Raw genomic sequence first — 144,179 nt, forward strand, 5'->3', positions numbered from 1 at the left:
AACATTTCACCTATTAGTTCCATGGGATACCAATCTCATGGAAATAATCTCATCCTTTTCCCTAGGATATAATAATCCCTCATATGTGAGACTAATAGTTCAGAGGGACTATTAATTCGGAGAAAAAAAATTGAACCAAACAATAGACTCTATTAGCCTAGTCCAACCCCATAAAATAAGAGCAAGGATCCTCTAGAGTGATTTTTTCCTAAAGTTTCCTAGAGTACTACACTGTGTGGTTGAGATTTACTGGCAAGTCACATCAATTTTTCTGACACAATGTAACACTCTAAGAAACTTTAGAAAAATTTCACTCTAGAAGATCCTTGGTGATAAAATAATGCCTCAAAACAAACGCACTATTATGGGAGAAATAAATTTTCCATCCAAAAATTCTAACAAACTTTCCATGATCAGTCGTTTCCCATTCCCACCATATCATCAACCAACAGCTTTAACGAGCTAAACGAAGACCTACCTTCCATAAAAAGCCTCTCTGCTCCTCTCTCATCTCTCTCACTCTCTCCCTCACCAGATTCCCGCCATCCATCACACCCCTCATTGCTCTGTGTATCTCCTCCGCCGCTACCACATCAGCTCCGCCGCAGCCGTAGTTCCCACCACCACATTCATCCCTACAATCCAATCTCAGCTCCACTGCCAGATCCAAATCCACCACCATCTCAAACGCATTCTTCTGTTGCTCTGCGTAGATCGGCCATGTCACGATCAGAACACCAAACCACAAGCTCTCCAAAATCGAGTTCCATCCGCAATGCGACACAGACCCTCCCACCGCCGCGTGCCCCAGCACTGCCGTCTGCGGTGCCCACCCGCACGCCATTCCTCTATTTTCCGTCTGTTTCAGAAACCCTTCCGGCAACAAGCCCTCGTGATCGCCACCGCAATCGGTCGGCCTCGCTAACCCGCCTTTTGGTGGCTGCCGCCATAAGGACCACAAGAACCGGTGGCCGCTCTTCTCTAGTGCTGCCGCAATCTCCGCCAGCTGCGGCGGATCGAAGCACCCTAGGCTTCCGAAGCAGAGGAACACCACCGACGACATAGGCTGTTCGTCGAGCCATTTCAAGATCTTGTCTCGATCGCTCCCCGATCGGGCCTCGCTGGCGAGGTCAAGCAGCGGTCTGACGGCGTAAACCGGTGGCGATTCCGGCGAGACTAACAAAGACTTCACCGCATGGGATTCGAGCTCTTCAAATGTATTTACGATTATGCCCTTGGCCTCTCTGAACCTCCTGGCGTGGTTCAGTAAGCTGGCGTAGCCGCCGTCCTTGTTGAACAGCGGGGTGGGTAGAAGCGAAGTAGAGACCGGATTAGCGTAACTCGGGAAGTGAGTCATCGAGTTCGGATCGAAGACTGTGAACTCAGTTCCGATCAGGACATGGCGGATTGGGAGGTGGAGCATGAGGCCGAGAAAGGCGGCGCTGGAAGGAAAGAAGAGGTAAGTAGTGGCGGCGAATTCGTTGGCGACGTCAATCATGGCAGTGCATAAAAAGTCCACCACCATCCCCACCAGCCTCGCCGTCGGCGCAGAAGATGACAACACATGGTTGACGATTGCTTCTCTGACCTGTGATTTATGGCTTTCCAGGTAATCAGAGAAAAATTTCTCCGGAGACTTAGGGACTACTGGTTCAGAAGGCGGTGGAGAAGGAAGTGGATGTAGCGCAGTCGGTTTTCGGAGGTGGCAAGTTATTCTATATAGAGATCGTAGGAAGGAAAGAAGAATGGTTTGATAAGGAAGACTGTTATGGAGAAATGTTCGTGTCGGTCAAGCAAGTGTTTGGCTAACTCTACTATAGATACAAGGTGACCCGTTGTAGGGGTTGGCACCAACACAAGCTCTGCTCTGTTCTTCATTTTTTTTTTTTTTTTAAAGGTTTGTTATTTTGTTTTCTTTTTTTCTTGATGAACCAATCTTTTATTAAGGGAGTCCATAGCTTTCATCTCCTAAAAGATGACACAATCGTCATATTTGTTTGGATGGATTTGATTGAACAGATTAACATTCTTTTGAGACTTTAGTCTTAGAATTATCAATTTTTTTGGATTATCTATATTTAGTTTAACTCACAATTGTAAAGGTGGGTTGATAGTCCGAATCTTTCTTTAATCTTTCATTTTGTATCTTACCCTCTTTTTAGGATTCAATAGTTGAGGATGTTATGTCCGATGAACTATTATCCCAAATCTCAATTTTTTTAGCCAAATATTAAATTATACATTTTGTTGGATTATTAATTCAATCTCATGACTTTAGGGGTCCAAACAAACATATCAAATGTGTTTGATGTTGATAGAGATTGGATTGTTAATTATTGTGGTTCACAAAAATTATGTTTATTTTTGAAAAATACATTGAAATTGAGGTAATGCTTGGTTTATTGGAAAAAATAGAATATTAAGTGTAACAGTGATACTATCCTATATGGTGTCACGGCTAATAAAACAACGTAAATGGATTAGGTGGAAAGTTTTGTCTAATACTCACCTAATAATGTCTTGGTTCCTACCATAAATTAAGAATATTACTCATTGGATGTGATACCATTGTAGTATTGTCATTATATCAAATATTTACGCTACTAGAATGAAATGAAATAGGGTATTATTCTATCAAAATTTTCATTCAAATTAGTAAGTTTTTTTTATTTTTTTATTTTTAAATTAATGCGATAAAATTGTACCAAATTTCTCTTTCTCCACTAGAGAGAAAGTGAACCATTTATTTTTTTATTTTTTTTAATTACTCCTATGAGTTGTTCTGACGTTTCTTTTCATCAATTGATGGACTGTTGTGGTTTGCCATCAAGTCATTGTGAGTATGAAAGACGGCAAGTCTATTTTTGTGCATGTCCAAACAAGCATATTTATATTTGTGTATGTGTATTGTTGATTGAAAGATAGTAAAGGTCATAGTGAGTTTATTTGATGATTTTATTCATCACATAACATTGTTATAGTGTCTCTTTAAAATTAATACAAAATTATGAACACTAATTATTTCAATCAATAAAAATTATATTAGAATACTCTCAAAATCATTATATATTTTTCCATCTAATTGTGTTGGACTTACACAGTGTTTGAATTTGGTATTGTTATTTAGGTTAGAATAATGACATATCTAAAAACCGACTTATTATATTTTGAAATCCACATCTATCAACATATAAATTTGAGTTGTGTTCTTAAGTAATTAATAGCCATTACCTTTTATTTCAAATGTATTAATCTAAACATTAATGTCATTTTATGAATTGAGCGGTGTCTATGATTTCACTACAAGAAAAAGCATTTTTGCCGACCACTTTTAGCTACCAAAACTAATTTAGTCGGCAAAAGCCACGGAATTGGCTACCAAAAATAATATTAGTCGGCAAAAGTCAACTTTTTAGCTACTAATTTTTTTTAGTAGGGGAATGTTGATTATTGGCTACTAAAAAAAATTTAGTAGCTAAAGATATTACAATTGGCGACTAAAACAATTTTTAGTAGCTAAACATATGACAATTGGCGACTAAATAAAAATTTAGTAGCCGTAGAGGTACCTTTAGCTACTAAATTGTTTGGTAGCCAAATGAAAATAAAAAAATAAATTTTTAATCTTTCCCGACCAAACTTTTTGTCGCCAAATGTCAAGTTTCGGCGACAAAATTTCTTTCAGTCGCTGTATACCTACTTTCGGCTACTAAATTATTTGGTAGCCGAATGAAAATAAAAAAATTAATTTTTAATCTTTTGCCGACCAAAATTTTGGTCGCCAAACGTTAACTTTCGGCGACAACATTCCTTTTAGTCGCCAAAGACCTACCTTTAGCTACTAAATTATTTGGTAGCCGAATGAAAATAAAAAAATTAATTTTTAATCTTTTGCCGACCAAAATTTTGGTCGCCAAATGTTAACTTTCGGCGACAAAATTCCTTTTAGTCGCTAAAGACCTACCTTTCGCTACTAAATTATTTGGTAGCCGAATGAAAATAAAAAAATTAATTTTTAATCTTTTGCCGACCAAAATTTTGGTCGCCAAATGTTAACTTTTGGCGACAACATTCCTTTTAGTCGCTAAAGACCTACCTTTCGCTACTAAATTATTTGGTAGCCGAATGAAAATAAAAAAATTAACAAAATAGTTATTTTATTTTATTAATAACAATACCATTAGTCTCCACTTGAAAATTTGACTAAACAAAATAGTTATTTTTATTTTTATTTTTATTTTTAGGTTGTACACCCACCATCCAAAATTATTAATATCTTATTTTATTTTTTATTATCTCAAAATATTAATTTAAAAAAAATTAATTATTAAAATAATATGAATTTCTTATTTTGTCCTTTTTTTAAATCCATTAATAATACAAAAAGTACAATTATGACAATTGATATTTCTACAAAAATATACTATCAAAAGGTAATTTTGAAAAATTAATATTTTTAAAATGTAATAATTGTATTATAAAAAGAAATTAAATTCTGAAAATAGACTATTATTTTTAGATGGAAGAAGTTGTCGGCTTTCATTTGATGGGTTGAACACATCTTTTAATAATTGGGCCCTCACGCGAAAGGTATGCTAAAATGGGCAACTTGTTATTGGCTGTTTGTCGATAGTTTTACATTGCAAAAATTTAAAGGCATAGTTACAGGTCAGTCTGATGAATTTAATTTTTAATAATAAATTTATTATTTTTAAAAAGTACAATTAAACGATTTATACTTTTTACATCATCATATTTCAATAACACTAATAAATTAAGAATAAATCAAAATTCACAAATAAAAGACAAAATATCCCAATTATTTATCATTTTAATAAATTTTTCAATATTATTACCAGTACTAATGAAATAATCATTTTACAGACACAAAACATATATTTAAAAAGTTTTAAAAAAATTTCATTATCAAAACGAGGGCTAAGTGTGTAAAAAAAATTCACTCATGACTTATGAGTAAATAAATCTGATTTGTAAGACTTATTGATATTATTTCAAATTTTAAAATTTTTCTTAATTTTTTAATAATTAATTTTTTCAACTTTTTAAAATTATTTTTACGTTATACACGGTTAACAATAATCAAACACTATTGTTAATTTAAATTTGGAGGGAGACATTTCTAATTTAAATTTTAGGGATTTATAAAAGTAATTGGCGACTAAAAAAACACGGGTTGAGCTGGCTCAAAAAAAATTTAAAAAAAAAATTTCCTTCTTTTTTTTTAATTTTCTTTCTTTCTTTTCTTTCTTATTTTATATATATATATATATATAATATAAGAATATAAGAATTGTTTGATTTTAAAATATATTATAATATTTTTCAGTAAAAAAAATATTAGGACAAATATTTAAGATAATTTAATATTTTTAATTTATAATTTTAGGACAAATATTAGGACCGATTTCAGATTTCGTTTTTCTGTCTCTCACTCTCTGACTCTCTCTCTCTCTCTCTTTCTGTCTCTCACCATCCATCTCCAGTACCACCTTCACCACTACTACAAAAGTTTTGGCTACTAATAATTTAGTAGCAAAAACATAACCCAAAATGTTTTTGCCACCAAATAATTAGTAGCTAAAAGATTTGAGAATGAGAGAAAGAAACTATTGGCCACCAAATGTTTTGGTAGCCAAATAGGTAATCAAAAGTTTTGGCTACTAATAATTTAGTAGCAAAAACATAACCCAAAACGTTTTTGCCACCAAATAATTAGTAGCTAAAAGATTTGAGAATGAGAGAAAAAAACAATTGGCGACTAATACTTTAGTGGCGGAAACATAACTTTTGCCGACTAAACTAAGATTAGTAGCCAAATGTGTACTTTCGGCGACCAATTATTTAGTAGCTAAAAGTGATACCTTCCCCGACCACAACAAGTTAGTAGCCAAAAAGCCTCATTCGGCGACTAATACTTTAGTGGCGGAAACATACCTTTTGGCGACTAAACTAAGATTAGTAGCCAAATGTGTACACTTTCGGCGACCAAACAAATTTTAGTCGCCAATACTATCGCCGACAGGGTAAAGGCGACGAACTTAGCGACAAAAGATTTTGGTCGCTAAACACCTTCGGCGACTAAATAAGTGACTTTTGGCGACCAATATTTTGGTAGCCAAAAGTGACATTTCTTGTAGTGTTTCCACTGCCTCATCATGTGCCCAATGAGATGCATATGAGTGTTTAAATAGTTCAACTGATAAATGAGTTAAACTGATTTTGGAGCATTTATAATTTTAATTTTGATCTTGATCAATCTTGTTGCGTGGTATTGTTGGAGGAAAGAAAAAAGTTATCTAGATCAGGAAAAATATAAATAAAATTGAAATAACATAAATAGGATTCCAAAATATAAAATTCAAAACATAAATAAAATTCAAAATATAAAATTCAAAACGACTTTCGACATCAAGAGTCGAAACTACATTCGTAGGATAACAATTTTTCTGGATATATGTCGAACTATTAGTAGCAAATAAAAAAGGAACACATGATGGGATCAAGAAACTAACTGGTCGTTGAATAGATATAAATAGGTGTAAATTCTGACATTGTCTCGTTTTTACTTTATATAAAAAATAATAAAAAATATATATATATTATTCCTTTTGTTTCACATGAATCTGATTTTTTTCAAGCCTATGATGTTAAAAAAAAAAGAATAATGCTTGGAATCCTTTTTGGGGTCACCTCCTCACCCCCTTTGTCACGTGGCGGGTGGTGATTGGAGGAGCAGGAAAAAAAAGAAAAAAAAAAAAAAAAAAAAGTAACCAATGAGAGAGAGAGGGGGTCAAAGGGGTGGGGGAAGGGGGATGAATCATTTTGCATGGTATATAATACATTTCATTAAAAATGATAATTATTCAAATTGGTGATACAAATATAAAGTAAAATTGAGTAAGAAATAAAATTTTCCCTGGCAAAATTCTAACAAAGTTTCCATGATCAGTGGTTTCCCAACATATCATCAACCAACCGCTTCAACGAACCAAACGAAGACCCACCTTCCACAACAGCCTCTCTGCTCTTTTCTCTCATCTCTCTCACTCTCTTCCTCACCAAATTCTCACCATCCATCACACACCTCACTGCTCTCTCTATCTCCTCTGTCGCCACCAATTCAACTCTGCCGCCGCTCCCACCAAGTTCATTCCTGTAGTCCAATCTCAGCTCCACCGCCAGATTCAAATCCACCACCATCTCAAACGCATTCATCTGTTGCTCTGCATACATTGGCCATGTCACGATCGGAACACCGACCCACAAGCTCTCCAAGATCGAGTTCCACCCGCAGTGCGACACAAACCCTCCCACCGCCGCGTGCCCCAGTACCGTCGTCTGCGGCGCCCACCCGCACACCATTCCCCTATTTTCCGTCCGTTTCAGAAACCCTTCCGGCAACAAGCCCTCGTAATCGCCGCCGCAATCTGTCGGCATCTCGAACCCGCCTTGTGGTGGCGGCCGTCGTATGGACCACAAGAACCGGTGGCCGCTCCTCTCCAGTGCCGCCGCGATCTCCGCCAACTGCGGCGGACGGAAGTACCCTAGGCTTCCGAAGCAGAGGAACACCACCGACGACGGAGGCTGTTCATCGAGCCATTTCACGATCACGTCCCGATCGCTCCCCGATCGGACCTTGCCGGCGAGGTCTAGCAACGGTCCGACGGCGTAAACTGGCGGCGATTCCGGCGAGTCTAACAGAGACTTCACCGCACAGGATTCTAGCTCTTCGAATGTGTTTACGATTATGCCCTTGGTCTCTCTTAACCTCCTAGCGTGGTTGAGAACGCAGGTGTAGCCGCCGTGCTTGTTGAATAGAAAGCCGGGTAGGACCGACGTAAGGACCGGGTTAGCGTAACTCGGGAAGTGAGTGACCGAGTTTGGATCGGAGACAGTGAACTCAGTTCCGATTAGGGAATGGCGGAATGGGAGTTGGAGCTTGAGGCCGAGGAAGGCGGCGCCAGAAGTGAAGAAGAGGTAAGTAGGGGCGGTGAATTCGTTGGCGATGTCGATCATGGGGGTGCAGAAGAAGTCCACCACCAACCCCGCTAGCCTAGTGGTCGCCGGAGAAGAAGACAACACGTGGTTGACGATTGCGTCTCTCGCATGCGATTTATAACTTCCCAGAAAATCGGAGAGATATTTCTCCGGAGACGTGAGGACTAGTTGTTCGAGAGGCGGTGGCGGTGGCGGTGGCGGTGGCGGTGGTGGTGGTGGAGGGAGGTGGACGTAGCGGAATTGGGTGTCGGAGGCCGCGAGTGATTTAACGTAGAGATTGTAGGAGGGAGAGTGGGATAGCCTGATGAGGAGGAATGTGATAGAGAAGCGTTGGTCTTGATCGTGTAGGCGTTTGGCAAACTCTACCATGGATGCAATCTGGCCCATTCCTGGGGCTGGCATGAACACAAGCTCTGCTTTGTTCTCCATTTTTTTATGAAAAATGTTAGGGATCATGAAATTTTTTTCATGAAAATGATCATGAATGATTTGTGACTTTTAGATTACCTTGATTAGTGTGTGATGCTTTATTCTAAGTGTAATCCAAAGGTCACAAATCTTTCATGATCATTTTCATGAAAGACTTTTCATGATACCTAGTATTGCTGTTTTTTTATATGGTTTGTTATTTTGGTACCCTTTTATTTTTTTTCCTTCTTGATGAACCAATCTTTTATAGAGAGTCCACAGCTTGTATCTCCTAAAAGCTCACATATCGCTTTAAATTTTAAAATTTTATCATGGCCTATCACATTTATTATTAGTGAACAACTTCCTTTCATCAGTCGAGAATGTGGAAGCTATTCGAGTTTGAGTATGTGGAAGCTATTCAAGTTTGAGCAAGGATCTTCTAGAGTGATTTTTCCTTAAAGTTTCTTAGAGTGCAACATTGTGTGGTTGAGATTTACTGGCAAGTCACATCAATTTTTCTGATGTGACTTGCCAGTAAATTTCAATCACACAATATAGCACTCTAGGAAACTTTAGAGAAATTTCACTCTAGAGGATCCTTGGTGTTCAAGTTTAGGTCATTTTCTCTTGTGGTTTGTCATTATTAGATCCGTAGCAGTATGTGGAAGCTATTCAAGTTTAGGTCATCTTCATGGATGGACTCTTGTGGTTTGTCATTATTAGTTCCTTAGCAATAAGTGGCATGTTTGTTTGGATAGATTAAATTAAATCAGATAAATTAAAATTATTATTCTATTTGAAGTGTATATCTTATTTCATGTTTGGATTGATTAAAAATTATATGGTAGAATTGATAGTTTAAATCTATCCTGAATTCACTCTTTTGTATCATATTCTTCTCTCTTGAGATTTAATATTCTCCCATACAAAAGATACTATGTCCAAATCTTAATTATCTTAATTAAATATCAAATTATATATTTTGTTAAATTATTAATCTAATCCTATTATTTGTTCAAGCAAATATGTAGGCTAGTATATTTTTGTGCAAGTCCAGATAAACATATTTGGGTGCATTGATTGATAAAGGATTGGGTCATGTATCTAATTGCCGACACAATCTGCCAGCTCTTATTGGCTATGAAAAATGATTCGTACCCTCACAGGGACCACCCCACGACCCTCTTGATTGGTAATTTTTTTTTTTTTATTTATTGTTTTTTCAATTAGCAACGTGTGTGTGGGGTGATGGGAGAGGGATCTCCCTCACTTCCGATTGGCTATACGTCCGGTCGTGCGTAGCATGTTTGCAATTCCTACAAATAGAACGTATCTCATATTATAACCTTCCTTTTTTTAGATTTGGTCGTTCTATCAAATCTTTGAGAAGAGGCCCAATCTCGAATTTGATGGTTGGCGTAGCAATAGGCTTGCTTCTACCTGTTGCAAATTTAGGTTATATTAATGTTATATTTGCTTGGGAAATTTTAGAAGAAATTTGAAAAGAAAAAAGAAAAAAAAATAAGTAAAATGTAAACAAAATATACTTATATTTTACTTAATTTTACACATCTTTTTCCTTTCTCTTTTCAAATCTCTTCCCAAAACCTCTAACCAAACATAGCATAATAATATTATATTTTGAGTTTTTTATAAAAAAGAAAAAAAAAAGTCTATTTTCCTGGAAAAATCGAGTCCGATTTCTTTACTGAAAAAGTCTATTTCGAGTTTTAACAATAATTTGGGAAATTACGAACTGACCTTAAATTTTATTTTTTTTAAAATCTATTTTCAATTTAAATAATTTGTCTATTTTTGTTAATTAAAATAGACGAAAAATATATATATGATATTTTAATCATTAAACTCAACGAAATAGACATTTTATGTATATTTCCGTTGAGTTTAATGACTAAAATATATATTTTTTTTTTCTTCAATTTTACTTAACTGAAATAAATGAACGATTTTAGATTAAAACCAAATCAAAAGATTAGGGTTTAAATTGATAAAATTAAAAATTAAAAATTGATTTTGTTATAATGATCAAACTCTTTATTTTTTTTAATAATTTTTTCAAAAATAATATTTTGCTTTTTATCAAAACAAACCAAGTTAGCAAAGTTCATAATTTTAAAACAGCATAAGTTTACCTTAATTTTAAGGTCATGTTATGATACACACCCTCAAAGTCAGAAAGTTATAACATTTGTGGGATTAATTACCACGAACATCATAACTTAATCTTTTTCAAATCATAACTAAAAAATTAAGTCCTAATCAAACACAACATAAGATAACTAAAGAATATTTAAATCATAACCAAAATAATATCATAATCAACATCACAATGAATCATAACTAATGCATAGTATATAATCAGATCATTGGATTTAGCCAGGCCCAAATCTACACCGGAACGGACTTGGGTTGGGCTAGGACATGAGTGGTAGAGTGCAATGCAGTCATCTTAGTCAAGAATCTTAGAAAGTTGGCCCTCCTGCTAGTCTAAAAAAAAAGACACTAACCAATAGGTCTCATATGTAAAATTCAAAATTTATTTAATTTCAAAATAAAATACTTGCATCAATTAGCTTTACATATTTTTAATTGTTATCAAAAAATCATCAATTAACTTTACATATTTTTAATTGTTACAAAAAAATTATCAATTAGCCTTACATATTTTTAATGATTACCAAAAAATCATATTTTGAGGAAAAAAATTTAAAGACACTGCTATATCCTCTCACAGTTGCGCTTCTGTTAGACAACCACCGGAAGCTCATCAGAATGTTCAACATGATCGGGAAGTCGCCGGAGTATCACCAAAGTATTTTGAACGTTACTGGAAGTTGCCGGAATATCCAGAAGGTCACTAAATGTCAAGAATATTGCCATAGACTCACCGAAATGTTCAGAATATTGCTAATAAAAAAAAAGAATAAATAAAAAAATTAGAGCAAAAAAATATCAAAATGTGCTAAATATTGATAAACTGAAAGGAAAAAAAACCATAAAAAAACATAACAACAAGAAACATTAACAATAGGAAAAAATATAAGTTATTTTTCAATTTTTGTAGAGTTTAAGCAAATAATCTCCTATATTGATTAAACTGAAAAACATGCTTTGAAACTGCAAAATTGTTACAATTTCAAAGTATGATTTTATTAAGCATTTCTCTTTATTAATCAAATTGAAAAACATGTTACGAAACTACACAAATTTTATAGTTTCAAAGTATGATTCATTTCAGCACAAAAACACAGAAACTGTAAAATTTTATAATTTTTACCACTTTTAACTAAAATTCGACAAAAAATTGTTTAAAATTTGAAATTTATCCATTAAAACATGAAAAGATAAATGTGTAGCAGAGAAAAAGTAAAAAAAAAATTAAAAGATCAAAGGAGAGAGACTGACATAAAGAGAGGATTGTACTCTGGCAACTATTTTTTGTTTAGATTTGACAAGATCTGATCTAGATCTGACAAGATCTGATGTAGATCTACTCATTTCCTTCGCTAAAAACTCATCTCCGAAAACTCAATTACTTATCTCCTTTACTGGAAACTCAGATCTGAGTATATCTAAGTAAATTAAAGCAAAAAGTCGGTGGTCGCCGCTAAAACCCCAATTCATGATGGTTGCTGATCGTCGGTGACTGTATATTATAAAGAAAAAGAAAAGAAGGAAAGCGTGGTTGCCGAATAGCAAAAAGAGAAAGATAAAAAGAAAAATAAAAAAGAAAGACACGTAGGACCTTTGGGTCTACCCAAAAGGTTTTGGGATTAAATAGAGTATACCTCTTTCAAAGATGACTTGCAGGTAATTTGCCCCCTCCAAAAAAAAATGTAAATCACACTAATCTCCCTTAAAAATTAGAGAAAATATAATAAGTCTCATAATTTTGATATAATTGTACTGACTTTCCTTTTGGTAAGACTAAAAAAACCAAAACAAATGCAATTAATGTAAAAGTGTTAACGCCACATTTAAACCCTTCAATCAGAATATGACACATGGCAAGCGAGGGGCATTGAATAATTACAAGAAGTCATTGAAGAGCCCCTATCTTCGAAGCTGCCCACGTGTAAGATTTCAACTGTTGGAACTCTTAATTCACATGTAAGATGCACACAAGAGGGAAATTATCAAATGAGTAGTTATTAGCAATTACACATGCACAACCAAATGAGTGCCTCTAAGAAGTAACAAGAATGAATGAGATCATGGTGAGAGACAACAGTTCAACTGCTTCGAAGGACAAAGAGAATACTATAAATAAATGGAAGCAAAGATGAAGGAAGCCTCGACCAAAGATGAAAAAAGCCTCGACCAAATCCATACTCATTTTATTTAACTTTAAATTTCAACATTTACTTTTCAGCACTTACTTTCCATAGGAGTCGATCAATTCTTGTAATTCCATAACTCAGTTAAAGTTTCAAAATTGTCCTTACTAGAGGTAACATTTGTAATTGTTTATTCATTTAATCAATTACATTTTCTGCCCAGTCTTCCCTCCCATCATGTTTCGAATTCAAGTTAAAAATATTGGTTTTTCTTTCAACACACTACAGTAAAGTCCTCTTTATTGAGGCTAAGAGAACTTCATCACAATCGTCTAATAAATTTGGTTTATTAAATATCTGTAAGGATTTTTTAGATCCTTACTGACACGCTCTAATTACATTTCTAACATTCAAAGTGTCAAAATAGCTAACAGAAAGCACAAAGACAAACAAGGAAAAATATACATTTTATTATAAAAGAAATGACAATATCGTTTTTCTATCAATTTGACTAACGAATTATTGATGAAAATGGGATAAATGTTATATAAATTAAAATCTTAAAGGAGTTCGATATAATTAAATAAAAATTGTGGTCCTTATTGTATTTTCTTTAAACTTTATCGAAGGCCATTATAATTTAATCGGGACAAAAAAAAAAAACTAGTGCCAGCTGATTCATCACACTTCGTTGCTTTCATTTGCATATCATTATATTTTAACACCTTTAAAGTAATGGTGTTAAATGAACCAAATTATTCGAGTTTGATTCGTATTCAGCTCATTAAAAGATCAGTCGAGATTGAATCATTATATAAACAAATCAAACTTAAACATAATTTTAAACCAGTTAAGTTTTTAAACCAAATTCAAATAACCTACTACTCAGCTTAATAAGCTTATATGTATTATGTACGGGAAAGAAATAAACTTTCTCGTATAATCCTGTTGATCAAGTCTGCGCTCCTCTGTACGTCGTCGCCTTATCACCTGAAAACGCAAACGTGAGCTAGCCGGCGGGTGTGTGCCGGAAACCTCTCCGATGCCTAAGTCAGTAAGCTTGACAAATAGACAAAAGCTCCGTGTATTCAGAAAGCAAAGTTGTGTCTTACCTCTCCAAAGATGTTGTTTGTGAGCTTTTATAGGTTTCGTGTGGCACAATCCTAGTAGGACTTCTACTCCTCCATGCAGAGTCCTCCTAGGATTCATACTCCTGAAAAATAATGCTTATCCTTCAACACCCCCCGCACTGCTTAAACCAAGTGAGATGGTTTTTACCATGGTCGAACTCTAACATGACCGAAATAATCATGGCTATGCTGAGCCGCAGAGTAGACCGAACTATCCTTAGTTCGGTTCTTCCTTTTGCTACACCTTATCTCGGTTTTCTCATGTGTGAACCATGGTGCGTTTAGACCGAGCTACCAAGTAGCAAGGTTCTGACCGTTCTAACCATAATACGCCATGACCGGACTAACTCTGAGTCCGACCTAACTCCAAGTCGCTTCCGGACCGGAGTAACATTACATTCCTCTTGGGCCGGAGTAATTTTGTACCTCTTTTGGGCCGGAGTAACTTTACGGCCTTTTTACTCCGCCCTTCGTATTGTGGGCCATAATGACCATCTCCCAGCTCGGCCCAATTTTCACAAAAATTACCCTCTCAATTGCCCCTTAATTCCATCTACGCAGCATGATAGGGATTACCTGTCTATCAGCCGAGCTGAAGTTTTTAAGCCTTTCCAGCCGAGCTAAAAAACCCTTTAGCCTTTCTCGCCGAGCTAAAACTCTTAAGCATTCCAGCCGAGCTAATTTTACACCGGGCTCTGCTTGTCCGGTCAAAACGTCTCTTCAATCACAGCGACTGTAACGCTTCCCATTCTAATGGCACATGGCATGCTCTGATTGACTGAGGACGGCTGTCACGCCGTCTTCGTACTTCGTGTTTTTTGCACAGTCCCGTCCAAATTTTGGGCTTTCTAACAAAAGCAAACCCTAAGGCAAAAACCTCTCCACTTCTATTATTCATCCTCTTCTGAGTTCTTCACTATTCTCCGTCTTCTGAAAGAGTTCGTGATTTGCTGCCTTGTGCTTCCATCTTCAGTTCTTACTTCTTCATCTGGTTAGTATTGTACATCTTACTTTGTCTTTGTATTTTGCTTTCTGTGTTCTGTTTTCTGTGTTTTTGCAAAACATTTTTTGTTTCCATTTTGCTTTGCTCTGTACTTTTATGGAAAAAACTTAACCATAGAACACATGAGTATATGAAATATCCTGTAGAAAGCTAGTTTTTGATCCAAAATCATGATGCAACCGAAGTAGGACACTGTTTAAGCTAGGTAAAAGTCTAGTTCAGCTTACAACCGGACTAACTCTTTATGTTTACACCAGTAGCTTTGAATAAGTCAAACCACTTTTTGAAAAACCATAACCGAGGTAACAAACCGAACTAAGTTTGCACTTAGCATACTGAGATACCTGATTTCCAACCGATCTTAGGCCTTTGGGGCTTATACCAGCTTTCTTAGTCTTTTAGACCGAACTCAGAAAGTTGCCCCTAGACGATCAACCGTTCTAACAAAATTGTTTCCATAACCGATATATCGAGAAGCTTGCCAAAGCCGAGCTAATAAAGCCCTGCTCAAACCGAGCTACCTATCACCTTACAGAAGCCGAGATAGAACCCGTAGTATCCACAAAGCCGAAGTAGGAATTTTTTACCTTGCTTTTAATTTGTAGCACAACCCAATGATCTATGCTTAACACCTTTGTTCTTCACTTTGCAGACTTAGGTCGCCCAGGCACTCCTCTGCGTGCGTAACCGAGCTACTGAGCACAATTTTTGTACCGATCTAATTTATACATAATTTATACAATAAATGGGGAAGTATAGATATTTAGTAAATACTCCGGGCGGTCTTGCCGAATTCCGAAAAGATTACAATATACCCGATGACGTCCACTTGATTTTAGCCGAAAAAGATGTCATACCCTGGGGAAATGAAGGCTTTGTCCCCTTCACCCTTTTGTCCATAATTGAAACCGGACTACGATTTCCAGTCCAACCCTTAATTTGTGAGTTTCTTAGGCAAACCAGACTATGCCCAACCCAACTATCCACCAACTCATACCGTATCATAATGGGAATAGCCGAACTAAACCGCCAAGCTGGTCTCAACCTCGGTCTGGCCGAAATCTTCCACCAATACTCCATTGGTTCAAAAGAAGATGGGTGGGTCTACTATTTAAGAATACGCCGTCACCGAGAGAAGATAATAAAATATACACCGGATAAAGACTTAAATGATGACGATTTTTTCTGGGTGTCTGGGAACTTTGAGGATCATCAAGCCCAGATGCCTGGCCGACGTATAAACTGGAAAAAAAGGAGAACTCGGTATATTTTACTTCGGTTTTCTTCCGTGCTTTACTATATTTCGGTTTTTCAATCTTTCAGTCGAACTAACAGTTGTCTTCTTTCGCAGATTCTGCCCACCTCCATTCTCTATACAGCTACCCAGATCTAGAGACCTTGCGCGCCGCACTACGGTATCCAGAACGTAGTTGGGCCAAGCTGCTAAAGTTCGAGCCGACCTATAGATACAACGGCCGTCGAAAAGTGAGGGTGACCGGCTTTCTGCTAGAGGAGGCCCCAGAACCGGACCCAATCTTGCTAGAAATCAGATTAATCCCACTGACCGCTGAAGAAGAAATGGCTAAAAGGAACAAAGTAAGGGCGCTTCTAACCGAAACTAATAGACCCGAGGTACCACAAACCGGTCAGACGACTGAGACCGTGGTAGCCCTTCCATCCCAGCAGCCATTCTCATCTCGGGCGAACAAGCGTGCCCGGACAAGCCAAACCGAGCAACGCCTAGTCGACGAAGACGAGTCCATCCTTCCACCAAGCCCTCAACCCAGCCTTCAACCGGAGCAATCTGACCGAGCTAACTCCTCCAAATGGGCTCCAATTCTCACCTTTCAAAACCGAAATATCCAGGAAACTGACTCGGTTGTTGCTGAGAAGGATCACTTGATGGCTTTCAATCTAGCCAAGAGTGTTTGCCTTCCAAAAGATATGGAGCACCACAACAAGCAACTAAACACCGAGCTGAAGGCCATCCGGTCATCAACAAAATCAATGATCCTGGTAGGTGGCTCTCTGTTTTCTTTGTCTAACTTTTTCCCAACTGTTAGTCCGGCTAAAGAGAGTTATTATTTTGCAGGCCATTCAGAAGAACAACTTTGCACATAGGAAAGTGCTGGAGCTCCGGAAAACAACAAGACAGGCAATGGCGGAAGCTGAAGCCAAGACTGCCGAACTAACACGCTCTCAACAAAGGATGGCTGAGCTGGAGGCTGACGTAACATGTCTAACCGGACTAGTTGCCTCGGTTGACAGTGATAAACGACGAGCTGTTACCGAAGTGAAAGACAAATATTTGTGGGAGATGGCACAGCTTGAGGGCGCTAAAGACGCCGAAATAACAGTTCTGAAGAAGAAGGCTGAGGATGCCGTGGTGAAAGGTTTCAAGGATGGCGAGGCTGCGTACATCCAACAGTGTGAAGCTGCGAAGGACTTGTTCTTCAAATGCGGCTGGAGGGGTGCTGTGGAGCAGCTCGGTTGTGGGCCTGACACCGATGTCTACAATGCTCCGCAGTATTTTATTCCAACCTCACTGGCGGAGTATGCTGCCGACCTCCAGAAACAATTTCTTGATGCGTCTGACGATGAAGAAGAAGATGAAACTAAGACTCCGGTTGTCAACGCGACTGTCAACGATCAATTAGCTCGGTTGGAGCCAGTAGTCGAAGACTTGACGACCGAAAATGTGCTTCCAACAGAGACCACGCTTCCAACTGAGACTGTTCGACCCTCTGAAACCGGAGTCGATGTTGAAATTGAAGCCGATCTCGATGATCTTTTTGACTAATTTTGTATTTTTTCTTTTTCTTGAACTTGTAACCGGGCTAAGGACCCCCCTTTGTATTTGCTCTTTGATGAATGAAAAATTCCTTTTTCTTATTTCGGTTGATCTGTATGTTTGTACTTGTAATGACTTTTCCATGATCTTTTCACTTCCAACTGTTATCCCGGTTTAAATTTTTGCTTAATAGTAGAATGGCCGAGATACTTTATTCCGGTCTCATCTGAGCAATCTGATTGAGCTTACTAGCCAACCACTCTTTAGCCGATGTCCTTACTTCGGCTAAAGAGTACTAAAAGTTGGTTTAATTCAACCAAGCACTCTTTGCCGATGTCCTTACTTCGGCTAAAGAGTACTAAGAGTTGGTTTAATCCAGCCGACCACTCTTTAGCCGATGTCCTTACTTCGGCTAAAGAGTACTAAAAGTTGGTTTAATCCAGCCAACCACTCTTTAGCCGATGTCCTTACTTCGGCTAAAGAGTACTAAGGGTTGGTTTAATCCAGCCAACCATTCTTTAGCCGATGTCCTTGCTTCGGCTAAAGAGTACTAAGGGTTGGTTTAATCTAGCCAAACACTCTTTAGCCGATGTCCTTACTTCGGCTAAAGAGTACTAAGCGTTGGTTTAATCCAGCCAAGCACTCTTTAGCCGATGTCCTTGCTTCGGCTAAAGAGTACTAAGCGTTGGTTTAATCCAGCCAACCTCTAAGTTAGTTTTTCCAGCCAACTTAGAATAAAATGTTTGGTTATTCCGACCAAACGTTCTGCAGCCTGGATCCTTATCATGGGCTTAGGAGGGGTGTTGGTTTAGTCCAGCCAACCTCTAAGTTAGTTTTTTCCAGCCAACTTAGAATAAAATGTTTGGTTGTTCCGACCAAACGTCCTGCAGCCTGGATCCTTATCCTGGGCTTAGGAGGGATGTTGGTTTATTCCAGCCAACCTCTAAGTTAGTTTTTCCAGCTAACTTAGAATAAAATATTTGGTTATTTCGACCAAACGTCCTGCAGCCTGGATCCTTATCCTGGGCTTAGGAGGGGTGTTGGTTTATTCCAGCCAACCTCTAAGTTAGTTTTTCCAGCTAACTTAGAATAAAATGTTTGGTTATTTCAACCAAACGTCCTGCAGTCTGGATCTTTATCATAGGCTTAGGAGGGTTGTTGGTTTATTCCAGCCAACCTCTAAGTTAGTTTTTCCAGCTAACTTAGAATAAAATATTTGGTTATTCCGACCAAACGTCCTGCAGCCTGGATCCTTATCCTTGGCTTAGGAGGGGTGTTGGTTTAGTCCAGCCAACCTCTAAATTAGTTTTTTCCAGCCAACTTAGAATAAAATGTTTGGTTGTTCCGACCAAACGTCCTGCAGCCTGGATCCTTATCTTGGGCTTAGGAGGGATGTTGGTTTATTCCAGCCAACCTCTAAGTTAGTTTTTTCAGCCAACTTAGAATAAAATATTTGGTTATTCTGACCAAACGTCCTGCAGCCTGGATCCTTATCCTGGGCTTAGGAGGGGTGTTGGTTTATTCCAGCCAACCTCTAAGTTAGTTTTTCCAGCTAACTTAGAATAAAATGTTTGCAATGTACCTAAACTTCACTAAAGCTAACTTTTACAGAGAACAACTCATGCTGAAAAGAATCGATTGTTTTATTGAGGAAAAAGAAATTACACATGTTTGAAAAGAAGAAAGCTAAAAATAAAATAACTTGAGATTGGCCGTGTTCCATGGCCTAGGGATTGCTTTGCCGTCCTTATCTTCTAGGTGGTATGCCCCTTTGCCTGCTAACCCAGCCACTTTGTAAGGACCTTCCCAATTTGGCCCTAACTTGCCATCTCCTGGTATCAAGGTGTTTCCCATCACTTTACGCAGTACCCAATCTCCGATCTTGAATTGTCTTGGATGAACAGTTTTATTGTATTTCCTGGATAACTCTTGTTGATACGAGGCGATGTGAACCAGTGCTCTTTCTCTTCTTTCTTCCGCAAGGTCGAGTTCCAAAGTTATGGCTTCGCCATTTAAGTCAGGATCAAAATTTTCGCTTCGAATTGTGGGGAGACCAACTTCCAGTGGGATCACTGCTTCCATGCCATAAGCTAAGGAGAATGGTGTTTCTCCAGTTGATCGTCGTGGCGTAGTACGGTAAGCCTATAAAACATGAGGGAGTTTGTAACAACCCTCATACTGTTTACTGATTAATGACTGATTGATTACCGATAATCACCGATTACTGCTAAACGGAACTAATAATGACTGATAACTGACTGATAATTGAACTGATTAAAGTACTGAACTGACTGACTGAAATTGGAAACCGAATTGATTGAGTATATGTTAGTTAAATTGCATCCTATCTGTTTGACTGTATGATTATCTGTTCATGTTCATATGTTTAAACTGCTAATTGAAGGCCTTATCGGCGGCCGAATCCGAAACCGATTAGTGTTCTATGACCCTCATAATTTATGTGATTTTATAGTACAATTATCTGAAAATTTATTAGGTATGATTAAATTAGATTAAATAAGCTAATTAAAGAGTTGGACTTAATTACCGAATTGCCACCCTTAGTGGTCCACTCAAATACACACACTTGAGCCTTGTATACACTACAATCAGAGCATTTCATCAGCTCATTTCTTGAGCTTAACCGACCAAGAGAGGGAAAGGGAGAGGAATTGAGTTCTACCTTGTGAATTGCTTGGAAATTGAAGGAATTGGAACATAGGTTGCAAATTTAGCTTCCTCATCTTGTAACTAAAGCTCTAGGTAAGGAATTCAACCCCTCTTTGTTGTGTTTAAGCTCATTCATGTAAGATTCTTGAGCCTCTAGTGATTCAAGTCTAGAATTGGTTAATTTGGAACTCATTTCATGCATGCATGTTTGTAATGTAGATGTTTGAGTTGTTTTCATGGCAAAAGGTTACATGCATGTCCATCTTTTGGTCATACCCCATGAATTCATCATGTTCTTGAAGAAATGAGCTCATTTGAGCAAGCTTTGGAGCTTTAATTTGGTTTAAAACTCATCCATGCATGTTTGAATGTTGTTCTTGAAAATGGGTTTGAATATGGTTTTAATTGACTCACCTTTGGGGCTTGAATTCATAAATTGAGCTTTGAAACTTGTTATACATTGAATTTAGTTATGTTTTCCAGAATTTGGGCCCAAGAGGTCGAGTTTGGAGTGGTTGAATGCTTGGTTTGAGCTTGGGAGGCAAATCTGGAAATTCTAGATTTGGCTTCCTCGCTCGAGCGAAGGGTTCCCCGCTCGAGCGAGCACCTTTGTCCAGGGCTCCGCTCGAGCGACCATCGAGCGACCATCGCGCGTAAAATCTCAGCATCCAGTATTTTTACTGTTTTGCAGACCGCTCGAGCGAAGGATTTCTCGCTCGAGCGAAGCCTTTGATTTTGGACTTCCGCTCGAGCGAATAAAGTCTCGCTCGAGCGAGGCTCCTATTTTCAGCAACTTTGCAAAATATTTTCTAAGTATATTTTTGCATCCTCATCCCATCCTAGGCATTCTTAGGCCTAGTTTAAGACATTTAGATGAGGATATCGTTGTAGAACACACCGAGGCAAATTAGGGATTATGTTATGATATTTCCCAACTGTGTAGCTTAGTGTGTGTTCAACCTGTGAACTGTGTAGGGTTGGCAACTGGGGAGACACGCTCTAGCATACTGTAGCCCAGAACTCTGGGAGTAACAATTGTGTAAAGATATGTTCAACTAATATCTTTTGAATACTGAACTGAACTGTTTACTGAACTGGTATTACTGAATGAATGTATGTCCTTTATTTCTGAACTGTACTGTGGCATCCTTAGTACCTACTGTTTACTGTTACTGTTACTGTTACAGAGATCTCTGTCGGTTCCCTCGTGGAGCCACTACTGTTTACTGACTGATGGCCATCATTACTGTTCGGTCTTTTAAGACCTACTGTTACTGTTATGCTAGTGGATGTACCACATATGACTGTTTACTGTACTGAACAACTGAAATACTGATTGAATTGAACTGTTTTCATTACTGTAAGGACATTCATTCTAAACCCCTTTACGCTTTATGTTATTCACTGGGCTTTAGCTCACTGCTCATATATATATGTAGGTGTACAGACACCAGACCGGAGCTAGGAGCGCGGGTTAGACTCCAGTTTTGTCAAGCCAGCCTATGTGCCTCACTGCGAGGTTCCGAGCCTACCTGTTAAGGCTTAGGGGTCTTTTACAATTCCCCCTTCTGTACTGTTTCACTGTTTTGTATAGACCGTACTGTTTTGTACAGACGGAATGTTTTCTGTACGGTTATGTAGGGTTGAGTCCCTAGTTTGAATGGATGTCAATATTGTACATACTGTTCCGTACTGTTTGTATATGTATGAATGCATGAAAAATCTTTTTGGCATACAGACTGTCACAGCTCATTGGGCATTGTTTAATTACTGTATTGGCTTCCGGCAGGCCCTGTACTCTGTTTTACTGTATTACTGTTAAGCAGGCCTTCGGTAATCTCGGATTACTGGCCGGTTACGGTGCTAAACCCATAGGGCCGGGTTTGGGTCGTGACAGAGTGGTATCAGAGCGATACCTACCACGAGTTATACCGCACACACGTGTCCAAATGAGCTATAGGGTGTCCTAGAAAAGTTATTAGGGCATCTCATGAGCATGATAAGTGTGTGGTTATGTTATGACTGAATACATGCTAATGTGGTAAACTGTTAAACAAATGACTGCTTATGTTTAAAACTGTTATAACTGCTTATAGTGAAATGGACAATGCAAATGAACCTGAATCCTCGTCTACCGAGGCAAGAATGGAAAGAATGGAAAGAATGATAGAACTGATAACTGCTAGACTGGAACAACAACAGAACCAACAGCCCCCACCTCCTCCTCCTCCGGTACAGCCGGAACCTAATGCGAATGTGGATGATGGGGATATTATTGCTCTCACCCATAAATTCAGCAAGATGAAACCGCCATCCTTTCAGGGAGGCCTTGAACCGTTAAAAGCTGAGGCTTGGGTTCTGGAAACAGAAAAATTATTCGAAGTGTTTCCGTGCTCAGAAGCGAACAAAGTATTGTTAGCTACCTTCACCCTACAAGAAGAGGCTAGAAGGTGGTGGATGTTAATCCGTGATACAAATACTGTTATGACTTGGGCTCAGTTCAAGGAGTCCTTCTTTGAAAAGTACTTCCCTCAGTGTGTCAGGGATAGAAAAGTGACTGAATTTGAACAGCTGAAGCAGGGCACAATGTCCGTTGCAGAGTATGAAACCAAATTTACTGAACTTGCCCGTTATGCACCGCACATGGTGGATACTGAATATAAGAAGGCCAGAAAATTTAAAGGTGGCCTTAATGTGGCAATACTTGACCGGATAAATGTTTTGAAATTACCGACTTTTGTGGGTGTTCTCGACCGGGCATTGATGGCCGAGTCGAACATTGCAGCAGTGAAACAATCTGAAACACCAATAACTGAATGGCATGGTAAAAGGCAGGGTTTCAAATTCAAGAAAGGCAAGTACAACCCGGCCAACAAGAAACAGAATACGGGGACGACAACTAGCCCTAGTCAAGGGAGTGGATTCATACCACCCTGTCCTGAGTGTGGCAAGAAGCACAAGGGGGTCTGCTACAGAATATCTGGAGCCTGTTACAGGTGTGGCAAGGTGGGCCACATGGTTAAAGACTGCCCCTCTGCTCCACAAGCCAGTAGTAAAGCTGCACCAAGCGCAGCAGCATCAACTGTAGCACCAAAGCCTAACCCCAGAGCTACCGGGAAAGAGCCCATGAGGCAGGGCCGAGTGTTCGCCCTAGTACCGGGAGACGTGCAAAATACTGAGACCGTTGTGTCAGGTATACTCTCTATCTGTACACAAAATGCATATGTATTGATTGATTCGGGGTCTACACATTCTTATGTATCGCATGCTTTTTCACGGAAATTGAATAGACCCTTAGAACCTATGAACTATCTGCTAGCCGTATCATCACCCGTAGGGGGATCCATGACATGTGCTTATATGTACCCCGCATGTGAAATCATTGTTGGGGATATGCATTTGTTTATTGATTTACTGCCATTGAACAATGATCATTTTGACGTAATATTGGGGATGGATTGGTTACAAAAATATCATGCCACTATTGACTGTGTGACCAAGCAAGTTGTTTTCCGTCCACCTGGTTTGCCTGAATTTGTGTTTAATGGGAGTGGAGTAGTACCTCCTCCGTATTTGATTTCGTCAGTGAAAGCTGTTAAATTAATTAGAAAAGGATGTAAAGGATATCTGTGTTCTGTACTGACTGTGTTTACTGATGATAGTGTTAAAACTGATGTGAATTGCATTCCTATAGTCAGAGAATTTCCAGATGTTTTTCCAGATAATCTTCCAGGAGATTTGACTGACAGGGAGATTGAATTTACCGTTGATGTGATTCCCGGAACACAACCAGTTTCTAAAGCTCCATACCGAATGGCTCCAACTGAATTGAAAGAACTGAAAGTGCAACTGCAAGAACTGTTAGACAAAAAGTTCATCAGACCCAGTACCTCACCATGGGGTGCACCAGTTTTGTTTGTAAAGAAGAAAGATGGCTCACTGAGACTGTGCATTGACTACCGTGAACTGAATAAGGTAACTGTAAAGAACAAATACCCATTGCCACGCATTGATGATTTATTTGATCAGTTACATGGTGCACAAGTGTTTTCTAAGATTGATCTCAGATCGGGGTATCATCAACTGAAGGTTAAACCGGAAGACATTGATAAAACTGCTTTTAGAACAAGGTATGGACACTACGAATTTTTGGTTATGCCTTTTGGAGTCACGAATGCCCCTGCTGCCTTTATGGACCTCATGAACAGAATTTTTAAACCGTACCTTGATGACTTTATTGTTGTATTTATCGATGACATATTGATTTACTCCAAAAGCATAGAACAGCATGAACATCATCTGAGACTTGCCCTACAAACCTTAAGAGAACAGAAACTGTATGCTAAACTGTCTAAATGTGAATTTTGGCTTGACCATGTTATGTTTTTGGGGCATGTTGTTAGCAAAAATGGAATTTCTGTTGATCCGCAGAAAATTGAAGCTGTAGTGAACTGGCCTAGACCAACAAATGTGACTGAAGTCCGAAGCTTTTTGGGACTGGCTGGATATTACAGAAGATTTGTCAAAGATTTCTCCAAAATTGCCCTACCACTGACACAGTTAACACAAAAGGGGACATCATTTGACTGGACTGACCAAAGGGAATCTGCCTTCCAGGAGTTGAAAACTCGATTAGTGACTGCACCAGTTCTTACCTTACCTTCAGGTACGGATGGTTATACTGTATTTAGTGATGCTTCTCATAAGGGTCTGGGGTGTGTTTTAATGCAGAATGGGAGAGTTATTGCTTATGCTTCCCGACAACTGAGACCGCATGAAAAGAACTACCCGACCCATGATCTGGAACTTGCTGCAGTAGTATTTGCACTGAAAATCTGGCGTCACTATCTGTACGGGGTGACATGTGAAGTATACACCGACCACAAGAGTTTAAAGTATTTCTTCACACAGAAAGAACTGAATATGAGACAGCAGAGATGGCTGGAACTGATTAAAGACTATGACCTACAGATATTGTACCATCCGGGAAAAGCCAATACCGTTGCCGATGCATTGATCCGGAAATCGATTGGAAACTTAGCCTGTTTGCTTACAGGACATAAAGAGTTGCTTTGTGACCTTGAAAAATCTGAAATCGAAATTGTTTTACGAGAACAAGGTGGAATCTTAGCTGCTATTTCTGCTCAACCGGCACTGATTGAAGAGATTAAAGAGAAACAGCAACTGGATGACTTCTTGAAGAAGATCATCGAAGAAAGAGAATCTAAACCGAGACCGGGATTCAAATTTGAGAATAATGTACTGAAATTTCAAGAAAGACTGTGTGTACCAAATGATACTGAACTGAAAAGAAGAGTTCTGCAAGAAGGCCACAATTCGAAATTGTCTATCCATCCGGGGAATACGAAAATGTACAAAGATCTGAAACAGAATTTCTGGTGGCCGGGAATGAAGAAAGAAATTGCTGATTTTGTATCCAAATGTCTTCATTGCCAACAGGTCAAAGCTGAACATCAGCGACCTGCCGGATTATTGCAACCCCTACCCATACCAGAGTGGAAATGGGAGCATATCACGATGGATTTCATTGTGGGATTACCTCGCTCCAGAAAAGGTATGGATTCAATTTGGGTTATTGTTGATAGACTAACCAAATCTGCTCACTTCTTACCTGTCAAGACGATTTATAATGCGGACAAATTGGTTGTTATTTATATTGATGAAATTGTAAGACTGCATGGAGTGCCTGTGTCTATTGTTTCTGACAGGGATTCAAAGTTTACATCGAGGTTTTGGCAAAGCCTACAAACTGCACTGGGTACTGAACTGAGACTGAGTAGTGCCTATCATCCTCAGACAGATGGCCAATCAGAAAGGACCATCCAAACTCTGGAGGATTTATTGAGAATGTGTGTCCTTGATTTTCAGGGAAACTGGGAAAGTCACTTGCCCTTAGCTGAATTCGCCTACAACAACAGCTACCATTCGAGTATTGGTATGGCGCCTTTTGAGGCATTGTATGGCAGAAAATGTAGATCTCCAATTTGCTGGGCAGAAGTTGGAGATGGGCCTTTGCTTGGGCCCGAGATGGTGTATGAAACAACTGAAAAAGTGAAACTGATACAGCAAAGACTGAAAACTGCACAGAGTAGACAGAAAAGTTATGCAGATGTCAGAAGACGGGACAGAGAGTATGAAGTGGGTGATCACGTTTTTGTGAAAGTGACACCAATGAAAGGCCAGACTCGTTTCGGAGTCAAAGGCAAGTTAGCACCGAGATACGTCGGACCATATGAGATCATTGAGAAAATCAATCCGGTGGCGTATCAAGTTGCGCTTCCTCCTGAAATGGAGCATATGCATAACGTCTTCCACATTTCCATGTTGAGAGACTACCTCCGGGATCCCTTCCATGTGATTGAGCCTACTCGGATAGTGTTGAGTGATGACTACACTTACGAGGAACGGCCTATACAGATTGTAAACCGACGGATCAAGAAACTGAGGAACAAAGAGATCCCGCTAGTAAAAGTTGACTGGCAAAACCACGGTGGCATGTATGCCACTTGGGAAAGGGAAGATGACATGGCTAAAAGACATCCTGAACTGTTTCCACTGAATCCTGTTTTCTTCCAGAATGAAGGTAACTCGAGTTTAGAGGACTAAACTCTTTATAAGGAGGGGAGACTGTAACAACCCTCATACTGTTTACTGATTAATGACTGATTGATTACCGATAATCACCGATTACTGCTAAACGGAACTAATAATGACTGATAACTGACTGATAATTGAACTGATTAAAGTACTGAACTGACTGACTGAAATTGGAAACCGAATTGATTGAGTATATGTTAGTTAAATTGCATCCTATCTGTTTGACTGTATGATTATCTGTTCATGTTCATATGTTTAAACTGCTAATTGAAGGCCTTATCGGCGGCCGAATCCGAAACCAATTAGTGTTCTATGACCCTCATAATTTATGTGATTTTATAGTACAATTATCTGAAAATTTATTAGGTATGATTAAATTAGATTAAATAAGCTAATTAAAGAGTTGGACTTAATTACCGAATTGCCACCCTTAGTGGTCCACTCAAATACACACACTTGAGCCTTGTATACACTACAATCAGAGCATTTCATCAGCTCATTTCTTGAGCTTAACCGACCAAGAGAGGGAAAGGGAGAGGAATTGAGTTCTACCTTGTGAATTGCTTGGAAATTGAAGGAATTGGAACATAGGTTGCAAATTTAGCTTCCTCATCTTGTAACTAAAGCTCTAGGTAAGGAATTCAACCCCTCTTTGTTGTGTTTAAGCTCATTCATGTAAGATTCTTGAGCCTCTAGTGATTCAAGTCTAGAATTGGTTAATTTGGAACTCATTTCATGCATGCATGTTTGTAATGTAGATGTTTGAGTTGTTTTCATGGCAAAAGGTTACATGCATGTCCATCTTTTGGTCATACCCCATGAATTCATCATGTTCTTGAAGAAATGAGCTCATTTGAGCAAGCTTTGGAGCTTTAATTTGGTTTAAAACTCATTCATGCATGTTTGAATGTTGTTCTTGAAAATGGGTTTGAATATGGTTTTAATTGACTCACCTTTGGGGCTTGAATTCATAAATTGAGCTTTGAAACTTGTTATACATTGAATTTAGTTATGTTTTCCAGAATTTGGGCCCAAGAGGTCGAGTTTGGAGTGGTTGAATGCTTGGTTTGAGCTTGGGAGGCAAATCTGGAAATTCCAGATTTGGCTTCCTCGCTCGAGCGAAGGGTTCCCCGCTCGAGCGAGCACCTTTGTCCAGGGCTCCGCTCGAGCGACCATCGAGCGACCATCGCGCGTAAAATCTCAGCATCCAGTATTTTTACTGTTTTGCAGACCGCTCGAGCGAAGCCTTTGATTTTGGACTTCCGCTCGAGCGAATAAAGTCTCGCTCGAGCGAGGCTCCTATTTTCAGCAACTTTGCAAAATATTTTCTAAGTATATTTTTGCATCCTCATCCCATCCTAGGCATTCTTAGGCCTAGTTTAAGACATTTAGATGAGGATATCGTTGTAGAACACACCGAGGCAAATTAGGGATTATGTTATGATATTTCCCAACTGTGTAGCTTAGTGTGTGTTCAACCTGTGAACTGTGTAGGGTGGGAGTAACAATTGTGTAAAGATATGTTCAACTAATATCTTTTGAATACTGAACTGAACTGTTTACTGAACTGGTATTACTGAATGAATGTATGTCCTTTATTTCTGAACTGTACTGTGGCATCCTTAGTACCTACTGTTTACTGTTACTGTTACTGTTACAGAGATCTCTGTCGGTTCCCTCATGGAGCCACCACTGTTTACTGACTGATGGCCATCATTACTGTTCGGTCTTTTAAGACCTACTATTACTGTTATGCTAATGGATGTACCACATATGACTGTTTACTGTACTGAACAACTGAAATACTGATTGAATTGAACTATTTTCATTACTGTAAGGACATTCATTCTAAACCCCTTTACGCTTTATGTTATTCACTGGGCTTTAGCTCACTGCTCATATATATATGTAGGTGTACAGGCACCAGACCGGAGCTAGGAGCGCGGGTTAGACTCCAGTTTTGTCAAGCCAGCCTATGTGCCTCACTGCGAGGTTCCGAGCCTACCTGTTAAGGCTTAGGGGTCTTTTACAATTCCCCCTTCTGTACTGTTTCACTGTTTTGTATAGACCGTACTGTTTTGTACAGACGGAATGTTTTCTGTACGGTTATGTAGGGTTGAGTCCCTAGTTTGAATGGATGTCAATATTGTACATACTGTTCCGTACTGTTTGTATATGTATGAATGCATGAAAAATCTTTTTGGCATACAGACTGTCACAGCTCATTGGGCATTGTTTAATTACTGTATTGGCTTCCGCCAGACCCTGTACTCTGTTTTACTGTATTACTGTTAAGCAGGCCTTCGGTAATCTCGGATTACTGGCCGGTTATGGTGCTAAACCCATAGGGCCGGGTTTGGGTCGTGACAGAGTTCCTCCGCCCACTTGCCTTTGGCTTTTTCTAACCGTTTCTTCAGTCCATCGAATACTACCTTGTTTGATGCTTCTGCCTGACCATTTGCTTGGGGATATGCCGGCATAGAATTGTAGAACTCTATCTTGTACTCTTCACAAAAGCCTCTGAAGATTCTGCCGTCGAACTGAGTGCCGTTGTCTGAGATTAGGGCTTTTGGTATGCCAAACCGAGTGATGATATTCTGCCAAACGAACTTCTTCACATCTTTTTCTTTGATTGATGCCAATGCTTCTGCTTCCACCCATTTTGTGAAGTAGTTTGTTACTGCGAGAAAGAACTTCCTGTTTCCGGGTGCTGTTGGAAGTGGTTCTACTATGTCCAAGCCCCACATTGCGAAAGGCCATGGGCTAGTCAATGGTAGGAGTTCTCTAGCTGGTTGATGTATTTGGTGTGCGAATTTCTGACATTTCTCGCACTTCTTCACATATTTATCCGAGTCTGCCTACATGTATGGCCACCAGTATCCCTGTGAAATGGCCCTGTAAGCTAGTGATCTTCCACCTTGATCGCTTCCGCACACTCCTTTGTGTACTTCGAACAAGAATGATTCCACTTTGTTGGGATGAACACACTTTAGGTAAGGTCCTGAGAATGACTTTTTGTATAATGCCAAAGATGGGGAGAGCCAGAATCGCTGCGACTTCGCTCTTATTCTGTTGGCTTCTTTTTTCTCTTCTGGTAAGATGCCGTCTTTTAAGAACAGGATGATGGGATCCATCCAAGAGGGGCCTAGTTCTGCGCAACATACCTCTTCTGCTTCGGGGTCTTCAATGCTTGGTCTAGGTAGATAGTCGATCAGTAGTGGATGAGGGATGGAGGTATCTGCCATTGAGGCGAAGCCTGCTAGTTCATCTGCTCTGCTGTTTTCCTCTCTGCCAATTTGTTCTATCCTTACTACTTCGAATTTCTTGATCTCTATTCTGACCAATTCTTGGTACTTGGCCATCCTGTTATCCTTTGCTTCATAGTCACCAGAAATTTGGTTTACCACCAGCTGTGAGTCGCTGTAGACCATTAGTTCGGTGGCCTTCATATAGAATGCTGACTTGAGGCCTGCAAGAAGCGCTTCATACTCTGCTTCGTTGTTTGATGCTGGGAAGCCAAGGTTGATGGCCTGCTCCACTACTAGGCCGTCTGGAGAGATGAGTACTATGCCGAGCCCTGCTCCATGCCGGTTGGATGCTCTATCCACGAAGAGCTTCCACATCTCTCCAACGAACAACTTCCAGCAAGTGGAGGGATCAGATGATGTCGTGGGGTCAAGAATGTTGCTGGTATTTTCTTCAAGGTCCATGCTTGCTGTCTGCCCCTCGCTATCTGATTGTACCAAGTCTTTATTTGTTGGTGAGTCTTGGTTTGGTGTAGCTTGGTTTGCTTCTTCCTTGCTGTTTTTAGTCTGGTCTGCCATGGAGTCTAACTGAGTACCTTCTACTAGGGGTTGCGTTATTCCGGCGTCAACTTCCATCCCTAGTTCGGTCGTTTCAGTAAGATCGACTGGGCAGATGTGATGACTTCCTGGTGTGAATTCTGCGACAAAATCCGCCAATGCTTGAGCTTTTATGGCGGTCCTGGGTTGGAACTTGATGTCGTATTGCCCCAACTCTACTGCCCACTTCAGAATTCGTCCAAAAAAGTTCGCCCTCTCAAACAAAGCTTTTAGTGGAAAGGCTGTGAGGACGACTATGGTGTGGGCGTGAAAGTAGTGTGACAGCTTCCTTGAGGCCATCATCAAGGCCAATGCCAGTTTTTCTAGTGGCAAGTACCTGGTTTCGGCGCCCAGTAATGTCTTGCTGACATAATAGATGGGCAGATATTGGATTCCTTCTGCGCAGACCAACACTGCGCTAATTACGTGCTGGGAGACGGCCAGGTACAAGAAGAGTTCTTCTCCAGGTACTGGGGTGACAAGAAGTGGTGGGGAAGACATGTATTCTTTTAAGATTTCCAGGGCGTGGTCGCATTCTTCGTCCCACTCAAACTTGGCCTTCAAGGCATGAAAAAATGGTCGTAGTCTATCTGACGACCGGCTTATGAACCGATTGAGCGCAGCTGCCATGCCGGTGAGATGCTGCACTTCCTTTACCGAGTTTGGTCTCTCCAAATCCTAGATCGCTTTGATCTGAGAGGGGTCTGCTTCTATACCCCGGTTGGTCACAAGGAAGCCCAGGAATTTGCCAGATCCTATTCCGAATGCACATTTGGATGCATTGAGGCGTAACTTGTGCTTCTTCAGTATACCAAACATCTCGCCTAGGTCTTTGAGATGGTCATTCTCATCCTTGCTCTTGACCACCATGTCGTCGATGTAAGCCTCCATTGTTCTACCTAACAATGGTTCAAACATCTTGGTGACCATTTGTTGGAATGTCGCCCCTGCGTTCTTTAGGCCAAAGGGCATGATCTTGTAACAGTATAGTCCTCTTGGAGTTGTAAACGATGTGACCTCCTGGTCTGGTTCATGCATGGCGATCTGGTGGTAGCCTCTGTATGCATCCAGAAAGCTAAGTCGGTTGTGCCCTGTCGTTAGGTCTACCAGTTGATCTATCCGTGGTAGAGGAAAACTGTCTTTTGGGCACGCCTTGTTGACTGTTTTATAGTCGACGCAGACACGCCATTTGCCATTCTTTTTTGGCACTACGACTGTGTTAGAAATCCATCTTGGGTAGTGCACTTCTCTAATTGCTCCTGCCTCCAGCAGGTTTCTTACTTCTTCTGCCACTATCTTGGCGTGGTGGAGTGCCGATCTGCGTGTTCGTTGGATGATTGGTCTGGCGGATGGGTGGACATTAAGTTGGTGACAGATGAAGTTTGGGTCAATGCCTGGCATGTCGTAGGGTGTCCAGGCGAACACTTCGATGTTGGAGGTTAAGAATTCCAAGACCTCTAATCTCTCAGTGCTGGACAACGACGAACCGAGCAAAAAGAACTTATCCTGGTTCTCTTCATCTATTCTTACTTCTACCAAGTCTTCCACCGCTTTCTGATAAGCTGCTTTGCCTACATCTGCGAACAGTTCATTACTCTCTGGTTCTTCCACCGAATGAACGTATCCTTTGGCAGCGCGGCTGCCATTTACCGTGACAAAGCATTGCTTGGACATAATCTGATCTCCGTAGACCTCTTCAATTACACCAATGTCGTTTGGGAACCGCATTACTTGGTGGTAGGATGACGCCACCGATCGCATGGCATGCAGCCATGTTCTGCCAAAGATGATGTTGTAAGTGGAGGGGACTTTTAATACCCAGAACTCCACTTGTTTAGTCACGCTTCCTGCTCTGACTGGAAGAATTATTTTGCCGACGGGCCATTCTGGCATGGAGTTGAATCCAATTAGGGGAGATACAGTAGGCGCCAAGTCTTTGTCTTGTAGCTTCAGTTGTTTAAATGTTTCGCAGTACATGATTTCACATGAGCTACCCTGGTCAATCAGAATCCGCTTGACGTCAAAATCCTTGACTCGGAGAGTGACGACCAGGGCATCATTGTGAGAGCAGTATATTCGTTCCAAGTCTTTATCCGAAAAAGCATGACGTTTGTTGCCTCTGTCTTCCCCTTTTTGATGACAGGTTGGGCACTTAACACCTCTCTAAAGTGCTCGGCCTTTTTGATTGATCCCCTGAGCTCGCATACACGCTCAGGTTCAAAGACTCCATGTATTACATTGATGATTCCTTGAGGCGGGGCGTCGATTGGCATCCTATTGGGGTTATTATGGTCCTGGGGGGCTGGTTGCGTTCCTCCTTTAATGTATTTATCCAAGTGACCTGCCGCCACCAACTCCTCCAGGTGCAGTCTCAATGGTGTGCAATTCTCAGTGCGGTGTCCCTTTTCTTTATGGAAGGTGCACCGTGATCTTTCGTCGTAGTCTTTCTGTGCTTCTCCCAGCTTGGCTGGCCACTTGACGAAAGGCTCATCTCTTATTTCGTTCAGAATCTGATATATCGGTTTCTTGAACACCGTGGTTATGGCAGTGCGGATTCTCAACCATCTTTTATCCGGGTCTTCTTCGTTATCTCGTCTGCCACGTCCGTTTCTGTTCGGTCGATCTACCGTATTAACCTTTGCCGAGGTCTTTTTTTCTGGTACTGTGGTTGCCCTAGATTTTACTTTGGCACGTGCGCCATCCTCTTCTACCCTGATGCGCTGATGCACCATTTCCATCAAGGCTTCCATGGTGAGGGGTGGCGTCATGGTGATCGAGTCCCTCAGTCTGTTCCCGACTGGAAGGCCTCTTTTATACTGTGCAATGGCGAGATTGGTGGGGCAGTCCCCAATCTGATTGAATGTCTCCCAGTAGCGACTATTGTAGGATCTTAGGGTCTCTTTATCGCCCATGTCGATGGAGAGTAGCTGGTCGATCTCCACCGGGGTTTTAGTGTTTGTTCGGAACCTTGTTACGAACGCTTCTGCCAATTGCGCCCAAGAGGCTATGCTGCCCTCTGGAAGTTTCTCGAACCAAGTTAAGCCTAGGTCGCCAAGGCTAGATGGGAAGAGTATGCACATTAAGGCCTCGTTTCGCCTGTATACAGCCATGACCTGGCGAAAGTGGCTCAAGTGTGAATAGGGGTCCGTCTTCCCTTCATATGTAGTGAATTTGGGCTGAAGGAAGCCTGATGGTAGGGGCGCGTTTTCAATCGCCGGAACAAACAGCGAAGTCTGCAGCCTTACTAATGCTTTGTCCGTTGGTTCGTAGGCAAGGCCCGGTATTGGCATTCCAACCTCGACGCTTCCATGCGTCCGATGAGCCAACCGCTGTAAGGCAGAAACTCTGTGTGGATCCCGTGCCCTGGCATCCTCCTTGCATCGTGCCTTTTCTTCGAGCACGGTTCGTAAGTCGGATGATCTGGGTAACTCCGTCTGTCTAGATCTAGTTTGGTGCGTATGTGAGGGCCAATACGTGCTTCCTTCAGTGTATGATCTTTCAGATCTCGTTCTCTCAGACCTGGAGTGACGAGTTCTGGAAGACCTGGATTGAGTATCGTCTGTCCTGAGGCTTTTGTTCTCTCCTTGCGGGGGTGTGGTATTCCTACTACGATTTTCTGAGTGGCGAGGGGGCGTCTTGTTTTTGCGCCCCTCTCCTGTCGCCACTTCTTTTCTCTTCATCTGGCGCTTCAAGGCCTCCATGTCCGCCGCCATCTTCCTTATTAATTCATCTTGTTCCTTCACGCGGTCTTCCAGAGCTTGAGGATCAATTCTCTGCCTTTGCCTGTCAGGACTTTGCGAACGAGAGTGACGGGGGCTGTTAGTCCGCCTCCCCCTAGTATCCCTTCTGGTGTTATGTCGTTGGGGCTCCAAATCTGCCATGGGAGGGATAGAAGGTAGTCCTTCACGCCTTGCGCCCCCATCTGGAGTTTGCCCGGCAATGGCGGACTGTGGCAATTCTTTAATGTGTGCCATTGTTCCAAGAGGTGAAGCTTGATCAAGAGGTTTTGTCCTGTCTGATTTTCCCACAGACGGCGCCAATTGTACGGGAAAGAAATAAACTTTCTTGTATAATCCTGTTGATCAAGTCTGCGCTCCTCTGTACGTCGTCGCTTTATCACCTGAAAACGCAAACGTGAGCTAGCCGGCGGGTGTGTGCCGGAAACCTCTCCGATGCCTAAGTCAGTAAGCTTGACAAATAGACAAAAGCTCCGTGTATTCAGAAAGCAAAGTTGTGTCTTACCTCTCCAAAGGTGTTGTTTGTGAGCTTTTATAGGTTTCGTGTGGCACAATCCTAGTAGGACTTCTACTCCTCCATGCAGAGTCCTCCTAGGATTCATACTCCTGAAAGATAATGCTTATCCTTCAACACCCCCCTCACTGCTTAAACCAAGTGAGATGGTTTTTACCATGGCCGAACTCCAACATGACCGAAATAATCATGGCTATGCTGAGCCGCAGAGTAAGCCGAACTATCCTTAGTTCGGTTCTTCCTTTCGCTACACCTTATCTCGGTTTTCTCATGTGCGAACCATGGTGCGTTTAGACCGAGCTACCAAGTAGCAAGGTTCTGACCGTTCTAACCATAATACACCATGACCGGACTAACTCTGAGTCCGGCCTAACTCCAAGTCGCTTCCGGAACGGAGTAACATTACATTCCTCTTGGGCCGGAGTAATTTTGTACCTCTTTTGGGCCGGAGTAACTTTACGGCTTTTTTACTCCGCCCTTCGTATTGTGGGCCATAATGACCATCTCCCAGCTCGGCCCAATTTTCACAAAAATTATCCTCTCATATTATAAAAAATCAAGTTATTTGACCTTGACTCGTGTTTGTTTCGTTAAAAACTTGTTCAAAATGAACTCGTTATGTAAATAAAATAAGTTTAAATAAAATTTTAAACTCGTTAAATTATCAAAAACAAACTTGAACAATTGATTATTCGACTTGTTTTCGGCCCTGCTCGAAAGATTGACAACTAGCATATTCAATCAAAACCCAAAGAAAAAGCCCATTCCAGGAAAAAGCCTATCAGGCTGGGCCCACCGTCAAGCTTGGGCATGTTCTCATGGACTGTCTTTATGGAATTGGGCTTTACATTCAATAGTGTCTGATATTAGATAAGGAAAAATGGTGAGCTTGGACTCACAATTTGTTCATACGGCTGGTTTGGGAATTTAGTTATTTTAATTGATTTTTTAACTATTTTAAAGATCATTTGGTAATAGGCTATTTTAATAAATTTTTGAATTTTTATAAAAAGATATATAAAAAAATAGAGAGAGTGATGTGATAACTTATAGTAATTTTTTGACTTTTTAATTAAAATATAGTTGATAAATGAGACCTTGGTATAGTTAAAAAAAAGTTTTGTTTTGGATAATAGTTAAATTTTTTTTACAATTGATTTAATGATTATGAAAAATAAAACAAAATAATTATAATTTAAATGTTAGGTTTTGTTTTATTAATTATTTTAACTTATTTTTATTTTTATCGATTATTTTAGTGTAAACTCAACTTCTCAAACACCTTCATTATAAGCTTCTAAGCCCAGTCCAATGTACCTAAATGGGCCTGACATAGCAGTCTTGCAGCCCATTCTCTTTCTCGCTCTGTCGTCGTCGGCACGTGCAAAGCACTAGCAGAACCAAACCAGATCTGTCTCTCTCTCTCTCTCTCTCTCTTCACTGTCTCGAAGCAGAAGATCTAAACACACAGAAGAGAAACGTTCGACATTTTTGATCTGCAGAGAAATGTCCCTCTCTCCCTCTCCTTAACAATTCATTCAAACAATCTAGCTCTTTTTCTCGATCTCACTATAATCCACAATTATATACATATACATATATATAGAGACAGAGGGAGATGGCTTTCATGGCAGTTTTGGAGTCAGATCTGCGGGCTCTCTCCGCCGAAGCTCGCCGGAGGTACCCCGCTGTCAAAGACGGCGCCGAACACGCTATCTTGAAGGTCATAGCTTCATTTTTTTGTGTGCATTTGAATGTCTTTTGAGTTTGTTGAGAATGATCCTTCTGTGGGGTTTTGTTAGTTGCATTTAGTTGCGTATATTGTTTTTGTTAGATGTAAGTTGAATTAAGACCAAGTTTCGTGAAATTCGAATCTTTGGTTGATCAGGAGGGTTTCAATTTTAGTTGAATTTGGTGGTTTAATGTGGAAAAGAGTTGTTGATGCTCTGTTTGCTTGCTAAGAAATGAAAATTACCTATAGTGGAATAGAAGAGAAAATGGGTTGTAGTTTGATTAAAGTCAGGTAGTTGAATTGAGCTGAGCTAATGAGACATGTAGAGTCCAATTTTTTATTTCCTCTATTTTCCTTCGTTTTCCTTGCAACCCGGTGGAGCTGAAGTCGTTGGTTGATGATACAAAAAGTGATGGTTTAATTTGAGTTGTGGCAATTAAAGAATGTTGTATTGGCATTGTTGTGGTTGCACGGATGGATCTCGAGACTGAAATTTATTCTTGGTTTGATGTTGAATTGCAGCTTCGGTCATTGTCAAGCCCCAGTGAAATTGCACATAATGAGGATATACTACAGATCTTTCTGATGGCTTGTGAGGTCAGAACTGTGAAGCTGAGTGTTATTGGACTTTCTTGCTTGCAGAAGCTCATATCTCATGATGCCGTTGCTCCTTCGGCTTTGAAAGAGATACTAGCTACCCTGAAAGATGTAAGTGCAAATGTATATTAGTTATACAAAATATGTTTATTTCCACTTTAATAGGGACTTTTTAAAAAAAATATTTTTTATTTATGTACCATTATAATAGCGTGAATGGTTGGAACAACACTTTCAGTTTAATGTATTTAATACTGTCGGGTTTGAGAGAACTTGTAATGCATGACAATGTTATATTATTGTATTTTAGGGTTGTACTACATGAGAATTACTGGATAACACTATAGCAGAAAAATGTTCAGCGTACAAAGCCTGACAACCAACATTTAAAAATACTTGTAAGGTCACTTATGAACATGAATCCTAATATGAATATGCATGTAAATACTAGGGCATTTTCTGTAAGTGATGCATTACACCTGCCTTTGGGCATTTCGAAACATAGGCGAGGGCTTTTGCATTGGCACCCTGGTGCAATGAAAAATAGGCAAGGATTGTCCCCGTGCTTTTTTGGATGAGCACGGGTAAAGAAGTTTGCCCAAGATTATAGGTTTAGGTTTAGGTTAGTAACTTCAAATATAGGAACACTAAAAGGTAAAACGGTGAAACTAGTAGATACTACGATTAGAAGGGAAGTTAGGATGATATGTTTACATGAAACTAAGTTTGCAACAACTATAGATGTATCAAGGAGGGGTATCTTGGTTAAAAAATTCTAAGATTCTAATGACTAGGAAAATGTTTGATAAGTGGTGAAAAAGTATTTTAGTACTTATATATAAAAAATAAAGGAGATATCCAACGTTGCAATAATTGTAGACGTATTAAGTTAATGAGAGTGATTGAACACCGCTTAAGGGTTATAACAACAATTTCAGAGAATTAGTTTGGATTTATGCCTAGTAGATCAACTATGGAAGCGATAAATTTACTAAGAACTTTAATAGAAAAGTACAGAGAAATAAGGAATGATCTATATATGGGTTTTATAGATTTAGAAAAACTTATGATATGGTGCTTAGAGATATAACGTGATAGGTGTTGGGAAAAAAAGAAGTGTGACCAAAGGGTATATTTATACAAAAAAAAGACATGTATGATGAAGTTTTGACTGTGATTAGATCTCCTGTAGGAGAAACTAGTGAATCTCCAATCACTATAGGGTTGTATCAAAGGTCAGCTTTGAGTCTTTTCTTATTTACCTTAGTTCTGAATGAGTTAACTAAATTCATTCAGGATGATATTCCATGGTGTATGTTGTTCGTAGATGAGGGGCAGCCGGGGGTGGCAGGGTTGGAGTTTAGCGTGCTGTTTGAGGAGGACACTCTAGTTTTGAAACATCCTTTTTCTGAGGAGGTGGTTGGGGCATTGAAAGGGATATGCGGTGATAAGGCCCCTGGCCTTGATGGTTTTTCGTTGGCTTTCTTCCAGCATTATTGGGAGGTGGTTAAGGAGGATGTTATGGCAATGATGGGGCATTTCTATTAGTTGGGTTAGTTTGAAAAGAGCTTGAATGCTACGTTCATTGCTTTGATTCGAAAGCTATGCTATTAGAAAATGCTAATACTCTAGCGAATTACGTATTGGTACGCATATTTCGAAACATGGTACATTTTCATTCTAAAATGGTAAATTTAGTGATCCAAAGTGATCCCAAAGTATTTTTTTTTTCAATATATGTCCTTAAATGTTACCTTAGGAGTAAAAAATTCAAATATGATAGAACTAAAATTTGAGGTAAATTAAGTTTTGACAAGACAAAAAATCAAAAAATTGGTCATACTGCTCATAGAAAGTATTACATTTTATTGAATATCTAATAGTTAAAAAAGAAATTACTCTAGAAGTACTTTAAATTCTTAAGTATAATATATACAAGTCTACCCCTATCGTACCACATTTTAGAACACGTGGCGTACCTTGTTCCCATTCCTGTTCCCCTTTTATATATTAGAACGATCCACGTTCTAGGTAACATAGTTCCGAAGGGTAAGGGGTGCAGAGGATATTCGCCAATTCAGACCTATTAGTTTATTGGGGAGTGTGTATAAACCTTTGGCCAAGGTTTAGGCCAACAAACTTAGGTTGGTTTTGGGTGTTGTGGTTTTGGGTCTCAAAATGCTTTTGTGAGAGGTGGTCAGATTTAGTATGTAGTTTTGGTGGCAAATGAGTGTGCTGATTCTCAAATACGTGAGGGTCAGCCAGCGGTTATTTGCAAGTTAGATATTGAGAAGGCGTATGATAATGTCAACTAGGAGTTCTTATTATTAGTAATGGATTGAATGGGCTTTGGTGAGATGTGATGGTGGATGCATTTTTGCATTTTGACTGTGAAGATGCTGGTTTTGGTAAATGGAATGCTGGCGGGGATTTTTTCCAGACTTTTCGAGGGTTGCGACAAAGGGATCCATTGTCTCCTCTTCTTTTCATTCTAGTTATGGAGGTGTTTAGTAGGTTGTTGTTTCGGGAGGTGCAAGAAGGCTTATTGGAAGGTTTTCAGGTAGGGGCAGTGCAACGGCTTGGTAGTGATCTCTCACCTTTTGTATTTTGATGATACTCTGATCTTTTGTGGGGCTTCACCAGACTAGTTGGGCTATTTGTGGTGTATTTTGTTGTGTTTTGAGGCAGTTTCGAAGTTGTAGGTGAATTTGGCAAAATCCGAATTGATTCCATTTAGGGACGTGGGTCAAATTTCCACTTTGGTTGTTATCTTGGGCTGCAAGGTGTCTTCTCTTCCGGTGTCTTATTTGGGTTTACCTTTGGGGGCTTCTTTCAAGGCTAAGCAGGTGTGGGATGGAATTATTGAAAGGGTTCAGCAGCGTTTGGCGGATTGGAAGATGTAGTATTTGTCAAAGGGTGAAAAGTTAACTTTGGTTAAAAGTGTTTTGGGGAGTATTCCGACCTATTTTATGTCGGTTCACGTTATTCCAGTCTCAATGGCTCGTTATTTGGAAAAATTGTAGTGAGATTTCTTGTGGGGTGGTGGTGGGCAGGAGTTTAAGTATTATTTAGTTAGTTGGGAGCGGATTTGTAGTCCGAAGGAAGTGGGGGGTTTGGGTTTACGACGGTTGGGCAAGTTTAATTCTGCCTTGTTGGGGAAAAGGTTGTGCAGGTTTGCTTGGGAGAGGGATAAGTTGTGGCATCGGGTGGCGGCAGCGGCGGCAAAGTATGGGTTGGGTTATGGTGATTGGAGTACAAGGGATGTGAGGGGGTCTCATGTATGTAGGTTGTGGAAAGGTATTTGGTTGGGGAGGGGAGAGTTTTGGGAACAAGTTTGTTTTCGGGTTGGTTCTGGTGTAAGCAGTGTTATTAAAGGCGATAGGCGCACCAAGGCGCCAAGATCTCTTGGGGCCTAGGCTCAAGGCGCAAGGCGAGGCGCAAGCTTCACCGAAGTGAGGCAATATAATTTAATATAAGTAAATAATTTAGGATTCAACATAAACAAAATGAAATGTTAAACATTTGTTTTTTGGAGATTAGGAATTAGGGCTAATTTTTCTTCTATCGTTGATTTGGGGTTGAATGCCCAATGTATTGGCATCTGTAATAAGATTAGGGATCTTCTATAGTTGCACCATCTTAAATCAATGGTCAGATTTTAAACAAAACCAATTAAAGTAGCAATAAAAAATAAAAAAAACCCTCAAGATGCAAGCCTTGGGCCAGTCAAGTGCCTTTTCATAGTCGCCTGACTTGAAACACTATAAGGCGCAAACCTTGGGCTTGGATGGGCCTAGGCACACACCTAGGCGCGCTTTATGGAAGTCGCCTGGCCTGGAACACTACAAGGCGCAAACCTTGGGCTTGGATGGGACTTGGACCTAGGCACACACCTAGGCGCGCCTTTAATAACACTGGGTGTGAGGGTTCGGTTTTGGAAGGATCTGTGATATGGGGCGGAGGTGTTGTAGGATTGGTTTCTGCTGATTTTTCGTCTCGCAATAGATCCAGATGCGACAGTGGCTTCTTATTTGGGGTGGCGGGGGCTGGGGTTGGAGATAGGGTGGTTTGGGATCTTACTCTTCGTCATCAGGTTCAAGATTGGGAGTTTGGGTAGATGGTGGATTTGCTGGCTTTTCTTTATGGGGTGCTAGTTGGAGGTATGGGGGAGGATGTCTTGTTTTGGGTAGGGCTGGGTTCCAAAGATGTTTTCTCAGTTTTTTCTTTTTTCCGGAGTTTATGTGGCTATAGCGGGGGCTATGAAGCACGGATACTCCAAAATAACCCCCGTACGCGTGACGGATACGTATCGGATACGGATACGGATACGCGTCAGATACGGCGGGATACGTATCAGATACGGCAAAGAAGTATCCCATATTTTTTTTTAATTTTTTGAATTTCGGATACGTTTGGGATACGCGAGGATACTTCAAATACGTTCGGGATACTTTTGGGATACGGCGGGGTGAAAAAATAATTTCAAAAACTTCTAATGGGGTTAAACTGTAAAATAACAAAATAATGTAAAATAAAACAAAAAAAAATCAACCAACCTCCAAGCCCTAGGTTCACGAACAGCAGTAGCAAGAGAAGGAGTCGTCGTCTCTATCGCAAGGAAGGTTCGCGAACAGCAGGCAGCAGCAAGGAGGACGAGGAGTCATCGTTGATCAATTTCGTCCTCTCTCCCTCTCCCTTTCGTTTCCTCTCTCTCTCCTCCTCGCTCGATCTCTCAGTCCCTCTTGTTTGATCTCACTGTTTCTCTCTCTCCCAATTCCTGTTTTGATTTTTATTTTATTTTATTTTTTATTTTTCTTATGTTTTGAGATATTAGGATAATAGTTCTGACTTTTTTTCCTTTTTTCTTTTTTAACTCTTTTTTATTTAAAATTTAAATTTTTAGAATTTGTGTTATTAGGTGAATTTTGACTTCTTTTTATAAAAAAAATTAAATTTTCAGAATTTGTGTTATTAGTTGAATTTTGACTATTCTTTTTTTATTTTTTATTTTTATACATGCTATATTATTAAAAATTATAAAAATAATATTTTTTTACGAACGTATCTCCGCCATACCCGTATCCTAGTTTTTTAAATTTTGTCGTATCGCCGTATCCGTATCGTATCATACCCGTATCCCATATCGGTATCCGTGCTTCCTAGAGCGGGGGAATTTCCTTGGCGACAGATCTAGGTTACAGGTGTTCCTTCAAAGGTGACATTCTTCGTGTGGACAATGGCTTTTGACGGTATTTTGACTATTAATAATCTGGTTTGTCGAGGGTATGTCTTGGTTAATTGGTGTTATATTTGTTGTGCTGCTTCGAAGTTGGTGGACTATCTGCTTGTTCAATGTCTAGTGGCTTCTCGTTTGTGGGCTCTTATTTACTCTACTTTTGGGTGTAGTGGGTGCAACCCAAGGGAGTGTTGGGAGTCTTGTGGAGTTGGGTAAGGGATCGGATGGGGAAGCGTCGTCAGAAGGCTTGGGCATTGGCTCCTCTATGCTTGATGTGGCTCATTTGGCTAGAGAGGAATCGTCTTATTTTCCAAGAAGTTGTCCGTTAGGTGTTGTGGTTGGAAATAGAGTTTCTTCATGTTTTGTGTGGTTGAATGTCTAGGCAGGTGGATCCAGATTTGTTTACCTTTTTAGACTTTTTATATGATGTGATTGGTTGATTTGTTTGGTTTCGTTTGTTTTCGTATGGTGCTCCTTCTCTTGGGGGGTGTCGCTTTGTATTCTTTTGCATCTTGATGCTTTAGTTTTTCAATAAATTCTTATTTATCAAAAAATATATATATATATATATTTGTTCGAGTGGATGAAATTAAGGAAGGGATTAACACTAAACTAGAAGTCAAAAGGGTTTAAAATTAGTAGAAATAAAACCAAATATATGGAATGTAATTTTAATAATAGTAGAGGTAGAAATAATTAAGAAGTGAAGATTGAAAATCAGGAGGTAAATTTTACTTGGGTTCGATTATTAATGAGGATGGTGAGGTTGATCACAGAGTCAAAAGAGGTTGGCTCACTTGGAGGAATGCATCTGTCATATTATATGATCGATGAATGCCAACAAAACTGAAAGTAAAATTTCATAGAACAACTATCAGGCCAACGATGCTTTATGGGACATAATGTGGGCAACTAAGAAACAACACGTTCGACAAAGGTACTTTCTCTAGAATCCCATCATTTTCGGTTTTCAAGAGTAGGATAGTTTCTCAACTGTTATAGATGCAGTTTGAGCTTTTTAGCCTTCACACAATATTCATCATTCTTACTTCTGGCATATATTGTACACCCTTAAGCCCCGTTTGTTTTCAGAGGTAAAATGGAGGGGATTAATAGTGAGGGAATTAAGTAAAATTGTGTTTGTTTTGATGATAGTTGTTAGTGTAGGAATTGTTAAATTATTTTTATAAAAAATTATAAAACAAATAAAAAAATATAAAAAATTGAACATTAATATTTTAAAAAAAATTCCCAATATATAAAAAACAAAAAAATTCTAATTCCCTCACTATTTTTCTAATACCATCTCCACCCCCTCCATCTCAATCCCCCTCCCAACCTCCATCTATATCACATCCTCCATCCTAATCCCCTCCCCAACTCTACAAACAAACACAACACTAAATAACCCCAGCTCCATCCTAATCCCCTCCCATCTATTTAACCCCAAAACAAACGGGGCCTTAGATCCATTATATGAATTTGTTTTATGCTTTTCATTGGATTTCATGGTCAGAAAGTTTTTTCCTCTGCTCTTTTGCTTTTTTTTAATATTATATTATCTTATGATTGCTTCCTTTTGTTTACAGTCAATGGATCAAGATAGAGTTTTTTTATTTTTTATTTGTTAATGGGAATCACTTACCAAATATGTATAAAACCTGCTTTGTGGGAGTAGAACTTGTTTTCCCCGGTTAAATTTAATCCACAGCAGTTGTGATCTGATATTTATTTTTATCTTGCTGGTTAAAAATGCTGCTTGTGTAATAATGCTGAGAGAAGAGAGTAATTTGGCGAAAATACACATAAAACTAACAATACGGGAGACTATAAATTTTCTTCTTGCTACCAAAAAAAAAAAAAAGAATAGAAAAGATGGAAAAAAAGAACTTTGAAACTGACTAAACCAAACCAAACTAAGGTCTCGTTTGGCAAGAGGCTATTTTAGCCAATTAGCCAAAAAGTTACTAAATTAGCCAAAAAGCCAACAACACATACCAAAAAGTCAAAGATTCTCTTTTCTCTCTACTTTTTGCACATCTTTTCGTAATTAGCCAAAAAATCATCCCAAACATACAAGTTTTTTTTACCTACCTTTTTAGCCAAATAGCCAAAAAGTTACTAAATTAGTCTGTTCCCAAACGAGGCCTAAGTCTTGTGTCCCAATGATGTAGGGTCAGCTATATAAATCCTACTCGGTGTTATTAAAGGCGATAGGTGCACCAAGGCGCCAAGGTCTCCTAGGCCCAAGGGTCAAGGCACAAGGTGATGTGTAGGCTTCACCAAAGTAAAACGCACCTTGTACGAAAAAAATATATAATTTAATATAAGTAAATAATTTAGGGTTCAACATAAATAAAATGAAATATTAAACATTTAGTGTTCTTCGGAGATTAGGAATTAGGGCTAATTTTTCTTCTATCATTGATTTAAGGTTGAATGCCTAATGTATTGGTATCTATAATAAGAGTAGGGATCTTCTATAGCTACACTATATTAAATCAATGGTCAAATTTTAAATAAAACTAATTAAGGCAACAATAAAAAAAACTCTCAAGATGCAAGCCTTGGGCCTTATTATGCCTTGGACCAGTTAGGTGCCTTATCGAAGTCACCTGGCCTGCAACACTACAAGGTGCAAACCTTGAGCCTAGATGGGACTTGGGCCTAGGTGCACACCTAGGTGCGCCGTATTGAAGTTGCCTGGCTTGGAACATTACAAGCCGCAAACCTTGGGCTTGGATGGTATTTGGGCCTAGACACGCTTGTAATAACACTGATCCCATTTATGATGATCCTATCACTCTTCCTTAAAGTTGCATCTATAGGTTTTCGTTGAAATGAGTGAACCATCTTTTTTTTTTGATTGGCACTAGATCAAAGCCCAACTAATCCCTAGGGGTGCATAGGCCCTCGGTAAAGAGTTTCTCCCAAGTACACCGTGGTTAATTCAAGGATTTCTCCCTAGTCTAATGGCCCAAAGGAATTGTTAGCACCCAAGAGGTTTCAATCCTTGAACCTTGGAGGGTCCCCAAGACCCAAAACCCTGACCCTTGCCACCAGGCCAACCCCTTGGGGTTACATGACCGAACCATCTTAACCTGTTCTCCCTTAATTTAACTTCAAAGTGGATATTCTATTGGCATGTAACAAGTGATAATTACTTGTATATGACGCTGATACTTTCTCTTAATAACAGCAACATTTATGTTCTATTCAGGATGAGTAACTCAGTTTCATATTTGAAATCTTACTTATTATTCTTCTTCAACTTTTTGTCAGCATGCTGAAATGTCAGATGAAAGTGTTCAACTCAAGACCTTGCAGACAATATTGATAATATTTCAGTCACGTTTACAACCTGAAAATGAGGTGAGCATTGTTCATATATGTTTCCTTCCTAGTTAGAACTAGATATCTTCATATAGCAGCCTTGAAAGTTTTGCACGGTAATTTCAGTTTGGAAGTTGGTCCACGAGTCATTAGACTCTCGTCAAACATTGGTATATCTGAATATGCTTCATTTGAATATTTAACAACAATATATCAATTGAGAAGTTAATTCGATATGTTTTGAACTCTTTTATTTATGGGTAAATTACATTGACCTCCCCTGAGGTTTTTAAAAAATATAGGGACCTCTCATGTAGTTTCAATGATTACAGTAATCTCCCTTATTTTTGCTGACAATATAAACAAGCCACCCTTTTGTTAACTAGCCATTAGACAGGTGATGAAAATTTTTGAAATCAGCATATTATGGTGACTGAATACTAAAATTACCCTTTGTTCCTTGTAACCAAACAGCCCACAACATCACAAACAAACATTGCTCTTCTTCCTTTCCCTCCTCTCATCCTCACCCACTCCTCCACTGGTAGCATCACTGCCATCACCTCATATTCTCTCTCTCTCTCTCTCTCTCATCCTTACCAGTTCCATCTCCTTATTATCCATTCCAAACACATTAAGGCCAAGTTTGGCAACTCTAATATAATCCATCTTTTTATCTTTTTTCCATCACATCACCTCTCTACTTTTCTACACATCTTTTCGTAAAAAGACAAAAGCTGCACTTATTTAGGTCATCCCAAACAACCCCTTATACAAAAATTGCAGGCACACAACCTTTTCTCCTCTAATGTTACACCCACTTTTCTATTCCAATATATACATGCAAATATACAACCAGGAGGACTCCATATTACATTATAAGTTGTAAGAACTAGCAAACTTCATAGTAGCATGATTTGTCTTTGCTCAGAAGTAACAATTCATAAAATTTGGAAACTATAATATGCAACAAACAGAAGCAACTAGAATGGCCTTAGCATATACATACAAATATATAGATAAATATATATATATATACAAATATATAAACATGGGAACAATTTGTTTAACATATAGGGCAAACTTCACTTTACCACCCTGTGGTTTGGACCGGGTGCGGATTATCCCTTGACATTCGGAAATCACCAGATAACCCCCATATGGTTTGTGGACTAAACGCACTGTTAGCTTTTCTGTCTAAGATAGCAGAATGTGAAAGTCACACGTCTCTATAGAGAGTGAGTCCGTTTTTATGACGAAAGTACCCTTTCTACCTCGTCAAATTTACAAAGGATGCCATTCTTTTCCTATTTCTATTTTTCAACCATTAGCAGCTGGTTATACAAACATATATGCATTCATATATATATATACATCATTAGATATTTATTTTTCTGGAATCATAGACATTCATATACATATATATCATTATATATATGTTTTTCTGGAATCAACATCTTCTTTCTCTCTCTCTCTCGTCTTTTTTTTTTTAATAATGTTTCCCAATCAAATATATGTATATATGTAAGTATATATATACATAGTGAAAAAATTGAAATCAAATAACACGATTTTGAATTTTCAATTCATCAAACACATCATCAAATCATCTGGTTCATTAAACATCCCCAAAATTATATTTTACACACACATATTGAAGCCCATGGAGGCTGGATGATAATAGAAGTTGTTTTGGGTAAGTTTCACCTATTGAAGAAGATATGGTGCAGAATCGTAGATCGAGGTTAAATTTAGATGTGTTTGATCATCTTCTTGAAGAATATATATCTATAGTGAATCAAAGAATATAATTTTGAATTTTTGATTCATCAAACATCACCAAATCATCTAGTTCATCAAATATCTCCAAAATTATATTTTACACACATATATATATATAGATGCACAGTGAAGATTGAAAAAAAACTTTGTATGCTCATGTTTTATCCATATATATATATATTTGTGTTATGTTTAAAAAAAAATGATTTTGTTTTTGCATCTGCTATATTTATATATATATATGATTGCTAATCATTGAACACCAGATGAGATTGTATATGTGTATATTTGTACACATATAAAGTATATATGTATATGTATATATATGTAAAGTTTGGGTAGTGAACTGTGAAGAAGATGAAATGGAGAGGGAGAGAGAGAGAGAGAGAGAGAGAGAGAGAAGAAGAAGAAGAAGAAGAAGAAGAAGAAGAAGATGAGGGTATAATTGTCAATTTACAACTTCTGTTAACAGAAGTTAGTGTGCATTTCAATCTAGTAATCACATAGGGGTTATGTGGTGATTTCCGAATGTCATGGGGGTAATCCGCACCCCGGTCCAAACCAAAGGGGGGTAAAGTGAAGTTTGCCCTACCATATATATGTATATATATACAAATATATATATATACACACACCTTAAAATTCAAATAGGAACTTGCTTGGATTTCTAGCAAAGAATAGAAACCCAATTTAAGTAAATCAATAGATGAGAAAAAGGGAACTGAACAAGAAGAATGACCAACGCAGAACAACGAGAAGTCATCCAAGACTCACCAACCCATCATAGCAGCAGTGACGATAACGAGATAACAAAATAAAAATAAAAATAAAATTGAGAAAAATGGTTATTGAAGTGATCAATCCACAAATTCAAACACCCAAGCCCTTGATTCTTGCAAAATCGAGCTTCAATATTATTATTTCATCGCACCCAGAAGTAGATCAAGCTTTGATCTTGCTTGAATGTGCACCCCCAACCAAAAATCATGAAAAAATTGCGCAAATCAAACTTCAATCTTCAACAACATAAGTAGATGTAAGTTTGTAATTCATGAAAAGAGGTGCATCTCCTTTCCAATGAAGATTATGAGGCTACACAGTAAACCTATGAACTCAGGTTTTGCTTTTTTGTAGTCGACAGTGCATAGCATTTGTCGAAGAAGTATAACCCTCATCCCTTTCATCTTCTCGCCCTATATTTTTGTAGATCTGGCCATGGCGATGGACGAGCAAGGGCGACGGGTAGGAGAGAGGAGAGAGCGTGGCGAAGGAGAGAGGTCGCCATTGGAGGAAGGGGGTTGAGGAGAATAATTGCCGGTGGGCTTTGGGATCGCTGGAGGTAGTTGTATTGGTGGTGGCTGGTGAGATTATAGGTAGGAGAGAGGAGGCAAGAGGCAAGAGGAAAGAGCGAGAGAGAGAGAGAGAGAGAGAGAGAGAGAGAGAGAGAGAGAGAGAGAGAGAGAGAGAGAGAGAGAGAGAGGCAGAGCATGGTGTTGGTGAGGTAGATATGAGAGATATAGGAATTAAAGGGTATTTTCGTCTTTGCGTGTTCAAATGAAAGGGCAATATGGTCATTTTGTATAATCAAGTAACGCCGTTTGTGTAAAATTGTTGGATTGGGGGAATCTTGATATTGTTAGCAAAAATAGGGGAGGTTTCTGTAATTATTGAAACCACAGGAGAGGTTCCTATATTTGTCAGAAACCTCAGGGGAGGTCAGTGTAATTTACCCTTTATTTAGTTTTATAAGGAAAGAAGCCAAAAAACATCTTTATAGAAAAATCGAAGAACTTTATAGAAAAATCAAAGAAAAAGTCCTTTTGTTGAAAGTTAGCTTACAATGAAAAAAGAAAGAGGACTGGAATACATTCATTTATTATTATCACCTTTCTCTGTTTCCTTTTAAGTTCAATTTGTGATGGATTTATGCTAATTTCGAGTAGTTATCAGGCCTTGTGTAAAGATCTTTGCGGCTAGTTATTGGAACTTTGAACATTCTTATTCTTATTATATGGTTTAAAATGCCGGCATAATCTTTATTAAATCTTTTCAAAGAACTGGTTTCTCAGATTGGAATCTTTCATCCCATCTTTCCCAGTTGTTTTGTTCAATTTTTTGGGACATGTTTTTTCTTTCTTTGACTGGCACACATTTAAGACATGGAAGAAGATATGGCTTTATTTATTTATTTTTAAAGTTGACCTGGACTAGAAAATTTTTACTTGTCCTTCGGCCTCTTCTTTTATTATTTTTCTCTTTCCTTACTCTGGTGTGGAGTAGCTATGGGACATTCTTCCTTAACTGTTCTATAATTCTCAGGAAAATATGGCTCAGGCTCTTGGTATTTGTCTCCGGCTTCTTGAAAACAACAGATCCTCTGACAGCGTGAGAAAGTAAGTTTATCTATTAGCAAAAAAATATTAGATGTCCAGAAGCCTCTTGCTGTTTATTTTTCTCAACTGTCTCAACTAATTCTTCATTTTGCACAAAACTGCGTTAACATTGTCCCTATAGAAATTTGGCCATCTCATTTCATGTGAATCTATTTCAGTACTGCTGCAGCAACCTTCAGGCAAGCAGTAGCATTAATTTTTGATCACGTGGTTTGTGCCGAGTCACTGCCTGCTGGCAAGTTTGGTTCTGGAGGATACAGTTCTCGAAGTAGTTCAGTTACTAGTGATATTAATCGTAGCATTAATCGTGCAGAGTATGTGATCTCTCACTAACATTGAATTTATTTTCCATGTCATTTTTGTCTGTATCAGTTAATGTTTAGTGCATGTATATTGAAGAATTGTTCCCTACAATATCGAAGCCAAAATTGAATTGTGTGGGTAGGCATGTATAAACTTGTTCTGTATTTCTGTGTTTATTTAATTACTATTTGTTATGAATCACCTGCTCTTGGTTGGGTAGTCTGCATACACTTTAATGCTCACTCTCTTGGCATGAATTTCATAACTGACCCCTAGCTTCAACAGGTCACTGGAGCATGAATTTATATCTGGAGGGCAATCATTGATGAGGGAGACCCTTACTACAGCTGGAAAGCATGGGCTTCGATTGCTCGAAGACCTGACAGCTCTAGCTGCAGGTGGATCTGTATGTGCTGATTCAAAATTAGTAAACTGTTCCCCATTGATGCATTCCAGCATGATATCCTTATCTGCATTATTCCTAGGAATTGTACTTGCTTTGTTAATATTTCATATTTTTTGTGCAGACATCAATAAAAATGTCATTATAGTGCTGGCAATTGACCTTTTGTTCTTCATATTTTCATACTCATGAATGTTATGCCTGCTTCTACGTCTCAGGCAATTTGGTTACGTGTCAGTTATATTCAACGGACATTTGCACTTGATATACTCGAGTGAGGAATCTTTCTTCCTAGTAATTTTATATTTCCTAACTTTTCATTCTTCTGAATGTTATTATCATGTATCACACTCACATCTAAGCTGATTTGTGCCTTCTATATACTGAATGCTCTATCTCCTGGAAGTGCTTTAGCAGCACACTTTTTTTAGAAAATCATACACACCGCATAATTGGTGACACTTCTTTTTGGTAATATTTGACTTGTTAGTCATGCAGTAATATATATACACTCCAAAAAGTTTCATCCAAGGTTTCTACAAGTTGCTATTATTTTTGTGTGTGATTAGTATAGATTGCTATGTACCTATCATTTAAACCAATAAATAAATAAAATTGTGATGAAGATATACACTTGCAAAATATCCGTATTTTCGTGATTGCGGTGGGTCCTATTTGTTAGTGTTTTATTCTTTGCATATATCACACGAAAACAGGAAATTAATAAGACATAGATGTCTATGCATTTATGTTTCTATTTTATGGCTGTGTCCTCTGTCTCTTTACTTTTGTGAGTTGGCATGTCTTTGTGTCAAGACATGTGTCTTTGTCCCCAGATCATAGATCTGGAGGTTATCTGAACTACAGAGGTTATACACATGCATATGACAATTTATTTAATTAGATGGTTCAGTACATGTAGTAAACTAGCAAAGTAATTGAAGAAAACCCAAGAAAAATTGATCCGCGGATGAAGGTAGAGAAAAACTCTGCTACAAGCTATGATAAGAAAATTATTGTTGGGCAGCAGAAAGAGGTTTCTTTAAAGGCTGATGTAGTTAATATTTGTGCGAGATTCATGATAGAGTTTAGGGTTTTTATGGAGTATAGGTTTTGATTAATAAAGGAAGGATCAACTGGTGAGCTTGCTGGGGGAGAGGGTGGGTGGGTTTGGACTGTAAAAGCGCCTGGATCATTCTCTGGATTTTACTCTCTTTTTTTTTTTTTTCTTTTTTTTATCGACATTCTCTGGATATTACTTGGAGGGCTGCCCTGTGTTTCCTTTTCTTTTTGGGGTTGGTTGTTCAAGGAAGGAAAGATGTCAGATTTGTGGGATGGTTGAAAGGGATTTGTTTGTGTGGTTTAAGGGCTTCATAGGATCAGGAAAGCAAAGAGAACAAGAAAAAGAAGAGACTGAGCGGCACATCTAGGTTACCTTAGGAATCATGGTAAGTGTTAGGGCTGGAGATGATTTGGGCCAAGATTTTGCTGGACTTGCACTAAATTAAAATCAAAGTTGTATTGGCCTGATCCGGGTCATGACATCAGGCTTGAATTTTCAACCCCAAGCCTGCCTAGTACTCAAATTGACCCAAAGGGCCCTAACTTTGGAGAGCTGTTTGTTACTTGTAATTTGTTGTCTTTTTCTCTTTTCCTTTTCTTGAGGACTACTTGTCCTTCAAATATTTCTGGCCTCTATATATTTCTGCATTACCTTTCTTTCTTTTTTTTTTCTTTTTTTTTTTCCCTCTCTCTAATAAAATTTCTTCGTTGCTAATAAAAAAGAAAATTATAACAGCTCCAAGTTGGTGCCACTCTGCAATTTACCAAAATCTTATTTTTGTTACTAGTTGAGAATTTTTTTTTCTTAAAGCTTCTCTTGACTTATGCCAAAAGTGAAAATAAAAGCATGGCACTTAGATCTTTTCCTTATTTTGATGTCTTAGTTTGGGTTTGGGAGGGTCAATTGTTGTTAGTGAATGTCTCTGTTATGGTCCTAGGTTTTTTAAGTTGTCTTCAAACTACCTCTGACACCAATCTTGTGGTAAAAAAATTCCATTAATAAGAAGTCTATTAGTCAAAAAGCTTTTTGAAGTAGGATCCAAAGCATATTCTTCATCTCTTTGATCTTCATATCTTCTATATTTAACTGGTTTATAATCCATTTTTCCTTTTGGAAACATGTTTCCATATTTCAGATTTTCAATATGTCCACTGTCATACTCATATAGGTACACACATCCATGCCTACGCAAAAGGATATATATACATTGTGAGAGGCCTGTTTGAATGTTCTCTTGAATATGAATGCTTCATTTACTTTACTTAAGAATTAGCATTTGAATGTAGAGCTCATCATCATGAAGTGAGCCGTTCGAGTAAATAGTAGCCGTCTCAAAATGATGGTTAAGATTCTGAATTTTGTCATTTCAACTAAACCCAAAAGTTACAGCAGGCAAGTATGATGAAGCCTCAGGCTTCCTAACTCCATGTAAGATGATGGGTTCTATATGAAAATTGTTATGCAAATTGAAATAATGGCATTCAAATTGACGGGACACCCAAAGAGGCCCTAAGGGTTTGTTTAATAGCCTTGATATAGTTATACCTTGGCACCTATAATAGGCATATAATGAATCTGTCCCTAGCATTTGGTTTGTGTCTAGAATGCTTAATTTGTTGCTTAATAAGGGGAACAAGTTGTTAGAAAATGTCTTTGTAATATTTGAATGCAAGTATTTTCGTACTTAGCCTAAATATTACACTTCTTCTTTATATTTTAGAAAATATTATATAATTTTATTTGGTGCACTGTTATGCAGGTTCATTCTGTCTAATTATGTGGTTGTGTTCAGAACATTGGTTCCATATGAACAGGTGATTATAACTATATCATGAGTTGAGAACATTTGTATGTATCCATGCATGTTAAGCTTGTTAGTTAACTAGTAAGAGCTTAAGTTGTGAGAGAGGGTATAGATTAGGTATTTGTGTCTACAACTTATTTCATTGTTTACAAGATAGCATGATAATGCAACAGGTTTTGCGCCACCAGATATGTTCACTTCTCATGACTTCACTTCGCACCAATGCCGAGGTGATTTCTTTGTTGAAAAGTCCGAGTCCTTTTTATCTGACTATGCTTTAATGTATTATCTTTTGAGATATCTTTATCATATTCTGTTTTAAATCAGCTTGAAGGAGAGGCAGGAGAGCCTTATTTTCGTCGCTTGGTCTTGCGATCGGTTTCCCACTTAATAAGGTTTTACAGTTCAACTCTTATCACTGAATGTGAGGTATGATCAATTTACGATTGTTGTTGCTCTAGTTAGCTGTAAAATTACATAATTGTATGTTGAAAAGGATACCAAATTGCAAAAGTCATAGTCATCTTTTATTGTGCCATAGTTTAGTTGGACTGTTTGATTTTGCAGTTTGGAAATTAATCGATTTCCAAAGTCTAAAAGTGTTCATAATTGTTATCCTAGTAATTACAACCCAAGTAAGCAAAGATAGAGAAACTAAGATGCACGGAGACATGGTTATGGATGCAGACACGAACACGAACACGAACACGGACATAGACATGGACACGGACACGGGATATGGTGATTTCAAAAAAATGGGCACACAGACATGGCGGGGGACACGGCAATAAAATATTTTTTCATATATTTTTATTTACTATGTTGATTAATATTACATTCACGAACAATCAAAATTAACAAAAACTAATATTAATTCAACATAAAAAAAATCACTTTTAAATTATTACTTATCATTTATATCTTTTTTATGGATAATCTATTAAGTATTTAAATCTAAGCAAAAATGAACAAACATTTAATATCCAACATCTATCAAAAGTACTAAAGAAAAGGGGAGGAAAAAGAAACTAGTTGGCATGTACCAAGCATGTCCCCAAATTGTTCCCTGAAAAAAAAATTAATTAAATAAAGGGACACACCATGTGTGTCCTCACTGTGTTCACGTGTCCGACACGGCTATGGCACCTATTTTGAACTGTCGGTGCTTCATATTAGAGAAATGATAAGAGGTATCAACATTGCAATTTATGGTGGTTCGACTTAACCCAAGTGTACATCCACTCTCCCTAAGTATCCTTCTTTGGAATTCCTCCACTATCTTCAAGTAGCGCTACAACCCTTTAGAAGGATAGCTAAACCTTGTTGCTTGGACCATGAAATACCTATTATTTTCCTGTTGCTGTGGTTGCATCTATGTAGCTGCATCTTTGGATTCTAAATCATATAAGAATATTTTATTTTTTTGAATGCAGGTTTTCCTCAGCATGTTAGTGAAGGTTATATCTCTTGATTTGCCATTATGGCATCGCATTCTTGTGCTTGAACTTTTGCGGGTAAATCCAAAAACCTGGGAAGCAGCAAGTCCTTTTTCTTGTCACACACACACAAACACAGAGACTTATCAATAATTTATCTTCTAGGTTGCAATTTGTAAGATCTGCATCTAATATTTAGGAGCTTGCAAGTTGACAGGGTTTTTGTGTGGAGGCACGGACTTTGCGAATTCTTTTCCAAACCTTCGACATGTAAGCTTCATAGCTCTTGCTTATATTCTTGTTTTGTGCTAGTACTCAACAAGTTGATGATGTGTCAGTTCAAAATTCTTACAAAACATGATTTGGTTTCCATGTGCCTAATGGTTTCTAATTGTAGAATTGACTAATCTACATATTAAGGTTTTATTTTCTCTGGATGAACATTCAATATCCGGGCCATTACAAATAATTATGGAATGTCTCAAGACTTATTATCTATTCTAGGGATTGATCTTGTATTTTTATTTGACATTGCTGGTCATAATGGTGTGGAGTTTGTTTTATCCACTGTCCCCGTTAGGCAATCCTTCTCCATTTTCCGTTAAGGAGTTTATTATGTAGGTGCGTTCATTTTGTGAGGAGTTGTTATTGATGTCTACTTCTTCTTGTTATTTTTAGAGAATACTAGATTAGGGAATGATTAGGATATCATCCCCTATTTATATTAATGAATTTAATAATTACAAGGGAGCCCTAAGGCACAAAATAATTACAAAATAAGAACCCAAATAACAATATATTATTCTAACACTCCCCCTCAAACTGGTGCGAAGATATCTCTCATGCCCAGCTTGCCTAAGATGTCATGAAATGGCTTACTCCGAACTCCCTTGGTGAAGATGTCAGCAAATTGTTCACCATACTGCACAAAAGGAGTAATGAGTTTCTCCTTAATAAAGTGGCAATCAATCTCAACATGCTTTGTCCTGTCATGTTGAACCGGATTGTGAGCAATGTTGATAGCGGCCTTATTATCACAGTATAACCGCATAGAGTCCATCTGATCAATACCTAGATCACTCAACAATAACTTGATCCATAAGAGCTCACACACCCCTTGTGTCATAGCTCTAAACTCAGTTTCTGCACTTGATCTGGCAACCACATTTTGTTTCTTACTCTTCCAAGTAACGAAGTTACCTCCAAAAAAGGTGCAATACCCTGAAGTCGATCTCCTATCAATCACTGATCCAGCCCAGTCAGTATCTGTATAGGCTTCCACACGAAGATGATCATACTTTGAAAAATATAGACCCTTATCAGGAGTAGACTTCAAGTACCTCAAAATCCTCATAACAGCCCCGAAGTGAATCTAATGAGGAGCATGCATAAACTGACTAACCACACTGACAGCAACAGCAATATCAGGACGGGAGTGAGATAGGTAAATGAGCTTACCTACTAATCACTGATAGCTCCCCCTATCAACAGCTACTCCTCCTTCATCCTCCCCCAGTTTCTGATTGGGTTCCAGTGGAGTGTCACAGGCCTTGCAGCCAACCATCCCAATTTCCTTCAACAGATCAAGCACATATTTTCTCTGTGAGATAAATATCCCATCCTTGGAGCGAGCAACTTCAATTCCCAGAAAATGCTTCAAGCTCCCCAAGTCTTTGATTTCAAACTCACTGGCTAAATGTTTCTTCAACAGAGGAATTTCATCACTATCATCACCCGTAAGAACTATGTCATCTACATAAACAATGAGTGTTGTAGTCTTACCAAGTGAGGAATGTTTCACAAACAAGGTGTGATCTGCCTGACTCTCTTTGAAGCCATATTTAAGCATAGCCTGAGTGAATCTCTCAAATCAAGCCCTTGGAGACTGTTTGAGACCATATAATGACTTTCGAAGCCTACATACTTTGCCTTTTGTCTGATGATCCTCAAAACCAGGAGGAATGTCCATATATACCTCTTCTTCGAGGTCACCATGGAGAAAGGCATTCTTTACATCAAACTGATGAAGTGGCCAATCTAGATTAGCTACTAGAGATAGAAGTACTCTGACTGAATTCATCTTAGCCACAGGTGCAAAGGTCTCCTGATAGTCAACGCCATATGTCTGAGTGAACCCTTTGGCCACATGTCTCGCCTTGTAACACTCAATAGAACCATTCGCTTTGTGTTTCACAGTATACACCCATTTGCATCCAACAAGTTGTTTGCCCTTAAGTAACTCAGTCAATTCCCAAGTGCCATTCTTCCTAAGTGCTTTCATTTCATCAATCATGGCAAGTTTCCACTCAGAGGTAGCAAGAGCATTCTGAAAATGGTTAGGAATGCTAACAGAGGAAATATTTGACACAAACGCTCTATATGAGGACGACAAATGAGAGTAAGACACAAAATTTGAGATAGGATGTTGAGTACAAGATCTCACACCCTTTCTCTTGGCAATAGGAACATCAAGATCAATGGACTCGAGATTCAAAGTTACCTGAACTCTCATCAAAAGCAGGAGATGGCAGTGAAGGAGCAGAAGTGGTCTCTTGTATCCAAGTACCTTTCTGTCTGTTTTTGTCGCGGACATAAACTTGCCCTTCTTTATCCTTGGTGACATTGGGTTCTGTAGTCCCAATAAGAGGTGGTGGTGCAAGAACAACTGGCTCCAACATAGGAATCACAGGAATCACTTCACACCAAGGCTCCACCGGAAGGGAGGACTGGGACACCGGAAAGGACAAGAAATAGGACTGGGACTCAAAGAAGGTAACATCCATGGACATACACCACTTACGAAAATGAGGGTGGTAACACTTATATCCTTTTTGAGTAGGAGAGTACCCAAGGAAAACACATTTGAAGGAACGAGGGTCCAACTTACCACGAGTAGGAGAGTGATTATGGACAAAACAGACAGAGCCAAAAATTTGGGAGGAATAGAAAATAAGGACAAGGAACCAAGGAGGACTTGAAGAGGAGCTCGTTTTTGCAAGACCTGAGTAGGAAGACGATTAATAAGATGGGCAGCAGTGAGAACAGCGTCGCCCCAGCAAGATCGAGGCACACTCATAGAAAAACATATGCACCGAGCCATGTCAAGAAGATGGCGATTCTTGCGTTCCATCACCCCATTTTGTTGAGGGGTATTGGTGCAGGAGGTCTGATGGATAGAATACTAGATTAGGGAATGATTAGGATATCATCTCCTATTTATATTAATGAATTTAATAATTACAATGGAGCCCCAAGGCACATAATAATTACAAAATAAGAACCCAAATAACAATATATTATTCTAACACTTATGTATTACCATATTGTTTTTATGCCATGCCAGATAAGTGTGGACATACTGGCAGACCAGGTTTTAGTTGATAAAAAGAGAGTATTTTTCAAAAAGCAAAAAGGGTAAGAGGGTGGGGACTGAGTGATATGTTTCATATTCAGGAAATGAATCTGCTGCTTATGTAAGCCGTTGTAACTTGTGAACTGTAGTTTGGTGTGAGCTAAGTGTTAGCTTGTATATGTTTGAATTATCAATATCTTACTAAGAAGAAACCACCTAGTTTTTACTTAATGCTATTTGGTATGACTGACTATCAACCTGAGCCTCCCTTGTCGTTGCAGAATGTTAATTATAATTCTTTGCAATCATTTGACAGCAAAAAGTGGACAGGTCTCAAATTGATCTGGAAGACAAAGATATTCTCTATTTACAGAGTTACAATCTGCTATTCTTTCCATGCTGGACTCACGTTATTGAGTAAAAAATTAAAAAACTAGTGCAGGGTCAAGAGTCACCCCACTGACTAGAAGCTCTGGAGATTAAAATAAAAAAAAATAATAAAAAAGGGTTAAAAATATCTCATTGTATTGCTGATTGTGCTAGAGTATCTAGGCGGCTCACAAGGAGGATTAGAGATCGAGTATAATGGATTCAGCACTCACTGATTTGAAGCTGGAAATGGTAGTTTATGCTTTGTAGCAGCTTTTTTGAATGTTCTAGTGTAGGAATGAAATATAATTGGTTGTAGTGGAGACTTTTCATTGAACTCTAGATATACCGATTTATTGGCTAATCACCTATCTCTGCCATTGTTCCTTATCATGTTCAACCTACGTATAGGTATCTAGAAACCCTTCATTGTCTGATGGAATCAAACTGCTTAAAGTTGTCTAAAAAATATATTAAAAATACTTACCAAAGAGAGAAAAGTATTTGAGAATTTAAACCTTGTAATTATTGTCAATAAGATTATTGCCTGACACTTATTTTCTTCCGGAACCCCATGCGAAGCTCAGGATTTCAAAATGTTGAAAGATTGTTGCAGCAAACTAAAGCTAGCCCAAACGTACTTAAAATTCCAACAAAGGCCTTTCGGAAGCTGGAGATTCGCACCTTGTTAAATTATTGATATTTATGTTAGTAAAGATTATGCTTTCTCCCAATCGACAGGAATTAAACACAATTTTAACTAAACAATCAAACAAGAATAACCAAAACAATTGTAGAATTGGTTCAAATGCCTCAAAAGAATGAGGACTTCTTTGGAACAACTGAAAGTAACAACGTAAAAAAAGCAAACACAATGTAATTTCAGAATGAAACTACTGAAGTTCACCCAGTTACAAAATGTAAATTACAGAAGAAACTGCTTCTAAGTTACAATAAACTACTCCTAAGCCTAAAAGCTATGTGTTGTTAAGTTGTTGATGCCCCTTCAAATCTCTAGCTTTTATAGTTGTCCTTACTTCTCTAGCCCATGACCCCATGATCCTCCAAGTCTACAACTGCTAATGTATAACTGGTGTAACTGCTTCTGCATAACTGCTGTAACTGCCCCTCTCATTTCCAAAGACTTAAGCTCCATTAAATCTTCAATTTTGCTTGTCGAATGGCTCCCCCTACATGATGCCACGTATCCATCATCACTTTTAGCCCTCCTTCGATAGAGAGAAACACCCACTTTGTGCGCGACTCCTCTTGCAAGTTGCCCATTAAACCCATGACCTTCTGCCAATGTCTGCTCCACTATCTGGGCCGCTCCACACATAGGATTCAACTTTCATTGGTGACACTTGTCCTTTGATTGATGCAAGATCCCCATTTTGACCCTGCCACATGCCATTACCTGAGTAGTCCACCTGTCGACAGAATCCAACAAAAAAGGGTGCAAACAATTTCATTTGCTGATATTTGATGACATGATTGATCTTCTATATCTAGCCAAAAGTATGCTTCTTTACATGAATACTTCACAAGTAGTGTGTTGTGTGCTTTATATCTCCCCAATGTGCTGTATGCTTGTGCTAGTCTCTCTCTCTCTCTCCCTCTGCTACCATGCCATTGTATGATGTTGTAAGGGGATGCTACTTTTGACAAATGTAATCATGTGTGCAGAGAAATTGATTTGGAAATTTTTGTTTCAGACTGACGATGAAAAAGAACTATAATCTGTGAAGAAAATTATCTTTTCAGAGAGTAGTATTGGTTATAATGACTTGACCAGTTTCTCTTGAAGTTTTTGTTAGAAAGAAGATAAAAAAAGGCTTCCCCTTTTCAATTTTTCTTTTGGAAAAATGAGGGGAAAGAAATCTTCAGTTTATTTCCTTTTACTTTCTTTGCCTATTGTTTTAAGTCATTGCTTCTTCCTTGTAGGAATCCCAAGAACACAAATGTCGTGGATGGTATGGTAAAAGCTCTTGCTCGGGTTGTTTCAAGTGTACAGGTTAAAGATATGGCTGTTAATCATCTATTGATCCTTCATTCATTTGTTTGTTACCCTAGTCATGTGGTTAGATCATCATGGTGATATTAACGTGAACAACTTGACTTTCATAAAAAATGTTGAGTTGATTGTTCATAATGCTCTTAAGTGTTTGTCATGTATGGAAGCTTTGAATACTAAAATTATGGCAGCCTTTTGAATGGTTTTGTGATGGGAAAATGTTATATAGAGTTTGCGGGCGTTGGGAGAATTGGGAGAAGGAGACTAAGTCATTGGTTGTGCCCCAACTTAATCATTTAGCGACAAATAGAAAATTTTCGAACAATATCTTTTCCACCATTCAATCACTTCATCCTATGGTCTCTCTCTCTCTCTCCCTCTCTCTCACTCTCTCTCTCTCTCTCTCTCTCTCACACACACACACACACACACACATAGATACAAACACAAAGACACATTCTTATAGATAGACAAGTATTTTTTGCAGCATATTGCTTATATGTTGAATAAATATGATATTGGTGGTCTATCTCATGGAAATTGTATTAATCTTATCGATTTTTCTTTTTTGTGTATACTCCCTCATATTTAATGTATTGCTTCCTGTGCAAATATAAAGGAAAAAAGTAAGTCTCTGATTATTGAATGGTTAACATTTCAGGTTCAGGACACGAGTGAGGAGAGCCTGGCAGCTGTTGCTGGAATGTTTAGTAGTAAAGCTAAAGGTAATCATATATTTCAGTTCTCATTTTGTACACCAAAGTATACTCTCTTAAATTTTTTTACTGAGCTGCCTGATTTTTTTGGTATCTTATAAATGATGGAAACCTGAGTTGTGTTATCATGTAGGCAATGTGGTTCTGGCAATGACTCATCATATGTCTTTTTGTGCCTTTTTCGCTCTTTTTTCTGCTGAATTACCTTATCGGTGTTTGTCGCATTGTGCTGAAACAACTTTTGTAACTCATTTGAAGTGTGGAATCCTTAAATGCAATCATTGCAAAAGAATGGTATAAGTTGGAAATTGAAACAGGAGTAAGACTTTACACATGCAGATGAGTGTTTTCTGTCTCAAAAGATAAATCTATTCGGTGTTGATGGATAAATCTATTTGACCTATGATACTAAAAGAAAATTGTCTTATACCAAGGGTGAAGAGAATGATGTTAGATATGCTAGAAGAATTATAAGTATAAAAGTGTTTAGGTATGCGAGGGAGACAGGCAGGAGGAGGCGATAAGAATAGGTTTTGTGCTTACAAAAATGTATGTATTTTCCCTGGTTGTTAGGAGAACAATTTCACTGAAAACACTCACCCCTAAGCTAAAGAGGTGGATTGTGCTATTTTAGATTACCCAATGTGTCTGAAAAAAGGGGTGATCCAGTGCATGAGGCTCCAATTAATGCAGGGCTTGGGAGAGCTAGATTTCCCAATATTGTAAACCCCAAGGGGTTGGCTTGGTGGTCGGTCACTTAGCCTTTGGTGCTTCACGATGCATCAAGTTTGAGGTTTGACTCCCATTGAATGCTATCAACCCATTAGGGGCCACACCCGTGGGCATAGCTTGAGATTTGCCCGACCCATGTGAATGGGCTGCTTTGTGTGGGTCTTGGGATTAGTTGGATTTACCTAGATACCCCCTTATCAGAAAAAGGAAGGAAAAAAATATCTAAATTGTACACTATCCCAAGGCCTTGGCGAAAAACCTCAGTCTTTCAGAGATGCTTACCTATGTCTTTTCTTGCTATCTTGTGCAATTGGGGTTTTGAGATTATCATAAGGGCCTGCTCAGGCACTGGACAGTAGGATCCATTGACAGGAAGGCCTCCATGTATTCTAGGATTGTATAGATGAGAGTTTAGTTTCTGGATCAAGTTCAATTATGTATTTTATGTAGCAAAATCTGAATGCTCTATTCAGATGATGATCGCATAATATTTCTCTAGCAATCATGATTTATTGGGCAAAGAAAGAGCATGTCAGTTTCTATGGTCTCCAAAGATATTAATGACTTTTTTTCCCTCCATGTTGATGTGGACTCTGATATATCTTTTCTAGTATTTGAGGATGTAGAAGAGTAAGTGAAAAATATGTCTAATTTCAGAAGTACATGAATGCAAATGTTTTCGTCTAGCATTGTTAAGATTCGTAGGTGGATCAGTAGTCTGTTCGCAACCTTTGGTGGTGACACAATATGACTATTTTCTACTTTTGGCAGGGATTGAATGGAGCTTAGAGAATGATGCTTCCAATGCTGCTGTTTTGGTTGCAAGTGAAGCCCACACAATAACATTGGCTATTGAGGGTTTGCTGGGAGTTGTCTTTACTGTGGCCACTTTGACAGATGAGGCAGTGGATGCGGGAGAGGTAATTCTGTGTATGTGTAGTTTTTGTATGTTCACACATGAGCAGACAAAGATGTGTATATATACACAAATGGAAATAATGCATACAGTATTCACAGATCTGAGAATATAATTCTTCAAACATATATTTGTTCTTTTTATTTCTTCTGATCATAAAGTTGCGTGTATATGTTTAGCTTGATTCTTATTCTCAAAATGGTTGTTGGCACTATCAGCTTGAATCCCCTAGATGTGACTCTGACCCACTGGCAAAGTGTACTGGGAAAACTGCAGTTCTCTGCATGTCTATGGTTGATTCAATGTGGCTGACCATACTTGATGCATTGTCCCTGATTCTAACAAAGTACGGTGATTTTCATTCTGATGTTTATAATGGTTCTTAGGAAATTCCTATTTTGCTGTCTTACCTGCTAATTTTGAAGGTCACAAGGAGAGGCTATTGTGTTGGAAATATTAAAGGGATATCAGGCATTTACTCAGGTAACCATAATTTTGAGTCATTGACTCAAATATATATGGCTACCAATTTAAGTATCTTTTGATAATTTTAATTTCCTTTTTGAATTCTTTCAAAACTAAAAGTCCACTTTAAAGCTATTTCTCTTTCTGTGCATCTATGTTTATTGATATGCCTTATAGCTTTTTGTTCCTTTTGAATGAGCTGTATTGATATTTAACTTCAACAGTGGATGACAGTTTGTGTCATTTGTGATTATTACACAGGCATGTGGGGTTCTTCGTGCTGTAGAACCTTTAAACTCATTTTTAGCTTCCCTGTGCAAATTTACAATCAATATTCCTTCTGAACCTGTAAAGTGGAGGTACGTATATTGAGAAGCTCATTACAGCTCCTGTTTTTCCTTGGATGATTGCAATGTAGACAGATTTTGGCAAATACTATCATGACTACATTTTTTGTATGACACGCTTGTAATACAGGCTCTTGGATTTTGTTGTTTTTGTCATGAAAGAGTTGTGGCTTTCTTTCTTTTCAAGCTCCTATGGTGTGTTCCCTTTTTTGGATTGGGATGGTTTGAATTGGGACCCATTTAAACAGACCTGAATGGATGGTTTGAATTGGGACCCGTTTAAAAATTTAGGGTTTAAATTAGTGAAATTAAAAATGTGGAACATAATTAGTTTCAACTTTTCACCCTATAGCTACTTGAGAAAAGATTGAGATATTGCCTTATATTTGTGGTTTCTGCAGTGGTTTACAATCTCCTAGTGCAAAACGTTCTGAACTGTTGGTTGATCAAAGGGATAGCATTGTCCTTACTCCCAAGAATGTGCAGGTATGTTTGGCTTTACATTATAGTCTATATATATTATATGACTATTAGCATGCTTCTCTGATTCACCTATTTGTTTGATGTTACTTTACATGATTGGTTTAGTTAACAACATAAGGTTATCTTACTTTCCGAATTCTCATTTAACTGCTCTTGTGAAGTCAGGCCTTAAGGACTCTCTTCAATGTTGCTCATCGATTGCACAATGTTTTGGGCCCTTCTTGGGTTTTGGTAGGTCAGACTGTTTTCATTTCCATATCAAATCAATGAAGCTTGTTTATAACTCAGCTTCCAAAAATATGTAGGTTTTGGAAACTCTAGCAGCTTTGGACCGAGCAATCCATTCTCCACATGCCACTACTCAGGTGTTTTGTAATATCCTTCTTTAAATGTTTATTCAACAAATTAAAACTAGTTTCATAGTATATCATAGTTTAGAGTTTTTCATACTTCCTTTATACATAATTTGTTCATTGATTTCGTGTTTCCTGACGAAGATTTGACAGTAATGATTTTTTTCACTCTAATTTTTGATGATAAAGTGTTAATTATATGTTCCTTAATATAAACCTTTAGACATATTACTGGTAATTTGAAGTAGATGACCTATGCGTTTATCCACTTTGACTAGTCAATATTAGTGCATTAGTATGCCATTCAAGTAACTAAACCAAACCAAACTAAATTAAGCCTTGTGTCCCAATTAGGTGGGCTTGGCGACATGAATCATTTTTCACTAGTCCGCTCTATCCAGGGTTTAGGGTTTAGGGAAAAAATGTTAATGGGTGTGTCTTTCACTTTTTTATTCCTTTTATTTATTTATTTTTTTGTGTTTATTTATTTTATTTCTTATCATTCTCTTTTCTTTTTCTTTGTTTTGTTATGCCATTTGTAGCCTTGAATTCATGAACATAAAGTTTGTTATTGGGCCCTTCACCCTTTGGCTTACTGGTTAGGAAATCAATTGGAGAGAACATGTATAATATTGTGAAGGAAAGAAGAGGGCCGTGTCACTATTTGCCATGCATGTGTCAAATTGAAGCACTTATCTCTATTTAGGTGTCAGAGATTGTCTAGTTTGTGGTGACACTTATCTGCTACATTTCCATAAGTCAAGAGTTCTTAATTTCACTGCAAAGACATAATTTTGCAACTTTTATGGAGCCGGTGACTAAAATGAGGGAATGAACTGCAAACATGAATGTCGAATATAAAAAATGACAACTTGAGTAATTTCAATTTCTTCTTATACTATATTTTTATTTTTTTATTATCTTGCTTTATTTTATACAGAGTGTTTGATGAACATTTATGAAACTGTTGTATATGTACACCTGTAGGAGGTCTCAACTGGTGTCTCAAAGCTTACAAGAGAATCATCTGGTCAATACAGTGACTTCAGCATCCTCTCTTCCTTGAATTCTCAGGTGTGTTTTATTTTATTTTTCTAATCTTTTCCTTCTGTTATTCAGAAACTGCATGCCCTAACCCATGTTCTTCTTCTACTGTGAAGCTGTTTGAGAGCTCAGCATTGATGAACATATCTGCAGTTAAATCACTTCTTTCTGCACTATGTCAGTTGTCACATCAATGTGTGACAGAAACTGTAAGTGGTTTTGGACAAGTATCAAGTCAAAAAATTGGAAGCATCAGTTTTTCGGTGGAGAGAATGATATCCATCCTTGTCAATAATCTTCACAGTAAGGAATGAGTTTGCATGAATTTCTTATGGATAGCTTTGTTTTTATTTTGCTTTCCTCTTCTTTTCATTATGAGTCTTATCCGCAATTTTGCACTTGTATTTTCAAGAAATTATATTAAGTTATTTTAATGTAAAATATATAATTTAGGTGGATTAGTTAAATTATTTTTTTAAATTCTCTAAAATTTGATTAAGATATGTATGCTAATACCCAAATGTTATATATTTCTTGATTGGATTAAATTTGTATTTCCAGTAGGTCATCCAACTCTCTACTATGTGTTGTGTAGAATTGATGGGATTTGGGTTTGAACTCCAATCTTGGCATGCAGTAGATATGCGTTTAAGAATTTAGTGCTTCCCGTAGGCTTTATGAATTATACTTGGGGTTCTCAGAGATATCTTGTTTTATTGCACACCGTAAACTATTATTATTGTGTCATTCTTGTTTTTAGATTTTTAAGATAATATTTCTGTTGTTTGATGTTGGTTGTTTGCTATATTTGGTGCATACCCTGGGCATAGTTCGATGCTGGTGCTACCTATTTTTGTCTAAATAAGAAGTTTTTTCTTATTTTGAGCAGTGAAGTTGGTAATTTTATGTATAAAATTATTCACATTTTGCCATGAAATAGGAGAGTATTTCAATGTAATTTATATCCTGTCTTTCTCCCATTTCGGGGGAGAAAGAGGGAAGGGGATTTCCTTTGCCAAGGAGATAATCAATCGACTACCTGATTGGTTTTGAAGATGTTGACTATCTGATCAGATATATAAATTCAGGCATTTGAAAAAATTGTACTTGTCTGTGTTTTAATTGCACATGAGCATCATATTGGGAAGTAATTAAAAGGTTCTGCCCTTGTCAGCATCTAATAATCTTTGTGAGCATGCTGCCTTGCCATAAGGACCATTAATAAAGGCATCATTATCTCTTGAGAAACTGGAGAAGTAAATGTCTGGTGGGAATACTTTTGGCACATGCCCGTGTGTCTGCTTGTAGGATTCTGTGCTAAAATGGGTTATTTAACTTTAGTGCTAAAAAATGGGTTATTTGCTAGATAATATTCTTGATGGATCTTATTATAGTAACGTATGATAACTCAGAAACTGGATTTGTAATTTTATGCATTTGAAATATGGAATTTTCATATTTTCTTGAGATACAATATAATCTTTTGCTTCATTGTACGTTCGTCTACTGTGTTATAGGGGTGGAGCCTTTATGGGATCAAGTTGTTGGACATTTTCTTGAGGTGGTTTCAAATATTATTCCCATAAATTATCACATATAATGCTTACACCTTTTTCTTGCTTTTTAACATCATTAAGCTATTTTACAGCTTGCTGATAATGCTAATCAGAACTTAAGAAATATGGCACTTGATGCATTGGACCAATCAATTTGTGCTGTTTTGGGTTCAGATCAGTTTCAGGAAAATGCGGCATCCAGACTACATGGCACATCTCGTGAAGTGAGAATTGTCATCTTTTTTTTTTGCTTTTTTGATTGACAGCCCCATAGTGCTTTTTTAAATGCATGGACACCTCTCTCTGTCTCTCTCTCTAGATGGAAGCCTTGCATGCAGAGTTGAGATCACTTGAGTGTGCTGTCGTATCTCCATTAAGAGTTCTCTACGTTTCAAATCAAAGCATCGATGTTCGTGCTGGATCTCTAAAGATTCTTCTGCATGTTTTGGAGGTAAATTGTTACATGTTGGGAATAATTTTATACTAATGATCTTTATCTCTTGATTTTTTAACTTTCCTCTTTTTTGTTCTAAATTATTTCAGAGGCATGGAGAGAATTTGCATTACAGCTGGCCAAATATTCTTGAGATGTTGAGGTTCACCTTCTACTGACCATATATGCTTTCAGTTACCTTCTGTGCTTTTTGTTCTGGTTTAGACTGAGCCATTCCATTTGACTTTATTTGTAAGGTCTGTAGCTGATGCATCAGAGAAGGATCTTGTCACACTGGGATTCCAGGTTAGAAAAGCAAATACATTACTTTGTATTTTCCATCAGTAATACAATATTGCTGCTGATCTTACGTGTATGGTATACTAATTTTCATGCTATTTTAACAAAAATACGTAATTTGTCATGAAAATGCCTATACCATTGGTTTAATTTTATAATGGGATAAGTTGTGCTGTCATGCACTTATTTGCAGTACTTAGCATGAGAACACAAGAACTGTCGATGCTAAAAAAAAAGAACACGAGCTGTTGCTAATTGATTAGTGTCAAGTATAGATGAAGAAGAAGAAGAAGAAGAAGAAGAAGAAGAAGAAGAAGAAGAATGAGAGACGAGAGAAACAGCTGCTGTGTATTCACTATCATAAAATATTAGGGCTCTTACACATGTATTTATAATATAAGACTAAATGACATATCTACCCATACTAACACTTGACACTTCCCCTCAAGTTGGTGCAAATATGTTTCTCGTGCCCAACTTGCAACAAAATGGATGAAAGACCTTACTACTAAGATCTTTGGTAAATACATCAGCCAATTGATCGTCCGACTTTACAAAAGGCATATATATCAAAACTTTATTCAATTTCTCCTTAATAAAGTGTCGGTCAATCTCAATATGCTTGGCCTTATCATGTTGAACATGATTGTGAGCAATACTGATGGCAGCTTTGTTATCAGAGTACAGAGTCATCGGATCACCGTAAACAATTCCTATATCACTCAACAAGGACTGAGGCCACATGAGTTCACAAGTACCATGCGCCATAGCTCAATATTCTGGCTCTGCACTAGCCCGAGACACCACTGTCTGTTTCTTACTACGCCAAGTGACTAAATTTCCCCCTATAAAGCGCAGTTACTAGATGTAGACCTTCGGTCATCTATAGAACCTGCCCAATCTGCATCTATAAATGCCTCCAAACTCAAGTGACCATGATTAGAAAACAAAATCCCTTTGTCTGTGGTTGATTTAAGATGTCTCAAAATGCGATACACAGCCTCCAAATGTGGTGCGCGAGGATCATGCATAAACTGACTTACTATCCCAACTACATAGCCAATATCCGGTCGAGTATGAGATAGGTATATAAGCCGTCCCACGGGTCTTTAGTACCTATCCTTCTCCACTGAGTTACCAATACCACTGCAAAAATGATGATTAACCTCAATAGGTTAATCGGCCAGTTTACAGCCTAACATGCATGTTTCTTTAAGAAGATCTAGAATGTACTTCCTTTGAGAAATAAAGATGCCTTTGTCAGACCTGGCAACTTCAATCCCAAGAAAGTACCTCAACGGGCCAAAATCTTTGATCTCAAACTCCTTGGCCAACTGCATCTTCAGATGTGTCACATCCTTATCATTCCTTGTCACATTTATATCATCCACATACAATAAGCACGATTACCTTATTTGCATTGCATTTGACAAACATAGTATGATCTGCATTGCTTTGCTTATACCCAAACCTCAACATTACTTTCAGAAATCTGTCAAACCAAGCCCAAGGAGACTGTTTCAAACCATATAAAGCTTTCTTCAACCTGCAGATTTTTCCAACTGTAGCTTGAGAGGAGAATCCTAGTGGCACATCCATATAAACCTCCTCCTCTAAATCTTCATGAAGAAGTGCATTCTTCACATCTAGTTGTTGTAAAGGCCACCCCAGGTTAGCTGCACATGAGAAAAGGGCTCGAATGGAATTCATCTTTTTAACAGGAGCAAAGGTTTCTTGATAATCAATTCCATATGTCTGGGTAAATCCCTTGGCCACTAGTCTTGCTTTGTATCGTTCAATTGTTCCATCGGCCTTCTGCTTAATGGTAAACACCCACTATGGCTTGCATCTCTTCTACCATAGTTCCTTTCCACTTAGGATCATTAATCGCTTCTTTCCAACCCTGTAGGATACACACAGAACACAGAGATGAAACAAAAACACAATATACAAGAGACAATGAATCATAGGACACAAATTTAGAAATAAGGTGTTGAGTACAAGTCCTAACCCCCTTTCTAAGAGCAATAGAAAGACTCAAATCATCAACAACAAGACTATCAACTACTGGTGAAGAAATAGAATGCAATGCATTACCTATAGAATCAGTGGAAACAGGATCTGGAACTAGCACAAGGAGCGATGACTGACTTGGTGGCAGACGGGATGGCTTCTCTTTCTAACGCCGTGAATAAGTCTTAAGATCAACCCTGTCCAAACGGCCTCCAATGTCAGGCTCACCATCAAAACCATTCTCAAGCCCCCCCCCCCCTCCCCACCACAAATAACAGCCCACTGACGAGGAATAAAAAAGGATAACTCATGCTGATATGATGCCTCATCCGCAATCTAATCCATCTCACTCTTCCCCTGAGGAGATGGCGGAGAAGAAGTAAAAAAAGATTCAGATTCACGGAAGATGACATCCATACTAACATACAATTTATGAGTGTGAGGATTATAGCATTTGTGACCCTTTTGAGTTGTAGAATAGCCAAGAAATGCGCAACGCACAGCTTTTCCCACAAGTACGAGGTTACAAATGAACAATACAAATATACCCAAAAACTCAAGGAGGAAGAAAAACATGGGATAAGTCACAAGAAAAAGTGCAAAAGGAATTTGGAATTGGAGGACACTTGAAGGCATACGGTTGATAAGGTAAGTAGTAGTGAGAACAGCATCATCCCAAAAAGACTTAGGGACATTCATGGTAAACAAGAGCGCGAGCGAGCGAGCAACTTCAAGGAGATGGCTGTTCTTGCGTTCGGCAACGCCATTCTGCTGAGGGGTGCCAACACAACTAGTTTGGTAAAGAATGCCATGCTCCTCAAGATATGTCCAAAAATCACCATCAATGTACTCAGTCCCATTATCACTGTGAAGAATTTTAATAGTAGCATGAAAGAGATTGGTCACCATTTGATGAAAAAGGCTAAAACAAGAAAAAAAAAAAAAAAACTTCACTTTTAGTTCGAAGTAGGTAAACTCAAGTCACACGGGAATAACAATCAATAAAAGTGACAAACCAACGATACCCAGAAGTAGACTCCATAGGGAAAGGTCCCCACACATCAGTATAAACAAGTATAAAAGGAAAAATACTTCTTTTATTAACTGAAGGATAACAAGTACGTTCATGCTTAGCAAGTTCACAAGCGTCACAAACAAAATTATTCCTAGAACAATCTCAAACTAAAGAAGGAAAAAGCCTTTCTAAAATACTAAAGGACAGATGACCCAAACGACAATGCCACTGATGAAGAAGGTGAAGAGAAGAGCCAGTAGTGCACTGAAGAGCTTGAGTGGTGGACAACGGTAATGTAGGAGGAACAACATCCAGAAAGTACGGTCCGCCATGTGCTCTACCACTGCTAATTGTTTTCTCCGTAGCTAGTTCCTGAAAAACACAATGAATAGGAAAAAATGTCACGGAGCAGTTTAGAGAAGTGGTAAGGCTGCTTACAGAAAGTAAATTGGTAGAAAAATTAGGAACATGAAGTCCAAAAGAAGGAGAATGTAAAGATAAGCAATGAATCGAACGCTTGCCGGAGATAGAAGATAAGGTGCCATCAGCCACTCTAACTTATCCCACCCAGAACAAGGAGAATAAGTAGAAAAAAGATTAGAGGCACCTGTCACGTGGTCAATAGCACCAGAATCAATAATCTAAGAAGGCAACGAGAATGTACTAAGAGCACTAGCAGGAATACTTTTGTGGACAAAATTGGATAAAGCAGAAGTCAAAGGAATTGTGGTAGATGGAGAATCAAGCCAAGCCATCAAACGCCGGAGAGTGTGTAACTCATCCTTGGAAGGAGTACTGGGCTCACAAGGAGTACTAGGAGCAATCTCAGACACATAGGCTTGTGGACGAGTCGTACTGCCACGGCCCTGGCCCTAAGTAAGGCAACTATTCAATTTCCAACAATGCTCATGATCATGTCGGTCTTTCCCACAATAATCACACTTCAAACGATCCCGATCAACCATGGTACCCTTATTGCCAAACTGAAATGGACTAGGTTTAGGATCACGAGTGGGAAAAGCAACAACCAAAGCAGACCGATCCTGAATAGGGGAATGGACCATAGCACTCCACCAACTTTCCTCTTGCTGAACAAGAGCATAGGCCTCACTTAAGGTGGGAAAAGGAGGGCAACCCAACACTTGAACGCAAATATGATCATACTCCAAAGTAAGGCCAGCAAGGAAGTCATACACATGCTCCTTCTCGACAGTTTGCTGCCATCCAGTTATACAGGACTGATTTGAAGAGAAGGACTATCATTAAGAATCACACGATGTTGCCCACTTTCCATAGTGACCATAGGGTCCTTATTCTCACCCTTAGCCATTGAAAAATAAAAGAACCACACAACGGAGACAACCCAACAATCACAGAAGCAGCAAACAAACAGAAACAAGTCCAAAAACCAGACTAAGGAACGGTACATTACCTGTAGAGCCAAAAAACAGAGCAGAACCCAAGCAAACACTATCTGGAAGGCACCAGTACGAGCCAAATCAATCATACAAGGTGAGAAGTCTCACAAAAACTGCAAAACAACAGCTAGGGCTAGGAATGCTCCAGTCGGCTCCCAAGGAATAGCGAGGAAGAGGAAAAATCAACCGAAAGGCTTACACTCACTAGTTTCCAGAAAAATCACCCATTTTTATAAAAAATAAGGAAATTTTTTGAAAAACACTCAAATAATGAGAAGAAAATTAAAATAAAATTATAGGACTTATTTTCGGCCTTAGTTGATCATGGTAGAATTTTTTTATTTTTTTATTTTCATAGAATCTGGGAGGGAAAAAACAAAGGAATACGAACAAGAACAAAGAAATCTTCAAGGAGGAAGATATTGCTCTGATAACGTGTCAAGTGTAGATGAAGATGAAGAACAAGAAGAATGAGAGACGAGAGAAACAGCTACTGTGTATTCATTATCATAAAATATTAGGGCTCTTACACATGTATTTATAATATAAGACTAAACTAAACTAAATGACATATCTACCCATACTAACACTTAACAATTAGCATCAACATTGGCAAAACCTAAACATCATGTTTCATTTTTTGGAGCTTTGTAATTTAATTCTACCAATTGTGGTGTGAAACATAACTAAGATTACATCTTGACCGCATCTTCGTCGTTGATAGCTCTGTTTATGTGTATGTATCTATCCGATTAAAAGATGCCAGCGATTTCTTTTTTTCTAATTCTGTGTCAACAATTTGATAATGACAAAGATGAAACCAGACATGTCCTGTATGCATTATTGTATTTCTCTACTTTTGTTCTTGGTTTCTTTCTTCTTCTTGTTATTCTCTGTTCTTTTTTCCCCCTTTAGCCTTATATTCTTTACATGTACTAGAACTTCTCTATTGGATGCTTGGATTGTGGCATTAATTCTTCCTTTCGATTTCTTTCTTTTTCTTTCTCTCTTTCTTTTTTTCGTTTAAGTGGAAACATATCATTAAATGGGCCGAAACAAATAGTTATCCTGTTGATTGAAGAGTGTCTTTTTTCCTCTTTTAGTCCATCCAGTCCATGGAAACCTATTTGAAAATTCTTAAGCATGAGAGCAAACCTAGGAGTGATTTTAAACAAAGATAGTGTCAATCTATAAGAATAAAGGAGATTTCTAGAATTGCAACAACTATAGAGGAATCAAGCTAATGTGTCATATAATGAAAGTGTGGGAGAGGGTGCTGGGACGCCGATTGCGAGATATAACAGCGGTGTCAGAGAATCAATTTGAATTTATGCCTGGCAGGTCAACAATGGAAGCGATCTATCTTTTGAGGAGAGTAGTAGAAAAATATAGAAAAAAAAAAAAATAGACATTCATATGGTGTTTATCAACCTTAAGAAAGCATATGGTAGAGTATCCCAAGATATAATATAGTGGGTGTTAGAGAAAAAAAGGGTGACAAAAGATTACATTGATGTGATTAGGGACATATATGAAGGCATGGTGACCACTATTAGATCACCTGCTGAAGAGACAAATGAATTTCCTATCACTATAAGGTTATACCAAGGATCTACCTTAAGTCCTTATCTTTTTGCTTTAATTATGGATGAGTTAACGAGACATATTCAGGATGATGTGCCATGGTGTATGCTTTTTGCAGACGATATCGTGCTAGTGGATGAGACTAGAGAAGGAGTTAACACAAAGTTGGAGATTTGAAAAAAAGCTCTTGAATCTAAAGCATTCCGGATAAGCAGAATTAAGACAGTACATGGAGTGTAAATTTAGTAACAGTAATAATGAAAGCAGAGGAGAAGTGAAGATTGAGAACTAAGAACTGCCTAAGATTGAACATTTTCGTTATTTAGGGTCGATTATCACAACAGTGGGGGAGATTGATGCGGATGTGGCCCATAGGATTAAGGCGGGGTGGTGTAAGTGGAGAAGTGCATCTGGGGTACTGTGCAATAAACGAATACCCGCTAAACTAAAAGGTAAGTTCTATAGAACGGTTATTAGACCAGCAATGTTGTATGGGACGAAGTGTTGGACAACCAAGAAACAACATGTAGATAAGATGAGTGTAACTGAGATGAGGATGCTAAGGTGGATGTGTGGCAAGACTAGACAAGACAGAATTAGAAATGAGTGTATTCAAGAATGGGTAGGAGTAACACCGATGGAAGATAAGTTGAGAGAGAATCGACTGAGATGGTTTGGCCATATTCAACGGAGACCAACAGAGGCAGTAGTGAAGAGATGCTATGCTGTAACGGTAAATGGAAGTGTTAGGGGACGGGGTAGGCCTAGATTAACGTTGGCTAGTGTTGTAAATAAAGATATGAATCTACTTAATTTGACTAATGAAATGGCCTTTGATAGGGTCACATGGAGAAGGAGGATTCATGTAGCCGACCCTATTTGATGGGATTTAAGGCTTGCTTTGGTTTGGTTTGGTTTGGTTTGGTTTTGGTTTTGGAGACATTAGAACAAGCTAGCTGAACAAGGGTAATTCTCCGTCCTAAAGAAATTAGGGCCTCCTTCAACCAAGCTACTCTCTCATTAACAATGGGGTCCAAAAATCCACTTCAAAAAAAATTTCCCCAAGTAGGAAATGTAAGTTTAGAGAAGAGAGAGAAAGATAGGGAATAGGTTAGACCTCATCCCCTTTTATATTGATAATAATGAGTATTTATAGGAGTGCCATAAGGCATAAATTGGGTCAGCCCATTACATCAATCAAGGGATAAATAAAATAAAATAAGAGTAAAATATAACAAATATTCTTTTCTATTCTAACACTTCCTCTTAAGTTGGTGCAAAGATATCTCTCATACCTAACTTGTTAAGAATGCCATGAACTGGTTTTCTTCCTATACTTTTGGTGAGAACATTTACTAGTTGGTCCCCAGTCTTCACAAATGGAATACATATGGTACCACTAGTAAGTTTTTCCTTGATGAAATGCCTATCAATTTCCACATGCTTAGTGCTGTCATGTTGAACTGGATTATGAGCTATGTTGATTGCGGTTTTGTTGTCACAGTACAATCTCATGAAATCTGACTAATGGATCCCCAAGTCTCCTAATAATAGTCTAATCCATAGCAACTCACATACACCCTAAGCCAAAGCCCTGAAATCTGCCTCGGCACTAGATCTAGCAACCACATTCTGTTTCTTACTTCGCCACGTGACTAGGTTGCCTCTAACAAATGTGCAACATCCAAAAGTTGATCGTCTGTCAGTTACTGATCCAGCCCAATCCGCATCAGTGAATGCGTCCACATTGAGATGTCCATGTTTTGAGAAATAGAGACCCTTTCCAGGAGAAGCCTTCAGGTATCTCAAGATTCTCATAACTACCTCTAAGTGGGAATTTATCGGAGCATGCATAAACTGGCTAACCATGCTCACTGCAATGGCAATGTCTGGACGTGAGTGAGATAAGTATATGAGCTTACCTACTACCCTCTGATATCTCCCCGTCCACTGGATCTCCCCTTTGATCCTCACTTAGTTTCTGGCTTGGTTCTAGAGGTGTATCACATGGTCTACCTCCAAGCATTCCAGTTTCCTTTAGCAAGTCAAGTACATACTTCCTCTGGCATGTGAAGATGCCATCCTTGGACCGAACTACCTCAATGTCCAAAAAATACTTCAAATTGCCCAAGTCTTTGATTTCAAACTCCTTGGTTAAGTATTCCTTCAACCGAGGAATCTGCTCAACATCATCTCCTGTCAAAACAATATCAACATAGACAATAAGAGTTGTGGTCTTAGCAAATAAGGAGTGTTTCACAAATAAGGTGTGATCATCTTGACTCTGCTTGAACCCATATCTCAGCATAGCTTGAGCAAACCTTTCAAACCAAGCCCTAGGGGATTGCTTTAGCCCATAAAGTGACTTCTGGAGCCTGCACACCTTACCTTTGAACCTAGTATCCTCAAAACCAGGGGGAATATCCATATAGACCTCTTCTTCTAGGTCTCCATGAAGGAAAGCATTCTTCACATCAAACTGATGAAGTGGCCAATCTAGATTTGCGGCAAGAGAGAGTAGTATTCTCACAGAGTTCATCTTAGCAACCGGTGCAAATGTCTCCTAGTAATATACCTCATAATCTAAGTAAAACCCTCAGCAACCAATCTTACTCTGTACCGTTCTATGGAACCATCTACTTTGTGTTTTACAGTGTACACCCACTTACACCCAATTGGATTTTTGCCTCTAGGTAACTTCACTAACTCTCAAGTGTCATTCTTGCTGAGAGCTCTCATCTCCTCCATCATGGCATATTTTCATTCAGGAATAATAAAAGCCTCTTGAAAATTGTTAGGCAAACTCACAGAAGAAATCTTAGACAGAAAGGCTTTATATGAGGGAGACAGATTAGAATAAGAGACATGATTGGTAATAAGATGCTGAGTACATGACCTAACCCCTTTCTATTTGCAATGGGAACATCAAGATCTGAAAACTAAGGAATGGGAACACTAGGATCAGAATTAACTGGACTCTCAAAAGAGGGGGGTGACTCTGGACACTCATCCGAGGAAGCAGTTGGCAGTAGAGGAAGGAAAGTAGTCTCTTGCATCCAGATGACTTTTTGTCTGTCCTGGTCTCTAACATACACTTTGCATGTTTCAATAACTGCTGGCTCATCATCCTTTATCTGTTCAACCACTGGCAGAAGTGGAACAGGAATCTCTTCACACTAAGATTCCCCCTAAAGGGAGGACTGGGACACTGGAGAGGGTAGAAAATAAGACCGAGACTCGAAAAAGATGACATACATGGAGACAAACCATTTGCGAGTGGAAGGATGATAACCCACGAAAACACACTTGAGAGACCTAGGATCCAATTTATCAAGAATGGGTGAATGATTATGGACAAAATAAACACAACCAAAGGTCTTAGAGGAAAGAGAGAACCCAGAAGAGATGGATCCGAACAGAACTTGAAGAGGTGTTTGCTTTTGAAGAACTTTGGTAGGAAGACGATTAATCAAATAAGCGGCAGTGAGAACCGCTTTCCCTTAATAGGATCCAGGAATAAGCATTTCAAAGTATAGACAACGGGCCACATCAAGGAGATGACGATTTTTTCTTTCAGCAACACTATTTTGTTAAGGGGTATTAGTGCAGAAAGTTTGATGAATAATGCCATGAGTGACGAAATAACTGGCAAGACCAAAATCAAGATATTCCCCCCATTATTAGAACGCAAAATTTTGACAACCACCCCAAACTGAGTGCAAATCATTTTATGAAAGGTTTGAAACATTTTTATCTTTCATTAGATAGACCCAAGTGGCCCTAGAACAGTAAATGGAACTGAACTTTTATTAATAGAAGGAGCAAAAGAAGCTCGGTGTTGTTTCCCAAGTTGACAAGACTCATATTGAAAATTAGACACACTATTATTCTCAAAAACAAAAGGAAATAAATGTTTAAGTAGTAAAAAAGAGGGATATCCTAAACGACGGTGCCACAGCCAAAGATCTTCCTTGGTGGATGGTAGCTGAATAGATGAGTGAATCAGCCTGTCTGTCTGGTCGAGAATGTAGGACCATGTTCCTCTCTACTGCTGCCCATCTCCTTCCTCGTGATAAGGTCCTGGAAAAGACAACTATCAGGAAAAAACGTCACGCTACAATTCAAATCCTGAGTAATAAGACTCAAAGATAAAAGATTAACACTAAAATTAAGATTATAGAGGACAGAGGATAAAGTAAGGGAAGAGGTAACATGAATTAAACCTTTTCCGGATACAGACGACATAATACCATCAGCAATATACACTTTTTCTTGACCTAAAGAGGGTTTATACTCTGAGAATAAATTAGAAGAACCAGATATATGGTCAGAAACACCAGAATCAATAATCCATGGCACAGAGGTATGAGATAGCAATGCATATGGGGAGGAAGCCAAGTTACCTGAATTGGCGAAAGAAGAAGAGGGTGCACCTATGGCCAAAGTGGAGGTGCGAAGGTCTAGCAAGTGGCGAAGAGTGATCTCAAAAACCAAGGCAGATAACCCCGAAACATCAGCAGCCAGTGAGACAACGGGAGATGAAGGTGGTGGCTCAACTGTGTCGAAAAGATGAGCCCAAGTATTGGCCCCTCAGCTTCACGACGAGCCAAATCTACCGCCGCAAGTATCAGGACGGTCTCCTTGACGACCAAAAGGAGTCCCATACAGCTTCCAACAAGTCTCTCGGATGTGTCGAGGTCTATAGTAGTAGTCATAAAAAAGATTATCCTTCTCAGATAAAGGACGAGAACCATGAGACACACTCGCCAACTCGGGAAGGTACAGAAACCAAAGCAGGACGATCAGTAGTGGTAGAAGGAAGTATCGTAGAGCGGCGACTCTCTTTATTCTGCACAAAAGCAAAGGCTTCCTAGAGAGAAGGAAGCACATCCATGCCAAGTACTCTGCTCGGAACCGGATCATACTCCACATTTAGGCCTTTCAAGAACTTGAAGACCTGCTCTTACGCCACAAACTTCTGGTAACCAGCAGAATCAGTGGGACAGACAAGTTTGTAATCTTGAAGGTGATCAAGCCGCTTCCACCCACTGCTAAGGAAGGTAAAATACTGGAGGATAGTCTGCTCACCTTGTACCGACCGTTCAATGGAGTGACGTAACTCGAAAGCCTGTGAGAAGTTCCCCTTCCTGGAGTAAGTAGTTGCTACGGCCTCCCAAATATCCTGAGCTGTGTTCATAGACAAGTAGCTCTCTCCAATCTCCGGAACCATAGAATGGATCAACCAGCCCATAATCAGAGAATTGGTGATCTCTCACTGGTCATAACGAGGTCGGTGATACTGGGTGCCTAGACCCGCCCATCAACATATTCCATCTTCTCCCTACTCTTCAAGAAAATAGTCAGACTTTGCGACCACACTAGGTAGTTCTGATCATTAAATAGAGAGGTGGTGATTCTAAAGCCAGTATTGAGGTTATTAGTCATAGTGGAAGGGATAATAGAACTCTCGCCCTAAGATGGCGGAGAGGTGGTAGATTAACTGGTCAAATCCGCCATGAAGACTCTACTAATTATTCCTCAAACACGATGCCAAGCACAAACCCAGAAGATGAGAGTGGAGGAATAAGCACAACAGTAACGATAAAAGTATAAAGAATTAAAAATCTACAGTTTTTTTTTCCTTGTACTGTTTTTACATCACCAGAGTAATTTTTTATTTTTTTTATTTTTTAGTCTACTTGGGCACTATGTTTACCTTACTAGAAGACTGTGTTTGACATCACCAAACCACTGCGTAAGAGACGGGACTTCGTATTACATAACCAGAATACTTCGAAGGGCAGGAACCACCCTAGGCGACCCTAGAGGGACTGGCGACTTCGACCAGACTAGCAGCAAGGCTGGTCGGCCCCCTAGGAACCCTCTGTAGTGGCTGGAGAGGCCTGCTGAGGTAGAGGGAAGCCTGGGCTATGGCTGTCGAAGGGAGAAAAGGGACTGGGAGACCTTGGTAGTGACTGTCGGGGTTAGAGGCAAGAGAGACGAGGCTGTGGGGTTACTTGAAGGCTGTCGGGTGGCTGTTTGGGGATGTCGTATGGTCTACAAGAGAGTGGAGATCACCTATAGTGATGGGTAACAGAGAAGGAGAGTTGGTTAGGGCATGGCTCTGATACCATGAAAGTTTAGAGAAGAGAGAGAGATAGGGAATATGTTAGATCTCATCCCCTTTTATAGTGATAACAATGAGTAATTACAGGAGTACCATAAGGCATAAATTGGGCCAGCCCATTACATCAATCAAGGGAGAAATAAAATAAAATAAGAGTAAAATATAACAAATATTCTTTCCTATTCTAACAGGAAACGCCCCTAGTATTGTCATCAATCCCAAAGTGGAGAAAGAAATTTTGAGATTGATCCTAGTATTCTCAACTTAAATTCCTGTAGCATGATTTTTGTAGCCTGTTAATTTAGGACCTCACACCCTTATAGAGATTTTTAGGATTCCATGATTATAGTGAACTCCCTGCTGCAGAACAGTAATATCATTGTACTCTGCTTATCCTACAGTATCTTATGCCTTACAAAAATGTTCTCGCAACCATTACAGTTATATTATAAATTAAATTGCCGACAATAGAATAACATACATCTTGATCACTATATTGTCTGTCTATCTTTTTGAAAATCATTCTGTTCATGCTTTTTCCGCCCTATGCTATGGCTGTTGTAGTACATGACATTTGTAACCTCATTTGTTTTGTCTGTTACATTTTTGTATGTCAGAGATTCTTCAGATCACTATTTTCTTTTTAAAAAATCAGTTGTGCATATACAATGTTATCTTGGTCTGTATTTTAGATTCATGCTGATTTAAATTCTTCTCTGCTAGAGTCTACGTATCATTATGAATGATGGGCTCTCATCTATTCCTGCAGACTGCCTTCATGTGTAAGTTACTGTTTTAACATTTTCAATAATTTCTTCTATGCATTTTTTCTTTGTATCTTTTTACTTGTTACAATTCCATATTTGTATGTATATATATATATCACTCTGAAAATTTCAATGCTTGTTAAAGGAGCTTTGATTTATGCTAATGTTAGCCAAACAATACAGTCAAGAGTTTTCTAAAAAAAGGCTAATAGCATAACATTTACATTTGGAATGCACATGCTAATGCCATGCAATAAATTTGGTGATCCTAAAACATATCACAATTCTTCCTGCAGCTTTGTATATATCACTGCACACATGCAATAAATTTAAAATCTGTGTACCCCTGGTGTTGAACCTTTTAGTCACTCCATAATTTTTATTTTTATTTTTAAATTTGTATTTCAAAAAATAACCGTTGGTTTTACATGTTCATTTTATGCTAATCATGCATGCCAAATTTCAGGTCAATTGAACACTGGATATCTCAGCTACACAGTCCACCACCAAATTATAGTCATATTTTACTAACAAAATCCTTTATTGCATAGCTTTTATTGTTGTTCCCCTTTAGTCTCCTTCTGCGTATTATTTTTACTCTGTTAAAAAAGACCCTTGTTGCAGTATTACCATTAGTACTACTTTGGTTTTATTTTTTAACTTCATAACCATATTCTGCTTTTAAATTCACGACACTGTATGGACTCCATGTTGGAGTTTCCTGATCCCTAAGACCAAGGGCATTTTTGGTTCATATGGCCCCTACTTTTAGCAAACTAGGGAACTACAACTCCTTTCTTGGGGTAAGGCTTTTTGAATTTGGAATGTTTCCATGTAAGTTTGGTTTGTAAATATCTTTTATGTTGTGCATGCTCGATACTTGTTCGAATAATACCAGTATTAAACTAATTTTTGCAGATGTATAGATGTTACTGGAGCATATAGTGCTCAGAAGACTGCACTGAATATAAGCTTAACAGCTGTAGGCCTTTTGTGGACTACGACTGATTTTATTGCAAAAGGGCTTCTCTACGGGGTCACAGAGGAAGAGGGAACAGGTTCAGATGGCACTGTAAATATACTAATTAATCACTTAGTTTCCTTTACTTCGAATTTATACAAATAAGTTCATTTTTCCTCTGTGTTGCGACATTACAGGACTTGTGGATATGCATTTCACTCCAAAGAAAATGGACAATGTAAATAGGGAAGAACAGGCTACAAATACTATAAATAGAGTTAGTGACCAATCATTCTTGATGAATATAGTTGATCGTGACAAGTTGCTATTTTCTGTTTTCTCATTGCTTCAAAAGCTAGGAGCTGATGAGAGGCCAGAGGTATGATAATTTGTATCACTAGACCATGCCTACATTTTGTTGTTGCCAGAATTTCATAGCTGCATGAAAAATTCGTTATTATTTTTTCAATGAAACAATGCTCAAAATTAAGTGGTAATTCATTATTATTTGTTTAATGAAACAATGTTCAAAATTAAGTGGTAATGATTGATTCTATGTTGCAAATTTGATGCCATGACATTTCCTATCTAATGTCATGATATTTACGACACTATGGACTCCATCTTTTAAATTCACAACACTTCATTTGTCCATCCTAGCACATTCCTGAGAAATCTAAAGAAATCATTTCTGTGGTTGTATTAATTGTACCTATTTAGCTCTAAGTCTCGGTATTTGAAGTGTGAGTGTGTGTGTGTGTGTCTGCTATTGCTTGGGTCTTTGGATGTGTGGCACTCCCAGCTTCTTGTTTTGTCCTTCCTTTGTCTCCATTGTAGAATGTTTTTATTTTCTGTTTTCTTGTAATTGCCAGATTCTACACTGTATCCTCTTTATTTGTTTGTATATCTTGTCTAGCGTTCTCTCAGATAGCCGCCAACTGCCTAGTTGGTCTCTGCCCTTGTTCATTTAGCCTGGGGTCTGCTCCTTGTATGGTATCCAATTTTTTATATAAGATCCTCTTACTTTCCAAAAAATAAAAATCAGGCACTGACATTCAGTAGCAGGTCTCTCTTGTTTTTTGTAGTTATGCTATGTTTTGGACTTATTGGTCTATGCCCAACCTGTTATTTTGCTGTGCATAAAGGAATGGAAAGCTTTTTAGAGATCGTAGTTATCTGTAAAAACAAATTAGATGTGATAAATGGAAGTTATACTTATAATGGGCAAAATTCTGGAGGAGATACTTCTGGTGCTGTGATTTAAGTGCTTGTAAGTTTTGGATGAACACTCGGGACGTGACACTCTATTGGTGAGGGGAAAAGTTGCATATTTGTGTGTATATATATTCTATTTTCTGGTAATATTATCTGATATTACCATTGTTCGTGCAAAACAACTTCTTCTTTCATATATATTCTACTTCCGTCATTATTTATCGTCTTGTACCATTTTCTGATTTCCTTGCTGATTTGCATGTGTTCTACCTATCCATCAGGGAGATGTATAGAATTTGTTACTAATTTTGTCTGTTGTCATTAAAACCTTTTTGACTGTGGAGGGACCAATATTTTTCAGGTCAGAAATTCTGCTGTCAGGACACTTTTTCAAACACTTGGAAGTCATGGGCAGAAACTTTCCAAGAGTATGTGGGAGGATTGTCTCTGGAATTATGTCTTCCCCACATTAGATCGTGCTTCGCACATGGTAAACTCAGAAGATTAAAAACAAAATGCATTAAGCTTTCTTGTTGCATTTGTTAGATGTTCTGAATCTTTTGAGTGTAGGCCGCAACATCATCAAAAGCTGAATGGCAAGGGAAAGAGCTTGGAACACGAGGAGGAAAAGCAGTACACATGCTCATACATCATAGGTATATACAATTTAATTATTTCGTCTTGATCCCAAAACAAACTTTTCTATTTTCCTGTTTTTGTTTTTTTTCTTTTTCCTTTTTTTTGAATCCAGTTGTACAAGCTATGTCATCTCTTTGATGGATTTGCAGCCGCAACACTGCTCAGAAACAGTGGGATGAAACACTGGTATTAGTACTGGGCGGAATAGGACGACTTCTACGATCTTTCTTTCCTTTCCTTAGAAGTTTGAGCAATTTTTGGTCGGGTAAGTCAACTTGACTTTTTATTATAGTGTATTAATGTCGTCATCACGAAATCCATTGGCTAATATTTTAGATGTAATATGTACAGGATGGGAATCGTTGCTTCTTTTCGTTAAGAATAGCATTTTACATGGTAGTAAAGAGGTTGCTCTTGCAGCAATAAATTGCTTGCAGTCCACGGTCATTTCTCATTCTCCTAAGGTAAAATTTCCATATTACAACTACTTCTACTTCATCTTTGAAGTGAAATATGTTGTATGACTATTGTTTCCCTGAAATGCCTGTTATGATAATTGTGGGTATTTGCATCACTCTTGCTACATGGTGAGCCTCATGGGTGCCACATGATATCCACTTCAAGTTTATCAGCCTCCGTGTGCCAGATCCTCAGGGTGCCATGGTATCCCCCATATTAATTAATTGTGGTTGTGTGCCTAGCTTAAGTGGGGGCATAGAAACCATGAAAGTATGGTAGCTTGACCTGCTAACGAATTTGGTCCATAGTTGCAGGTTAATGCACCAATTGATTGAGTCAAAATTTCAAGAGCCCTGAGGCATGACCTATAGCACCCTTTGCTTGAGCCAAGTCTCACCTGCCCAACCATGCTTGCTCAACAGTGTCATGGCATGACATGCTACATGCTCAAATAGTCGGGCTCCTACCAAACCACGACCACTCATACCCTATGAAGCACGGACACCTCTCTGAAGGCTGCGTATCAGTGTCGGATACGGACATGCGTCGGACACGCGGTTGGCACGTGTCCGACACGTCGCAGAAGGTGTCCGAATTTTTTTTTTATTTTTTTGCAACCGGACACGTAACGGACACGTTTGGATACGTTCGGGACACGTTCAGGGTGAAACTCATAATTTATGAAACTTCTGTGGGGTCAATTTTTAAAAAGCAAAAACAGAACATGTAATCTAATGCTCGTTGATCGACAGAGAGAGTAGAAGAGAAAGAGAACAGAGAGAACACCTGGTCGCATATGGGTGGTCGTTCGTCGCTCATCGCTCGTCGGTGGTTGTTTGTTGGTGGTCGGTCGTCGGTGGTCTGCTATCTAAGGTACAACTTCTTCTTCTTCTTCTTCGATCTTCTTCGTCTTCTCCGATCTTCTCTCTCGTCTCTCTCAATCGCTTTCAGTCGCGCTCTCTCTCTCTCTCTCTCGCAGTCGCTCTCTTGCTTTCTCTCTTTTTTGATCTGCTTTGACCTCTTCATTTCTTTTCTTTTATCTGATTTTTTTTTTCTTTTATAGGGTCAGTTTTTAGTGTAATTTATCTGTCCCTCTCTCTTTTATTTTTTTTCTTTTTCTGATTTCATTTTATATTTTCTTTTCTCTCACTCTGCCTCTCTTATTTTAGTGTATATATATATTTTGTTGATTAATTTTGTTAATTTTAATAATATATGTTTATCAATTTTATTATAAGAATTAATTTTTAATTATGAAACAATGGCTATTACGGGTGGTATTTTTTATTACCTTTCTATGATTCTTTTTTTTTAATAATTTTATGACATATAATAATAAATTTAGTTATATATATTGAACATGTCCCCAGCGTGTCGTGTCCCCTATTTTTCAAAAATTTGCATTTTTGCGTGTCCGTGTCGTGTCGCGTGTCTGTGTCCGTGCTTCATAGCTCATACCTCATTCCCATAGGGTATGGCAAACAGTGGCCAAGAGTACCACTCAGCCAAGCCGAGGTAGCAATGCTCGGCAGCAGCATGTTCTGGCTCCTACTAGTTTGGCCATGTCTCCCCTATGTCCTTTACCCTCTAGGTAAGACTTCTACATATTAACTTTGCCATCCTAGGCTGGGAGCAAGGCACCAGAGCCTGGGTATCCACCACTTGAGAGCGTTGGAGGATTGTGGCTTGGAGACTAAGAACAAGGGCTCGTCAAAGTTGCTTGGCTTGTCCCCCTTGAAGAACAATCCCTCCTTGACTAGCCTTAGAGAGAGTGGCATTGACCCAAGCACCTGACACCTGCTGCTGTATTTCTTTTTCCTGGCCATAGTATACAACGTTATAAAACTACGAGACGTAGACCAAATTCCTCCGCTCTATCAGCCCAAGTGAAGTCAGCCACCTGTCCAGAGGTGAGCTAGCCTCCAAGTGAAGTCAGCCACCTGTCTTGGTACTCTTCTCCTCCATCTCCCGAAACTCTTGGCTATTGAAGTGTCAACGATCTTCCCAGAGGTCCACAACTAGCCACCTCATACCTTTGCCTACAATAAGCATGATCTGATTTGACTTGTAATTAGCAGTGGTTTTCTGCATCTGCTTTTCTTCTATGTTCTAACTAAAGTTATAATCTGAATCAGGGAAACTTGCCATTGGATTACCTGAAATCAGTTCTTGATGTTTATGAGCTTGTTCTTCAGAATTCAGAAAACTATGGTGATAATGCAGCCAGCAAGGTGAAACAAGAGATTTTACAGGGTCTTGGTAATACATTATGGCAACATGGATTATAATTAGTTTATTTATTGTTTTTCTTTACTCGTATAGTTGAGCACATATTACAATTACTTGAAAAATCAAGATATCCATCTTATCTGTGAAGTGTTTGAGGCAGACACTGTGATTTCTTTTTGTCAAAAATGATTTGATCATGGAGACATGGATACTTACTGATTCTGTTGTTTCTTTCTTCCAGTAAGGGCACTGTATTTTGAGCAAGAAGCATAATTGTATTTATTTGCAACTTCAATTTTTGGACAGGAGAATTGTATGAGCAAGCACAAGCGATGTTTGACAATGCCATGTACACACGGTTACTAGCAATCGTACATATGGCAGTCAAACAAGCCAAGTTTACAAATTACCACTTTGAAGCAGAATTTGTAAGTCAATTTTTTCATTCCATAATGGTAGATTTCCTTCAACCCCAAAATCATTGAAACCTTGACTGCTACTGTATTTCTTTTTCCTGGCCGTAGTATACAATGTTATAAAACAATATAACAAAACATAAAACATTTTTTGTGCTTTATCTTCTTTTTTTTTTTTTAGAGAGAACATAACTTGAATTATTGAGTTGGTCTGAGTTTCCACTGCAGATGTATTCTTGATAATGAAATTCCAGCTGCTTTTCTCCAGGGACATGTTCCACCTGTGCAGCGTACTGTTCTGGAAATCTTACCGCTGTTACATCCGGCAGAGCATCTTTCGTCAATGTGGTCTTTCTTTCTAGGGGAACTTTTGCATTACCTTCCATTTTCTGATTCTTCGGTACAGAGTGTAGAGGACAAGCCAGAGCAAACCAGCACTGCACATCATATTCACGGTACAGAATTGGCACCCGACATGGATTTTTTTTTTTTTTTTTTTTTTTCTGTTTGAGATGAACGACAATTTGAAATTAAGTTACATTTCACAGACAATAATAAGATGATAAAGCCTGAGGTTCCTGATGGGACGGATCTCATATCCCCAAACACTTCTACGACAGCTGGCATCTCAAGCTATCTGCTTGCTGAGAAGCTTGTTCCTGTTCTTGTGGATCTTTTCTTACAGGCTCCTGCAATAGAAAAGTATAATATTTTTCCTGAAATTGTTCAAGGTCTTGGAAGGTAAATTTGCTTAATTCCCTGATACTAATTTTGCAAATGCTGAAAATGTGCTGAGTGCTGGGATGCAGCCTGTTTGTCAATGTTGTTCACTCTTTTGTTAGTATCCTGGCAGTCTCATAGTTAAATTCACTAAAATATAGAAGTGCTATAACAATATCACTGAACTCTTCTTGACACTGCCGTCCCTCCGTGATAGCTTATCAAAGAGTGAGAAACTAACATTTCGAAGAACTCTTTCTTTCTTGTAAATAAAAGCTAGGTCTTTATTCAATTATGTATCCTAAAATCAGCTTTCAAGGTTATTGTAGAGATCTCACATGTGACAGGCTTTTATTTCTTAATTTTTGTTATTTAATCTTCAGGATTCTGGCTTAGTTTCTCCAATCTTTCCTTATGTTTCTATGCATGTTCCACATACTTATATTGAAGAAGTTTAATTGGGATCTAGACAGAATCCAGCACAAACATAAGTTCTTTTGATGGGCATCAAAGCCTTATTTTATTTAAATCTTCTCAATTGGCCTTGTGCCACTGATTATGGTCTAGTTACTAGTCAGTAATCTTATGATGGCTTCTTTTGGGGGAATCGTAGTCTCTCGTCTTTATGGCTAACCTCCCTGCCTTTTTTCAGTTTGATTCATTAGTTACACGATTGATAGATTTCATACTGATTTTTCATGTATGAAACACAAGCACACATTCACTTTTGCGGCATCATTTATGCACATGTGGATTACAGTAGAATCACTTCAAGGAAAGTCAAGTTTTCATGTCTCTTATCCATGTTACATGGACACTTCAAAATTTGTGAAATACCCTTGTCGAACACTTGACATTTGAGTAGGGATATAGGATATCTGTCCAACATGTCTTGACATATGCAGTAAGCTTAAGTAGTAGTGTAACAGTGTTTACATCCATTCATAACACTCTCATTCTATGCATAATATTATGTTATATTGTAAACATCATTATACCCTAAAATATAAAATAATTGTTCAAGAAATATGAAATATAACTGTGTCCTGGTGTCATTAGACATGAGAATTAGATGAATCCTACTCTTAGACACATACCTGCACAGCACCCAACATTCATACTGAGTCCATGTAACATAGCCCCTCATCATTACCTTCTTTCTACACATGATATTCATAAGAGATAGCTGCTCTTGTTTGCCTATTGAGATGTATCTTATTTTTTGATATATAGATGTATGACTACAAGAAGAGACAACCCTGAAGGTGGGCTTTGGAGATTAGCTGTTGAAGGCTTCAACCGTATTCTTGTTGATGATGTCAGCAAATTAACAACAAATTGTGGGCCAGACACAACTGTTAGTAGACCTGCAAGAATACGTATCTGGAAAGAAGTTGCAGATGTTTATGAAAGATTCCTAGTGGGCTACTGCGGACGAGCCCTCCCTTCAAATTCTATGTCAGCTACAGTGCTCAAGTCTGATGAGTCTCTTGAGATGAATATTTTAGACATTTTGGGTGACAAGATTCTGAAGTCGGAAATTGATGCGCCATCTGATGTAATCTTCTTGCTTACTTAACACGTAGAAATAGCTTAATTTGATGCCTTGTCTTTAGTTGAGGAACCCCGATTTGATTGGCTTTATGTAGAAATCTTGTTTTTTCATTGTTATAATTATAATTATTGTTTTAATATTTTTAGTTTTGTTATTGTTGTTATGACTGAGCATGATAATTATTCTTAATTTTAATGTCTACATAAAATGACAATCGTGATGAAATACTCGTGTCCAAATAATAATGACAGCATATGAGAATTATAATAATGGTAGCAGTAGAGAAGGGACTTATATGATAATAAAAATATAATAATTAAAACACTCACTGGGAAAAGAAAAAATGAATAACAGATCAAACTTTTGTGTAGAGAAAGCATAATCTAACACCAGTTTTACTCATTTACTGCCTCTGAATACGGCTCAGTTCCTGATATTTCAATTATTTATACCAAACTATTTGTCTATCCTTAAAATAAAGAAGATGCCATTGTTTGTTTTCTTCTTTGTGAATCACTTACTTGGGTAGGAAGATACGAAAATTGAGTTCTCAGATATCTAGAAGCACCTTGTTTTTCAGAGAAATGGTTTGCAAGTTTCATTATTGTTCTTGAACATTGATTTTGACAGATTTTGCGACGACTAGTTTTGACCATGGACCGTTGTGCATCGCGAACATGCTCTCTGCCTGTTGAAACTGTGGAGCTCATGCCTTCCCACTGTAGCAGATTCTCTTTGACTTGCTTGCAGAAGCTATTTTCACTAAGCAGGTATAGATTGCATACGGTGATGGCATCCATTCCTGAGAGCTTATAGATTATGTGCTTGTGAGGAGTTATTCCTTATATTGCTTTGGTTATTGATCATAATGATTTTTTTGTGAGGATTATTGATCAAATTCTGAAGAGGGGCCACTTGTTGATCAGTGGTTAAAACTTGACCTACTAACCTTGAGGTTGTAGCTTCAAACATGAGGACAACCACTTTGCTCCTTGTGCAAATTTTACAAAATGTTAGATTTGTTCCCAATCTACCCCCTCTCAGACCCCCTTCAAAACAGTTGATTGATGAGACCTTATCCCATTGATTTAGTATACTGGATGTGTACATTGTTATTAGTTAGTCTCGTTAACATGTAATTATTTTTGTGATATCCCACAACGTTAGAATATGAAATGTTAGTATGGTATATAATGAAAAGTAGACTACTACTAGCACCTTGGGCTTAAGCTTTTGAGTCATGTTAGTAGATCCACTCCAATCAAGTTGTTGGGCCAATAGGCTACTTGGGGCATTACAAATGGTACGAGATTTGAATCCAAGCAGAAGTGTGGGCCCCACACGCGAGGACACGTGTGCCCTTGCGGGAGAGAAGGGGGGGCAGCATGGCCAGCTTGCGAGTCTCTTTGGAGTCTTGGAATCTCACTTTGCTCGGGGAGGTGTAAGTGAAGTATCATAAGATGCAACAAGGGTGTTGTGTATTTGAGTGGGGGAGATTGTGATAATCCACATAGAAGATAGAATATAAAATATTTGTATGGTATGTAGTGAACCAAGTAGACTACTACTAGCCACTTGGGCTTAAGCTTTTGAGTCATGTTGGTAGACCCCACTCCAATTGAGTAGTTGTGTAGGCTACTTGGAGCATGACAATTTGCTTACTAAATCATGTCACCATCTCCATACATCATTTCTTGTAACTGAATCAGAAACGTCTTCTTGTTGGTAGCAATCTTTTGTTTGTTTCAAAATCTCTGTAAAATTCATGTACAAAGCTATTGTTAACCCTTGACGCAGTAATACTTTGTTCACAGTTGCAACAATGAAGTCAGTTGCCACAACTTGGCTGGATCTGAAGTTAACAAAATTTCGATCATGATACTCCTGACAAGGTGTGAAGACATCTTGAGAAAATTTCTGATTGACGAGAATGACTTGGGTGTGTTACTTCTCTAGTCTAATAAGTGATTTTTGAACATTTCTCTCCTCCCAAGGTAATGTAGTGTTGATGATCAAACTGTCTATATGCAGGTGGCCGTCAATTGCCAACAGCAAGACTTGAAGAAATAATATTTGTCCTTCAAGAGCTGGCTCGTCTGGTAATACATTCAGATACAGCATCCGTTCTTCCATTACATCCATATTTGAAAGGAGGCCTTACAAAGGAGAATCACAACAAGCGTCCACATCTGTTTGTTCTGTTTCCGTCTTTTTGTGAGCTTGTTATATCCAGGTAAGAGAAATCTTTTAAGTTTAAAAAAACTTGTTAGACAACTGGAGGCACAGAAATGATTGAAATAAATATTGTAAGGGTTCCTGAAAGAGGAGCTTCACAATAGTACACTATGCCTTTAGAATAACACCACGTTGTACAGATATGAAGTTTGTCACTCGCTTAAATAAATTATTTTTTTATTATTTTGAATGAAGTAACGTAAAATTTGACCAAAAGTTTGTGATAAAAAACTTGACACAGATTTCTATCAGGTTTGGCGAAGTTGTAATGAAGATGAGGCCATCAACTTAATTAATGGCATGATAATAAAGAATAGGATTGGAAAAAAATGAAATTGCATGTAGAGTTTAGAGACTTCTTTTTAACTTGCTAGATATTGTTTCCAACTGCTGACTTATATCATGCTTCTGATGAATAGCACACTGTGACGAAGCATATCTTTTTGGGTTACTTACACTTTACTCTCCTCAACTATCACTAAATATCACTTTACCCCCTGAACTTCAAAACCGCATATTTAGACCCCCTCAACTATCAAAAAAACATGCAAAGAACCCTTTCTAGAGAGGGTGAAAGTCAAACAATTTTAATACTTGAGGAGTCTAAATGTATGGTTTTAAAAATTAGGGAGATAAGATGGTATTCTAATTTCTGATAACTTTTTTCATGTAGGATTTAGTATTTTTTTTTAATATCTTGTGCCTTTCCATGGACAGGGAAGGTAGAGTAAGAGAGCTAGTTCAGGTATTGCTTAGACTCATCAGTACGGAATTGGCGCTGGATAAAATTAACCTAAGCTAGTTGAATCACACGAAAAAAAGCTCTCTGTCGATCCATTCAAGTTCTGTTTGTCCATACGAGGTTTTAGTTGAGGAAATTTTTCTCTTCCTCCAATTTTCATTGTTTATTATATAGTTGTCTGTACATTAAAATTTTTTTTTTTTAATTGTTTTATAACTGTTTGAAAAGCTACCTCAGGGCAATTATTTTGTGGTATTTTATAATTGAATCAGTTTTTTGACCTGTTAACAGTTCCAGTGAATCAAAATGTGAACTATTCTTTTGATATGGAATGGAAAATATGTTCTTGAAGGCTTAGTTGCAAATTATGCTTTAAGTTATTTTTTGTGATTTTAGATTTAGGCAATAACTGTCCAGTTGAAGGTCTATGCTGACCTAAGAAAATAATAGTTAATTATTTTCGGTTTGAGAAAGGTTCTGTTTGGTTTTTATGGTACTATTATATATAGAATCATTTTTAGAATAAGCAAGATATGTATTGCTTCTGAAGGTTGAGAGTCGAGACAAAGGAATCCCTTTTACAAGGCCTAAGGTCTGGGATTCAAGATAATTAATTTTTTTCTGTTTATTTAAGATATTTTTATTTAATAAAATTGTAGGCATAAGTTGCGTCAATCAATTTGACATAAACTCCGAGTGGTGATTCATCCCACTAATTTTTGGACCATTAATAGCTCTAATGAGCTTAAAAAAAAAAAAACAAACAAACAAACAAACTCAAGCCAAAACATCACATCACTTTGGTGGGGGTCACTGTGCCACATTATTAGTGATGCTCTAGAGCTCTCAATTTAGTACTCTAAAACATTATTCAACTCCTAATATATATATATAATTAAAAAGAAATTATAAGTGGTTCATATAAGTAGAACCAAAGAGTCTTCAAAACATTCAAAAAAACCATTTTGCTCGATGATACTTCTCTCTTTCCTAGTCTTGATCTTAAAATTGAATTTCGTTTTCTTCATTAGTACGAGTTCTCTTTCTTTTGTTTTTGCGGTATTATTTTTGAAATTTTGAAAATTGTTGTCATTTTTTGAGAAACAAAAATATTACCAAACGCGTATTTTTAGCATGAAACTAGTTGCAATTACTAAAATTATATTTTGCAAATTCCATTATTTAGTGGGATTGATATATTTTGGCCAACTTATTAATATATTTTTATTAATTTCTATTTACATTTATATCTAAATCTTTATTTAATTGTTTTAATTAGTAAATTTTCATTTGAATTTATATAAACTAAATTATTAAAATTTAATTCAACTCATTTGAATCCCTAATGATGAGCACTGATCCTCTAATCCTATAAAATGAAGATAAATTTTCCAATTAACTTTTATCAATTTGAGATTTAAATAAGTGTAATTTTTAACTTTATACGAAAAAATATATAGAAAAGTAAAGAGGTGATATGACTCAAAAAAAATAAAATGATAAAAAATGTATTTACATAGCACACTCCAAACAAAGATTAAAAATTAAATTTTTTATTTGTATTGCATTTATCAATTTACCTCACAGGCAACTGTTACAATAGGAACAAAAGTGAGAAAAATATTTTCACTCCCGGTTAAATGTGTGATTTGGCAATTTCTTTTTCATTAGTTTTTTTTTTTTCGACTTATTGATTTTTTTTTATTTAAAATTGTTCAAATGAATTTACACTTTATCATTATATTAGACTATACAAAACTAACTTAAAAAGTAATAAATAAATAAATAAGTAAAATTAGAAAAAAAAAATCTCTAAATATTTTTTTTTTTAAATCATTAATTTTTTTCTTACCTTTTTTTTATAATTTTTCTAGGCTAAACAAACTTTAAAAATAAATAAATAACATAGATTTTCAAAGATTTTATTTTTAAAAAGTTTGAAAAAAATATTACATGTTGCCTTTCACAATTTTAGAATAATTATTTTGACCTACCTTAGTAAGATTAAAGAAATTGAAACTGGTTCAAATAGTGTAAAGAGATAAAAATAAATAAATGAATAAATAAAGAGAGATTAAGTATGCATTTTAGTATAAAATATATTAATATCATTTTTTTCATCTATATAACTTATGAATTGTTTAAAAAAAGAATTACATATTTTGTGAATTAAAATCTTAAGGTTTTGTTTGGATCATGATTGGACACAGCCCACCTTGTTTGGTTTCAGTTTTTGACCTCAAATTTTTTAAAAATTAATTTTTTTGTTTTTTGTATTTTTTTATTAGGATTTTTAGTGAATTGTTTTAATATTTTAAATATTTTTTTTACTTTTTAAATGCACCTCACCTAAAAATACTTAAAAAATAAAATATTTATCAAAGTTTATTTAAAAAATTAATAAATACACAAAATATGAAAATATACTTAATTTTTGTATCTTTTTTAGAAAAAATTAATTTAAGGTCCCTATCTCATTTTTAATAATAAAAAAGATTCACAATATTATTTTGTCATCTCTAAATTCCCTCGTCAGTTGTCTACTTGATGCTCGATTATCTTCACTTCATTGAACCAGACAGCCCCAAAAAAATAAGAATTGAAAAGCCTTCCATTACTATTCTGTAACTTTTCACCCAATTGACACCTAACCTAACAGAAGAAAACACTCAATTGAAAAGGAGAGGGTTATTCAGATTTGCTTGGTTTCAATTTTTTAAAAACATTTTTTAAAAAATTCTACTTTCTAATTTTTACTGAATTTTTTAAATATTTTAAGCAATGTTTTTAATTTTTAAACACACTTAACATAAATACACTTAAAAAATATAATTTTTGTAAAAAAATGTATTTATTAATTTTTTAAAATATTTTTTCACAAATATTTTACTTTTAGACATATCTAAGTAAGATGCATCTAGAAAAATTAAAAAAAAAATACTTAAAATTTTAAAAATATTCAGTAAAAATAAAAAAAATACTAAAAACAAAAAGATCAATTATCAAAAAATTTAATTCAAAAAACTCAAGCCAAACATACTGATAGATATTGCCACCCACCCCCAACAACGCTAACTGTTATTGCCAATACCAACATGCACCAAGGAAAAAACTTCTTAGCAAGGGTCAAACCATGCCCATGTTTACTTTACTTCAACGCAATAAGTGCTGGAAATGTAAAGTCCAGTGAGACTGCAATAGTTATGAAGAAACCCAGAGAAATTTCTCAAGAAGAACTTGTATTGGAGAACTTATCGTGCTAACGTTTATGTTGGAATTCATGTGATGTATTCCATTGTCTTTTGTCAAATTTATCTGCGCTTTTTCTAGTTTATATATATATATATATATTGTGGGGATATATTTCTGAGTACCAACATGTGACAAGGTGACGCCGATGTGTCAGACGAGGTGCCACGTGTCCTGGTCATTATGCCGAGGTTATCTCCGAAGATATCGGGATCCGAGATAAACGGATAAGGAACAAGAGTCCTAGAATAAAGAGGAGACTTAGTCAAGATGAGGATAAAGCTCTTAGGGAGTTTATCTTTATCTCTTGAAGAGTCCAAAGTAAGTACTGAATTGGAGTCCATAGAAGTCAAGGCTTCTAGTGGAATTAGGATTAAGTAAACTATAAAAGTGAGGCACCCCCGTGGGTCTAAGGTACGCAAATTTATGCTTTGAATAGTGAGTTTAGCACTTGATTATCTTTGAGAGATATACTGACTTGATCGTCGAAGTGCCCCCAGGTGGAAGAACCACCGCCGAAGCCTTTTCTTTCTGTTTGCAGGTCAGTCAGGTGCCATCTATTCTGCCGGTGCTCTCCAGCTGGTTACTAAGCGGGCAGTGTGGTCAGAAAATCACCCACACAATTTGGCGCCGTCTGTGGGAAATTAGAAGAATAGATGGCCAGTAACGGACAGAAAGAAAAGATTGGGGACGACACTCTTGCTGGGAGTGGCAGACCAATCGACCTTGACATCGAAGGAGACAACCACAATGCAGAATCTTGTGACCAGGGCCACGGAGAGAAAGACGTCGGCCAGGAGGGCAACACTTCGAAGAAGACAGACCAAAGCAAATACTATAACGAAGATAACCTCCAAGTATGGAGGGATAAGTGCCTACGGAGGGATGAAGAAGTAAAAGAATTGGCAAACAAGTTGACAGACTTGCAGTCGGTCGTCAACTTCATGATGCAAAACAATGTCATGTAGCCACCGTACCCGCTACACGACACGCCGATTCCAGCAACTAATACCCAGAATGGAGGAAGGAAAACAATCCCCGAAGCCCCTCAGCACACCAGGAGCGAAAGGCACTCTCACCGACCTTCCAGGGAAGTCGGACGAGAGGAGCCGAGACGAGAGGAGTCCCGAAAGACGTATCACACGAAGGACCCAGAGCCCAAGAACATCGGCATGTTCAAGGGCAGGCGCTCTGCTTTGACACAACCCGTGAAAAAAGATCGAAACGGGCCCACCACGAGGCCGAAAGTAGTGTGCCGAAAAGATTAAAGTCCAAAGATAGTCGACCTCCAGGGAGGAGTAAAGAAGACTTGAGAGATTACCTCAAGAGGAAGCAACAGAATGCTGAAGCCGAGGTAACTTCCCCGGTTAAGTCGAAGACATCATTCTCGGTGGAACTGGACAAATTTGAAGCACCAAAGAGATTCAGTATGTCGAGGTTCCATATATATGATGGTAAGTCAGATCCTAACTTTCGCGTTGGACTATACCTGAATTCAATGGCATTATATAGTGGGAACGAGCCGTTGCTCTGCAAAGTATTCCCCTCATCCTTCGGGGAGATTGCATCAGATTGGTTCCATAAACTACCGAAGGGAAGCGTAAAGACTTGGGAAGGCCTGACCGAAATGTTTGTGGCCAGGTTTGTGACGAACAAACTACAGCCCTTGAGGGTCGACGCACTAATGGCTTTAAAAATCACCAAGGATGAAGGCCTTAGGGCCTACGCAAAAAGGTACTACGAGGTGTTCAATCGAATACCCGAATGCAACCAAGAGGTGGCGGTCGTGTCTTTCAAGAATGGCCTGAAAGATGACTGCCCACTACGGAAATCTTTGGCAAAGACATTGCCAAAAAGCATGGAAGAACTCATGGCGAGAATCGAGAAGTACACCAGAGCCGAGGAGGATACGTCAGGAAACAAAGAGACAAAGCAGGAGAAAGGAAACGGCTCGCCGAAGCGAAGCCGAGGTAACAAAGGACAGATCAAACAAGAAACGGAATTGAGGGCTAAACAGGCAGTGACGACTGTATTCCGAGTCCCGATCCACAAAGTCCTGGATCAAATACGAAACCAACCCTATTTCAAAGCACCGACAAGAACACCAGGGGAATTTATGGGAAGAAACGTCGGTAAGCGTTGTACTTACCACAATGAAGAAGGGCACCCGACTCAGGGTTGCAAAGCCCTAAAAGCACACTTAGAAGACTTGGTGAGGCAAGGCCATCTGAGGGACCTTGTCGATGAGGCCAGAACAAGGGAAGAACAGGCAAGATTGCCTCAAGCACCAGCAGCTCCGCCTCCCCCAGCACAGCAACCACAGGCAAGAGGACCACAGGTGGTTAATGTAATTCACTCAAAAGTGAACGAAAACGACATACGAGGGGAGACCCAAAAGGTAAAACACCTACAGCACGTGAACCAGGTCGGACATAAAAGACCTCGGCCTGAAGAATGCCGAGGACCAACGACAGCCTTTACTGAAGCCGACCTAGAGATGGTCCAGCACCCACATAATGATGCCTTGGTAGTATCCCTCCAGGTTGGGGAGTGCCAAGTGAAACGCATCCTGATTAATCAAGGCAGCTCTTGCGATATCATGTATGTTAGATGTTACAAGGAGTTGGGCCTTCATCCTCATGACTTGGAGCAGTCCAATGGCCCGATGGTCGGCTTCAATGGAACACCGACATGGCCACTGGGCGCAACAAGCTTGGAAGTACAAGCCGGCACTAAGAAGATGAAGACAGAATTTATGGTGATCGGCACGCCCTCGCCATACAACATCATCTTGGGAAGGCCATGGTTGCATGCAATGGGGGCAATTCCCTCAACATTACATCAACTATTGTGATTCCCAACAGAGCATGGGATAGAGGAAGTTAGAGGTGATCAGCTACAGGCGAAAAATTGCTCCATGGCAGCAATGAAATCTACCTGCAGCGTGCGAGAACCAGAGAAGGCAGAAATTGAAGATGAGGATGTGGAAGTCCTAGAAGACGTCGGCAAAGAACCAGCCGAGAAGAGCGAAGAGACACTAAAGAAAATCCTCATCCAGGATGGGGATGAAGAACACTTCTTTCTTCTCGGCTCGGGCTTAGCCGAAGAAGAGGAAAAAGAGTTGGAAACTTTTTTGAGAGCAAATATTGAGGCATTCGCTTAGACACCTTACGAAATGCCTGGCATTGACCCTGAGGTCACTTGCCACAAACTGAATGTTGACAGGTCGGCCAAACCTGTAATTCAGCAAGCCAGAAGACCGACGTTGATACACGTCGAAGCAGTAGAAGAAGAAGTAGACAGACTTCTGGAGGCCAGGGCCATTAGAGAAGTACACTACCCAACATGGCTATCCAATACAGTGGTGGTAAAGAAGAAGAACAATAAATGGAGGGTCTGTGTAGACTTTACCAGCCTCAACAAAGCCTGTCCCAAAGACAGCTTTTCCCTGCCCAAAATTGACCAGCTAGTAGATGCCATTTTAGGGCATGGAAGAATGAGTTTTCTAGACTGGGGTGCCATGCAAACGAATAATTTCCTTTATATATAAGGTGGCAAACTTATTAACGGAGTACATGATTTTGATTGGCAGAAAATGCGCCGACTTTGTCAATCGGCCTACTATAACCCATACTGTATCATTCTTCGAAAATGACTATGGTAACTTGACCACGAAGTCCATAGTAATGTGCTCCCATTTCCATTCAGGAATAGGGAGTGGTTGCAGCATTCCCTCAAGTCTCTGATGTTCTGCTTTAACACGCTGACAATGCAGACATTTGGAGACATGGCTTGCTATGTCTCTTTTCATTCATGTCCACCAGTAATGTTCCTTTAGATCGTGATACATCTTTGTATTACCAGGGTGGACCGCAAACCTCGAACTGTGAGCTTTTACCAATATCTTCTTTTTGAGTTCCGGAATGTCAAGTACACAAATACAATTTCGAAATTTCAGTATCCCATGATTTATAGTGAAATTAGGATTAGGCGTACTCCTTTGCTCCTCGTACTTTCTCTTCAAAAGTTTATCTTCACATTAGTGCGCTTTAATTTCTTCAATCAATGTGGGTTCTGCAGTTATATTGGCCAGCAGTCCATTGATCTTGCGAGAAATGAGAGTACATGCCAAACTTCTGGTCATCTTTCGGCTAACTGCATTTGCCACAACGTTAGCTTTGCCTGGATGGTGATGGATTTCTACATCGTAGTCTTTCATAAATTCTAGCCACCGTCATTGCCTCATATTCAGTTCCTTCTGTATGAACAGATATTTAAGACTCTTGTAATCAGTGTAAATTTCACAAGTTGCATCGTAAAGATAATGACGCCAGATTTTGAGGGCGAAGATCACCACAGTTAATTCTAGATCATGGGTTGGATAGTTTCTCTCGTGAGTCTTTAATTGTCGCGAGGCATAAGCAATAACTCTTCCGTTTTGCATAAGAACATAACCCAAACTATTGTGTGAGGCATCACTATAAATTACGAACCCATATGCTCCTGTAGGGAGTGCTAGTATAGGAGCTGACACCAATCGACTTTTTAATTCTTGGAAGCAACGCTTTTGTTTGTTCGTCCATTCAAAGGGTGTGTTCTTCTGAGTTAGCTAGGTCAAGGGTGATGCTATCTTCGAGAAATCTTGCACGAAGTGTCGGTAATAGCCAGCCAGACCCAAGAAACTTCGTATTTCTGACACATTTGTGGGTCGTGGCCAATCCATGATTGTTGCAACTTTTAGGGGGTTAACCGAGATGCTATATTTGTTAATGACGTGACCGAGGAAGTGTACACTAGTGATCCAGAATTCGTATTTCTTCAACTTGGCATAAAGTTTATGATCACATAGTGTTTGTAGAACCGTTTGCAAGTGCTGCTCATGGTCTTCCGATGACTTGGAGTATATGAGGGTATTGTCAATGAAGAGGATGACAAGCTCATCAAGATAGGTTTTAAACACTCGGTTCATGAGGTCCATGAAAGCTGTTGGAGCATTTGTGACGCCAAATCGCATGACGAAAAACTCGTAGTGCCCGTAACGGGTTCTAAAGGCAGTCTTTTCGATGCTTACCGCTTTGACTTTTAGTTAATGATAGCCAAAACTTAATTCGATTTTGGAGAATACCTGAGCACCTTGAAGTTGATCGAACAAGTCATCGATTCGTGGCAGAGGGTACCGATTCTTGATGGTGACCTTGTTCAGCTCCCGGTAATCAATACATAACGTCACCGTGCCATTCTTTTTCTTTACGAATAGTATTGGAGCTGCACAGGGTGAGGTACTAGGTCGAATGAAACCTTTGTCCAAGAGTTCTTGGAGTTAAGTCTTCAGTTCTTTCAATTCTGTCATTAACATGCGGTAAGGGGCTTTTGATACTGGTTGGGTACCAGGTTGAGTTTCAATGGTGAATTCGATTTCCTGGTCAACTGGGGTACCAGGTAGATCTTCAGGAAAAACATTCGAGAATTCTCGTACTACGGGGATTGCATTAACGGTGGGGGTCTCTTTTTGTGTATCGATCAAATAACAAATATAACTACAACAACCCTTTCTTAGAAGTTGTTAAGTTGTCGTAGAGGATATAATACAGGGAGGGTTGAAAACTCCAGTCCCATCAAAGACAAGCTCGGGTTGGTTTAGTAACCTAAGGGAGACCTTTTTGGCTTTATAATCAATAGAGGCATGGTTGGCAGCCAGTCAATCCATCCCTAAGATCACATCAAAGTTCCCAATACGGAGGGGAAACAAGTCTGCGTATAAGGTTTTACCTTTTAGGGATATAACATAAGATTTGTATACATTAGCACTAAGGGCGGAATCACTAGAAGGAAAAGACACAGAAAATATATATCCCAAGGGTTCAAGTGTTGATGCCAGCTTGGCAGCAAAGTGTGGTGCAACAAAAGAATGAGTTGACCCAAAGTCAATGAGGACATGAGCTAAATGAACATAGATAAAAAGTATACCTGACATAACATTTTCGGTAATTTCTGGTTTTCTAAGTACTAAGGCAAAAGCCCTTCCTTGGCGTTTTTGGTCCTTCCTCGGCGTTTTTGGTCCTTTCTCTCTCCTCCAGGTCTTGCAGGTTTTCTGACTGGGTGAAAAGGGCTAGTTGTAGGATTGGTCAGCTTTGGACAATCTCTCAGCAAGTGGCCTACTTGACCCATTTAAAGCATGCTCCTGTATCTCGATGGCATTGTCCCCAATGAGCCCTTCATCCACAAGTAGGGCAAGTTGGAATTGTGCCACCTCTGGGGTTAGTAGAACCTTGATTACCTAAGCTGGTTGTGCCCCCTCTTGGGAGGCGCAACACCGGATCTTCTGTTGTCTCTTTTCCAAAATCGCTTCTTTTGGCTTGATTCCCCAGAACGTGAGGCTTTAATTCTTTTTTCTACAATGTACGCTCGGTCTACCACTTCCGCATAGGTTGGTAGTTTCAAAACCTCAAGCCTATCTTTGATTTTAGCATCTAATCTTGCTTCGAATTTTCTTACTTTTCGAGCTTCAGTGGGGATGACATATGTCGTAAACCGAGCGAGTTATGTAAACTCGCTCTCGTATTTGGCCACCGTCATAGTTCCTTGCTTTAGATGTATGAATTCCGACGCCTTCTATTCCCGCAACAAATGTAGTAAGTATTTTTCATAAAATACTTCCAAGAATCTTGCCCAAGTCGCAATTTCTTCTTTCTCCAAAGTGAGAAGTCACCATTCCTGTGCATTATCTTTAAAGGTGAAAGTGGTAAGAGTAACCTTCTATCTTTCGGTGCAGGATGGGGCGTGGAAAATATTTTCCATGTCTTTAACCCAAGCGTCTGCTACCATTGGGTCTGGGCCGTCGATAAATGTGATGGGTTTAAGATCCTGAAACTGTTTTATGGTAACTAGCTCTTCTCGCCGTTCCAGCATCCCATTGTTGATGTTAGTCTGCAAGGTTTGCAAAAAGCTAGTAATTGCTCTTTCCATGATTTTTTCCATTGATTCAGTACCACTGACTGATGACTCACTTCCGTTACCATTATTGGCCATTCTACAAAGTAATAAACGAGGCATCACATCCATAACCCAACATATATATATATATATATATATAAAATACCAACTTTACTATTTTTACAATTAATATTACATTCTTGTTCAAAAGTCAAAATATGTTAGTGTCTCATCCTTGTAGTACTACAAAAAATAAAAAAATAAAAAGGGATTAGAACACATCATAGTTAGCGTACAAAAGAATTTTCTTCTCCCAAAATCTAGAATGGTGGGTCAAATGGGTTAAACAACCACAGGAAGTAGTGTTGCATAAAAAACTCAAATTCCCATCCCAACTATACCACACCAAAACACATCCACGCTGCCTGGACTGTGTAAATGGGGACAACTTGTATGTGCGAAGCCCCAAATTTTCTTTTAGAACATCATAAAATTTAAATAACAAATAACTTGCTAAATAAAAATTTTAACAACTAATTAGGGAAATTTAGATTTTCACATAGTCAAAGCTTAACAACTAAATTACGAGTCCACATACAATATTACAACAACTTTATAACATTCGTGATTACTAATACCAAGGATAATAAAATTTTATTTTGATAGAGTCTTGACTTTAAGTGAGCCAAGGTTCAATATTAGCAGCAGCTCCAAATTCAGCCTCAGTCCCTTCTTTGACATAATCTGTCATGAAACGCCAGGGCAATAAAATATATGCCATGAGTTTTGCAACACAATAAGAAAACGTAACCAACCTACTATTCTTTTTAAGAGAAAATAATCAAATCATGACAATTAAAATAATAGTAAAATTCAATAGCATAATAAATGTAACAAACATTATAATAATTTCGACAATTTTAATAGTTTAGGTGACACTCAAAATCTCACCAAAGAGATTTTCTTACTAACCACTAAGTCATAGCCACAGTTAATTTGGAAACCCCCCCCCCCTTGGTTAAATATTAAAGAACTACCAAAGATGTCCATATCCGGAGTTATATACCCAAACTGTAGCATCCATGGTCTGCCCCAAGGGAACGATCTGTCAGGGGTATGTAACCTCCCTGCGTGCCACCCGCACATCCACCCTTATTCCAAAACCAAATACCGATAAGGGTTCAAATAAGTCTCGTGCCATCTTAGGGTTTCGCAACACAATTTACGTAAAAATTATTAAAAACCAGGGCTCACCATGAACAACTGATATTAACCCTCAATTGTTAACTTTGTATAAGCTGTTAATCGTTTCAGTTAGTTTTTATATTAATCACAAATAATTCCAATTTTATTCATTAATAATGTTGTACCAATTCATGAAAATTCCTAACATAAAATGTTACACATGTCACACCAAAAATAAGTCAATGTACAAAATTTAATTAAACAATTAATTTAAACCATGGTATGAAATAATAATGTAGATACCAAAAACAAATAAATCATAATCACACACATGCATGGATTTTTAATCTACAAGATTACACTAGCACAATATTAAATTTTAGTCCAAATAGACAATTGAAGAGATAATTTTTTATTCCTCCTGAATTTGCCAAAAATTTTGGAATGTATATTTCGCAAATAAAATTATAAATAAATTACTTATACAACTCTAAAATTCATACAAATCCACAGAATACTCAATAAACATGTTATAATCGTTTTTCAGAAAGCATTTTCCAAAAATAAATTATAAATAATTCTTAAAAATTCTAAGAAAATTTATGACACAGATTTATCACATTTTCTTAAATTATTTCCATACTTAAATTTATAAATCAATTCCATAATATAAAAATTTATTATGAAACTATACTTCTCAAATTTTATATTTTGTTTAGAAATTACCAGATTTGGTTTAATATAAAATTTTAATGATTTTTCAAAGACATAGTAAAATCTGCCTATAGCTCCAGATTTGGTTAAAAATCTGTATAAATTCATACAAACCTCCATAATTGTTTCAAAAATGCACGGATGAAGTAGACATCATTCTAAACAACTTTGTAGAAGAAATCATCTTCAAATTTTGAGTATAAAATTGTCTAAAAATTCGTACAAATTTTCTGACAGATTCAAGGACCAAATAAATTATTCAATCATCTCTTTAATGGTATAAACTACACATGCAAGCTTATTTCCACAATAATACCACGATTTTAAGACTATCAATATCTTCAAATATTTGATATACACATTACAAACTTTACATAAATATATATAAAAATTTATATCTATAAATTAGTCATTTTATCATATGAATATAATCTGAAAATTTCAACAATTAAAAAAAATATGAGAGGGTTGAGAGGGTTTTCGTACTTAGTTGTAGGATTGAAATGGAATAGTAAAATGGTAGGAAAATATGCAACCTCCTTAACCTCCTCCTCTTATTAACTCACTCCACTATGTAGATTTGCTTTTCTCAGGTTTTCTTTGCATGCTCTAATCAAAGAGTAGCATGCATATATATAAACATGTTGAGGCTGAGGCTTTCCTTCCCTCTCTCTCTTTCTCTCTTTCTCTTCATTCCATGTAGTCCAATCGTGCCTCTCAATTCCAATGATGCATAATGAGCTCTTCTTCCCTATATTAACATGCAAGCTAACAAGTGGCAAAGTTGCCACCCAAAAATCTGAAAAAAATTTGATTCCATCTTCTTCCTTTTTCTTTTTCTTTTTTTTTTTTTTGTGTGTGTATTTATGTGGGTTTCTTAAAATTGATACACTAAGGTTTTTAACTAAAGTATTTAGTAAGAATAATTATCATGTTAAATTCTAATTAAAATAATTTATAAACAACAAATATTGAACACTTACAAAATTATTATTCTTAATAATGTATTTGTTAGTGACTGAATTGGGTTAATTTAAAACTAACTTTTACACTAATATATAATTTAGATAAACTCTGGATAAAATTAATTAATTTATTTATTTATTTATTTTCTTTTAAGAATAATTAAATGTGGGTTTTCACAGTAAGGATCCCCAAAATGCTCGATCAACTATCCATTCTGGTTGCTCAATGTATGATAGGTCATTACTAAAATCAACATTTTGAATATTAAAAATTTCCAATGGGTTAGGGACAGTGGTAAAAATGTAGTTCTCGGGATACACATTTCCCCTTCTTGCCACAAAATCTAGGGGCAAAGAGCCAATGATGTAGTGCGGGCGATCATATCTTGGGGCAAGGCCGAGGACACGGGTGGGTTCGAGAAAGCGTATGTGCGTGTAGGCACGGCTCTGCCTCCATAATAAGTATGGTACGTCAGTAGGGTCGGTCTGTACATATATCAGCCGACCCATCAATTGGGCAAGGCCTAGATACAGTCTCCTAATTATATCCTCCGAGTCTCCTCATCCTTCAAATAAGGCGGGGGCGGGGTGTTTAGCTAAAATATCCTCCAAATTAATGGCCCCAAGCTTCTCCCAAAATGTCTCATCAAGGTTAATCTCGGACATTCCTACATCACTAGAATAAACGTGAGATTTTACAGAAAAGGACTAGCGTCGGACTAATGTTGCAGGTAAATATTCAGAAAATGACTAACGTCGCAGGTAAATATTTATTTCTTTAATATGTCTAACTTTTGCTCTGATACCACCTTTGTCACGACCCAACCCTAGAGACTTAGGGCTGGAATCGCAACTTACTAAGCTTAACAAATTAAATGGTGCAGGAGAAGGTAAAATGGAAGTAGGAAATAATTAAACAAAAAATTAACTTCATTCTACTATTTTGATAAAAAGTACATCTATAGGGCTTTTCTTATTTTATTATTCAATGACCGACCATCAGTAAAAACAAAATGAAGAAAGGAAAAGAAAAACACAAAATAACGGATCAGTATCAAATTCTTGTGCGGGTTCCACTACACGAGGTTACGGGTCTTCCTTACATCTTATCACCTAAAAGGGTAAAACTATAAGCACACAGCAGAGTGAGAAATATTATACCAAGAATATAGGGAGCACAAAATAACCATGGATAGTTAATTAAGCTAAAACATTTACATAACTTAATTTGAATAAACAAATTATTTAAAGTGACAAAAACTGAAATACAGAAATTGTGTAAATAAATAACCATAACCACGGTACAGAACAGAGGTTACATGAGTGACAATCAGAACAGAGGTCAATGGATCCATAACAAATAGAGGATCACAAAATGGCCAAATAGAAGCCAATGATTATTTAAGTCCTCCAATGCGTGGGACTCCCGTGGTGGTATTTACAGAAAATAATTGTTTACAAAATCATTGTCAAATAATTTCTAAAATTTAAACAAACATATCCATGGGTTTCAATTTAAGTAAATGAAGTTCAAAAAATAATTATCATAATTGAAATATAAATATAAGTTATAAAACATAACTTGTATAAAATAAATTATGGTAGTTCAAAATATACGTTAAATATATTATGGTGACTCAAGATATAATATAACTCACCTTTATATTGACCCTTAGTCTTTACTTTTCTATAACAGCCTCGCTGTTACCCGTAAGTATATTCCTTTCTTATCGGAAGCTTAGCATTATCGGCTACTGACGCTGCCTATTTATAGAAAAGAATGAGGCATGGTTTCTTTTGTTTGTTTAATTTGATTTAGCCACCTGTCCTCACAGGTGGCCTGTTCTCATTGTCCCTACTTGGTGATTTACCTAGACTACATGTGCATAGTCACCAACCTACACGCTAGGGTGGTGACGGGCCACTGTAATAAAAAAAAAATTAAATATATTTAATCCCTAATTAAATATTTTATTTTACTTTTACGGAATATGTAATTAAACATTTAGGGTGTCATAATGAAAACATTAAATATCCTTTATGCTATAAAATTTAATACCAGGGGCCCTAAAAAAAATCTTTTTTTTTATATTTATGATATTCAGTATAAAAAAAAATTAGAAAAAATTATAAATGTTATACCAAAGAGAGGCGGAAGCAGCACATAGATAAAACAAGTTAAATAAAGTAAATAAAATAAAATAAATAGAATATTTTATATAAGAACAGATAAGCAGAAATAAAATAAACTTACAATCGTTTACTGAAAGTAAAATCATTTACTGGAAGTAATCGGAAGATACAGAATTGTTTACTGGAAGTAACTGGAAAACACAACTTCTACATGGATCCTTAAAAGTTGAATTTTAAAACAACAAATTAGAAATTTTACAGAAACTGAGAGAAACTACGAAAGAAAATTTTGAACTCTTTCCAACTCTAAATTGGCCTTGACTGAGGAGTTGCTTTTATAAGCAAAGTGGATAACTGTTAAGCTTGTGAACTGGGAACTGTAAGGCCTGTGACTGGAGTTGTGAGGCTTGTGACTTCAAAAGCTGGAAAATACTGTAAAACTTGTGACTTGAAAAGCTTGAAAATAAGAGGTGCATGGGTGCTGAGAGCATCTTTCTGTGACCAATAACTTTTTTACTCTTTTTTTTTTTTACTTGCAGTGAGGAAACGTGACTGTACAGTTGACTGATGGGGAATCAATATATATATATATATATCAGCAGCTTTTCTTAAAGTAAGAGTAGTGATTGAGGCTGATGTACATATATAGAATCCAATGATATATGGGTCTTAAGCATCTTGGAATTGTGGACCATATGGATCATGATTGGTTGAGGCTTCAGAGGAGGCTGAATCATCCGAGGCTTCATCTTCAATTTGTGACTTTGCTTGGGCAATCAATAATTTGGCCATTTGGGTCAATTTATCACTAGAGGTTGACTTGGGCTTTGCTTTGGGCTTGGCCTTGGAGGACTTGGATTTGGAAGGTTCAATGCTGGTTGATGGGCTTCTAAGTCTAACTGCAGTGAGAGAAAGCAGGCTTCCTTGTGTGACTGAAGCATTTGGGTTTTGCTGAGACTTGACCATTGCAAGAGTTGGGGCATGAATGTTAACTGGAAATTCTTGCTGGACTTGTTCAATAATACGATGGGCTTTGAATGCATCCCACCATTTAACAAAATGTTGACGACTGACTATGTTATTGGATAGGCTGTATTGCCATTTAAAAATCCAAGGGACTTTATATTTAGACATAAAATGGAGTAACCAAGGAAACTGACTTTTATGTTGGCTGAGCTTGTAAATTGAAGAGAAGTAATTGACTTGTTCTAACTCAGAAGGGATAATTTCTAGGCTGGCACCATGCTGTGACCACCATCTCAGGAATCAATAAGGGAATTTTGATTTGAATTTATGGTCAAATGAGAAAAACCAAGAATGGCTATATGACTCATTTTGATGTAGGAGGATTTTGAACCAAGCATCAATGTAATCATAGTAACTATATTGTATATCATGTTTGGGAAGGTCTCGTAGTAGAAAAGGGAGACCCTATTCTTCCATGAAAACAATATTATGAATGTACAAGGAATGATAAATGATTTTACTGGTCTAGACTCGATCATAGATAGGTTTAATGACTATTGACTTATAGTGGAAAAGAATATCCTTATAAAAGGTTATTTGAAAATCCTACGTGATTTGTGATTAGATCAAGATTAACTTATTCCAAATCCCAATTAATTCAAAGCACTCAACCTAAAATCATCAAACACTTACGAGAGTGATTTTAGTTTGTTTGTTTTTGAGAATAAACAATAAATCGACACAAACGATTTTTTACGTGGAAAAAACCACAATTGAAGAACCTTCAATTGTAATCAAAAACCACGGGCGAACCGCCACTATCAATCCACTACTGAAGAACGAAAAGATTACAAAGATACCATACAAATTACCCAACCCAGTCAATTTGTCTCTGAATCTTCTGTAACTCTTTTCACCACACCTTCGTCACGGAATTGATCCTGAAGTTGATTCCACACCACAACTTCACTTGTCGAATTAACGACTGCGTAGAATCAAACGCCTTTTGGATTCTACGCTTTAATCTTCGGAATCCACCGAAGAGAACTTACTTGAAACTTAAGAAGCAACCTCCTTGATGTATGAATCTCAATGCATAAGTTCAGAACTCTCTCAAGAACATCAAGGAAAACTATGAAAAATCTCCAAAGAAAACTTTAAACACAACCCTAGTGCTTGTAGATCAGATCTGGGAAAAGCTTCTTCAAAAAAACACCCTTAACAGCTTTAAATAGGAATCTGGATCCGCGATCTCCGCTCGAGCTCAACACAGCCCGCTCGAGCGGACTGACCAAAAACTGCGTGCGAACAAACTGAGATGCACTCGAGCGTAGGAGAATCCGCTCGAGCGTAAAATCACACCCACCAGTATTTTTTGCTTGCCCTGACAAAATACTGAGACCTGCTAATCTACGCTCGAGCTCACAAGGCTCCGCTCGAGCGGACAGAACAAAAACACAAAAAATTATATTTGAATCAACACAATGTTTTGTCTCCGGATTTGACAACATAGGGACCTAACATTATTGATTTATCGAGATGGGAATGAATGAAATGCCATCCATTAGGGAAATACAATTTGACTAATTCAAGAACATTGTGGATATTTTTGTGGACTGGTTCTTTGTAAAAAAAGATTGCATGACTGTTTAAGAACATAATATGTTCTTGGGGTAGACTTGTTAGGAGGCATTAGCGTAATTGACTGGCAGACAAAAGGGTCTGAAGACAGAGCCAAAGTGTAACTAGGTTTAGGGATATTACCAAGAATTTGGTATCGGTTGACTGGATCAATTGGAGGTGCAACAATGGGTTGAGTGGATAGCACAATGGCAAGAGGTTTTGTAGTAGGTTTGTGACTTGACATTTGTAAGAAAAATGACAGAAGTAGATTAGCATCCACCGAGGACATCTAATCTATCCATATGAAAGTTAACTAGATTAGTGTAATGGGCAATGAAATTGCGATAACTTCTAATCTCATTGAATTGAAGGTAAGGGTCTTGATGAAGGTAAGGGTCTGAATTTTACAAAGACCTTAGGAAAACTTGTCAACCCCTTTTTGATAGGTTGAAAGATAATCTTCCTCCTTGGTCTTCTACTCATACTGCTATTATTCAACAATTCAAAAAATATGTCAAGACCTTGCATTGTCTTGGCCATCCTACTGAAAATTCATTCAAAATTATTCAAATTGATGCTTCTGATGTTGGTTATGGTGGCATTCTCCTTCAGAAAAGCAGTCCCTAGTCATTTGAACAAGTTGTTCGTTTTCATTCTGGTGTTTGGAACAAAGCACAGAAAAATTATAGTACCATTAAAAAAGAAATTTTATTTATAGTTTTATGTATTAGTAAATTTCAAGATGACATTTTAAAGAAAAAATTCCTATTACGTGTTGATTGCAAAAGTACTAAATATGTTTTGGAAAAAGATGTTCAAAATATTGCTAATAAACATATTTTTGCTCTATGGCAATCCATTTTAAGTATTTTTTATTTGATATTGAATATATTCCTGGTAGTCAAGATTCTATCTCTAATTTCCTTACTCGAGAATTTTTACAAGAAGGATAGTGCATCATGCTTACTCCTTATTGTTCTACAAACAGATTACAAGTCACAAGATACTGCAAAACTATTCGCTATTATAAGTTTAAAATATCCTATTTAAAGTCACTACAAAATGACCTTTACCTTCATCAAGACCATTACCTTCAATTCAATGAGATTAGAAGTTATCGCAATTTCATTGCTCATTACACTAATCTAGTTAACTTTCATATGGATAGATTAGATGTCCTCGGTGGATGCTAATCTACTTCTGTCTTTTTTCTTACAAATGTCAAGTCACAAACCTACTACAAAACCTCTTGCCATTGTGTCATCCACTCAACCCATTGTTGCACCTCCAATTGATCTAGTCAACCGATACCAAATTCTTGGTAACATCCCTAAACCTAGTTACACTTTGGCTCTGTCTTCAGACCCTTTTGTCTGCCAGTCAATTACGCTAATGCCTCCTAACAAGTCTACCCCAAGAACATATTATGTTCTTAAACAATCATGCAATCTTTTTTTACAAAGAACTAGTCCACAAAAATATCTACAATGTTCTTGAATTAGTCAAATCGTATTTCCCTAATGGATGGCATTTCGTTCATTCCCATCCCGATAAATCAATAACCTTTTATAAGGATATTCTTTTCCACCATAAGTCAATAGTCATTAAACCTATCTATGATCGAGTCCAGACCAGTAAAATCATTTATCATTCCTTGTACATTCATAATATTGTTTCTATGGAAGAATGGAGTCTCCCTTTTCTACTACGAGACATTCCCAACCATGATATACAATATAGTTACTATGATTACATTGATACTTGGTTCAAAATCCTTCTACATCAAAATGAGTCATATAATCATTCTTGGTTTTTCTCATTTGACCACAAATGCAAATCGGAATTCCCTTTTTGGTTCCTGAGATTTTTTGGCCTTTTCAAGTAATTTAATTAGTGCCAGATCCCAACTGTAATACAAGGCCAACTCTGGTTGCCCACCAGTATCTCAAAAATAATTCAAAAAAAGAGAGAGATAATTTCTAACTAATTTAAAATAAATAAAAAAAAAACATAAAGGAACAAGTGGAACCTAATAGGAGATAAGTATACAAGTAGATCACCTTAAGCCACACCACCAAATTATTACACTTGAAAAAAGAAACATGAGTTCACGAGTCACAAGTTAATGTACAACCACTAAATCTAGTAATTCAACTACAAGCCTCTCCTTGAAAACAAAATGATTCAGCAAAAGACTTTGGCTAAATTCAACACAATAACACAATAGGAACTTAACTAATATTTTAAAATCAGCAATTTTATTTTAATTTATTTTCAACACAATAACACAATAGGATGACTACAACGAAATTTTCATCTCCCATTACCTCCAAAAAATGTTAGCTACTCAGCTTACTTTGCAATTTAAGAAATGTTGATCATGAAATTAAAAAATTAAACTTAAATGTAATGTTGATCAGTAAATATGTAATTTCACATTTGGAGAAATCCACTTTTATCTCTAAAAAATTAAACTTAAACGTATAAATGACTACCATTTTGTGCAATTTCCACTTTAATAGGACTTTTGGGTTCATAAAAAAAAAAAAAGAGGACTAAACCATTTACAAGATCATATTTTGAGATTTATTGGTGTTTTACCCTTAAATTATTAAATTCAATTGGTCAAAATAATGGAATTTTTATTAATTATTAACCTTTTTCTTTGTTAAGCATAGTTTTTTATTTTTTTATTTTTTATTATTATCGGCAAGTATATTTGTTGTTAGTCTTATTTTAAAGGCATTGGTGATAACCCTTAATAGCGTACTAATTTTTTTTTAAAAAATTGATGAATGTATAAAAGTTCTTCAAATTTTACAAAATTAGCATACAATCTAAAATCAATAGACTGATAAGAATAATGTAAGAATTTTAAAGTCCTTAAATTTTTTGGAAAGATTTTTAAATTTATTGGATCAGACATTTAATTCCTAGCCTATTTTGAAAAGCGACATTTTTTTTTATTTTTTGACTTTCTAAAAAAAATATAGAAAAAAATAAATAAATAAAGAGATGATATAATCCAAATAAGTCGATATATTAGTAAATTGATTTTTTTTTTTTTAATATCTTCCTAAACAAGTTCTATCTATGAGTGGGTCAAGGTGATAGGTTGCATTTGGTGTAGCTTTGAATGCTATTTAAAATGATGCTAACCCAGAATACACAATGTCGATGTGCACACCTTGTCATAGAAGTTTTGGGTCCACTTTGTGGATGTTGTGCCATTATTTATTTATTTATTTATTATTATATATTTTTTTAAACTTATACTAACCTATATTTATGGGGGAAGAATAAGGGGATTTGATTACCATTTTTTTATTATAAAGAATTTACCCTAGGTGGACGTTGTCCCATTATTTATTTATTTTTTATTATATTTTTATGAACTTATCCTCACCTATATTTATGGGGAAATAATAAGGGGATTTGATTACCATTTTTTTATTATAAAGAATTTACCCTAGCATGTATTTAAGGGAAAGAATAAGGGGATTTTATTACCCTTTTTAACCGTATGGCCTATATCTAAGGAGAAAGGAAAATGGAATCACTCCCAACGTCTTATACGGGACTTAAATTCACAACTTACGATTTGAATGGTTTATTTTATATAATTTTATAGTAAGTTTAGTTATAAAAAAAAAAATGGATTCCACAATTGTAATCAAATAATTTTATTATATTTGTCTTTATAAAACTAGGGCAATATTTTTGGTTTTTAAAAAAGGAGAATTAGTGAAATATCTCTCTCTAATTTTGGGTAATAAGCAGGGCCGGCTCTGGCCTAAGGCCAGTAAGGCCTGAGCCTTAGGCCTCAAAATTTTGGCCTAAAAATAGGGCCTCCAAATTTGATAAAATATTATAGGCTCAATGTTTTTTTTTTTTTTTTTTGGGTTTTTGGATCAATTTAAAGGGTCTCAAAATATTTTATTGGGTCCATATATGGTTTAGTCCATATTTATTTATAGGTGTAGTTTGGTCTATATTTTTTTATAAGTGTAGTTTGGCCCATATTTATTAAAATGAAAATATATATATATATATAAAAAGTGTTTGGGTCCAAGAAAAATAATACATATAATATATGGGCCCAAAATTTTTTTTACCTTCTTTATCTATTAGATTTTAGTGGAATAAATAATTTTGTTCAAATTTTTTTACCTAGGCCTTTATCAGTTTTAATTGAATAATTTTTTCTTAATTTTTTTGTCTTAATTTTGTTTCATTAAATTGTTTTGTTTATAATTTTAATGATTATATGTACAAGTAAATTTTTTGTGGTTACAAATAAATAAAAAAGTTATAACATATCGTTTTATCCATAAATTTTTTTTTTAATGTAAGAGGGGCTCCCATTTTCAAAATTCGCTTTAAGCCCCCTAAATCTCAAGGCCGACCCTGGTAATAAGAGAGGTCCAACATGTTGTTTTTATTAGTTAAGGTTTGTTGGTGAAATTTTTTTGTGAAATCAGAAAAATTTCTCTGTATCAAATTTTTTCTCTGTAAAAATATTGAGGAACCTTAACTATTATAAAAATAGAATTTTTTTAAGGTATCTAATATTAAGATTTTATAACATAAAAGACATACAATATTTTCATATTAGTTAAGTTCTTTCAATATTTTAATAGAGAAAAATTTAATTTAAAAAAATTTCGCTCGGCAAAAAGAAATTTATTTTCAACACAATAATACAATAGGATGATTAGAACGAAATTTTCATCTCCCATTACTTCCAAAAAAAAAAAATTATTAACTACTCAACTTACTTTGCAATTTAAGAAATGTTGATCATGAAATATTTCATCTCCCACACACACACGTACACACACACTGAGAGAGAGAGAGAGAGAGAGAGATAGAGAGTTAAGGAAATGTGGAATGGAAATGTGAATACTTTCCATTTGATGCCCCAATTTTATATGAAAAAAAGAAACTACCAAAACAAGAATATGGAAAAAAATGAACTCCCTCTCACGATAAAAGCCACTCACTACATCTCTACATCTCTACCGCAATCTCTACAACTGTCTTCCTTCTGTCTTTTTTCCCAACCAAGAATTACAATGGATCAGCAACCACAATCCATTATTAAAAAACCCTCAAAGTTTTCCCGGTTTCTGCGATCGATTTTTGGCAGCTGCGGCGGGAAGTCGGTGGAGAAGACATTAGTTGAGGATGAAAAAGATGGGAATAGAGATTATTCTTTTTCTTTTTCTGCCTCCGGCTCGGACTCGGATTCAGCTTATTCTTCAAAGGAAAAGGGCAGTAAAAATGGAAAATTGCAAAATGAGTTTCAGAATGTGACAAATGACATTAAGGAAGAACTTCAAGTGGCTGACTTGAAAAGGAAGTTGACAGAAACTACTGAAGAGCTTTTAGAAATTCATCCCCGTGAACTCAAGTTCATATGTGAGTCTTATCAATCTCGATCATCTGTTTTCCTAGTCTCTAAATTCCATACATTTGATTTTGTTAATATTAGTACATATTACATTTTATATATACTCTTTGTTCACTTAACAATTGGTTATCTAAAGCAATCTTTTTGAATAACATGCCCTAATATTATTCCTTTTTTTCTTTTATAGTTGAATTGAAGAAGCAGTCAACGTGCTCTGTTCGACTCTTCAATAAGTCCAACAACCATGTTGCGTTTAAGGTACAAACAAATCATGTTTTATTCGCATGAGTAGTACTAGTGAAACATTGCTGCATTTTCTAAATGGAATGGTGGGTGGAAATATAATCAATGGATTTTTTGGCAGGTTAAAACTACATCTCCAAAAAAAAAATATTCCGTGCGACCGAACATTGGCATTATTAAGCCAAAATCAACTTGTGAATTCACCGGTATGTCTTGTAACTTTTATTGTAAGTGAAAGTTAATGTATCATAAGGTTTTTCAGAAAAAAAAAAAAAAAGAAAAATGAATAAATACTTGCTGTATTTTCTAAAGCACACATACAAATTGGTTACCTATATATATTGGTATCAACAATTGAGTAAGGAGTGCATACTTCTCATTTTATTAGTAATTGAATTGAAAAAACTTTATTAAAGGGTGTTTGAAATTAGTTGGATAGCAGTAACTGATGGGGATCCATCATTCATACCTATGTGAGGCAAGGACGGAATATTTTTGGAATTGATTTATTTGTTTGTGCTTTATTTTAGGATTTCTTATTTTAGGACAGATGATCTTGAATATGCATATAGACTATTGTCATGGAGTGATAATTCAAACCTTGAATTAAAATTGTGCAGATGTTTCATAGAAGGCCGCATGCCAAGCTATTTTAGTTTAAAAGCATAGGGGGTTATCCTGGGGTGATCATATTAGGCATCATTGTTGTTTGGAATGCTAGTTGATAAATATACTGATGATAGCGGTGTTGGGGGCATTGGACCAAATGAAAAAAGTTATAAAGTTTATGGATTTTTATGGAATTTTGTTAGGAAAGGAAGGAAAGGCCATGGCTTTAAATTTTTGTCCCTCTAGCTCCAACCAATACTCATTCAGATGATTTTCCGAGCTTCTCGGGCTCTCCAATTTTTCTTTCAATGTTTGTGCATTATCAGAGGCAATTTTTTGGATTCTTTTTGTTTTGGTTAAGGTAAAAGGACAGTTTTCATTTTCGTGGATATAGATAAATTTATAGACTCAGATTAGTATAACATTATTTTCCCATCACTGGGAAATGTCCTTAGATAAAAAAGAGGAAAATTAAGAAAAGAAAGGCAGCAAAAGTAATCTCTTTGCACATTATTAAATTTACACAATCTTTAAACTGCCATCTGAAATAAACTTGATATATTATTGCAGATTTTAGAAAATGTTGATACATTCAAATATTGTGTTCACATCTACTACATTCATCATACTATCTAAATGTTTGTTGTCCTTGTCTATGGTTGTTCATGGTTGACAAATTTGGTGTTATGTAGTTAAGATGCAAGCACATAGGGTGGCTCCTCCTGACATGATATGCAAAGACCAGTTTTTAGTTCAGAGCACAGTTGTTCCTGCAGGGACCAGTGATGATGATATTACTCCTAGCATTGTAAGTTGTTTTGTAGTTGTATATAAAGTTGTTGGTCCTGATTTACTATTCTGGTTTCTCACGGTTTAGTTTGGCAGTTTGCCAAAGATGATGTCAGATACGTTGAAGAGAACAAGCTGAAAGTGGTCCTTGTCAGTCCCTCCAATTCTCCGGTACTTTCACCAATCAATAGAACATTGAAACAGGTGCCGGCTTATGAACCTTCAATACTGAAAGATCAAGTGCTGAGGAAAGTCGAAAGCCTTACCCAACGTCACACAGTAAGAGATTCTCCTTTTACTTTGATATCAGGCTCATCTATGTACATTTTATATGTGGACATCAACATGATGTAAGTCTATTCGGGGAATTGTACATGTGAATCTAATGGTTACATTGGAGCTTCATTATGTTCTGGAAATTGACCAGTTAGGAAAGAGATTTGAGTTAGGGATTCAGCATATGACTCAAGCTATCTGTCATATTATAATGAAGTTCTTTTCCCTTGGTGTTGTATCTGAAAATATAGTATATTTGTGATTTTGATTTTTCGTTTGTGTCAGGTTACTGAGGATGTGGAGTCCAAAGTAGAAAATAGTGAGGAGGTAAATTCAGCAAAGAATTTAGAGTATAAAACAAGGAAGGATGCGGATGAGCCTTTAATGGATGTCGGGTATAAAACAAGGAAGGAAGTGGATGAGCCAACAACAGATGTAGAGCATAAAACAAGGATGGATGTGGATGAGCCAATAACAGATGTAGAACATAAAACAATGAATGATATGGAGGAGCTGAAGTTGGTTAAAGATGTTTCGGAAATGAAGTCAAAACTAAATGGACTTGAATCAAAACTAAGTGAGGTCAGTTTTCTCCCGGTTTTCTGGTTTCCAACTACTTGTATTAATCATGTGGCTTTCCTTGTTTGCTGGTTAGTTGCTAGGGTACCTGGGTTTAATGAGACTTCTCTGGCAGCTATACCTAGTTTGATATTTTATGCCTCCAACATCTCTGGTTTTTTTTTATATGAGGGATACATTTATGAGAGCTTGTTAATATGGAAGCTATACCTAATTTCTTCTAGATATATTTTATTTTCAATCCATGTGAAAGATATGATAATCTGTGGGATCCTTGTGGACTTGGTTGCCCTTTTTATGCGGACAGATTGGCTTGAGATTCCATAAAGATGAGAATATTATACCATACAGCCTTGCACTTTACCCTTATAGTTATTTCACTTTGGTCCTTGCACTCCCAATTGTGACAGTCAAAACCTTATATTTCTAGTCAAGTTTCAATATCAATATCGATACTTCCGTCAAGTTCCGTATAGAAAATGTTCAAAACTGGCCAGATGAATGTCACGTGAATTAAAAAAGTTTCCATCAAAGCAAATATCAGTGAATAAAGTGAATCTTCATAAAAAAAAAACTTGGGAGATTTAAATTGCCAAATTAGGCCATGTGCTGCTACATGTCTAATTCCAGTCAAATTTACTGGCAACCATTGACCGAGGTTTGACATGGCAAGTTGACCAAAAGTCAGTTTTTTGACTGCCACAATTAGAAGTACAGGTACTAAATGAGATTTGAGGTAAAGTACATAAGCGCAAAGTGTAATTTACCACATTAAAAATGCTTCAGCATCAATTATGCACTTGGCTTCATTTCCTGCTGTGAACACTTTGTAGGATGAGAATGCCTGCCAGTTGAGGAAAAAATGGAATAGAGATTATTCTTTTTCTTTTTCTTCCTCCGGCTCAGACTCGGATTCAGCTTATTCTTCAAAGGAAAAGGGCAGTAAAAATGGAAAATTGCAAAATAAGTTTCAGAAGGTGACAGATGACATTAAGGAAGAACTTCAAGTGGCTGACTTGAAAAGGAAGTTGGCAGAAACTACCGCAGAGCTTTTAGAAATTCATCCCCGTGAACTCAAGTTCATATGTGAGTCTTATCAATCTCGATCATCTGTTTTCCTAGTCTCTCAATTCCATACATTTGATTTTGTAAATATTAGTACATATTATATTTTATATATACTCTTTGTTCACTTACCAATTGGTTATCTAAAGCAATCTTTTTGAATAAAGAGTACAATTCATTGTTGATGCATTATTTTTTTATTTTGGGAAAAAATAAAAAATAAAAATTGCCGTGACTTTCTTATCATGTTAACAAGATACCAAAAATGAAAACAAATTGGTTTAATTTCTTACTGGGAGCGAATTTGTTTTATTTCAACATATTATTTCATTTGTTTTTGTTGTGTTTCGAATTTCAAACTAATTGATTAACATGCCCTAATATTATTCCTTTTTTTCTTTTATAGTTGAATTGAAGAAGCAGTCAACGTGCTCTGTTCGACTCTTCAATAAGTCCAACAACCATGTTGCGTTTAAGGTACAAACAAATCATGTTTTATTCGCATGAGTAGTACTAGTGAAATATTGCATTTTCTAAATGGAATGGTGGGTGGAAATATAATCAATGGATTTTTTGGCAGGTTAAAGCTACATCTCCAAAAAATTATTCCGTGCGACCGAACAGAGCCATTATTAAGCCAAAATCAACTTGTGAATTCACTGGTATGTCTTGTAACTTTTATTGTAAGTGAAAGTTAATGTAACATAAGGTTTTTCAGAAAAAAGAAGAAAAATGAATAAATACTTGCTGCATTTTCTAAAGCACACATACAAATTGGTTACCTATATATATTGGTATCAACAATTGAGTAAGGAGTGCATACTTCTCATTTTATTAGTAATTGAACTGAAAAAACTTTAGTAAAGGGTATTTGAAATTAGTTGGATAGCAGTAACTGATGGGGATCCGTCATTCATACCTATGTGAGGCAAGGACGGAATATTTTTGGAATTGATTTATTTGTTTGTGCTTTATTTTAGGATTTCTTATTTTAGGACAGATGATCTTGAATATGCATGTAGACTATTGTCATGGAGTGATAATTCAAACCCTGAATTAAAATTGTGCAGATGTTTCATAGAAGGCCGCATGCCAAGCTATTTTAGTTTAAAAGCATAGGGGGTTATCCTGGGGTGATCATATTAGGCATCATTGTTGTTGGAATGCTAGTTGATAAATAGACTGATGATAGGGGTGTTGGGAGCATTGGACCAAATGAAAAAAGTTATAAAGTTTATGGATTTTTATGGAATTTTGTTAGGAAAGGAAGGAAAGGCCATGGCTTTAAATTTTTGTCCCTCTAGCTCCAACCAATACTCATTCAGATGATTTTCCGAGCTTCTCGGGCCCCCCAATTTTTCTTACAATGTTTGTGCATTATCAGAGGCAATTTTTTGGATTCTTTTTGTTTTGGTTAAGGTAAAAGGACAGTTTTCATTTTCGTGGATATAGATAAATTTATAGACTCAGATTAGTATATCATTATTTTCCCATCACTGGGAAATGTCCTTAGATAAAAAAGAGGAAAATTAAGAAAAGAAAGGCAGCAAAAGTAATCTCTTTGCACATTATTAAATTTACACAATCTTTAAACTGCCATCTGAAATAAACTTGATATATTATTGCAGATTTTAGAAAATGTTGATACATTCAAATATTGTGTTCACATCTACTACATTCATCATACTATCTAAATGTTTGTTGTCCTTGTCTATGGTTGTTCATGGTTGACAAATTTGGTGTTATGTAGTTAAGATGCAATCACATAGGGTGGCTCCTCCTGACATGATATGCAAAGACCAGTTTTTAGTTCAGAGCACAGTTGTTCCTGCAGGGACCAGTGATGATGATATTACTCCTAGCATTGTAAGTTGTTTTGTAGTTGTATATAAAGTTGTTGGTCCTGATTTACTATTCTGGTTTCTCACGGTTTAGTTTGGCAGTTTGCCAAAGATGATGTCAGATACGTTGAAGAGAACAAGCTGAAAGTGGTCCTTGTCAGTCCCCCCAATTCTCCGGTACTTTCACCAATCAATAGAACATTGAAACAGGTGCCGGCTTATGAACCTTCAATACTGAAAGATCAAGTGCTGAGGAAATTCGAAAGCCTTGAATCAAAACTAAATGAACTTGAATCAAAACTAAGTGAGGTCAGTTTTCTCCCGGGTTTCTGGTTTCCAACTACTTGTATTAATCATGTGGCTTTCCTTGTTCGCTGGTTAGTTGCCAGGGTACCTGGGTTTAATGAGACTTCTCTGGCAGCTATACCTAGTTTGATATTTTATGCCTCCAACGTCTCTTGTTTTTTTTTATATGAGGGATACATTTATGAGTGCTTGTTAATGTGGAAGCTATACCTAATTTCTTCTAGATATATTTTATTTTCAATCCATGTGAAAGATATGATAAACTGTGGGATCCTTGTGGACTTGGTTGCCCTTTTTTTGTGGACAGATTGGCTTTAGATTCCATAAAGATGAGTATATTATACCATACAGCCTTGCACTTTACCCCATATTTATTTCACCTTGGTCCTTCACTCCCAATTGTGACAGTCAAAACCTTATGCTTCTAGTCAAGTTTCAACATCAATATCGATACTCCTGTCAAGTTCCGTATAGAAAATGATCAAAACTGGCCAGATGAATGTCACGTGAATTAAAGAAGTTTCCATCAAAGCAAATATCAGTGAATAAAGTGAATCTTCATGAAAGAGAAAAACTTGGGAGATTTAAATTGCCAAATTAGGCCATGTGCTGCTACATGTCTAATTCCAGTCAAATTTACTGGCAACCATTGACCGAGGTTTGACATTGCAACTTGACCAAAAGTCAGTTTTCGACTGCCACAATTAGAAGTACAGGTACTAAATGAGATTTGAGGTAAAGTACATAAGCGCAAAGTGTAATTTACCACATTAAAAATGCTTCAGCATCAATTATGCACTTGGCTTCATTTCCTGCTGTGAACACTTTGTAGGATGAGAATGCCTGCCAGTTGAGGATAAAATGGAATGGTCAATAATTTGAAGACTGAAACATTCTGTTAAATTTCCAAATTTAATACACTTAATGGATTTAGAAAGTGGTTTATGATTGCCTTTCCACTGCTATATGTTCAAAGAACAGTGCTCATGATTTTTCCGAATTTACTTTTGCAGGCTGAAGTTATCATTTCAAAACTAACAGAGGAGAGGAGATTGAATGCTCAAGAGAGGGAAAGTTTACGGCAAGAATTGGTACTACATCATTGCATTCTCTTCTTGTTTAGTGTTTTCATGTACACCAGCAGTGTATCTAAGGGCCCGGTTACTCTATTCTATGATATTTAAATGGAGTTCCATTATATTGTCTTTATTTAAAGACACTGTTGATATTGCTCTTGGGGGTAACTTAAATGAAGGCTAACAGCAATGGCCGTTAAGATGAGTTATAAACCCAATTAGCCATTGAAACCCTTTCCTACCTATGAATCCAAGATCCAGTGGCTTAGTTTGTACTCGCAAAAGTTGCATAGAGAGTATCTGTATTGGATAGAGAACCATTTTCTTAGAATACCATAAGAACCAATAGGTGAAAATAGTCATTAATAACATCTTTAGACCTCTTCAATGGACCTTTGCTTAACAAACTTGTATGGTAATCGGTTTCTAGTTCTTTCTTGATCTCCAAAATTTTCATTTTGAAACTCTTGTATTTTGTGCTATTTTCACTCTCAAAACAAATAACCCAAGTGGGGGGTGAAAATTTCTAGCAAATCTATAAGATAGTCAATGCATCGCTTTTGCATTTTTGCTTTTTTTCTACGACTTTCACTTTTGGAGACATACTTGTTGGATTTGCTTCTTGACATTGGCTTAATTGCTTTTGCAGACTTTGTTGATGAGCAAGAGAGTTGTACGAAAAGTTCATGCAGGATTTCCTTTCCTATTTGTTTGTATGGTGGCACTTGTCAGTGTCATGCTCGGGTACCTTCTAAACCGCTGAGATAGAATTTTTAGCATGAAGAACGTCTGGGAGATTCAATATATGCCTGCCTCTACATGAGAGAATTGTTTATATAACCAGAGGTTGTTGATAGAAGAAGACATAGATCACTAAAATTCCCTCCTTTTGGTGCCTTTTTGTGGCGCAACTTCGTAGTTGTTCACTAATCTGAATTGAAGTTGGTGAGTTCAATAGAAAATCTCATCAAGGTGGTTTTAGTTGTATGCATTTAATTTTCAAAATCAAGATATAGATGTTTTTGCACATTGTAGTCATGATTTTGTTTGGCAACTACTTTTTTTTCATGTGATAAACCTTGCAATCACGAAATAAGTTGCTTTTCAACTAAGAAAGTCAAAAAGTAAAAAATTTATTTAATTTGACTAAATAAGTAACTCTTCCTTAATTTTTATTTTTGAGAAAATCCTTGCAGTTAGCTGTAAATATGATTTTACCCCTAACAGTTTAAGAAATTCCGTTGTGTCTGATTGGTTAGGTTAACAAAAGGCTTTACAACATTTTAAGGGTAATGTAATGTGATAATTTTTCACAAAAAAGTAACTAGTTAAAAAAGTTTCACAAACTATTTTTTCGTAACAGAAAGTAAAATTTTAAATGCACCAATTTTTTTTTAGATTTTATAAAATAAAAAATTATTTACCAAAAAATTGCCGAATCCAATAGGATGACACCAAAAAAGCTAGCCAATTTATTTTTATTTTTTATTTTTTTTTAATTTTTGTAATTTATTGTTTAGCGATATATATATATATATATATTTTCCTTTTGTTATATGAAAAATTCGAAAAAGGAAAAAAGTTTTAAACTAGAAAAGCAACGTTACAAGATCAAGGCTCCCACTTCTTCCCTGTAGGCGTAACGTACCAAAAAAAAAAGGTAGGTTTTGGTAGAATTTTTTAAATATGATTTGAGAATAGAGTTATATTTTGAGTTTGTGAGTTTTAGAATTATAATTTGAGTGTAAAAAATTTGTTTTGTTACCAGTTTTGAATTGAGTTTTGAGTTGAGTGTTGGATTGAGTTTTTAATGTTTGACGTGACATGTGAAATAAGAAAATTTGTTTGGTTATGAAATTTTAAAAGAATTTTCAAAACTTAATTCAAATTGTTATAACTCATAACCAAAAATACTACTCAAAACTCTATTGAAAATTTTGATCAATAAGCTAATTCTTTTTAAAATTTAATTAAAAAAATTAATTATTAACAGAAAATAACATTAATCAATTTTTTTAATTGAAAATATTACAAAGACAATAATTTTTTTTTTTCAAAATAAATATTCAATTACTGATTTAAAATAATTTTTGATTGTATATTTGGTTCGAATTTTTTATAAATATTTTTCAGTTAAAATATTTTTATATTTTTAATAATTACTGTCACGAATTATTTGCTATTTATTGTATTGTTATTTTCAAATGAATAGCCAAAAAATTTATTAGGTATTATGTATGTGAGAGTCAAACAAAAATTAAAATATTATTTTGTTAGCATCTACACAGTTTACCACACACAATTCAATTTTATTCAATTTTTTTTATTCGCTTTCAACAGAAAATTAGTCTATAATAGCACAAACACATGTATGTATGTATGAAAGAGTTACCAAAAAAAAAAAACCATTGTAGTGCTCAACTGGCCGGACATCCGGAGGGATGCTTAGGGATGTCTCATAGACTCAAAAAATTCAAAAACTGTATGAAAAGAAAAGAGTTTTGCATTGGAAGTTTGTTTTGGAATGAGCTCAGCCAAACTTGAAATAGAAATGTATTTTGAAATGTGTGGTGAAATTAATTTTTAAAAAGCCCATCCAAACCCCTTGTTCACGTGAAAAGGTGAAATTGTAATTGAAAATTTATACCAAACACAGCCTTAGTTTCTCGCAATTAAACCAATGTCATGGTGGAATGTTGATCCATCCATAATCGCGATCAATGGTTGTTAGCCCTCTCCTTAAGTAGCTCAATTCCTGTTTAGAGAGAAAAATGAGATTGGGGGAAAGGTTTTTTTTTTTTTTTTTTTTTGAATTGATTAAAACTAAGCATATTTGGAAAAACTGAGAACAAAAAATTGTTAGTACCTTTCCGCGGTACCAAGGAAGCTTTTGTTCATAGCCATGGTGATGCAAGTAAGTAACGGTGTCACGATCCCATTCCGCCCCTAGTAGAATGGTGCCATGATGGCCAGTAATCTGGGATTACCGAAGGCCAGCTTTCAAAATTCACACCCAATCAGAGTATAATATATAGGGCTTACAAGTGCGGAAGCAATATAAGTAAATCTAATTAGTCCATAAGAGCTGTGCATAAGTCTATGGAAAAGCATACATCTTTACATAGCTTTTGAAACTTAAATACAAATACAATGAAGTACAAAAATACATTTTGACCAAAAGGCTTCTCAAGACATCATATACAGAATACAATAAAATGCAAGCTAAGAAGCATGATCTTCAAGATGTTGCAAAACACGAATCCAAAACATATCTAGGAGTCGCCGCCGTCCTGCTCATCACCTACATATATATAGAGAGGGTGAGTTTGGATACTCAGTGAATGGTATAAGTAATAAAGGGGTTTGCATGACTGATATTCAAGATCCTTAGCAAAACAATACATAACATATCTAGTATGAAATCAAGGGATGAACCAAGTTCATCTAGTGGGTCTTTCAAGCTTCAAGGGATGCTTACTAGCATCAATGTAATACAAGGGATGACATTCCGGACAAGCAAACCCACGCGATAAACCGTCGGTGGCAAGGCAAGACAAGACAAGACAAGCGAGATCTCAAAACAATGGTGTCGTTGCATTATAGTCCCCGGACACTAAGGACTTGTGCTACAAATGCTTAGAGTCCCTTAGCACGTATGGACTTTCCAAGATTGTGCTACAAATGCTTATAGTCCTCTAGCACATACGGACTTTCTAAGATTGTCATCAAAACAAGATAGTATTTATTGCAACTAGGAATAATCATTCATGCTTGTAAATATTTTCCGAACAAGGCAAAACAAGGTTTTGTCAAAGCTTTATAACATATCTTTATTAAAAATACCACTCACATAGTTCTTCAAACGTCGGGATCGAGGCAAGTCCAAGTCCTACAAACACACGGCAAGTTTATTGAATGCACTTTCAAACGAACTTTATATGAATGCAAATGATCTCGGCATTCTCTCCAAGCCAAGGCAAACCAAAACAAAACACTGTTTCTCATCTCGGGAAAACATGCTGGGCACCAACCAGGTCTAGGTCGAGGTCCCACACCTTCTTGCCGAGGTGTGGTCCTGATGGCCACAGTCAAGGAAATGAAGTCGGGAAAATCTGGGTTTCTCTCTGCTCAAGAACATGAAGAACATGAACATGATGAATGCAAAGATCAAAACTTGTTATTACAAGGTCTGGGATTTCATGTTATGAGTTCGAAAACATGGACCTGGATACCCATACAAGAAGATCATGGGAAAACAAACATAATAACATGGTTTCTGATACAAACTTCCGGATCAAAACAAGACTTTTCATGAAGAACACATGAACACTATTTTCTCTTTCTAAAACCAACTTTAAATCAATACATGGCATGCAGCACAGATTCGATCATGCAATGCAGCTAGAGAACCAATAAGAACAACGAGAGTAAACCAAAATTCTAACCTCAAAACTCGAATCTAACGGTTTAATCTCTAGGGATCAAGCTTGAAGTCTACTCTCTCGCTCAAGAACTCCTTCTTCTTTCTCTAGAGCTTCTCTCTCCTTTTCAAAAACAAGGATATAGCAAATGATAGGTTTCTCTCTCTGCCGGCTGATTTAACACTCAGCTCGGACACGTGGCAACGGCTGGTTGGTTCTCCTCAAAAAGGTGATAGATTGACAAGACAAGGCTATGACAAAGCGTATCTAACAAGATTCACGGCAAGGCACTCCGGCAAGTAATGATCTCGGCTAAGGGCAAGACCTCGGCTAAGGGCAAGACTTCGGCAAAAATAATATCGGCTTGGAAGGACAACACTTGACTAAGCTGTGCCACACCTTGGCCTAGATGTGCCACACCTCGGCCTAGGTCGTACCATTCCAGCAACAAGGTCTCTAGGTATAAGGATAAACATCTCGGCCTAGATAATACACATCTCGGCCTTGGTGCTGTACACCTCGGCCTAGATAGGGACATCTCGGCCAATATGCCAGGGTGAAAAAGGAGGTCAATCAGAGTGGTTCCAAGTGTAAAAGGGTTCAAAGGTGACTAGGCTTAGGATGATCTCGGTAACACACCAAACAAGAACAAAGCATGCAAGCAACATTCAAGCAAAACAAGACAAGATTACACATAAATGTATGCAAGTATGACTAGTGTAAGGTGAGGGTTGCTACATCCCACCCTCCTTAAAGAAGTTTGGTCCCCAAACTTAAATTACCTTGCTCCATAAATAACTCCGGATAACGGATTTTCATCTATTCTTCCATTTCCCAAGTAGCATACTTGCCGTAATGCTCTTTCCATTCAATTTTCACCATTGGTATAGATTTGCTCCTCAACTGTTTCACTTGTCTGCCAATAATTCTCGTCGGCTTCTCCTCATAGCCTAAATCTTCATTAACCACAACCCCGGAATAATCAATCACATGCAGCGGATCCCGAATATATTTCCTCAACATCGAAATATGGAATACATTGTGAACTTGACTCAGTTCTGGTGGTAAAGCAAGTCTATAGGCAGCTGTGTTAACCTTCTCAAGAATTTCAAACGGCCCGATGTAACGAGGTGTTAACTCACCTTTCCTTCCAAATCTAGAAACTCCTTTCATTGGCGAAACTTTAAGAAATACATGATCCCCAACTTCAAATTCCAACTCTCTTCTTCTCTGGTCGGCATAACTCTTCTGTCGACTCTGAGCAGTTTTGATCCTTTGACGAATGAGCTTAATCTTCTCGGTTGTAACTTGGACTAGCTCGGGACCAATCAGAGCCTTATCTCCTACTTCCGTCCAACATATCAGCGATCTGCACTTCTTTCCATACAAGGCTTCGTACGGCGCCATGCCAATGCTACCTTGATAACTATTGTTGTAAGCGAATTCTACCAACGGTAGATGTTCTCCCCAGCTTCCCTTGAAATCTAACACACACAGTCTGAGCATATCTTCGAGTGTCTGAATCGTTCTTTCTGTTTGCCCATCGGTTTGGGGGTGAAAGGCTGTGCTAAACTTCAATTCGGTTCCCAAGGCTCTTTGTAAACTCTGCCAAAATCTACAAACAAACTTCGGATCTCGGTCTGATACAATGGATATCGGCACCCCGTGGAGTCTCACAATCTCATTCATATATAGTACAGCTAATCGGTCAGCATTGAATGTAGTCTGAACAGGCAAGAAGTGTGCTGACTTAGTTAATCTGTCAATTACAACCCAAATCGAATCCATACTCTTCTGCGTCTTCGGCAAGCCAACCACAAAATCCATGGAGATGTGTTCCCATTTCCATTCAGGAATTGGCAAAGGTTGAAGAAGTTCTGCTGGTCTCTGGTGTTCTGCTTTCACTTGTTAACAGTGCAAGCACTGGGATACGAACTCGGCTATTTCTCTCTTCATGTTCGGCCACCAAAAGGTCTGCTTCACATCTTGATACATCTTAGTGTTCCCTGGATGAACAGAAATTCTGGAACCATGGGATTCCCGTAGAATCTTCCTTTTTAACTCTGGGATGTCGGCCACGCATAATCTTCCTCCGAACTTAAGCACTTCATTCTCAAAGGTATACCATGTCCTCGGCCTAGTGATAACCTCTTCGGCTACCTTCTTCAAGAATTCGTCCTCCATCTGCCTTGCTTTTACTTCTTCAATTATAGTTGGCTCCGCTGAGATCAAGGTCAAGCATGCCAGTCTTCTTATTGACCTTCTGCTCAATGCGTCGGCTACTGAGTTTGCTTTGCCTGGGTGGTACTGAATCTGCATATCGTAGTCTTTCAATAACTCAAGCCATCTTCTCTGCCTCAAATTTAATTCCTTCTGAGTGAACAAGTACTTCAAACTCTTGTGATCTGTGAAAACTTGGCAGGAAGCTCCATACAAGTAATGACGCCAAATCTTCAAAGCAAATACCACGGCTGCTAGCTCTAGATCATGGGTAGGATAGTTCTTTCATGGGATTTCAACTGACGAGATGCATAAGCTATAACCTTATCCCCTTGCATTAATACACAACCCAAACCCTTATGTGAAGCATCACTGAAAATCTGAAATTCCTCATTACCTGTTGGAAGTACAAGAATTGGTGCTGTAACTAATCTCGTCTTCAACTCCTGGAAGGCTAATTCTCTATCTTCGGTCCATTCGTATGTCACTCCCTTCTAAGTTAATTGTGTCAACGGTACTGCAATTCTTGAGAAGTCCTTCACAAACTTTTTGTAATAACCTGCCAAACCCAGAAAACTACGAACCTCGGACACGTTGGTCGGCATCGGCCAATTCACAATGGCTTCAATCTTACTGGGATCAACTGAGATACCCTCTTCATTGATCACATGTCCCAAAAACGAAATGCTGGAAAGCCAAAACTCACACTTACTCAACTTAGCATACAACTTCCTGTCTCTCAAGGTCTGTAGGGCAAGTCTCAGATGGCTCTCGTGTTCAGTTGTACTCTTGGAGTAGATCAATATGTCGTCAATAAAAACAACCACGAACTCATCAAGATACGGCTTAAAGACTCTGTTCATTAAATCCATGAATGCTGCAGGCGTATTAGTCACCCCAAAAGGCATTACCAGAAACTCGTAGTGCCCATATCTTATTCGAAAAGCAGTTTTCTCAACATCCTCGGCTTTAACCTTGAGCTGATGGTAGCCCGACCTAAGATCAATTTTTTGAAAAGACTCGTGCCCCTTGTAGTTGATCAAGCAAATCGTCAATCCTAGGCAACGGGTACTTATTCTTAATGGTCACTTTGTTGAGTTCTTGGTAATCAATGCAAAGACGAAGTGCGCCATCATTTTTCTTAACAAACAGGACTGGTGCTCTCCAAGGTGAAGTACTCGGCCTAACGAAACCCTTATCCAACAATTCCTGTAATTGTAGCTTCAGTTCCTTGAGTTCGGTTGGGGCCATTCTATACAGTGCCTTGGAGATAGGTTGTGTTCCCGGCATGATATCGACAGTAAATTCCACTTCTCTATCGACCAAGTGGCCTAGCAAGTCATTTAGAAAGATGTCGGGAAATTCATTGACAACTGGAATGTCGGCTAGGTTAACATTTCCATTCAAATCACTTAGTATACTACACAGATAACCTTGACACCCCTTTTGGATCAGTTTAAAGGCTTTCATGGATGAGATCAGGTAAGGTGGGGGTACTACTCCTTTACCATGGAAAATAACCTCGGCTTGGTTTGGGGGTCTCAGTGTGACATTCTTCGAGACACAATTAATAGATACATGATACGTTACTAACCAGTCCATTCCTAATATGGCATCAAAGTGAGTCATGTTTAACGGCATTAAATCGACTAGTAATTCTATACCCTCAATCACAACAACGCACGCCCTATAGATGGATGCAACAATCATAGTTCTCCCAGATGGAGTAGACACATATAACACATAATCAAGGGGTTCCTGTTCTCTATTCAACTTCTCGGCAAACTTAGTAGATATAAACGAATGCGTAGAACCCGAATCAATCAATATGTACGCATCTTGAGAGCAAATTGGGAGTATACCTGACACTACTGTCTCTGCATTCTGGGTGTCTCACTACTACAAAAATAGTTAAAGATCACACTTTGACAAAAAAAAAGATCTCACTTTTATTGGAAGTGTGATAAAAAAAATTAGATTGATATTTTAATCACACTTAATTTGATTGAGTGTGATAATATTTATTTTTTATGTCACTTTTCAATTAAGTGTGATTATATATATATTTTTTTAATCACACCTTCTAATTAAAGTGTGATTATATATACACTACTACTTTTTAATCACACTTTTTAAACAAGTGTGATTATATATATATATATATATTTTAATCACACATTCTAATTAAAGTGTGATTATTTATATATTTTTTAATCACACCTTCTAATTAAAGTGTGATTATATATACACTACTACTTTTTAATCACACTTTTTAAATAGGTGTGATTATATATATATTTTTTAACCACACATGCTAATTAAAGTGTGATTATTTATATATTTTTTAATCACACTTTCTAATTAAAGTGTGATTATATATACACTACTACTTTTTAATCACACTTTTTAAATAAGTGTGATTATATATATATTTTTTTAATCACACATTTTAATTAAAGTGTGATTATATATACATTACTATTTTTTAATCACACTTTTTAAATAAGTGTAATTATATATATATATATATTTAATCACACTCCCTAAATAGGTGTGATTGTATAAAATATTTCAATTTGATTTTTATATAAAATATACAATTCCCAAATTGGCACCTCTATTCTACCCTTGAATGATAGAAACGACTCACTACTAGAAAAGAAGGCTTTAGACACGGAACTTTTTCACCCATTTTTTCATCTTCCTATCTCTCTGGCTCTATCTCTCTTCTCTCTCTCTCTCTCTCTCACTCATCACTCTTCTCTGTCTGTCTGTCTCTCTCTCTCTTTCTCTCTGTGTCTCTGTCTCTCTTATTTTTCTCTCTCTCACTCATCACTTTTCTCTGTCTGTCTGTCTGTCTCTCTTTCTCTCTGTGTCTCTCGTCCATCTCTCTTCTGTCTATTTCTCTCATCTCTCTTCTCTCTCTGTCTCTCTTCTATATCTCTCTTCTCTTTATCTCTCTCGCTCATCTCTCTCTGTCTCTCTCTCGTTTATCTCTTTTCACTCTTTTTCTCTCTCTCTCTCTCTCTGTCTATATCTTTTCACTCATTTTTTCATCTTTCTCTCTCTCTCTTCTCTTTCTCTCTCTCACTCATCACTCTTTTCTTTCTGTCTATCTGTCTTTCTCTCTGTGTGTCTCTCACTCATCTATCTCTTCTCTCATCTCTTTTCTCTCCCTGTCTCTTTCGCTCATCTCTCTTCTCTCTATCTCTCTCTGTCTCTCTCGCTCATCTCTTATCTCTCTCTGTCTCTCTCGCTCATCTCTCTTCTCTCTATCTCTCTCGTTCATCTCTCTTCTCTCTATGTCTCTCTCGCTCATCTCTCTTCTCTCTTAAAAGGTGTGATCTAAATGTTTTTAATCACACTTAAAAGGTGTGATCTTAATGTTATTAATCACACTTAAAATGTGTGATGTAAATGTTATTAATCACACTTAAAATGTGTGATCTAAATATTTTTGATCACACTTAAAAGGTGTGATTAAAAATGATCCTTTTTAATCACACTCCCAAAGATCACACTTTAATAAAACTTAAAAGGTGTGATTAAATAACAAACATCACACAAAAAAAGTGTGATCTTTATAAGTTTTTGTAGTAGTGTCTCCTGGCACTAGAGCGAAAACTCTGCCTTGTCTCGTTTGTGTCCTTCCGATGTTGCTTCCAGGTGCAGAGCCCGAGGTGCTCCCATTCTTCTTACCATCATCAATCTTTGACTTCGGACAGTCTCTCACACGATGACCCATTTCACCACACTCAAAGCAGGCTCCGGACGCCCAACGGCAAACTCCGGAATGCAGCTTCCCACAACTTGCACACGTCGGCTTAGCATTTCCTTCCTGGTTCGAATTGCTGGAGCTGCCCACGTTCGCTCTCTTCTTGTCGTTAAATGGAACTCGGCGACTATCATAGTTCTGTCTCTTCCTCTGGTTCTCTCCCAAATTCTGATATCGGTTCAAGTTAGCTTCTGCAAGGATAGCCTTGTCTAATACCCCGGCGTAAGTCGGCATGTTGAGCATGTTAACTCGATCCTGAATCGGTCCACGCAGTCCGCTTTCGAACTTCCTAGCTTTTCTATATTCATCCTCGACCATGTGAGGCGCGTATCTCGCCAACTCGGTAAAAGCACGATCATATTCTGCCACTGTCTTGTTTCCTTGCGTCAGAGTCTGAAACTCCGTGGTCTTGCGATCTCGAACACTAAGGGGAAAGTGCTTGTTATAGAACAATTCCAAAAATCTGGCCCAAGTTAAGTCAGGATTACCTTCTCGAGTCATCATCCACCATCTTCGAGCGTCGTCGTCCAACGTGAATGCTGCCAATGCCACCTTCTGAGCATCGGTGCTAGGAAAAATCTCGAACAACTTCTCCATTCCTAAAACCCACGTCTCGGCTTTCATCGGCTCTATACCCCCTTGGAATCTTGGCGGGTTCATCTTCTTGAACTCCTTAATCAAAGTCATCGTTCCATCCCCATACAAGGCTGGTTGTGGAGGCACCTGTGGTACTGGAGGAGGTGGAGGCAAAATTACCTGTCGTCCATTGGTCTGTTCGGCCTGGGTGGAGGTAGCACTAGCATTCTGTTGCCTCATTTGCCTCAACTCACGGGCTAGACCTTCAACTAATCTTTCTAGTCTGTCCATTCTGTCTTCTGATTGATCTCGGCCAACTGGTGGTCTACCCCTTCTCATGATACTAGAGGTATGCAAAATGTGACTCTTAAACAAAATGAGCAAGTAAACATGCATGCAAGTAATAAATGACCATGCCGAGATGATGCACACCTTGTCAAGCAGCAAGCAACATGATGCAATCCTAACATTATTCTAAGGGACATCCTATGCTCTTTAGGACTCAAAGTGTATGAATAACGTACTAATAGGAACTTGTACTCTGATACCAATCTGTCACGACCCCATTCCGCCCCTAGTAGAATGGTGCCATGATGGCCAGTAATCTGGGATTACCGAAGGCCAGCTTTCAAAATTCACACCTAATCAGAGTATAATATATAGGGCTTACAAGTGCGGGAGCAATATAAGTAAATCTAATTAGTCCATAAGAGCTGTGCATAAGTCTATGGAAAAGCATACATCTTTACATAGCTTTTGAAACTTAAATACAAATACAATGATGTACAAAAATACATCTTGACCAAAAGGCTTCTCAAGCCATCATATACAGAATACAATAAAATGCAAGCTAAGAAGCATGATCTTCAAGATGTTGCAAAACACGAATCCAAAACACATCTAGGCGTCACCGCCGTCCTGCTCATCACCTACATATATATAGAGGGGGTGAGCTTGGATACTCAGTGAATGGTATAAGTAATAAAGGGGTTTGCATGACTGATATTCAAGATCCTTAGCAAAACAATACATAACATATCTAGTATGAAATCAAGGGATGAACCAAGTTCATCTAGTGGGTCTTTTAAGCTTCAAGGGATGCTTACTAGCATCGATGTAATACAAGGGATGACATTCCGGACAAGCAAACCCACGCGGTAAAACCGTCAGTGGCAAGGCAAGACAAGACAAGACAAGCGAGATCTCAAAACAATGGTGTCGTTGCATTATAGTCCCCGGACACTAAAGACTTGTGCTACAAATGCTTAGAGTCCCTTAGCACGTATGGACTTTCCAAGATTGTGCTACAAATGCTTATAGTCCCCTAGCACATACGGACTTTCCAAGATTGTCATCAAAACAAGATAGTATTTATTGCAACTAGGAATAATCATTCATGCTTGTAAATATTTTCCGAACAAGGCAAAACAAGGTTTTATCAAAGCTTTATAACATATCTTTATTAAAAATACCACTCACATAGTTCTTCAAACGTCGGGATCGAGGCAAGTCCAAGTCCTACAAACACACGGCAAGTTTATTGAATGCACTTTCAAACGATCTTTACATGAATGCAAATGATCTCGACATTCTCTCAAAGCCAAGGCAAACCAAAACAAAACACTGTTTCTCATCTCGGGAAAACATGCTGGGTACCAACCAGGTCTAGGCCGAGGTCCCACACCTTCTTGCCGAGGTGTGGTCCTGATGGCCACAGTCAAGGAAATGAAGTCGGGAAAATCTGGGTTTCCCTCTGCTCAAGAACATGAAGAACATGAACATGATGAATGCAAAGATCAAAACTTGTTATTACAAGGTCTGGGATTTTATGCTACGAGTTTGAAAACATGGACCTGGATACCCATACAAGAAGATCATGGGAAAACAAACACAATAACATGGTTTTTGATACAAACTTCCGGATCAAAACAAGACTTTTCATGAAGAACACATGAACACTATTTTCTCTTTCTAAAACCAACTTTAAATCAATACATGGCATGCAGCACAGATTCGATCATGCAATGCAGCTAGAGAACCAATAAGAACAACGAGAGTAAACCAAGATTCTAACCTCAAAACTCGAATCTAACAGTTTAATCTCTAGGGATCAAGCTTGAAGTCTACTCTCTCGCTCAAGAACTCCTTCTTCTTCCTCTAGAGCTTCTCTCTCCTCTTCAAAAACAAGGATATAGCAAATGATAGGTTTCTCTCTCTGCCGGCTGATTTAACACTCAGCTCGGACACGTGGCAACGGCTGGTTGGTTCTCCTCAAAAAGGTGATAGATTGACAAGACAAGGCTATGACAAAGCGTATCTAACAAGATTCACGGCAAGGCACTCCGGCAAGTAATGATCTCGGCTAAGGGCAAGACTTCGGCAAAAATAATATCGGCTTGGAAGGACAACACTTGACTAAGCTGTGCCACACCTTGGCCTAGATGTGCCACACCTCGGCCTAGGTCGTACCATTCCAGCAACAAGGTCTCTAGGTATAAGGATAAACATCTCGGCCTAGATAATACACATCTCGGCCTTGGTGCTGTACACCTCGGCCTAGATAGGGACATCTCGGCCAATATGCCAGGGTGAAAAAGGAGGTCAATCAGAGTGGTTCCAAGTGTAAAAGGGTTCAAAGGTGACTAGGCTTAGGATGATCTCGACAACACACCAAACAAGAACAAAGCATGCAAGCAACATTCAAGCAAAACAAGACAAGATTACACATAAATGTATGCAAGTATGACTAGTGTAAGGTGAGGGTTGCTACAAATGGTGTCATAAACAACTAGATAGACAGATTCTCACCAAATATATAGGGTATGCAAATATGGGGAATGAAACTTTAAATCTTAGGATTTTGGTAGCTTTATCCAAAGTCTTGTATATCTTCTCAGGCAACTATAATCATAAGAGTAATTAATTAAATACTAGCATAACTCCAAAACCAAACCCTTTGTTACACCAATTTCAGACCTTAACAGTCCACAATAGTCACTCTCGAAGATCCTCTTTGAGAAATCAAAATCAAACTTTAGATCGGAGTTTATAAGAGTGTGCTCCGCCCCATCAGTTTCATGATTTTCTGTTAGTCAAAGAAGCAGACCACCAAAAGGTCCCACACTATTATTTAAATGCCCAGCATTTGGTGCATTTAATTAGAGCTAATACTTTTATCCTCATGTTGAATTTTGTTATCCTGAACTTAAAAAGAAAGTAAGCACGCTAGTGCAGTATTAAATCACAAATTCATTAGAGTAACAATGTCCCATTCCATAAATACACATGTATCAGTAACCCAACACCAAAAAAATGAATACAAATGCATCAGTATGACTAATACATGCATAATGATTTCATCTAGTTAGCACATGCACAATAAGATAGATTTATAATTTTATATGACAGATTCATGTTAATTAAATGTGTCTATTTCACTTAAAAATATCATGCATATGTTTGTTAATTTCCATGAAGCACCTTGAACAAAAAAGTCAAAAGTTGTGTTTTGTTATAAAGATTAGATTTTATGTTGCACTAAGAAACTACATGAAATCAGATGGCCATTCTTTCTATCGATACTATGTAATCTACTATCAGCCATATTTATCAAGCGCAACACACGTGCTTAAAGTTCTGCATCACGTATTTCATATGATTCCACACTAAAAAAGAAGAGATGTAACACATGCTAAGACATACGACGCACTCCGGAAATGTCTGACTACAATTAACAGGAGTATAATTACCATACACCACTAAATTGCTTTGTCTTAAGAATAGCTGCAATTATATGTACTATCCAAGAAAGTTTGGCTTCAACAACAAGAAGTTCACTATTATCTGAGAGGGTTGGGGCGTTGTCTGCTTCCTATACAAATGAAATTAAAATATGGAAGAATCATAATCTTCACATGGAGAATTTCACAAATATCAAGAACGATGATGGAATTGCACAAAATGCTACTGGGCCTTACCATATATATACATTTGGAAGATAGGATCAGTAATCTGCATTATATATGTGCTATAGATCTCATACTGCAATCAAATGAAAGATTTTAAGCCAACAGAGAAACAAAAATAAAATTTTGATGAATAGAATCATCAGCTGAAAAAGCAAATGTACTCTAACCTAAATAGAATCAAATTTTGATGAGATAAAATGTTATATGATCTTAGGCACAAATTCGTTCAGTAGGTTTGGTGCATTGCCCTTCAAATATGGTACATAAGTCACCAATCTAGACCATCGCCCAAGAAGGTAGTAGACACTATTGCTTGCCCACTGGTCAAAGGCAACAATTCAACAAGATTTATATAAGAGAAAATCCTTTTATGTATAGAAAAGATTGAAATATAAATAAAACCAGTTCAAATCATACTCAAAGTCAGTTATGCATATTATTGTTTTTACATGCATTTGTTCACAAAAATATAAATCTGAAATATCAGAGCAAAATACAAAGCTATGTAAAGCAAGAAGATACTCTTTGAGGTTTTATCCCAGTAGCAGCAACATATAAACCCAGCTTCCCAATTGCAATTCCAATACCATGCAGTCCAAGATCACCGAGACCCAATATTCTACTTCCATCTGTTACAACAATCATATCAACCTACAACAAAAGGTTCTGTATCAACACTCTAGAGCAGTGATCAAAAATCAAGTACAGTGAGTAAAGTACAATGTTTGTAGCGAGCTAACACTGAAAAATATCAAACTTCATGGTAAACAACTAGTAAATGAGATCTGATGAAAGCCAAAAATGAAACATTCAGGCATCTAGCAAAAGTGAAATTCAAGATTGGAAATATGAAACCAAAATGAAAAGGACACAGAAGCTAATAGCTGTTATATTTTAGAAACACTTCGAAGAATGGGAGAAACCAAAAAAAATTAAAGCTAAGTTATTCCCAGTTCGTCATAGATGGAAAAGAGTAATGGAACAATCTTGCAAGTCAAAACAGTAATAGATATTATGAGTCAAAAGTTTGATGTCTAGAAAAGCTTGAAAGGTTCCAATCTACAACATGATGCATCAAACAATCATTATAAAGCTTTAACAAACAGATTGTTAATCGAAAGTACTGCAGACCTGATCAGCTGGCCAATTATACACCATTGACATCATTTCCCCACGATCAGCAGCACTGAAATACATCTTCCTGGTCCTTCTAAACAATCCATTATAGTTCTGGCAAACAAGACCAACTGTAGGAGTGTAGACTATAGGTGCATATTCCAATCAATCATTTCTTCATAGAAAAAAATAAAATAAAATGCTAAGTATGTAGATGTCATAAATGAGGAGTTTGAGGAAATAAAAACTTTACATATCAGAAGGTTAGAAAAAATGTAACTCAGATTTCAGGTAAGCTAAACAGTGACATAGTGGGGGAAAAAAAACGAAGAAACCAAACATTTATATATATGTACACACACATACATACAACACAAATAAGCAATAGATCTGAACAACAAAATCGAGAGAGAGGGGAAAGAAGAGAGAGAGAGAGAGAAAAATCAATACCTCGTAGTGAAGCTTCGAAATCGAGAGAGAGAACTTCAAAATCAAAATCGCTTTGAGACCGATCTAAGAAATCAAGCATAGCCTCTCCTGAGATCACTTCCTCTGCGATCGAAACCAACTCCTCTTCTCTCTTCTCAATCTCCCAGAGCATCAGATCGATATCGCAGAAAATAAAGGATGAATAGAGAGAGAGAGAGAGAGAGAGAGCATCAGAGCTTCAAATCGAAATAGCTCTGATGAATCTGTATGAATCTCAAAGATGAATCTCAAAAAATCGCTTTGAATTGAAATCTCTCTCAAGGGTTTAGAAACAATTGGGGGGGGGGGGGAGCAAGAGAGAGGCGTGAGGATTGTGAAGGCATGAGGATTCAAAATAAGGGTTTACACAGCTTTAACATGTATTCTCAAAATAGGTGCGTGAGACATAACGCATTTGGAGGCGGTTTTAACCGCCTCCTATTTTAAAACGGTGTCATTTTATTAAATGAATGTGCGACGTTTTTATAAAACATCGCTAAATATTAATAAAAGTGACGTTTAAAAAAAAGTCGTTAAAAAAACGTCGACTAAACTCATTTTTCCTGTAGTGAAGCTAACTTATCTGCCTCACCTAGTTTGCTCCCAGGAAATAATTAAGCAAATACCTTAGCATTGTCATTGACTACTTAAATAGTAACTCCATCCAATCTTTTCAACTTCTTTGTTGAGCCTTGATTCATGTTGTCTGATGAAGTAGAAAGCATTTGTGCACTCACAGGAGTTGCAACCTGCATGACAATCGCCGAAGTAAGACTTTATGGTTGTAGAGCAAACTGCTGCTTCAAGTTAATCATCCTAGCCCAAAAAATTCATAAATCATCACACTTCTAAGCAACGAGAATGTTGTGCAGATTTCGCCTCTAAAGATTTTATGGACAGATTAATGGCATATTGGGAATATTGCAAGCATGGAGTAAAAAAATTCTACAATAGAACAGACTACTTTAAATGATGAATCTGACTAGAGGAACTGTTTCCCATATTAGCAAGAGAAAGAGGGATGCAATGTGGTGATGTAAGTGTCATCGCACTAACAGTTTGAAAAGTACAAAAATTTCAACAATTATACGAAACTAAGTCGCACCAATCATAGTTGTTGATGAATTTTGAATAGTATACGTTTCTTGCTTCTCTAAAGTAGAGAAGGTACTCTGGAACTATTTTGTGTTTACAATTCACTCGGATTTAAAACAACCCACAAACAGAAGTTTGCAAGTGGGGAACTGAAGTTCTAAAGAAAAAGCATGACTTACAATAGGAACTGTAGGATGAGCATAAATAACTCCAGGAGAATAGATGGCAGAGGCACCCCATAAGGTGGCATCACATGCTGCAGTAGTTATATGTCAAATAGAGAATGAGTTCAACAAATATTGCATTTGGAACATAGCTCCAAGCTAGGCATACAGAAATACCATGTGCAGAAGATGACTATAGAAACTCAGATAACTCCAGAGTACCTGTGGTGGTGCCCACACATGAGGATGAGGAACATGACAAGCCATGACTACAGAGTTCAAATATGATGGTGGCATGGGTACTCCAGGCCCATAATATGCCTAAAAGTGAATCAAATTGTTAAATTGCTAGTGAATTAAGAAAATTGGCAAAAACAAAATTTTCTGAACTTAAGGTCTAACTAAAGTAATTGTCATGCAACAAAGGAAGATGCGCCATAAAGGGAATAACCTGAATAGTTGCCTAGTCGGGATAGAGATGAATGTTTGTCTAGTCCTGCCAATGCCAATGTGTGGTCCAATTTTAGATCTTGAACTCCAAGAGTTAATCCGCCAAAGAAACAATGCAACAGACCTCTCTCTCTCTCTCTCTCATGCAGGCACACATGCATGTATGTATGTTGGATTAAATTGTACATAAATAGTAGTACTGTTTGCTTATTGCAATCATAATTCATAAACTATTTGTACATGTATTTAACAAAAAGGAGAAAAATCATTCATTTGTTGTTGATAAAGACATTTCCGACAACAAAAACATATCAGGAACACATAACCTGTTTAGGTGGAGATGCTTTTTCTGATTTTGGACATGCTTTTTCAGAGTTTGGAGATATCATGTCTTCACTTCTTCCCATCGAATATAAAAGTAGATGGCAAAAGGGAAAATAAAACTGCAAAAAAAAAAAAAGAAAAAAAAAATCTGGAGTGAAAAAAAAGAAGAAAGAATACAGCAAAAAATACATCAACTTAGCTTTGGTGACAGCTTCCTAATCAAGTCATCCAATTTTCTTTCCCTTTTTCTTTTGGTTCTTTTCTAATCAATCACTGAACATGCCAAAAATGAAATTGTTCACATATGCTCATGTAGTGTCCAAGAGCACAAAAAATGTAAGAAGGCGAGAAATATGACTACAAACAAATTCCTAGACTTGTGGGAGGTTTTTGGAATTAAAGCTAAAAGTATAAATTCCTAACATAAAGATGATACAACCTGACTTAAAAACGGAAGAAGAGCATAGGGATAGAGAAGGCTGAAAACATAACAGAGAGTGATGCCACTTGTGCTGAGATTGTTTGAGAAATGAAGTTAAAATGGAAATGTCAAAACTTTTCACATTGATACCCCTAACTTAGAGAGAGAGAGAGAGAGAGAGAGAGAGAGAGAGAGAGAGAGTTACTAGTGAAGGAAATGAAAGTTGAAATGGAAATGTCAATAAAATTAAGATTGCATCCACTTGTTCAGGGAAAAAAATATCTATACACTTCTGTGAGTACGTATGAAACCAAAATCACCTCCTCTTGTTATTCTTCTTTTTTTTTCAATTATTTTTTCCTTTTTATGTTTTTTATATTTTCCATGTGTTGGTTATAAACATAAATCACCTTCCAACATAGGCAAATTCTCAAAATCTTTTACAATGCAAATAGCAATCATAAAAAATTACCATATTGTGCAAATTTAACAAGAAATCACCATAAGATATAACTTGAACGAAAAAGCAAAAAAGAAAAGAAAAAGGGATATAACATACTGCAAACTGTAATTTGTAAAAGGTAACATAACAGAATATATATATTTATCTTATAAACATAAGAATGGAGGCCTGACCTAGTAGTATGTCAGCAGCTATCCTTCATAAGCAAAGTGGTGCACTATGTGTTGTGATGCAATGTATTAATTTTAGTAGCTAGGTGAACTATTTATCGCAATTATTACCGAAGGTAATCAGTGAACGGAATCAACAGACCGTTTGCCTCTTTTTAGGCATACCTCATTAAATCAAACGTAGTAAATCCTTGATTCTTGGTCAAAGAGGAGCCATTAACGGATTGCCCCTTACACAATTACTATCTATAAAGAGCATAAACAGCATTCATGCATAGTTTGAGATCGTTCTGAAATGCTGAAATCATGTCAATTTCAAATAACCATGTTTAATTATCATCATTCCTACTTCGGAGCTTTTTAATTGTATTTTCAATGTCAGAAGAACTATCTACACTGTCAGAACCATCACCCCCATTTGTAATCAACTCTTGAGTTTCCTTTGTTTTAAGTTTACTAATTGGAGTCATGTCATCATCATCATCATTCTTACTCACATCAATATTAGTGCGTGGACCTCTTTTTCTTTTGGTACTTGAATCCAGGAGGCGATTCTCTGTGCAACTTCTCCCATTTTCATCACTAGTTTGATGAAAATGTGCACTTCCTATTTCTTTATCACTCAGAATAAATTCTGAAGCAACAACATTGGGCACGCTAGTTGTTCCATCGCTTATGGGATCTCATTATCACTATCATCCAAGTCAATGAAAACTCCATATCCAGTTCTCCCCACAGAAGTATTCTTCACTTTGTTGGAGCTCCCTCTTTCACGCACCAACTGATTTTGGATGGGCTTTTTGTTGTTGCAAGCCATGATGACAGAATGTGCACCTGCAACAGACACAGCCAGATCTTTATCACAAACAGTTTCCGATTGGCACTATTAACTTAAAAAAATAAAATAAAATAAAAAATTGTAACGCATTCATAGGAAATATACTATAATATGGTTAATGTGCTCCAAAACTGAGTCACTAAATAGATGGTTCTTTGAACCACACCTCCAATGTTATTAGTCACAGCATGGTGCCATCCCAAAAATCATCCATTCTGAGTTAATAGAATAAATCAATTACTTCTCTTCAATTTACAAGCTCAGCCAACATAAAAGTCAGTTTCCTTGGTTACTCCATTTTATGTCCAAATATGAAGTCCCTTGGATTTTTAAATGGCAATACAGTCTATCCAATAACATAGTCAGTCGTCAACATTTTGTTAAATGGTGGGATGCATTCAAAGCCCATCGTATTATTGAACAAGTCCAGCAAGAATTTCCAGTTAACATTCATGCCCCAATTCCTGCAATGGTCAAGTCTCAGCAAAATAAGAAAGCCCACTTCCTCTCACTACAGTCAAACTTGAAAGCCTATCAACCAGCATTGAACCTTCCAAATCCAAGTCCTCCAAGGCCAAGCCCAAAGCAAAGCCCAAGTCAACCTCTAGTGATGAATTGATCCAAATGGCCAAATTATTGATGGCCCAAGCAAAGTCACAAATTAAAGATGAAGCCTCGGATGGTTCAACCTCCTCTGAAGCCTCAACCAGTTATGATCCATATGGTCCACAATTTCAAGATGTTCAGGATCCATATGCCTAAAAAGTCATTGGATTCTACATACATACATCAATTTCAATCACTACTCTTACTTTGAGAAAAAGCTGCTGATATATATATATATATATATTGATTCCCCATCAGTCAACTATGCAGTCACGCTTTCTCACTGTAAGTTTTAAAAAAAAAAATTGAGTAAAAAAGTTCTCAGTCACAAAAAGATACTCTCAGCACCCGTGTACCTCTTATTTTCAAGCTTTTCAAGTCACAAGTTTCACAATATTTTCCAACTTTTGAAGTCACAAGCCTCACAGGGCCTCACAGTTCCCAATTCACAAACATAACAGTTATCCACTTTACTTATAAAAGCAGCTACTCAGTTAAGGCCAATTCAGAGTTGGAAAGAATTCAAAATTTTCTTTCATAGTTTCTCTCAATTTCTGTAAAATTTATAGTTTGTTGTTTTAAAATTCAGTTTTTAAGAATGCATGTAGAAGTTGTATTTTCCAATTACTTCCAGTAAACAATTCTGTATCTTCCGATTGTTTACAGAAAGCAATTTTACTTCCAGTAAATGATTGTAAGTTAATTTAAATAATTGTAAGTTTATTTTATTTTTACTTATCTATTCTTATTTAAAATATTCTATTTATTTTATTTTAGTTTAAGGGAAATTTATCGGAAAGTTCTTTATGGCTGAATTGTGTTCCATTTGGTCCTGCTGATTTTTTCTTT

At 37.5% G+C, this 144,179-nt stretch overlaps 4 protein-coding genes across 7 annotated transcripts; 2 read left to right on the plus strand and 2 right to left on the minus strand.

The window, feature by feature from the left end:
- Positions 1-203: 203 nt before the first annotated feature.
- On the minus strand, positions 204-1,985 carry LOC114313222 (anthocyanidin 3-O-glucosyltransferase 2). Its single transcript, XM_028259586.2, has one exon. It carries the CDS (start codon positions 1,523-1,525, stop codon positions 455-457), a length of 1,071 nt encoding a protein of 356 aa, XP_028115387.2. The 5' UTR covers positions 1,526-1,985; the 3' UTR covers positions 204-454.
- Positions 1,986-6,848: 4,863 nt separating this feature from the next.
- LOC114313231 (anthocyanidin 3-O-glucosyltransferase 6-like) lies at positions 6,849-8,450 on the minus strand. Its single transcript, XM_082869968.1, has one exon. The coding sequence runs from the start codon at positions 8,446-8,448 to the stop codon at positions 6,967-6,969; it is 1,482 nt and encodes a 493-aa protein (XP_082726094.1). The 5' UTR covers positions 8,449-8,450; the 3' UTR covers positions 6,849-6,966.
- Positions 8,451-36,403: 27,953 nt separating this feature from the next.
- LOC114301197 (ARM repeat superfamily protein) lies at positions 36,404-92,641 on the plus strand. 4 transcript variants are annotated; one of them, XM_082869969.1, is made up of 44 exons: positions 36,404-36,756; positions 37,288-37,473; positions 45,881-45,970; positions 50,033-50,106; positions 50,265-50,420; positions 50,695-50,815; positions 51,031-51,086; positions 53,635-53,689; positions 53,853-53,909; positions 54,007-54,108; positions 55,113-55,193; positions 55,333-55,385; positions 60,781-60,850; positions 61,512-61,575; positions 63,070-63,218; positions 63,433-63,560; positions 63,640-63,697; positions 63,941-64,038; positions 64,428-64,512; positions 64,675-64,740; positions 64,815-64,874; positions 65,850-65,936; positions 66,023-66,209; positions 67,424-67,467; positions 67,555-67,686; positions 67,782-67,913; positions 68,006-68,058; positions 68,153-68,201; positions 81,076-81,134; positions 82,038-82,177; positions 82,278-82,459; positions 83,657-83,785; positions 83,866-83,951; positions 84,084-84,199; positions 84,286-84,398; positions 86,529-86,652; positions 86,929-87,050; positions 87,307-87,493; positions 87,587-87,779; positions 88,992-89,316; positions 89,944-90,083; positions 91,128-91,252; positions 91,345-91,546; positions 92,266-92,641. In XM_082869969.1, the coding sequence occupies exons 1-44, from the start codon at positions 36,652-36,654 to the stop codon at positions 92,348-92,350; spliced, it is 4,926 nt and encodes a 1,641-aa protein (XP_082726095.1). In that variant the 5' UTR covers positions 36,404-36,651; the 3' UTR covers positions 92,351-92,641. The 4 variants fall into 4 exon arrangements, 3 of the variants coding, with proteins under 3 accessions (XP_082726095.1, XP_082726096.1, XP_082726097.1); XR_014330274.1 differs by having other exon boundaries at positions 36,407-36,756; positions 91,111-91,252; XM_082869970.1 differs by having other exon boundaries at positions 36,441-36,756; positions 50,937-51,086.
- Positions 92,642-114,560: 21,919 nt separating this feature from the next.
- Positions 114,561-123,293, plus strand: LOC114275144 (uncharacterized). The gene is made up of 13 exons (XM_082869972.1): positions 114,561-115,479; positions 115,659-115,729; positions 115,836-115,920; positions 117,016-117,131; positions 117,209-117,391; positions 117,674-117,970; positions 118,801-119,053; positions 119,439-119,509; positions 119,613-119,694; positions 120,783-120,898; positions 120,976-121,182; positions 122,193-122,270; positions 122,905-123,293. The coding sequence occupies exons 1-13, from the start codon at positions 114,942-114,944 to the stop codon at positions 123,016-123,018; spliced, it is 2,211 nt and encodes a 736-aa protein (XP_082726098.1). The 5' UTR covers positions 114,561-114,941; the 3' UTR covers positions 123,019-123,293.
- The last annotated feature ends 20,886 nt before the right edge of the window (positions 123,294-144,179 follow it).

This window comes from Camellia sinensis, chromosome 5 (assembly GCF_055761805.1).
Source record: "Camellia sinensis isolate YWXY chromosome 5, ASM5576180v1, whole genome shotgun sequence".
Lineage (NCBI taxonomy): Eukaryota > Viridiplantae > Streptophyta > Magnoliopsida > Ericales > Theaceae > Camellia > Camellia sinensis.

Excerpts from the sequence above, each read along its gene's own strand:
- LOC114313231 (XM_082869968.1), bottom strand. The coding sequence starts at position 8,448 with ATGGAGAACAAAGCAGAGCTTGTGTTCATGCCAGCCCCAGGAATGGGC.
- LOC114313222 (XM_028259586.2), bottom strand. The coding sequence starts at position 1,525 with ATGGTGGTGGACTTTTTATGCACTGCCATGATTGACGTCGCCAACGAA.
- LOC114301197 (XM_082869969.1), top strand. The coding sequence starts at position 36,652 with ATGGCTTTCATGGCAGTTTTGGAGTCAGATCTGCGGGCTCTCTCCGCC. Across the intron at positions 61,576-63,069 it reads GTTTAGTAGTAAAGCTAAAG|GGATTGAATGGAGCTTAGAG; the intron begins GTAATCATATAT and ends TACTTTTGGCAG. Across the intron at positions 68,059-68,152 it reads AATATTCTTGAGATGTTGAG|GTCTGTAGCTGATGCATCAG; the intron begins GTTCACCTTCTA and ends TTTATTTGTAAG.
- LOC114275144 (XM_082869972.1), top strand. The coding sequence starts at position 114,942 with ATGTGGAATGGAAATGTGAATACTTTCCATTTGATGCCCCAATTTTAT. Across the intron at positions 117,392-117,673 it reads GCCTTACCCAACGTCACACA|GTTACTGAGGATGTGGAGTC; the intron begins GTAAGAGATTCT and ends CGTTTGTGTCAG. Across the intron at positions 120,899-120,975 it reads ATGATATTACTCCTAGCATT|TTTGCCAAAGATGATGTCAG; the intron begins GTAAGTTGTTTT and ends TTAGTTTGGCAG.